We start from the raw sequence: 141,993 nt of genomic DNA, 5'->3' as shown, positions 1-141,993 counted from the left end.
TCTGTGATTTTAAGCCTGATTTTAACACAAGAGCAGGCTTAGAGAGATGGCCCAAAATTGGGGCCTACCCATTGCAATCAATTCTAACAAGAACATTCATTTGAACAGGGCTTTTAAAGCTTTATTAGACTGCAGAGGTTTGGACATCTAAATTAGTATGTAGTCCTTAACAGATTTCCAGCCAATGGCTGTGATTAACATCTTTATTAAAAATTTTTACATCGATTAAATTCAGACACTTCCATTCTGTTCCACAGTGTAACTGCTTAGAAATTGGGCCACACAGGATGATTCATAAAGTTTAGATACCAAAATAACATCCTCAGGCAAGAATAATTTGATTTCCCCCCTCCCCTCAAACATGTTGCCATAGATTTTCCTAAATGTTTTACAAACAGTTATTAAAAGCACATTGAGAATCTGAATTCCCTGCGGGCAAAATGTTTTTGTACTTAACTTTCGTTTAATTCAAGAAAAAAATCCCATCTGGTTGGAGTTGCAGCAAAACATGGGAAAATCCTTACCCAGCTATCACAACAACATCGATGAGAACCCAAAGATTGCTGGTGGCCACCTTCCCTCAGCCCATTCCCTCTGGGGCTGGGCAGAGCCAGGTCTGGGATCAGGACAAGGCAAAGCTTTGGGGGCTCAGCCGTTTCCCCCTTCCCAAGGTGAGTTTGGCTGGATTCCCAGAGCCTGCTGAGCCTGTCACCCCGTGGGTCATTGGGTGTTTTGCACAGTGGTGGCCCTGACTGGACAGCTTGAATCACAGAATCGTTATGGAATGGTTTGGAAAGTTCAGCCTGGCACTCCTGCCATGGGCAGGGACACATTCCCCACACCAGGCTGCTCAGGGTGGTATGAAACAACAAGTAGGTGCTGTGGGGCAAAATATTCAAAATGTTCTTCCTTACAGCCACTATCAGAGACATCACAACCACTCCAGCATTTAGTGAGATTCAAAATACACATTTGTCAGCTTGTGCTTTCAAATAGCTCCTAACTGAGCAAATAGATGGGAATTTAAAAAATTAAAAAAAACCCACCACCCACCATCCCCTTTCAAATCTCCTTTGCCTTAACAGTCCTGTAAATTTTCAATGTCATATTCCTGTGCATGGCTGCCCTTAATCTGACAGTGTCACAGGGATCTATCTTCATTTTCTCACTCTTTTCATAATCTAATCCTCAACTCTAACATGCAATTAGTGCCCTCCTCGCCCCTCGCATACCAAGCAGGCTGATTGCTACAGCTTTCCCTGTGCAATCCATTTAGCCCCGCGCCTCATAATGAATATGTACATTTGGAGGACCTCGCCGAGGAGGGTCACAGGCAATCAACCTTGAATTCAATTATGCGAGTCAAGGTTAATGACTCGGCGCAGTGGTCGGAGGCAGCGAGGCTCCCGCAGATTAAATCAGGCTGTCACAGCTGCCAGTGCCGCGTGCCGGCAGCGCGACAGCGGCCACAACGGGCCACCCCTGCCCGCACACCCCATGCCACGCCAGCCTGTCCCCAACCCCTGATGGCACCGGGCAGGGTGGCACTGCCACACCCCACTGCCCGCCCCGCCCGGAGGCACTGCCACACCCCACTGCCCGCCAGCCCCTGATGGCTCCGGGCAGGGCTGGCACTGCCACACCCCACTGCCCAGCCCCTGATGGCATCGGGCAGGGCTGGCACTGCCACACCCCACTGCCCGCCTGTCCAACCCCTGATGGCACCGGCCTGTCCGCTCCTGATGGCATCGGGCAGGGCGCACTGCAACCCGATGGGACTGGGCAGGGCTGGCACTGCCACACCCCACTGCCCGGCTGTCCCCTGATGGCAAGGGTCAGGGCTGGGAGGGCACGGGGAGTGAATGCCCTGCTGATGCTCCGTGGGGACAGCGCTGCCACCCGGGCAAGCCAAAGGCTTCTCACAGCACAAGGCTTGTACTGTGCAGGGGGAACCCCGAACTGCAGCTTCTGTCCCATGCCGTGCTCCCAGTCACACACTGGGTTAGGCTGGACACCCCACAGGGGCTCATCAGCTCCCACCTCCCTGCTCATCCCAGAGCCAGCACGGCCTGGGTCCCCAAGGCGGCTCTGTGCCTTCTGCAGCCCTGGCAGGGCCAGCAGCAGCCGGAGGGTGCCACCAGCCCAGGGGGGACCCGCCAGGAAGGGCTGCTCCCAGCCTGTTCCTCACCCTCAACACCCCTAGGACAGATAATGCTGTTTCAGGACAATTTCCCAGCTGATTTTTAAATGGCACCCACTTTGATTTTGTCTCTCAGGGACACAATTTTTTTGCTCCAGGACTAACGAGGGTGTAAAAGAGCTTAGAGCAGGCTGGAGCTGGGGCTTTGGTGGGAAACTGCAAAGACTTTATGACAAATTTCCATACCCACGAGGGGCCAGCTACAGCCCTGGCTCTGGGGTGTCCCTGCTCAGGGCAGAGGTGTTCTGTGCAATGTGCTCACCCCAAGGAGATCCAGAACCCACAGCCAACCCTGCCTCCCCCTGCCCTGCCCATCCAAGTCTCCCCACAGGGCTGCACACCGAGCAGGGAGTTATTTAGTAGTGCAGACAAATTAAAAACATAAATAACCTTCGACTGTCGGAATCTTTTCAATAAAAACAAATTATGGGGTTTATGTATGTAAAGCAGTTTCGCTTGGTGTGAAGAATCTTTTACAGGTGATTTATGTTGTTATTAAATATGGGGCAATTTTTAGAACCAAATCACTGCTGTCATTTGGGGACCATTACATTGTATTTAACACAAATTCCTAATGAATGTCTTTCTCAAAATGCTCTTCCAATGCCTAGATTTTAAAAGAGAAACCCCTTTCTTTAAAAAAGATAGTTTTGTTTATTTCTGTTTCTTCCAAGTGCCTAAAAAGTCTTGCAGGGGTCTGTCAGGGAAAAGGGAGGTTGTTTTCCCCCATCTAATTATGATATAAATGGTTGGCAGGGAAAGGGCTTAGAGGGGAAGTTTGGAAAACAATTTGGTGTGCAGGTGATACACCGGCATGACTGGTACCAGTATCCTTAAAATTCCAAAATAAATTGCTGTAGCAAAAAGTTGTAGCAAAATATGTTCAGTTATAGCTGTGAGATCAGACATTTCAAACCAGTGTTATTATACACATTTATATTAAATTAAACTTTTGCATTAAGAAAAGGCACCTCAAACCCAGACTTTGAGACACTTTCCTGGGAGACTCCAAAGCTTTCTCAATGAGAACTGAGAGTTAAATAAAGCTTTCCAAAGGATTTATCAGGTAAATGTTATGGATTGCTGTGATTTAATTTATGGAATTAGTTTGACTTTCAATTACCAGGCTTCACACTGAATCACTTTATATTTTGAGCTCTGTAAGTAGCAGTCCTTACACTCGATCTTTCATTTGGGGAAGGATTATCAATAATTAGACATCATGGCCTAATTGATCAACTAATCAATAACCACATTAATCATCAGCAGTCTGAAAACAATTCACTCTTTGCATGAAAAGGAGTCGGTGCAATCAAATTAACATCCTGTGCCTCACCCCCTGCACGTGGTACCTTTCTGAGAGAGGGGATCTCTGAACCTGCTGCTGCACACCCAGAGAGGCTTTGCCCTTTTTTTGAACTTCTTAATTAAGTTTGTGTCATTGTTTTTCAATTTTCTGCTGTTGATTTGTCACTAACAATAACTTTTGGCCCAAAAATATGTTGGATAGAGAGAGAGAGTCTCCAAAGGTGCAAGTTTATCCCCACAGGGACAGTACAGAAGGATTGCAGGGTGAACCTCGAGGCTGAGGTCTCATCCACATCCTCATCACCCCAAAGCTCAGTAGAGGTGAGCTGGGGCTGCCCCCCAAACCAGCTGCTTCACATAAATGTCTCTCTCTGAGTTTTTTCACCTTTAATCACTCAAAATTTTCACAGGCATTCCAAAGAATTATACCTGCACATTATCCGAGTTACACAGGCTTTCCTCAGTGCAGAGTGGAACACCTGATTAAGTTTGTGTTTGCCGTTCTCGGTCATAAAAAATCATTTATAGCCAAGTCTCTCCATCAATCAAGTGAGACTATTAGGAAAACAACAAACTGCCCAATAAATTATCCTAATCTGCTGTAAAACTGATCTTAGTAATTAATTTAGTCAATTATATTTAACCAGTTGGCAAGTGGCCTAAATAATGTAATTGCATTGGGTTTTTCACAGAATAAAACCTGAGAGAGCTGTAAAAATCATCCAGGGGAACATGGAACTGTAATTTTGATTTGGGACGTGACACAGAGCTGTAGCTCAGGTGAGCGCACGGCCGCAGGCAAAACCATAAATGGTTTTTGTGGTGGTAACTGCCGAGGGGAGATGGGTGTGAGGCCTACTGGCTCTGCTGCACCACATCCCCTTCCAGCTGTGGGGTGGAGGTGGCTTTAGAGGGTCCCTGTCCATAGGGGAGGGGACTCTGTTTGCTCTGACACCCCTGGCAGGGTCTCAAAGCTTTGTCCCCTGGAGTCACTGCTCAGCCCCCTCAGCTGAGGGAGAGCAGATGCAGATCTGCCATTTTCATGGGAGTTAGGCCTGCAGGCCTCAGCAGGTTTTGTTTGTCCAGAGGCAAACAGCAATTCCTGACCTGGTTCAGAGCAGGATTTGTGTGTTTTTGTGTTTTGTGTGTTTTGTGTGCTCATTAATCCTCTGGATTTCCAGAGAAATCAGCACATCCTGGTGGGAAGGGCCTGTTTGTTTCCTTCCTCTGAGCAGGCCCTTGCTCCGGTATCAGGGCCTGCTCCTACACCTGGAGATACCAGCAGCCATTCCAAAGGGCTTGGAATGGACACTTGATGGCTAATTGAGGTGAAATCCCTGTGCTGCAATTTATGGAGTTAAACCAAGGCCGTGATTATGGTCAGGGAGGGAGAGTTTGCTACAGCACACCCTAAAAAGGACCTGTTGGTGGGGCGGCCATTGGGGAGGGCCCTGTGCAGGGCTCCACCGCTGAAACCACATTCCCAGTGCTCCCCTCAACACCACCTGGTGTGTTCCTGCTCCTTGCCTGGCACATCATCCTTGCTTTCCAACAATAAAAACATTTTGCAATCTCATCATTCTCTGCATTAGCGAGGGGCCCATTCCATGCTCACCTCTCCACAGAAAGCAATCCAAAACCTGGCAAAGCAGCGGCGTTTGTTCCCCCATGGTCATCCAAGCCTTCAACAGGGAGCAACTGGGAGCGACTGGAGCCTTTTGTGTTTAACCTCGGCTCCAGCCTCGGGCACGGGTGGGACATGGGGACAGTGGGGGCTGCTCTGTGTGATAGCACAGGATATGCCACCATTGTGAGGGGCTCAAACTGCTGGCATGGAGTATTTTAACTTTTAGGAGGAAGAAGTTTTGTGCTGTGAAATGGCAGCCGGACTGCTGCTCACCCAGTGTGGTCCTGGGAATGCTGCCAGGGACACAGATCCTGTCCCCACATGGGGGACAGCAGGGAACAGCCACTCCCCTCCCAGTGCAATTAGTATTAGTTACCTCAGCTGTTCATTAGTAGTGGTTGCAGTAGTATAATACCCCCAATGTGTACATCAATGCCCATATCCATACTCAGATCCACACATCCCTGATTTCTTTGCTGGTGACTGTGAACCAATCTGCTGTACCCCGGCAATTCCTCCTGCTCAGTGCATGACATGGAATCATGGAATCATAGAATCATGGAGTTTTTAATTTGGAAACACCCTCTAAGATCAGGGAGTCAGACCATCCCCCAGCACTGCCAAGGCCACCAGTGACCATGTCCCCAAGTGCTACATCCCCATGGCTTTTAAATCCTTCCAGGGATGGAAATTCCACCACTGCTCTGGGAAGCTGTGCCAGGGGCTGGACAACCTTTTCCATGAAATAATTTTCCCAATATCCAACCTAAATCTTCTCTGGTGTAACTTGAGGCTGTTTTCACTTGTTCTTTGGGAACAGAGACCAACCCTCACCTGGCTGCTCCCTCCTATCAGGGAGTTGTGCAGAGCCAGAAGGTCCCTCCTGAGCCTCCTTTTCTCCAGGCTGAGCCCCCCCAGCTCCAGACCCTTCCCCAGCTCCATTCCCTTCTCTGGACACTCCTGCAATGTCCCACATCTCCAGCAGGCTCCAAGCCTCCATCCCACCCTTGGCAGGTCGGACTCTCAGCACGTGCCGGGGCTCACGGAGGAGCAAGAGCCCCTGGACTCCGTGCCCAGGGTGACTCCCGCCTGCCAACAGCGCCGTGCAATAAAGCCTGGCTTAAAAGCCCCATAAACCCAGCAATTATAAGACACGGAATGATCTGAGGCAGGGCTGGAGCAGAGGCCTCCTGCCTTTGATGTTTATTGCCACAGCGGAGCAAATCGGAACAATGCCGGGCTTCGTGAGCCCTTCTTAGTGCTCAGAATTTCACATTTGTTTCCAATTTTACCAGTTGCCATTGTGGGCTTTCCTTCTACCATTGTCTAAGGGGTGGCGGTTGTAATTTCTCTTTTGTGCTCCGTGATTTGGAGCAGTCCAGGCCAGGCAGGAACATCTGCATGGAGGGCCCTGCCCTCCTGCACCAGGCCGTGTTGGAAGGTCACTCTCCTCATAAACTTCGTTATCGCTGTTGGTTTTATTCATTATATTTGACATATTAAGCTTCTGTATCTTGGCATAAAGGACACAATATTGCAGCATATTGGCAAGCTCATTTGCTTTTCACAGCCAGTGTTGTGTCCAAATAGCAGTCCCTGGGGAGCAACACGTGGATATAGACTGCAGGAAAATGAGCCTCAGCAGCAGGTGGCCTTTTGCAGCCTAATGAACACGGCAATCTGTTACCAGCACGGCGAGGCTTTTCACCAGACAATTAGGCAACTAAGCATGTAATTATTCAGGCCAACAAGAAGAGCCTCTTCTCTAATTTCATCTTTTCATTGCTGTTTACTCACCCACACTCCCCTCATTAATGAGAGATTTTCCAGTCTATGCTAATTGGTTTCAATAACATTCATTTCAGTTGAAAGGGAGCGATTCTGTTAATTGGGAATCGAAGGCGTCTTTTCATTTCGAGTGCGTCCTGCCATGGAAATCTGAACACTCTCAACAGGTTTGAGCTAATGAAATTAAGTTACACAGCCACTGGTGGTGTAATAGAAATAAAGTAATTTATTTTCACTGAAGCATGTGCTATAGGTCCTGAACAATTAATCCAGCTCGTTGGGGAGAGCCATCGGAGGAGGTGATTTGGAACAAACAAGGCTGCAGCTCCAAAGCTGCTGCTGCGATTCTCAGGGTGGTTTAACTGCTGAGCTCTCCAGCACCACCCAAAATGTTTAACGGGAATGAGAAGCATTTATGGAAACACTAATTCTTTAAGAGCTGTTTGGGAAATAAAGAAACAGAGCGCAGAGCTTGCCAGCCTGTTAGTGTGAGGGTGGGTTAAAGCACCATAAAATAAATAAATGGGTGGTTCCCGGCTCTGAAATCGGAGCCCTCCACAGGGCACGTGGTGCTGAGAGGACTGGGAAGCTGTAATCTGATTTCTGCAATGTTCAGGACCTGGAAAGCAAGAGGGAACTGAAGCCCAAGAGTCAAATATGTTTGGGCTTTTTCATTGACCACAAATATGAGGAATTATTTTGAAGGAAATGTGAGATTCTCAATTATCAACATAACTTCTTGTGCTCAGGCGTAAGGAAAACTTCAGCTACCTCGTTGCAGTTTTAGGCTTTGAACTGGCTGATTTTTAAAGTCCCTTCCAACCCAACCCACTGTAGGATTCTGCGATTCTGCCACAGATAAACCTTAGAACATCTGCAGGGAACACCAAGGTGGAGGAGGCAGCTCGGAGGCATCTGAGCACCCTGGCCATGCCCTGTCTTCTCCTTGTGATGGAATCCCAGAACAGTTTGGGTTGGAAGGGACCCGCAGAATCATCCAACCTTCCACCGGACCAGGCTGCTCAGAGGTTGTTTGTCCTGGAGTGAGTGATCCCAGCTGCTGCAGGTCACTGCAGTGGTCATTAATTAATTAAAAATAAATTGGCAGGATGAGAACTACAGTCTTCAAGCAATGCCAGGGATAAAGGATGGCTTTCCATGTGGGAAAAATCAGGGAACTTTGAAAACTCCAGTGCTTCAGTGTGGAGGAGACCACAGCTGGCACATGCCTGAATGTTCTCTGGAGCTGAACATGAGCCAAGGGCAGAGGGATATGGAATTCTCTGCAAATTCAGATGTAATTATGGATTTTTAAATGAAGATACAATATGTATTTAAACTATTTCTTGGACATCCAAAATAAATATTCAAAACAGCATAACAAGTACCCCAAACCATACATTTTCTTGATTTAATCAACTTTTAAGGGAGACTTTCAGCTTTTCCCATCTTTTTTTTTTCCTGGCATTAAAGCAGCCTGATGAATTTAACACAAGTGAAAGGACAGTGTACAACTTTTGTTTTTATCCAACCTGATCATGAGAGGTGCTGTTCCAAACCTTTGTGGATAACCCATCCTCTGTGCTGTTCCTCCAGCTGGAATATTTGCTTGGCGGGAGATGCCCTTTCCACCAGCAGGAAGAGGAGCCCTGGTTTGCTGCAGTTGCTGGTTGTGTTTCATCTTGGGTTTATTTATAAGCATTTATGCCAGCGTGGGGGATGTAAATGCTAATGTTGGTTCTTTTAAAACCTGGCTTCCAAAATGCATAATAGGCAGAGCCTGATAAAATAATACTCTGCAGCCTGTTATGAATATTTCAAAGAATTATTTCTTTATTTTGCGCAGAGCTCATCGGGCTGACGTTTGATTCATAGCTGCACAAGCGTACCTGGGGTTGCTAAGGTTACCCAATTTCATTCACCCATGGATAGTTGAGATCTACATAATCCCATCAGATCTTCCACTGCATTTCCAAGTGCTGTTGATGAATGGGGCCTTGCTCAGATGATGTGTCCATTTACATGTGATATATCTCACAAGTCCTGTCTTCAGGAATATTGCAGCTGATGAAATTTCCCATTATGTGCACACACAGAAAGCAGAGGTGCGTGGGTTTATTCTCAGCTTGAACAGGCCCCAGAATTAGGAGCCAAGGAGGGTATTTTGTACTTGAGTTTTGCTGTTTCTGCCCAAATTGAGAGAATTGTGACTGTACGTTGGTCACAGCTCTCTGCAGCGGTACCATCTCCCTATTGCCACCAGAAAGGCTCAGCCCCTCACTTCACTGAGCTTACCAGTGACACCCTCAGCACCTCTGAACAGGAAATATCGCATGAACAGTGAGCAGCTTTTCCAGCAGAAGTTGCAGACCCTGGGGAATGGCCCAGGTCGGGCATTGTGGCTCTCAGTGGTGATGGGAACCAGGGGACAGCTGGGGCAGGGGGGGAAGATGCACCACAGAGACCACAAGTCCTGAGCAGTGGCCTCCCCACCTCCTGAGGACACATATTACATACAGCAGATTAATTTCAGTGTTAGAAACCACAGCCAAGCCACAGGTGCCCTTTAATTTGAATTTACAAGAGCCAAACAGCAACCATCAGCCCAGAGTGTTGGGAGACAAGGAAGACTTTAACTCACCAACCAGCCAGACCCAAATCCCTCTCCCTGTGCCCCTTCCCCTCAGAAACCCAGCCCAAACCACATCACACAGGCTGGGAAGCACTGGAACTGTGGTCTTGGTGGGGCTGGGGTGGGCTGGGAGGCGCTGGGGGCCCACGGAACCCCCAGGAGCCAAACTGAAGTGTGGGTGCAGCCATGGTGGTTATCCCAGGGGAGCATCCCTCACTGCCCTGCTGGGACGCAGTGGGACAGATCCTGTTTGCATAAAAGGATGAAAATCAAACAAATTTGGTGTGAGTGGGGCGAGGACTGACAGCCCCAAGTCATTTATTCCCAGAGCAGACCAAGTCAGCAGCTGATCTCCAAAGCCAGAGATGTTCATCCCAAATCTTCTCAGAGATGTGGTTGGAAGTGGAAGGAGGAAACTGTTATTGAGGCAATCTGAGGCTGGAGCCTGTGCAGCCCTGCAAAGCCACGCTGTATTTCATCCTTTAAAAGCTATCACTTTACTTAGCAAGCTGCTTACTACAATTATACAATGTTTTTCTTGGCCCCCAGCTACATTAAACATCCATTTTACAGCATTTGCTGTGCTCCCCTGAAAGCCTGGCTCCGGAGGAGGGGGTTGTAAAGGGTGATACTGTAAAAAAGGACACGGGTTCCTCATTAACTTTATAGTTTTACTGCCTTGTTTTGGGGCACCTTCCCTTCCTCCCCTCCCGTGGCTGGTGCACAGCTACTTTACCCAAGCGGATTTGGCCGGGAACGTTTTCCAACAGCATCCTCTGCTCCTGGCTGCAAAGCCCCTCCGATCAAAGCCCCCAGGCTGAGCACACAATCACAGAATCTCGGAATCACAGTCATTGAGTGGTTTGCGTGGGAAGGCACCTTGAAGCCCATCCAGTCCCATCCCCTGCCATGGGCAGGGGCACCTTCCACAGTCCGGGCTGCTCCAAGCCCCGTCCAAATCCTCTCCCAGGATTTCTCCCACGGCCGCTCCCCTGCTATCAGGAATAAGGCACCTCAGCAGCGGCGAGGGCAGAGCTCCCTCCAGAGCCGCCCTCCGCAGGATTTATGTTTCCCACACGTTCCCAGGCCAGCTGGACTTTTTTACACCCCTGCACATTATCGAGACAGGCAGAGCAGCCGATTAAATCATGTTTGAACGTGCATAAAACCTGTCCTCGTTCCTGCACAGCCTGGCCAGGCGCAGGCTCTGCCTGCTGCTAATTATAGCCGATAAAAACTGCCCGGCGCGGCGGAGCCCTCCCGGAGCAGACAACGTCTCGAGCTGTTGATTATTTAGCCCTATTATATATTGATAGCTTAGGATTTATTCCTGAGAGCACAGCCCAATAGCTGGGGCTCGGCTGGCGCTGGGCAGCGGGCTCTGGAGCCGTTAGCCCGGAGTAATCTATCAGCGAGAGGAGAAGGAAGAGGAGGAGGAGGAGGAGGAGGAGGAGGAGGAGGGTGCTCCAGCAATTAGGGAGCAGCAATCCCAGCGATGGGCTATCGGCAGCATAATAGAGATAATGGCTTTTACTGGCCAGGCCGGGCACGGGGCTGCTGGAGAAGCAGCGACATGAGATAAATAGAGAAATGCTCATTAAAAGCTGCTGCGAGCGCGGGCGCGAGGCACCACGGTGTCTGGATGGAGCAGATCCTCCCGATACGGGCGGATGTTGCAGGGAAACCTAGATGGCTGCAAATTTAAGGGCATACATTAAGCTGGTGTTTGTGACAGAATTAAGTTATTTCCAGCCCAACGTGTTTCTTATTACAGCTCCCTCCCCTCCCCACGATACTATTTTTACTGCCTGCGCTGTGAGATGCCCTTTTTCCCCTCGAGTTTTCTACCCCAAAACGCCAGATCCCCCCCAAAACTCCCCTCAGCACCAGTGCTGGCTGCCAAGGTGGCCAAGGGCAGCTCAGAGCTGTGGAAAGCTTCACCTGCAAGGGCACATCTTCTCACTGGGGTCAAATGTCCAGCACCCACCAACAGCACTGGCCAGCCAATATCAGGCAGCGATCTCTGCTCTCTGTGGCAGGAACAGGACCCAGGGAATGGCTGGAGCTGGGCCAGAGGAGCGTTAGTTTGGATAGCAGGGAAAGGTTCTTCCCCCAGAGGGTGCTGGGCACTGCCCAGATTCCCAGGGAATGGGCACAGCCCCGGGGCTGCCAGAGCTCCAGAGCTCTGGACCCTGCTCCCAGGGATGCCCAGGGTGGGACTGTTGGGGGGGTCTGTGCAGGGACAGGAGTTGGACTGGACAATCCTTGGGTGTACTTTCCAGCTCAGGAGATTTTGTGATTCGGTTTTATGAACAGCCTACAGGAATGGTGACCACCCTCTACACCCACTTTTCCATTACAACCTGTTTAAACAGTTCTGACCCATTAAGGATTGGGAATAGGCTACAAATGCTGGACTCCATATAAATGCATGACCTGTTCACACGAGGAGGGCTGAGCCAGGAATGGGGAAGCAGATTTTGAGGGAAGCAGCTCTCCAGAATGAGAATGTGCTTTACCATCATTAGTGTTTAACCCTCAAACAAAGGGTTTAAGGGGTACAAAATTAACAGGTGAATTATGAAGGTACCAGCTCACACTCAGGAATAAATGAATACGTTTACTACAAACCCCTGAAGATGAGCAGGCAGCAAAGTGTACAGGTTAATCAAATGTTCAATAATAAATAAATTAATATACTGGTAATAAATTACCTCATTTTGTCATAACCCAATCTGTGAACCACAAGGTATCAGAGATAAAATTCATCTTGGAGTTGTGCTGCCTGAATTAATGGGAGCTGGGCACTGGAAGAGGCACAGGGCAAGCATCATTCCCTGGCAAACACATCCCTCCCTTCTGAAAGGAGGCAGCGAAAGGGTCCGGCTTGAAGATTTTCTCCTTCTGAATATTTCAGTTTAGCTGAATATAAATAAATCAGGCACTTTCCAGACTCAGCAGGATCCTACCTCCTGCGATATTGCTCTGTCATCCTATTCCTGCCCAGCCTTCCTTCGGCATCAGCCCGGCTGCATCCTTTATTGGTTCTGTGCTCGCAACTGGCCCGGGCAGATCCGGTTACCGGAACTCCCAACGGCAACTGGGAGCTTCCCACTCACCAGTTTGGCCTCCCAGTGCCCAGGAAGGCTGGGAGAGGGCCCATCCCAGCAGTGACATCCCTGTTCCCAGCATCAGCCCTGCTCCCGCTCCCCCACCTGCAATGGGATCAGATCCAAAGGGAGCCCTAGCACAAGGGGATGCACATGGCCAGGGAGCAGAGATGGTGTCCCTGGGGAAGGGATTCCACCCCCTGGCATGTGTAAAATCCCTCTCCATCCAAGCAGGTTTTTTGGATTTTATCTCCTCTCCTCTGACTTGGAGTCAGTGAGCTCAGGCCTTTCCTGAACATCCCTAAGGAGGCAATGAGCTGGGATGAGCTGGGAACACTGGGGGCTGCTGGGATGTGCTGGGATCAGCTGGCACATGCTGATGCACAAGGGTGTGCTGGGATGTGCTGGGATCAGCTGCGACATCCTGGCACTTGCTGGGATCAGCTGGGATGAGTTGGGATGAACTAGGATTTACTGGGATGATCTGTGACATCGTTGCACTTGTTGGGATCAGCTGGGATGTACTGGGATCTGCTGGGACATCCTGACACATGCTGGGATGACTTGGGATGTTCACCACCATGCTCATCTCCCTGATCCCCACCAAAGCTGACTGCAAAGGGCACGGGCATGGCTCTGTCCAGGCATCCCCTTTTCCCAGCATCTCTTTATTCTCAGTCACTCTTCCCACAGGCGCACGCAGGCACCAGGGTGTGAGTGCTGCTCACACGTTCCAGGCAAAGGGAGGGAAGCAGGAATCTGGCAGAGCACCTTCATTTTGGCAACTCCTACAACACCGTCAATCACAGCACACGAAACATCGCAATTTTACAGCAACAACAATTTTGGAATTGTTTCCAAAAACACGCCTGAAGGTTTTCCCTGTATTTCTCTGAAGATTCATGAGATCAGGCTGTATTTCCCAAGCAGGTTGAGTTTTACTGGCGTGTTCTGCTCAGCAGAGGAGTGAATCTGATAGCGCTGGGCTGGAGGATGTATTGATCTCAGCGCTGAGAGTGCCTTGGCTCCGGGTGGATGAGGCCATGCAAAACGCAGATTGATTTTAGAAAGAGCTGCCAGGAAGAGCTGGGATAGCTCAGGGATGGCAGAGGCACCTGGTTATTCCTCAAATATTTGTCCACAGCCATGGACACGGCCGGAGGACACTGCTCCGGGAGGGATGAAGTTGAGAGATGCTGAGATGCGGGACCTGAGCACCCCGGGGGTGATGGGACCAGTGAGGGGGTGAATCCACATGTCCTGTGGGTCTTGATGTGGAGTATCCCCCTGTCCTTCCTTGGGGTCTCCCACACCCCCCACTGCTCCAGGCCCAGAAGCTGGACTTGACCTTTGTGGGTCCAGATTGGGATATTCTGTGATTCTGGGATTCAGCAATTCAGGGATTCAGGGACTCGGGGATTGAGGGATTCTGTGATTCTGTGATTCTGTGTCTGACCCCCTCAGGTTCCATCAAGACCCTCACAATTCCCAGTTCCTGCTCTTCTCCAGGCCCTGATCTGCTTTCTCTTCCTTACATGGATACTGAAGACATCCCAGGGAGATCACGTGGAGCAGGGACAATAAAAACCCCAGACTTTGGGAACTGAAGCAGCACCGACCATATTCCTTCAGCCACACACTTATTACACCTAATTTGCATGTGCTAATTTCCAGTGCACATAGAGAACATGGTGAGTAGGGCACCCTCAAAGCTCAGGTCTCCATCCAGTCCTTCCAGACTGCTGGGAATTCTCCTCTGCCTAAGGGGACTGAAGAACCACAATGGGCATCAAAACCCAAGGGAAACAACAACAAAAAAGCCATAGCAGCTGTTAAAATATCTTGTGTTTCTTTCCTGCATGAGAGAAACTATTTAAACTGGCACAAAATAAATTTAGGGAGCATATTCTTGGAATTACATAGAAAAATACCCCATACGTTTTGGCAGCAGCTAAACATATCCTTAATGGAATTCATATGGGGCCTGGAGTGATCACAATGTTTGGAGAGGAGCCAGATAGTAAGTAATTTAAACATCACAGGAAATTAAATTTTAGAATTCAATTTTGCATAAAGTTTTCTGTAATGAAAATGTCACACATAAATTATGAAGTCTGATTATATTCTTTTTTGACTTTTTAATAAAATAATAGAGGCACTTGACAGTCAAGAACAAATGCATATTTTATGTGAGGAGCATTACGTTAAAGCAACGTCCTGTGGAAATAATGGAACAGATGTTAACACTGCTCTATCAGTTATCAGGTGCTCTGTTCAACAGCTTCAAACACAAGTATTTATTAAAAATGCTAACGGGATTGTCTCCCAGGGTTATCTAATTGTGGGCTTAAAATGGAGGTCTTTAATGTAATTAATTATAGCTGTGGAATTATAGAGTTAGGCCATAATTTATTGAATATGTGGATGTGTCCACATATAAATTATATGCTGCTGTTAATATAGAATTAATTCCAGGCAGGGGGAGAAGGACTTTGGTGAAAACACCAGCTTGGTCATAACAGAGCCATAAATCACAACTAATCCAAATTGTCCCTTTGTTTCCATGGAGGGACTCAACGCTGGCACATCTCAAACTTCACCCACCCTGGGGGCCATCAAGCCCCTGATCTGGGCTGGGGGGACACAGGGACAGCCCTGAGACCCTGCTCTACTGCTGGTCCTGCAGGGTGCTGGACGTCCTGTTGGGAATGATGGTGGGCATTGTGGTGGGAATCATGGTGGGAATCGTGGAGGACATCATGGTGGGCATTGCTGTGGTCACTGTGGTGGACACGGTGGTGGACACTGCGGTGGGCATCGCAGCAGGCCACATGTCCAGCTGTAAAACCCAGCCCTGCAAGGGCCACCAGAGGCACCTTTAGATCAGCAAAACTGTATTGATTACCAACAACACCGGTTTTTGGCCAAGGACATTGCTCTGCAGCCGTTCTATAATAACACCACCTTGGCTTTGTGGGTTTCTCCATATCCTGACAAAGTCCTTGGTGCCTCTTTCAGCCCAGCAGCACCTGATGGGCATTTTGGCTGGGACTGGCACCCGGGGCTGGATGGGATCCTTGTCCTCCTCCTCACCTTGGGGTCAAAGGGATGCAGCATTCTCCCTGCTGACTACATTGGGAAGCATCAGGATGCGACCCCAGTGCTGGCTGTATCCCAAAAATTATCTTTGCACGGAGCAGACAGAGGGATATCTCCACTGCTAGCACGCAGATGTCAAAAATCTGCACCCCTCTGACAGGGGACGTTAAAAACAGCCAGGCACATCGGCCATGGAGCTGCCCCAGCCTCGAGGATGGCTGCAGATTCCAGAGGGAGCATGCCGGAGGTTTTCCTTGGGCTCTCCACACTGCCCCACATGCATCCCTGCCCCTGAGAGATTATAAATGTGCCAAGGACAGGCTGAAGAAAGAGAAAGATCAATGGGTTTGCAGTTTGTGCTCATGCCCAGTTGCCAGTCCCTCACTCCGTACCGGTTGGGAATGGGATGTGGGATGGGCAGGAGGGTTGGGGACACCTGCAGCAGCAGCAGTTGGGTGATCAGGGGTTGTGCAGGTGGCTGTCCTGGGAGCTCAGGCATAGGCTGGAGTTTGGGGGGCTGGTGGGGGACAGGAATACCCTGGGGAGAGACCTCTGCTCCTCTTGGAGTTGTCCTGGAGATGCCTTGTCCCCTCTTTGGGTGTCCCAAGGATTTCCAGCATGAACCAGCACTAAAGGCTGACAAACTGCCCCCTCCTGGGGTTGGTGGCAGAGACATTTTGTCCCTGCAAGAGGAGCACAACCCCCTTCCTGCTCCCACAGCACAACCATGCCGGGTGATCCCAGTTTTGGCACTGGGGTCTGCTGTGTGGGCAGTGGGACCATCCCCACATCAAATCCTCCTGCCAGTCTGAGGAGAACCTGGTGGCATGTGTGGCATGTCCCTGGGGCATGTCCCCACTGCCATCCCCACCAGGGCACCTGGATTCCTGCAGGGAGGATCCACAGCTCCTGCAGACCCATGGCCGCAACAGGCTGCAGCCTCTTCCAAACAGCTCGGAAAAATACAGTGGGATTTGTTTGCTTGGATTTAAATGGGGAAATTATTTGAATTTCTCCACCCCCAGGTGAATGATTTAGATGGCCTTGACCCCAGGCTGACTGCAGGGATTAATGTGGGATAATGATTGCTGAGGCTATCATTGCAGCAGGCATCATTAATTATCCTTATTGATTGGAGCTTTCAAAGATAAAGCATTATGCTGACTGGAAAATACCCTCTTCCTGCAAGGTCAAGGCTAAAATAGGGCAGCTAAATAATTGCATTAACAAACAAAGAAATAAAAATAACCTCTTGCAGAGTTGTGTAATTAAGATCCAATTACAGCGTTTGGCCCTGCCGGCAGAGCGGCCTTGCCTGGTGTGGGATGTGGGATAGAGGATGGGGGATCTCAGGGGATCCTGCCAGCGCCACCTGCAGCCCCCAGGGGCTGGGGATCCCTTGGAAATACTCCTGGGATGGGAAATTAAAAGGGTCAGATGGAGAAAATGATAAATGGCCTCAAGTCCTGTTAGAGCACTTTGGGGTCAGAGAGGGGGGTTCAGAGCAGTCCCGGGGATGTTGCTGCTGATGTCCCTCACTCCCCCCCTTCCCCTCCTGCAGCATTCCTGGGCACACTGAGCCCCTGGCTGCAATTTGCTCCCATGTCTGTCCTGCATCACTGAGCACCCATTGCCCCAAAAGCTGTGTCTGCCCCACCCCTGGCAGTGTCCAAGGCCAGGCTGGACAGGAATTTGAGCACCCTGGGGTGGTGGAAGGTGTCCTTGCCCACAGTGGGGAGTGGAATAAGATGGGCGTTTAGGTCCCTCCCAACCCAACCCATTTGATGATTCTATGATCCCATGCCACCATTCCAAAGCAGAAATCATCCAAATCCAATCCTTAAAAAAACACCCTGGGTAGGAGGAGAGCAAACCTTGTCTCTGGTTCTGTGTGTGCTGGGTGAGAGTGAAGATTCCCACATCCTCCAGGAGAGCTGAAGCCCTACAAAGTCACATGATGTCAGAGTAATTAAAGCCCCCAAAGTGGCTTTGGTTTGGTGCAGGTGACTCCTGGCCCTGCCGCCCCTCTGGCTGCCAGCACACGGCACAGCCAGCTGGGAATTACCGCTGCTCTTTGAGGAATGTCTGCCTAAAGGTCTCAGTTTGTTTTGTGTTTTGTCATGTGCTCTGCTGCCTGATAGGATGTGATGTGAGGTTGTGAAGTGTGTTTCGAACTGAAACATTTTTTTGACATCCATTTAATTAGAATTATTTTAATTCAAACATTTGTCATTAGGAAAGCAGACGATCTGGCACGCGCTCCAGCAGCCCTCCTGCTCCTCGTCATTAGGAATTCTTAAACCAATAAAATAATTTATTTAAACAAGAATATCAATTTCCATTTAAGGAATTTTACAACTTGAGTTTGAGCTGAGGGAGCCCAGTCTGTATCAGCAGGAAGGATCAGTCCCATAATGGAAAGCTGCTCCAAATGTGGGGTTATTCATCCCTTACAATGGGTTTCATGAAAGACAGATTCCTGAGGATGGGAGCATGGGCTTGAGCATGCCAGGGGGAGGTTTCCAGGTGCACGACCAGCTTCTTGGGATGTTTCCCCACTGCTGGAACAGGGATGGGAACCTGACCATAGGAAATGAGTGGTGTGTTGGTGCAGGGACCTGCTCATCCTCTGCCCTCTGGCACCCAGGCAAGGGATGCTGCTCCCATCCTTGGCACAATATCAAATTCATTCCATTTGTCTTCTCCAGAGCCCTGCAGGAGCACATAGAGGATCTGCAGGGGCCTGAGGTCACACCCTGAAAGGATCAAAGCTCTGGTTCCTCCTGCTGCAGGTTCAACCTCAAGGATTAATAGATGAGACTGAACAGTTTTGATTTCCAGCTTTTTTTTGCTAAGATGATCCAGAAGTGCTGGAGGATGGACCTGTTGTGGTGATGATGGGAGCAGCCAGGGCTGGATGCTGCTCCTGTGCTGCTGGGATTGGAGACTGGGGCAGGGAACAGCAGGAGCTGTGCTGGCCATGGGCCAGCACCCACGGCAGGGTGGCATCGGCGTGGAGCCTGCCCTGACAGCTTCATTAGCCAGAGATGATCTTTGCAGAGTTAGAGATGTTGGGTAATTAATACATCCCCAAATATGCAGATTTTCCTGGGCTTCTCAGGCAGAATAACCCAGCGAGCAGCACGGTGTGAGCTGGGGAGTGGGGGAGTCTCTCAGAGAATTGTGCTGTTCTTTAGAGTTATCACTCATTATAGGTTGCAAAAGGGGGGGAAACTGTGAAACGGCAACTCTGGGAGCAAAAAGAGTTTGCATTATTGTTCACCCTGTGAAAAGCAAGGTGCAGGATGTAAAGCCCCGGGGGAAAGCTGCCAACAATAGACCCCATAGCAACAACAACTTCTAAGGGGGAGCGGGTGGCTGCACATCCCACTGCCCATGCCTTGATCTTGGTGTTCCAGCCCCGGGAGCCAGGCGGCCCCGTGGGGACAAAGGCCCCCTGCTGCCCGCCAGACAAAGGCAGCTCCTTCCCCGGCACGATGCACCGGCACGGCGGGGCTGGCACACGGCGGGGCTGGCACACGGCACAGCTGCACCCCGGCACGGCTGCACCCACACAGGGGCGCAGGGGTGCCTGGCAGGAACGGAGGCTGCCGGGTGCTGGGATGCAAGGGAACCCATGGGGGTCCTGTCCCAGTTAGAATGGCCCATGGTGCTAATCAGGGTCCCATCCCTGTTGGCATGGCCCATGGTGCCCATTGGGATCCCATCCCAGCTGGCACAGCCCATGGAGCCCGTTGGGATCCCATCCCAGTTGGCACAGCCCATGGTACCCATGGGGATCCCATCCCAGTTGGCACAGCCCATGATCAGCATGCTGGGGCCATCACCCACAGCATCCTGAGCAAAGGCACGGCCAATTCCTCACTCACTGCCCCCCTCCTCCCCTGCACCCCCGTGGGAGCTATTTTTAGCTTTTGGGGGCCTGCTGGTGCCTCTCCCCCCCTTTGTCACCGAGCACAAACCACGGGGTTCAAACCACATTTCCCTCGTTGCATTAGCGAGAAGCAGAGTAATTTTGACTCAATTTTTACATGCAAAGGTCACCATTAAAAAGTCATCATTCAGCTGCTGCCAGGGCTGGGTCTTGCCTGTGCTGTCATTAGAGCAGAACTTCAGGAGGTTCTGCCTGAAACGAGTGGGTATTTTTAGCTGACTTTATCAGAGAGGGAGCTGGGGGTGCATGGGGAGATAAGGGCATGGTTTAGATTTCTGCCTTTACGCTCACTGTCACATTCAAAAAAATAAATCATAATTTTGATTTTCCACGTCCCTGAGGGAGAGATTGACAAGAGCATCCAGTGCTCATAATTGGATCATTCCTCTGGGAAAGTTGGCTCCTCCACTGAAATCCTTACATGCTCTAAGGAAAATTGCTCTCAACGTTATTGAAAATATTTTAGGAGACTGAAGATTCTGGGGCCTTTCCAATTCGAGTGCTCTGGTCGGTCATGCCAAAGGAAGACAATAATGGGAACCAAATCTGGAGAGCATTGCACTTAACTGGAGCCCGATTCTGCGGGCTCGGAAGGCCCAGGACCCCCGGGGGCTCTGAACCCTCCTCTGGTGGGGACTTGCAGGAAGGAGCCGTTCGGACGCCTTCCAGAATAGATGCCTGAAATAAATTATTGAAAATCTTTGGTCTTTTTTTTTTTTTTTTTTTGATAATGAAAAATTCAAGTGTTTTGACATGGGTAAGTGCTGGAGAGCGGGGCTGCAAGAGGCTGGTGCAAAACCTCTCCTGCACAATGCTCTCCCCTGCCACTGCAGGATTTTGGAGACAAAGCTTTGGGATGCAGTGGTTTGCAGCCCCTGTTTGCCTGCTCAGGATGATGAGGTTCCTTGTAGAGATGCTCTGTGATCCTCAACCTCCATCTGAAGGGATTGGGCTCTTCTCTGAAAGAACAAGTGACAGGACAGGAAAAAAACCTCAAGTTGCACTAGGGGAGGTTTAGGTTGGATATTAGGGAAAATTTCTTTGTGGGGAGGGTTGTTGAAGCCTGGAACAGGGCAGTGATGGAATCCCCATCCCTGGAGAGATTTAACAGCCCTGTGGACGTGGCACTTGGGGACAGGGGTTATTGGTCCTGGCACTGCTAGGGGAATGATTGGACTTCATCTTGAAGAGCTTTTCCAGCCTAAGGGGTTCTGGGATTCTCTTGGCTCCCAGCCATGATGGGCACCATGGGGGGACATGCTGGGGATCCTCCATTATTCCCTGTGGAAGTGACGGTGCCATGCACAGTTTTACCCAGCTCACTTTTGGAGGAAGAGGCTAAAAGGGAAGGTTTTGAGGAGATACAGCCTTCCCTGCCTTCCACATAAATTAATTGCACAGTTTAATAAACTAACAGGTGGTTCCACTTCAGAGCGAGCAGATGTTACCCTGAAATGAGCAGAGTCCCCCCTCGCCATCCCCTCAACCCCCAGCTATTCCTTCCTTTCTATCTTCCCCTTTCTCCTCACCTCTTCCCTTTTCCCCTCCTTCTCCCTCTGATTTATGAGCAGCTCCAATATGAAATATTTTGTCTGGGCTCTATGAATATTGATGATGGGGTCGTGCTGATTTGAGCTGTGTTCATAACTTTCCGTGCTTCCTGGGAGCATCCCTTCTGCTCTTCCATCCCGATTTATTCCACGGAGTTTTCGGGAGGCAGCCCCATTTGTTAAAGCTGCCTCTCGCCTGCACATTTGTCTTGGATTATCTCCCGAGGAGAAGACGATAAGTACTTACACAAACCTACGCCGAAATTAAACACACAAAACAAATGAGCCTGGCGTGTTCACATTCTTTCATTTCCAGGGATAATGCCCGGGAGGAAACACTTGTGTGACCGCAGATGGAGGATGGGTTGGGAGCCCCAGGAGGATTTGAGCTGCCCTCTTTAGAGGAAAGCTCTCCTCTGCTTCCCATATGGAGAGAAAAAATGATAGCACTGCTAATGGCTGGGGCATGGCTGGGCACCGAAGGGAAGGAGGAGGTAGCTGGGGATGGAGGGAAGACTGGAAAATAATAATGGGAAATGTTTTGATAAGAAGCGTTGTGGTCTTATACAAATATTCCAAAACTTCTGGAGCCCATTTATCCCCAGATTGAAGCCAGATGACAGCAAGCTGTTCGCATGGGCTGGAATGTGCCTCCAACAGACACCCGGTTCTCTGGGCTGGGGACCCAGGGGGGAACATGGGGGCAGCTCTGGGTGGCTCCTTCTCCCCTTGCCTCCTCCAGAGCCCCAAACATCCCTGTCCAACCATGGCCGGGCACTCCTGCTCCCCTGGGACCTGCTCACAGTCACTCACATCTCTCCTGTGGTAAAAGGAGAGGCCTCAAGTCAGGGCATAATCCTGGAAACTGTGAACAGTGCATGGAAGGCACCTCAAGCTTTTCAAAGGTTGGACAAGGCCCAGCCCACACTAGGAACTCACAGCAGCCTGGCACATCCCTGTGCCTTGGAGAACATCTAAACCAGAGCAAAGGAGCATTTCCACCTCTCCCTTGACCACCCTCCCTTGCTGCCTTCTCCTCATCTAGCACGCACCACCACTGAAATTTCCTTTCTATCCCTCCTAAGCTGCTTGGGATTTTGAGGAACAAATGGCAATAAAAAGTATTAAACACTAATCACTAATTTCCTCCTGGAAGCTCTAAGTGTGATCCTGGTGCTCATTTTCCCTGGAGCAGCTGCAGGCTGGGAGCATCCAGCAAGGACCACAGCACCATCGCCTGCTGGTGTTTGGCTCTTTACGTCTGCATGGGCAGCGTCTGGAACTTGTAGTTTTAGTACAAAAGTCACCAAGAAAATCCAGTGGCACTGGATAAGATCCATTACTTTGTCAGCAGTCAGCACTGACTTCTGCCATCAGCCCCTGGAGAGCATTTGGGAAGGATGAACTCTAAACACTGCAGAACTCTGGCCATTCCTTTGCTCCATCCAGGGAAAATTTCCAAGGAAAGGATTGTCCAGCCCGGCAAAGCTGCCCAGGGCAGTGGTGGAGTCCCCATTCCTGGAGGGATTTAACAGCCCTGTGAATATGGCAGCTGGGGACCTGGGTTAGTGGTGGCTTTGGCAGCGCTGGGGCAATGGTTGAACTTGGTCTTACATTTTTCCAACCTATACAATTCCATGATTTTATGATTTTGCGGGCTGGTGTTGGCCCCAGAGGCTGGGCCTTGTTGCACAAACAGAGCAGCTCCTGGAGAGCATCGATAGTGATCGGCAACAGCAGGAATGAGCTGGGGATGTGTAATTCCCATCCAGCAGGAATAATCTTCAAAGTCCTGCTGGGGTGCTTTTGGATGACAGTGGAGTTTTCCCTGCTGGGGAAAATGGGATGCGAAAGAATTAACTGAAGTTGGAATGTTATTGTTTGTGTCAGACTCTGTTAACCACGTTAAAACTATATATAATACTTCAATTTCCTATGTCAAAACTCTCTAATGGGCAATATTCTGAAATCAAAGTCTTATGGAGCAGTTAATCTTCCACACGGACAACGCCAAGTTTAAATCCAGTCCAAATGCCACTTCTCAGTCACAGCTTTAAAGGATTATAAATGATTATAATGGTATTTGTCTACTTGCCTGATACATAAGTTCACGTCAATGTTATCTCCAAAATTGACATTCGGTTTCATCTCAGAGGTGAGAGAATAAACTGTTGACTACCAGCTTCAGAGAGGAAAATGGATTAGCTCTAATGTAATTAGGGCTCCTTTCACAGATGATTATTTTCGGCGGTCGCACAAACGGCGCTGATAAGGAGCGCGCTCGGCAGGGGCGACCGGGGGACGCTGGGCTGGATTTGCTCTTTATCCTGCATGGGGTGAGGGGTTCCTGTGAGCAGCTCCTGCTTCAGACCTGCGCAATCTTTGTGCAGTGCCCAAAGGCAGCTGCGGCTCCAGCCTTTGAATTTCCATGATTTTCATGGGGGCGTTGGTGGGGATGAGGGTTTGCTGCCAGTCTTCCTCCGACAGGCCAACTCCCATGGGAGAGAGTCTCTGTTTTGGTGCCTCCCTATTTCCTGGGTCCTGTCCTAATGTGCCAACACCAACATCAATGCCAATGTCAACACCAACATCAGTGTCAGTTCCAATGCCAACATCAACACCAGAAAGCCAGAATCAACACTAAAAAGCCACAATCAACACCAAAGAGCCAGCTCCAACCCCAATGCCAAAATCAAAACCAACACCAATACCAATGCCAGCATCTATGCCAAATCAATACCAATGTCAAGACCAATGCCATGGTCAGTGCCACCACCATAATGGCCTCCTCCAGTTCATGCTTTTTAACTCCTTCCAGCACTTCAAACCCCAGAGACAACCAAAGCCGCTGTGTCTTTTTAGTCTGTTATTTGTCTGTGTGACTCTTTAGTGCTTAAAAATACATGAAAGAATAAGGATTGTCCCTGAGGATAATGGAACAATGGGAAGCACTGACGAATTAATGAAAATAAATAAATTAATCTGTATACACTGGTGCTAATACAAATGATTTGTGAACGGCATGAAAGATTTTGTATTATTTTCAAAAAAAGCACAAAACCCTTTTCTTTTGCTCTAAAAACTCAATTTAATTTTAAGTCACATGATAAATGGTGGCAAATTGAACTTTATTATGAATTCATGAATGCAGTTTAGTACAATTGTTCTTTCTGGCCTTTGTGCTTTGAAGACAGTCCCTTCTGCCAGGATGTTATTTTTTAATGTGCTGATTCAGCTGTGATGACCTGTGGTCTCCATGGCCCGTGGGTGCCAGCGGGGTTTGGTGCTGGCAGAGCCATGCTCCATGCCCAGCACGATGCACTTTGGGCTCACCAACTGTGGAAGAGCTTCTGCTGCCTTCCCATCCCCTGCCTGGGCAGGGAAGACCCTCATGTGGAGACTTACAGGGGAATTATGGAGTGGGGATTATTTTCTGAAGACAATGCAGACTCTGAGGCACGAAAGTGACTGCGGGGACGCTGCGGTGCGGAGCCTTCGCCTCGGCAGCGCTGGCAGCGGGATAATGGCTCAGCCAGCCCAGCCTCCAAGCCAGGCTCCAGGGAGCCAGCCCAGAAAAACGCCAAGATGTCTCATTTTGGGCCCTGAATTCTTCTGTTCCTGGCCAAGTCCTCCTCATCCCCCGCCTGCCACCCCCTCAGCAAGGGGAGCTCAAGGACAGCACTGAGGAGTTTGTCCCTCCCGTCCCCTCACTGCTGCCCTGTGCTGTCACAATGTCCCCATCACCACCAAAGGAGGTGACATCTGCACATCCAATATTCACCTGCTACGAAGAATATTAAAACTCCCACTCCTTTGGGTGATTAACGGGAGCCATCATACTGGCTTTTTAACAGAATAAAAAATGGACAGATAAAAATTATTAAAATCATGATAGGGATTAAATAGGTCTGTTCAAAGAACAGAAATGCAATTTGTGGCTGAAAAATCTGTGTGTACACTCTGGTGTTTCTGTGGGCAGAGCAGAGTCTGGGGTGCAGGAAAGGGACACCCAGTCCTGAACGCAGCCCTAACTCCAGCACTGGACTAAGATTTCTTGCAGAGACTTTGGCAGTAAAATAACCACAGTTACTTAGAAAAACTTTTCCTCTTCTTGCTGCATACCCCCTAAATTTAGAAGAACTTCAGAAGGACAAATTAAAAAGTACATTTGAGATAAAATACACAGTCAGACACAGATTTGAACTCCAGATCTAACTCCAAAACCACTTGCAGCTTGACATGGCACAATGATTTACTGTGCTCATGATTATATCCTGTAGGTAGCAGCTCTGCAAGTGGGAAATAATTCAGGCAGAGATGTATAAAGGGAATAACTTTTCCTCTGAGTGCAGGACTTCAAGAGCAGCAGCACAAAGCCGAAGCCCCACAGTTTCCAGTACTTGAAGGGGGCTTATCAAAAAGAAGAGAAGCAACTTTTTACACAGGCAGACAGTGATAAAGGGAAATGGCCTTAAAATAAAGGAAGAAATATTTGGATTAGATGTCAGGGAGAAATCTCTTCCTGGGAGGGTGGGCAGGCCCTGGCACAGGTGCCCAGTGCAGCTGTGGCTGCCCCTGGATCTCTGGCAGTGCCAAAGGCCAGGTTAGACAGGACTTGGAGCAGCCTGGGACAGTGGGAGGTGTCCCTGCCATGGCAGGGGTGGCACTGGATGGGCTTTAAGGTCCTTTCCATCGCCAGCCATTCTGGGATTCAGTGATTCTGAGCAATTCCAGAAGCAATTCCATCGGGATGGAGGTGCAGGATGCTATTGCACCCCTCCAGTTCCTGGATGAAACCTCTGCTCAGTGACTGAGGGGTATTAAACAATTAACCAGCAGCAGTGCAGGGTGATGGTGGTGGTGATGATGATGATGATGATGTGCATTTGGGATCCTGACCCCTCAGAGAGATTTCTCCCCATTGTGCACTGAAAATGATATAACCATAAGTAAAATAAACTCTCCTACCCCCTTCCTCCATGCACTAGGAAACGTTCTGTGAAGGCCCTTCATAAATAGCCTGTCCCACCTTCTCAGATTTAATTATAAAAATACTTGGAACACAATAGTCCTTCACATGCAGGGCTCATTTTCTAATTGAGTTTTGATATGGATACACACCCAGGAGACCCTCGGCTGATGCACACAACAGATGGAGGGACCGAGCCCTCTCTCCCCTCTCCCTGAAGCAAAGTCACAGCAGGAGGATGTGTCAGATGTCCGGGCTCATCTCTCCAGCCCCTCCTGCCCAGCAGAGATGGAGCTTGTTCAGGACTGGCCCTGAAATGCCCCCGCAGTGGCCGAGGGGGAAGTGGGGCAGACTGGGGGCTCCTGGGCACTGCAGCGCCCGTCCCTCCCTGGGAGCCGTGTCCTTGAGCCTCCGTGAGTGACCTGTCACCGACACTTCCCCAGCTGGTCAGGGTACACTGGCAAAATGAATTCTGCGCAAAGGATCAAACACTAAATTGGGAGCTGAGCCAAGCGAGGCGAGGAGTCCCCGGCTCGCGCCGGCGCGGGTCTGGTGGGCAGCACATCAAGGGGGGATGACACCCCGGTGATGAATTGCTCGCTCCTCTAACATTGCCCAGCTGGGGTGGCTGGAGCAAGCCTTAATTTACTATTTATAAACCTCTCCAGCTGTATTTTCCTAGCAGAGCAGCTGGCTTGTTGCGGGAGTGTGAAGGAGAGGATGTTAACAGGTTGGCTGGCCGGACTGCAGAGCGTTTGCAGTGGTGCAGGGAAGGGGTTCATGCGCAGGACAGCACTGAAAACCCTCCTCCAGCCAGGCCAGGGCTGCAAACACCCCGGGGCCAGCCTGGCCAGGGGATCTGGACAGTTCCTGGATAATGATGATATTCCTGTGATGATTATGGTGAGAAAGCAGCTCAGGAAGGCCGAGCCCAGGGCTGGTGGTGCCAGCCTGGCGCTCTCCATGTGAATTGGGGAAAACCACTCATTTTTTCACTCTCACTGTCCTGGGCAGCCTCTCCCTATCCTGCTGCTGCTCTCCCAGCTCACCCCCATAGCACCCAGCCCCAGCAGGGACTCAGGGAACCGGGAGCTTCCTGACACCTCACCTGCCCCACTGGGAAAAACCCCACAGGGGAACAGCAAAACCCAATAGAAATAGAGGCAAACCCCATCCCCAGCCCTCCCCGGGTCAGAACCACCCCAGGGTGTGCAGTTGTTGAGCTTTGTGCTGGGTGACACATCCCCACACTCTGCATAGTCTTCTCCCGCTGCTGCTAATGCAAACATTTAATTTTGATGATTTATAGCACAGCTATAAAAAAAACTCTGGATTACGCTTTGGAGTCAAGGTCTCAGCTCCAGAGCACATTTTTATAGAGTCAGCATCTCTGTTTTTAAAAGTTATACTTCAATATTAAATATTACTCTTTTTTTTTCAGCAAGTCAATAAAATCCCTTTAGAGCAGATAATAAACTCATTTATTCTGGGCTGGCTATTGTTTCAGGCCCGGGTCATATCCTGAAGCCTTTAAGGCTGTTCTTTGGCCCCTCTGATGAGGAATTTTGAGTTCAAACCCTCCCAGGCACTGCCTGAGCAGAACAAGCCTCCCCTCAGACAGGCTCTGTTCCTCAGTGCAATGTAGTTTGCACAAGAAATCACCAAGCTCTGGTACAAGAAGTTCTCCCAGCTCTGCTCCCTCTCCCTGGCTGCTCCACGTCCCTAGGCTGCAGGGAGATGCCACAGTGGAGGTTTGGTGGTACCAGTCCCTGCAGGAGACAATGCCACGTCTGGGAGTGGATGGAATCACTGTGGAAGTGCTGCATAATAAAACACAACTTCTGCCTTTAAGGGCAGATGTGTGTTTTATGTTTTTACAGCTCTCAGAATTACCCTGTAATCTTATTTATTTTCTAATACAAGTTTCTGTGGAAAAGGGTATCACAAGATAAATAGAAATTAACTGATTATGAGGATTGTCATTCTTTAAGTACATATTTATCAGGCCATTTGCTCATTCTCTTCTAATATCTTGACATAAGAGTGTCAAATTAAACACCCCAGATTAGGATAATACCCAGCACTTTTGTAGCTTTCCTATCTGATTTGCAAAGCTTTCTTCTCCACAAATGCACTTGAAGTTGGTGCTTTACAGGGCTTGATAGAATTCATTTCAGGATTAATAAGCCTTCTCTGAACCATTTAACAAAATCTCTGCAGCATCCTCATCTTGAATGGGGAATAGATTCCAAAGAGCGCTTTAATTAATTTGTCTAATTAATGGAGGGAAATGGAGGTTGGTTCTTCGCTGCAAATTGGTTCATGTTCATGGCAGCCAATGTCAGCTGAGTTCCAGGGGTGGCCCAGCCCCAGCTCCCAGCACACGGGGTTATCTGGGGGGGTTCAGCTCTACATGAAATTCGGCGTCTGGGCCCACGTGAGGCTCTAATTACTTCTGCCACTTTGCCTTTGTGCAGTCATTCATCCGCAGCCCGTCCTTATCTTGTCATCCCCCGGTGTCATTAGCGGTGTTTGAATGCATTAGTGACCCAAGGCAGGTTGGGCCGGCAGCGATTAGAGCGGCGGGGCCTGAGTGATGTTTGAAATACTGGAATTGTTCTGCTCCTTTCTATCCAAACAGGAGAGGTGCCGCTCCGAGGGGGACACGCTTCCCGCTTTCCCAATTAACCCCCCGCTAACGAGGCTGCGGTGCCGCGGTGTGCGGTGACACGGGACACGCGGTGCTGGGCTGTGGGGCTTCCCTGGAACAAGGGATGTGCAGGAACGGCAGCATCTGCCCCCCTCACGGCTCCCTGAAAGCTGTCTGCACACACGAGCACCCCCAGGTGCACCCCGAGCCCCACTGAGTGCATCCCTGATCCCAGAATTGGGCGGGAGACCTTAAATCCCACCCGGTGTCACCCCTGCCATGGCAGGGACACCTCCCACTGTCCCAGGCTGCTCCAAGCCCCAGTGTCCAGCCTGGCCTTGGGCACTGCCAGGGATCCAGGGGCAGCCACAGCTGTGCCAGGGCCTGCCCACCCTCCCAGGAAAGAATTTCCTCCCAATGTCCCATCCAGCCCTGCTCTCCATCACTGTGAAACCATTAATGTGCAGCTGTGGCAAGCCCTGCTCAGCTCAGACTCCTCTTCAAGAGACCTCATGGTGGAGGAGGAGGAGGCACCTTGAGCTCAGGGGATCCCACTGGCTGTGCAATCCCACCAGGAAACAGAGCTCTGCAGGCTGAAGGACATCCCTAACCCAAGAACAAATCCATATGGACAGAGTTTGTGCTGTTCTGGTTTCTGTGGTGTGAAGAAGTTCTGCAGCATCCCTACACCATGGAGTGTGGGGGAAGGAAGGGAAAACAGGCTTGGGGGCTTTGGATTGGGCTCAAATTAATGGAAGGGATTCTATCCCATGGCTGCCTATGTACAGAGCATTTTCCTGCCCCAAACCCACAGTGAAATCCCTGATGTAGGAGCTGTGTGCTCCTTCCTGGCTCCCACAGCAAATTAAATCAAATACTTGGACAATTAGTACAATCCTCATGTCAAGGGAACGGCCTCCAGACACAGCAAACACACTGTATGTTTGATAGATCTGAAAAATCTTTATAGTCAAGATATTTTACACTGAGCCACATTGATTTCCCGTCCATTTTTTTTATATCAGTGTGTGCAACACCGGTTCAGCAAGGAATACAATAAATACCAGCAGTGATTTATCCGAATGGCATTCAGCAGGCACTTTGCAGTCACTCAGTTCATAGCCTCAGCATAAATAAATCAACACCGAAACAAAAGCCAGCACGTAAATCCCATGTACAACCTGCACTCTTCTTGGGATGGAAAATCCAAGGGGAAAACAGAATCATTCCTGTTGGAGAAGCTGCACATCTGACTCCCCTTGTGCAGTTAAGAATTTGTTTTTCTCTGTTCATTAAATTTTGCAAAGATATTACAGCATTTCATCTGCCAGTCCTAACAGCAAAGGGCCCCATTAGCCCACAAATTACCTGGGCCCTGTCTCCTGGAAACTTGGAAAAGACCAGGCAGGAACAGCTCCAAAGAGGCGCAGAAATGTTCTGTGCTCAGAATCTGCAGGAGGGAAATGGGCAGGAAGAGATGCGAAGGAGGAAGGCTGGAAATTAAAAATACTGATATGAAGGAGAAGAAGAAAAAGGAGAAGAAGAACAACAACAACAAAAGGAAAAGTATGAACAAAATTATATATATCTTATATAAAATATAGAATCACAGGATCATTAATATTGGGAAAGGCCTTTAAGACCATCAAGTCCAACAATTAACCTAACACTGACATATCCAAACAGATGCAGTTAATTAATGCCATGGTGGTGTATTTCAGCTGAGTTTAAAGTGTCCACATTCAGTGGTTCATTTACCCTCTAATATTTAAGATGTTCAGATGCCCCTTTGCAGCAGATGTTGGTGCTCCCACAGTTTCCTGCAGCTGTGCATGGAAATTACTTTTTCCAATTGATTTTCTAGTTAATTTAAAATAACAAGACTAACGGCCTGTGTGCTAAATTCAGTATGAAAGTGCATACTTTAAAATGGACTTAAAGCAATTTTAACTGGAGATATTTCTTCAGTCTGCCTGTAGGAAAAAAAAAATAAAATCAATCCTAATTTAATTTGGAGGCCACAAACCAACTTCCCCACTCACTGCTTGCTGGGAGGAACAAGAAAGGCTGGGTTTACAAACAGGATCAGGGCCAGGGAGCCTGAGAAACCTGTTGCATATCAAGCAATTTTAATTTTTGCTCCTATAAAGTCTGATGGCTCCAATGCTCCCCCAGATCCAAGGGGATCACCAAAGCCAGTCGCTGTTTCAGGGCTCTGGATACGAAGAACAATCCTAGAAACCCTGGAGACTCCCTAGAAGCCCTGTGGAAGTGCAAAGGATTATTAGTATCAGATCAATGCTGGCATATCTGCTCCGAGCCATGTTTATTGTGCAGTGGCTGCAGTGTGGCCACTGGGGATTGGGATCAGTGGGTCAATCCTGCCCAAGCAGTGCTGCTTTTCCATGAGAATTTTGGGATCCTGGGGCTCAGGGGGTTCTGAGCCAGGGTGTGCACAGCCATGAGCCAGGAGTGTGGGCTCAGACAAGCCCCCTTCGATGCTGGCTCTGTGGCCAGGACTGGGGAATGGTTTTCTTTCCCTCTTCGAGAAAACAAACATTTTCTTTCCCAGTTCTCCTGAATGTGGGAGGTTTCTCCTGAGTTTCTCCACGCCTGCAAGGAGGGAGGTTCATCCTCTTTGCAGCCCTCATCAGAGTGGGGCTGCCGGGTGCTGGGGCAGATCCCTGATCCCGAGGATATGTCCTTGCCAAAATAAACCCAAACAGGGATTGCAGGGATGGGGTGCAAAAACCTCAGAGAGGCAAAACTCTCCACCTCATGGTGTCCACCCTCACAGAGGTTGTGTTCCAGTTTGTGGAGCACGAGGTGGGACAAGGACAAGGCTTCTCCCTTTCTCCAGGGCCTGCAGGCCTGGCTTTTCTGGTAATGAGGAGCCATCAAACCCTGCTGGAAATGAACTCACAACACGAGTGTGAAAGCCACCAGGCTGGTGGAGGGGATTAAAAAAAAAAGAGAATAAAATATTAGTGCAGGAAACTCAACTTTCTCCTTTTCTTCCTCTGGCAGAATTTAATAAAGCCTTGTCCGGGCCTAGCGCCGCTGAAAGCCACACGAGCCCCGAGCAGCACCTCAGGGCAGCAAGGCTTTATTAAAGCCAGGCCTAGGGAAAAACTCAGCTCCTGCACAGCTGAGTCACCAACAGGGAGCACAGAAGCTCCAAACAGCCCCTCCTGAGCTGGGGGGCTTTTTTAGCAGGGCACATCAGCTGAAACTCTGAGGGGAAAAGGGGGAATGGCTCAGGCTGGGGCTGGCAGCAGCCACGTCTGGGGCTGGGTGAGGCAGCTCTGCTTTCATGGTGGCTTCAGGGTGGGACTGGCAAAAGTACAAAAGTGCAAGTAACTCCCCTTCTTCTTACTCTTTTGGGGAATTTTGGTTTTCTTTTTTTTTATTTATTTTTTTAATTTAACTAGGAGAAGTTCTGAGGGTTTAATAGGAAGAGCATTCTTCTGCAACCACAGCAGCCCTGCCCTGATATTGGGCTGAGAGGCTGTTGGGGTTTGAGAGTCGATTTGGGTTGGGTTAAAGTTCAAGTCTGGTTTGGAGTTTGGGTTTGTGGAGGAGTCTGATTATTTTTTGTTTGGATTTGGCTGGAGGTTAGGGTTGGGTTGGGTTTTAGTTTGGGTTCAGCTCAGATTCAGGTTTGGGTGTGGGATTTATTTGAGCTCAGGTTTGTAGTTTGATTGGGCTCAGCTTAGGGTTTGGTGTAGGCTTGGTTTTGGGTTGGGATTTGGGTTTTGGTTGGGTTCATGTCAGGGTTGGGTTGCATTTAGGTTCAGGTTTGGTTTGGTTTGGTTTTGGCCTTGGCTTTGAGTTGATGTTCATATTTTGGTTTGAGATCCTGTTGGGGACCCAGTCCAAGAGTGAGTTGAAGTTTGGGACAGGAGTCCAGGCCCCTTTCCAGAGCTGTCCCCAAGCTCCAGAGGGTCTGGAGCTCAGAGTGGGACAAGGACCAGGGCCAAGGATCCCAGTCCTGCTGGCTAGAAGGGGTTTGCAATCAGAGCAGGACTTTCCCAGGCACTTCTGAGGCCTGTCAGAAGATGAGTTTTCTAAATGACTTTCCTAACTTCTCTTTTGGCTCCCGTTGGTAATTGGTTCATTTCCAGGTACTTGCAAGAATGTAAATATGGAATGAATCAACTTTTTCCACATTTTCTTCAGCAGCCCTTTTATGAAGAACAGATTTTCCACAGAGGAAATTAAAAAGTACATAAAACGGAGAAATCGTGGTGTTGTTGAGAACAGCATCAGCTTTCAATGTCACTTTGTAACTGGCAGCACATACTGTATTCCAATGGCATTAATAGAAACTACAAAGTTTGTTTCAATTAGCTTCGTTTTTCTTTCAGAAAAGGAATTATCATAAATCCCTGAAATAACATTTGTCCAAAAGAAATGTGCAGCATTACTTTCAAAATCTTTTATGTCTGTTTTTATATTACACTTCCTTGTAAAAATGATTATACATTGATTTAATAAATGCACTTGATTTGTGTATATTGCTGAAATTTCAAAAAGCCACGACACAGCTCTGATTTCCTGTACAAGGCTGTCAGACAGCTCTTCTGTGGTAAATTCTGCGAGAAGGCTCTTGGCAACTTGCTCTGTGCATGGGCACGTCAGTGAGCAGAAGATGGGGTTGCATGAGAGTCTGGGCAGATTCTTTTGGAACAATTTCTAAAATATTCTTCCTTCCTGGTGCATCTGTCCACGTGGGAGGCCCTGGACCTTTTGGGGGGTGATGGTTGTGGACAGCCCAGAGGGTGGGAATGACCAGTCCAACCCCACACCTGGGTCCTGGAGGAGCCTCCTACATCAGCTTTGCAGCTGAAGCACCATTTATCCCACACAGGTCCCCAGGCTCTGGGTCAGAGTGTGCCCAGGCACTGCAGCACTGAAAATAATCTTCCTTTCCTTGGGACTCCGTGCCAGGGAGAAGCTTACAGCACAGTCAGCCAGTTAAAGGGGGTTTTTATATCTGATTATCTCCCTTGTGGTGATGATTTGCTGACAGCTTTAATGGGAAATACCCCCAAACGTGGCACCCATGTAAAATACGTCACTTCGTGGTCTTGTTTTGCACCAAATAAATACAGGCACTGATTTTTGGGGTGCATGAGGCAAACCCCAAATCTCTGTGGTGTGGGAGGAGGTTGGATGGTTGGGGATGAGGTTGGATGGTTGGGGAGGAGCTTGGATGGTTCAGAAGGAGGCTGGATGGTCCAGAAGGAGGTCGGATGGTTCAGAAGGAGGTTGGATGTTTCAGAAGGAGGTTGGATGGGGTGGTTGCCGTGTGGCTCCAGCCCCGCTCTGGGGAAGATGCACAATGGGCTGCGGGGAGCCTGCTCCCAATTAAAATCTCCCAAAGGTCTCTCCACGCAGCTGACAACAGATATAATTTATCTTGTCAGCTGTCCCCACATCAGAAGTGCACTCTTTGAGCAACAATAATAATTACATTAATAAAAATCATCCCTGCCTACAATGTGGAGCAAGTTGTGGCTGCTCCCCTGCCTGAGCCTGCCCGGGTGGTGGAGCAGCTCCGGGCTCTGCTCCTGGGGACCCCCTCGCTATTCCTGCTCCAGGAAAAAAGGATTTTCCCAGACGTTTTGTGACTTTTCTCAGGAGACCATCCCATATTCCGCCCCAAATGGCCCTGCCTGCACTGAGATGTTCTGGGGAAAAGAGCAATAATTGTACATTTGCTGGGAATTACACAGGATGAAGACAATTATAGGATGAAGCCAATTAGGGCATGAAGCAGATCCGATCCTGTTTCCACTCCCCAAATCACATTTCCTAGTTTGCTTTGTGGTGCTCGGAGTCCATCTCGCGTGTGAAGTGCTGCCCACGGTGTGGCCCCCCCTGTCCCCGTCTGGGAGCAGAATGAAAGCCTCACCCAGAGCTCTCCAAACCCAACCCCTCGCTTTGAGCTTCTCTCCCTTTACAATGGGAGAGCACAAGCTCCTCCCTTCCTCAGCGCCTCCAGAAAGTTTTATCATTTAAATCACGGCTGAACTTTTGGATTTCACTTCCAGGGGAGCAGGAGGACGAACCCCACGGGCCCTTGGGTTGCGTTCCCCTTGAGATTTTCCATAATGTCCCCAGCCAGCCGGGGCAGCGGCAGCTCCAGCCTGGTCCCCTTCCCCTGCCTCCATCGCCTCCTCTCCAGCGCCCACCGCAATTATCATGCAAACCAGCACCTCGCAGCTCGTTAATGCCTTTCAAACCCCAACTTCCTTGAAGTTCTGAGGGGTTTCAGCGCAGCGCTCCCCATTTGGCAGCGTTTTTCCCCGCGCCGCCGCCGCGCAGGACGCGCTGGAAGGCGCTGGGACAGCGGCAGCGCCGCGTCGGGAGTGTTTACACGGCTGTTGTGGCAAACGCCGCCGCGCTAATTTATTCCTGTCCCTTAAATTCTGTTCGCAGTTGTAAGACAGTCGGATCCCACCCATGGGAGCGTGTGCCCTCGTGAAACACAATTACAATGAGAATATCTCATTATCTCATTGGCTTTAGCTTACTCTTCTGTTACCATGGTTTCAAATACACAGAGGAGCCTGAAACTAAGCGCGCCGCTAACAAAGAACATCTCCTTGTACAATGACATCAGATCGTGTCAGACAGAGCAGACTTAATTAAACACCCCCCGACGCAGGGCAAGCGCACAACTTGGGGACGCTTTTAGCGCCGGCACCTCCCGGGCGCTGCGGAAGCGCGGCCGAGGAGCAGCCGGGCGGTTCGTGTCGGAGCGGCAAACGCGGGCGGCCGTGGCAATAAAATTGTTTATTAGATGCTCTGTGCCCTGGCTGAGCCCTCCCTGTCCCAGCACCGCAGCTCGGCGCTGTCCCGATGCGGGTGACCCGGTGCGGGTGACCCGGGGGATTTGGGGTCCCGCTCCGGGGGGATTTGGGGTCCCCCCAGCCCAGCCCTTTCCCCCGGGACTGCCCAGCTCTGTCCCCAGGGAGGGCAGGGCCGGGCAGGGCCCGGAGCCCCCCGGTCCCACCGCCCGGGTGGCTCAGCCGCGGCTTTCCGGCATTAAAAATTCCACAAATCATTTATTTACCCTGGAGTATATCCGGTGACATAATGTGACAATAATGACATCCCTAGTGGTGTTAATTGATTTTGTCCTGGTAGAGGAGGTAATTTGGCGTCCACAGCAGCTTCTAGATCACGGACCTACTGATTGTCTGCCGAGGTAATATTACTGTTAATGAAGAGAAAACACGCTTTCCTCTTTAAAAGACAATATGCTAATTAGGACAGACAATAGAGAGTCAGGGGTCATTTATTATTTTTAAACAGAGAGTTAATGCCAAACGACTGGCATGGAAGTGCAAAACGACTGTAAATTAATAAGTGCAATTCCTGGCTCATAAAATCCATCGTCGCTGCTAAATAAAAAGAAGGGCATTCATGAAATATTCCGACCATCGGAATACGTGAAGGTGTGAATAATTAACAGCCACAAGTTAACATCCACCAGCTTGTAAAAGGTCTGATTAAAGGCAGTGTTCATCAGCCACCAAACTATCACAGCTCGTCGGGTCAACATCTCCTAATTAATGGTTTCTTATTAGAGAGATAAAACGTGTTTTCTGAGGAGAATTATTTTTAAAAAGGAACGAGTGTTTTCAGTGTAATGTGCGGAATAATTAAAACTCGTTTCATGGGGCTGAGCCTGGCTGGGCTCCTCGGGGGTGTTGCTGGGGGCACCGGTGGCTCTGGGGACACCGGGGGCTGTTGGAGACGTGCCTGGGCAGATGCTGCGCCCGGCGCCTCCAGCTCAGAGCTGAACCTGCTCAAACCCAACCCCAAAATCCACATTTTCCATTTTCCTGGGAAATACAGCCAGCACCCAGCTCTGGCTGATGGTGCACCAAGACCTGGTTCTTGTTCTGTTTTAACCTCCCCAGCTGAATTTGTGTTTTTATTTATCTCCAGAAACATTATTTTTTAAAAATAAATAATAAATAAATAAATACAGATAAATAACTAAATAAAATTTATTTAGCTTCGCATTCACCTGTTGCAAAGTTCTCAATAGCAGAAAGAACTGGCATCATCCCTAACTCAGGATCAGCACTGAGGAGCTGCTTTCTTAACTTCTACTCCTTTTGCTGCTACATTAATAGAAATAATCTTATTTTCAAAAATAATTTGGTTAATGGCTCTGGGAATGGGTTTGGAGTTTGGGATTTGTATTTAGGATAGTGGTTATAACATTATAGCCTTTTTTTTTAATTAAAAAAACATCCCTGGATGGTGAAGGCAATACCCTCTAAGTTAGGAATGTTGGTCACTGGGATGCTACAAACCATGGCAACCTGAATATTGCAGTCGAGGAAATACCATTTCTTGAAATCTGAAAATCGTCACAGCTTGAGTAAACACCCCACAGGATGACCACGTCCTGCTGAACCCCTTTCAGGGATTTTAGGGTGATTGCATTCCCGTGATGAGCCAGCTTGGAGGGATCTGCTCTGGGTCACCACGGGGAGGAATAACCAGCCCCAGTCTGCCCAGCAAGGCACGTCCCTGGGGCTGGACAAGCCCAGGGTGGGGATGAGCTGCTGCAGCCATGGGTGCTTGACCTGGGGACGAGGGAAGCCAGGAAGGGCAAGCAAGGAGGAATCCAGAGTCCCCTGAAAGCCTCTGGTGTCACCCAGGGCACCAGGACGGGAGGAAAATGAGATGTGGGAATGGGGCCCTGGGGAGGGCGTGCAGATCTGTCCCCATATAAACAACAACAAAGAGCTCTGGTGACAGCGTGGCCCCGAGCTTGGGGATTTGGGCTTTAATTTACCTTTTAAACACCGATTTCTGAGCGGGGACCTGCATTAAAGCACTGCTTGCTGCTCATTTGCATTTAAAGAAGAGAAGTTCAAGCTCTTAAAGCTCCAAATTCTGCACGAAGCAGCGGCTGATGAACCAATATTTACTCTGGATTCATTTTGGGGCCTAAATGGCATTTTAGGAGCTGTTTTAATGAGGGAGCACTGCGCATGCCCCCGTGATGTTTTGGACTTGCTCTAATGATCTGGAGGCGTGGCTATGCTTTAATGATCCGCTTTAATAATTTATCAATAGAGTTTGTAAGTGCTAATTTGCACTTTTAGGTGCATATTCTCCTTTTGAAGCAGCCACACAACCCCCTATTAATGTTAATGGGAGTTGTGCTCACATTAAAAGGAGATTATACCCCTAAGCTGTTTAACATCTGACTTAGCCAGGTCTGCAATCGCATCGCTGAATGTCGCTGCTTTCATTTCGGGAGATGGCTTTTGGTGGGGCTGTCACCACACCAGGCAAAGGCAGCTTCAAACAAGGAGGAAAACTGGGCAAGTCAGTGCACCAGCCTTGACTTCTTAGGCTTGGGCTTAAATCCAACTGCGGGGCGAGGGAGCAGCTCCAGAGCGTGGCAGTGTCACCCAGCGCTGCCACCAGAGCCACCGAGGGTGTGCAGGGGTTAATTTATGCCCAGGAAAAAGTGGAAGGGCCAATAGTCCGTAAAAACAGATTTCCTCCACCAGTTTAAAAGAGGCTCTAATCATTTCTGGGGGCAATTTTCGCCGTGGCATCAAATTCCTGCGTTTATGAATTGACATCTAATTAACGGGAAGGAGGTGAGGGCCTGTATTTATCTCCTGACTTAACAAATCACTTCAGCAGAAATTTAAATCCTATTTACTGCGCTGGAATTAATTGGGTTAAATGACATGGCCAAGGATCGATGCAGGAGAGTTTGAGCTCTTAACCCTTTCCTCAGCCCACACCTACCAAAAACTGGGGTTTGGGAGATGGATGGAGCAGCAGGGAGCAATTTGGGTGCTGTGGGGTTTGCACAGGGATGTGTGGGCTGACACAGAGAGGAGTGTGTGGACACAGGAGAGAGGGCTCATTAATGACTGAGAGAGGGATAATTAATGACTAAACCGCATCTTCTCCCTCAGAAATGATGTCAGAGCTATCCCCAGTTCAACCACTCACCTGCATCACCTCACTGAGGTTTTCAGAGTCACTCTTAACTCCTCTGGAGGGATCTGGGGAGGGATCAAATGAAATCCCTGGGGTCAGCTGGGGTCAGCTGTCCGGGCTGGGTCCCCCAGCTCCTTGGGCAGGCCCAGCTGTGCAGCAAAGCCCTCGCTGCTGTGTGAGCCCCGCTCAGCGAGAGCAGAACCAGCCCTGGGTTATCGGTGCTGCTCCCAGCACAAATCCCAGCCCAGCTCCTGGGAGGAGAATTAACTCTGCCGCAGCCAGGGCTGCCACGCGTTCAGCAGGAGCCGGCAGAGCGAGCCTGCTGATGAATTATGCATTTGCCCCACCTGGGAGTTAATATTTACCATATCTTGCTGAAATCCATTAGGAAGAACAAACATTGTATTTATCCAACACGCTCCAGAGCCGTTCATTTGCATCCCTGCCGTGAGGAGCGGCAGCCGGGGCGGCCCCGGGCTCCGGAGGCTCCTGGCCGGGACCCTGGGCTGGGACAGCCGGGAGGTGACACCGCCGGAGGGCGACGGCGGGGACCAGGCTGGCAGGGCTGAGGGCTCGGTGCAGCCCAGCACCCCAGGACCCCCAAAACCACCAGATCCCCCAGCACCTCCAGATCCCCCGGCATCCCTCAGCAACCCTGGATCCCTAAAACCCTCAGAGCCCTCAGACCCCCTAAAACCCTCAGAGCCCTCAGATCCCCTAAAACCCTCAGAGCCCTCAGATCCCCTAAAACCCTCAGAGCCCTCAGGTCCCCTAAAACCCTCAGAACGCCCAACAACTCCAGCACCCCCAGATCCCTCAGAATCGCCATAATCCTCAGAACCTTCAGAACCCCAGAGCCCCCAGTACTTCCATCACTCCCAGTATCTCGAGCACCCCCAGCACCCTCCAGTGCCCTCAGTGCCCTCAGCACCTCCAGAATCCCAATGCCCCCAGTACCCCCAGCACCCCCAGCTCCCCAGTGTCCCCCAGCTCCCCAGCAGTGCCAGCCCTGCCAGCACCCCAACACCCGGGTGGCCGATGCCTATCTGGGTGTGAGAGGGGGCCCGGGGAGCCCCCCCAGCCCCTGCAGAGGCCCAGGCCGGGTTGGGGGGCCGGGGAAGCAGAGGAATCCTGCTCGGGAAGGCTCGGAAGGCGCTGCTGGGGAAGGGGAGGCCCGGGCTCGGAGGAGGGGAGCGCATCTCCCGCATTCCGTCTCGCCGCCGGGCCGCTCCCGCAGGAGCGCGCCTCCCGCCCGGCCGCCTTTCAACAGCGCTGCCAGCGCCGCCTTTGAAGATGTCAGGGGACAGCGGGGCTCTCTGTGAAGCGAGTTGCAAGAAAAGAGACTGATCCCTGTCCCCGCTCTGAGACGAGCTCTTTAAAGCCTGCAGGAACGCCCAGACCGGCCCCGCTGCCCTTCCCGGAGCGCTCCATCCCTGCGCTCACTTGCCCGGATGCTCCAGCGGGGGAAGGAGCGGTGCTGAGCCGGCTCGGGGCTCCACAGGAGCACTCAAACAACCATTTTCCTTCTCTCTTCCCACTCAGTAAGGAAAATAATAAAAAGAGAACTTCTTCCCTTTTTCCTGAGGCCGTCTCGAAAGCTGTGACAGCGTTTTCTGCAGGGCAGGAGCTCCAGCAGCCCCCAGGGTCTCCTCTGCCCACCCGGGCAAATCCTGGGCAGGAACTGCTGGGCTGAGATCATCCCGGTCCTCAGCAGCCCGGGGAGGCTCCGCAGGGATGGAATGCAGGGAGAAAACGGGAAAATTGCTTCCCGAACACCAGGGATGAGCCATGGCTGAGGTGGAGTCTCTGTAGGGCACATCCATGAAAAATGGGGATGGCTTCACATGGGCAGAGGGCAGGGATGGATGGGATGTTGGGAGGGAATTCCTGGCTGGCAGGGTGGGCAGGCCCTGGCACAGAGTGCCCAGAGCAGCTGGGGCTGCCCCTGGATCCCTGGCAGTGCCCAAGGCCAGGCTGGACATTGGGGCTGGGAGCTCCTGGGGCAGTGGAAGGTGTCCCTGCCATGGGACATTGGATGAGCTTTAATGTCCCTCCCAACCCAAACCCTTCTGCAATTCTGTGATCCATGCCACTGAAAGAATAAGCCAAATATTGATATAAATATTTAAACTTCACTCAGGGCCTTCAGCGTCTATTTACTCCAAAGCATCCCCTTGGAAAGTTTAGTCGACATGATGTGCAAGTTAAACAACTTTTCAAAGGACACTCCAGGGGCCGCACAAAGGACCCGAACTCTCTGTATTGTCACGGGCTCGTGCTTTAAACTCGGTTTAACGGGCCGGGTGCCGTGCCCGGTGCTGTGCCCGGTGCGGTGCCCGGTGCCGTGCCCGGTGCGGTGCCGTGCCCGGTGCCGTGCCCGGTGCCGTGCCCGGTGCCGTGCCCGCGCTGCCACCAGCGCCGCGCTGGCTCCCGGCAGGGCCGGGCGCTCGCCACAGCCCGGGGAGAGAGGAGCACATGAAAGCTGGGCTGGATTTGCCTTGCAATGACAGCTGCATATTAATCTAAAGAATTTCTGAAAAATCAAAAAGACATTTTTCAGCAAAATACACCCCTAGAGCCTCGATCCTAAAGCAAGGGAATAAACTTGAAACAGGATTGATTTCATCTTAAAGGGAATGGCTCTTTGAAATGCTACCAGCTGCAGTTGTCTTATTTGGTTTTCAATACTATAACAAAATTGTGCCATATTGTGTCAAATAAGGAGATAATATAACAGCTTTAAACAAATTTTGTAATTATGGGATCAATCAGAAATGAATTAAATCCGTGTGCATTAGGTAAGTGGTGCCACTGAATACTGAGCAGCTCCAGAGGCAGCCCCGGAGCTGAGGGCTGGGTGTGACACCAGCCAGGGGACACGGGGGACGTGGCAGCCCCAGTGGCCAGGATAGCACGCTGGGATTACAGCTGGAAGGGTAAAAGGTGAATTTCCCCAGAGCAGTGCCCAGCTCCAGCTGCCCATGTGCAGGGCCTGGGGAGCGCTGGGGCAGCTCGGGTGGGCTTTGTTCCTGGCAATGGGAATGCTGCTCCAGCACGGTGCTGCTGCCACTCAGGGTGCTCCACTGCCCTTGTCCAGCTGGGTCAAGGATGGATTTGTGTCACTGCAGCCAGCTGGGGTGGAAAGGCACTCTCCAGCAAAGCTGTGTGCCCCACACAGCCACCGCACTCCTGGGGATTTACCTCTGGAATTACACCAGAACAGAAACCAAACTCCTGGGGATTTACCTCTGGAATTACACCAGAACAGAAACCAAACTCCTGGGGATTTACCTCTGGAATTACACCAGAACAGAAACCAAACTCCTGGGGATTTACCTCTGGAATTACACCAGAACAGAAACCAAACTCCTGGGGATTTACCTTTGGGTGTGTGGAATCACACCAGAACAGAAACCAAACTCCTGGGGATTTACCTCTGGAATTACACCAAAACAGAAACCAAACTCCTGGGAATTTACCTCTGGAATTAAACCAGAACAGAAACCAAACTCCTGGGGATTTACCTCTGGAATTACACCAGAACAAAAACCAAACTCCTGGGGATTTACCTCTGGAATTAAACCAGAACAGAAACCAAACTCCTGGGGATTTACCTTTGGAATCACACCAGAACAGAAACCAAACTCCTGGGGATTTACCTTTGGGTGTTTGGAATCACAGCAGAACAGGAATCATCCCCAGGCCATGCCCAGAGCTCCCCTCCTGCCCCACCCAGGTTTGTGCTGTCCAAACCCTGGGCACTGACAGCAGCACTGATAAGAACCACAAACCCTGGTTCTGGTGCATGCAGAGATGGCTTTACAAAAACACCAATCAGGGTCAGGGTTACCAGGAGAAGCTTCTTGGCTCCTCCACCAAACCCTGTCCATCCACGGGCCCTCACTCCTGCCATTTAATTACTTGTTAATGAACTTCTTATGCAAATGAAGCACTGAGTGGCCCTTCCAGGTGTGATGTCACCCTGTGGGTAGAGGTGCCCCGGGTACTGTACGGAGCAGGATTGTGACCCCAGCAGGGACTAATAAAACTATCATTTGGAAAAGCTTTGGCATATTTAATATTCTTATATAAACTGGAGCATTCCAAACCAGGCCTTTCTGCTCTTCCAATGAGCAAGGAATGCTGTTAGGGAATAATACATTAATAGCTGAGATGCTGTGCACACTCTTTTCTGAGGCTGTTTCTGCACCACTTGAATAATTCTGTTGATTCCTCCACTTGAACATGAAATTTGTATTTGAGCTGCTCTCTTAGAAGCTGCTGCCACAGCTGGAGCTGCAGAATGAGTCAAAACAACAATCTGTGAACACAGGCAGCACAGGAGGGGGGGCTTGTGTGCAGGAGTGCTCCTCATCCCTCCCCAAAATTGGGCTCTTCGTTTCTTTGTACTCTGATTGATTCTCATTTCCCACACTTCCTTCAGATTCCCGTTCTCCTTCAGGGCAGCAGCAGAGAGCTCGGCTGGGACAGGATTTGTGTCGAGCATCAGGAGCGCAAGTTTGGCGTGGCTGGGAAATGCAAAATCCATTTTCTCTTTTGGAAAGCAAATACCAGCAGTGGGAGGGATCAGGAGCTGAGAAATTCTGCAAACCCCGAAATTATCAACATAATTATCCAAATAATCCCTATCCCAAAATGCATTGCTCCCTTCACCCTGAGCAGAATCCAGGGACCCCAAACTCGTGGAGGTGTGAGGACTGAGGGAGCGCCACCAGCACGGAGAGAAGCAGCCATTCTCCTAGAAACTGGAAATTTAATGTATTGAAGACACAAAATTTATTTTTTGGTGTTTTCTAGAGGATTGGACAGTTTTTCCTTCCATCCTGTGCAGATCTGGGCTCCTGGGCACAACACTGGGCACAGCCTCCCCCACACTCCCAGAGCTACTCCCCAGTGCTCCAAACATCCTGGAGGAGAATTCTGAGAGGAGCTGGAAATTTTCCAGAGGAATTTCCAAATCTCCTCCTCTCCCATGTGTACTATTGACTGTGGCCTTATCATCTGAAAGGATTTATAAGGAATTTGGGCTGGTGCTCCTCTCTCAGCAACATCTGATGATTTAATGATGGTTCTGAAGACAAAGCTCGGGGTTCCGACAGCTCTGTCACCATTGTTCTCTGGCTGGTGGCTTCACATCTCCATTTTCAGTTAAAAACCCAGAATTTTCAGGAAATGCATACTTGCACTGCTCCTGAGTGGGCTGTCAGTAATGTCATTTCTTCTGGAATACTTGGAGGCCTGGGGGGTGTCCCTGCCCCTGGCAAGAGGTCAGAATGAGACAGGTGAGAGTGCAGTGCAGGGAATGCAATGCTGGGAACGCAGAATAGGGAATGCAGTACAGGGAGTGCTGTGCAGGGAATGCAGCGCAGGGAATGCAGCACAGGGAATGCAGCGCAGGGAATGCTGTGCAGGGAGTGCAGAATAGGGAATGCTGTGCAGGGAATGCTGGAGATCCCCCACACATGTTTTGGATGAAGGCCGGTCACGTGCAGCTGGTGCTTACAACGTTTTACATGGGTGTGGATTATCTGTCTGTCATGTTGGGTATTAAGTCACCCTGCATTACTCTGCATTCCCTCTTAGCTCAGGGATGTATGGAAAAGCAGGGGAGCACCCTGTTTTCCCATATTTGCCCTGGAAGAGCATCATTGTAATCACTCCACCATGTAAAATGATTCCCATTTATTCCACACAACAGATCCATTGTGGTTAAATTCATTTGGGCTGCAGAGGAATGATCAAGCATTCACCAACAACTTTACCTTTGGGACAGTCAGTGAGAAACCCTTGTGCTGTGCAGCAGCCAGGGCCAGGACAGCATTCCTGAGGGAAGTTCTGCATGGAGAGGAAACTGTCCCTGTGCCCCTTGCTGCCACCTTAGGTCCCCTTAGGGACAGCAGTGAGCTCAGACGAGCGATGCTGGGCTGGCAGGAAAAGTCCTTCTGTGCAAGAGCAGTGAGGGACACAGGCAGGGAGGGGACACAGGCTGGTCCCAAGGAAAAACCTGAGGGAAGCACAAAGCAAGGCAGGACAAACCCAGCCAAGAAGCTGGGGAGGTTTTCCATTACTGTCCCTGCATTCCATGAGGGTCCAAGGGATTCCCAGCACTGGCAGCAAGAGCTGTTCCTGTGTCCTAAGCACCTCCTTTGCAGAAGACATCAGTAAGTACAGCACAACAAAAAATCCCCCCCTTTTTAAAGGTCTCATCACACAGAAAACTTGCTGGGGTTTGTGACAGCACTTTTACATAAGAAAACAAGAATTCATATTTTCTACATGATGCAGCACCAAGAATCACATTAGCAGAGAGTTGGAGCGAGAAGATCAATGTTTATTACGTCCCCATCATACACCTGCTTTTAAGTAGGAGCTGGAATATTGGATAAAGAGGTTTAAAATCAAACCTGTCTCAGCTTTGTGCTTGGGGCAAGTTCTTGCAGCACCGGCACCGCCGGGGTCGTGTTAAATTTGCTGTGGGGATCCAAAACACAACTCAAATTATTTGTCTGTTGTGGTTTGGGAGATGGAACTGATACGTGTGGGCATGGGGGAGACTGGGAGCAAGGACATGCTCCAAGGGCTGATCCATCTGGATGAGAGAGCAGGATCTATCCCGAGGGCTCTGTGTGAGCAGCAGGGCTGGCACCACAACCACCTGTAGATTTTGGTGCAATGCAGAGCCCCTCCCAAGCCCTTTCACCTCACACTATTTCTAAATCCTAAATCCCACTTTCTCTCAGCAGGATGTGGATGGGCTCAGCTCACTGTGGGATGCTCTGTGGGACAGAAGAGTTCCAGAATCACAGAACAGCCTGAGCAGGGAGGGACCCACAGGGATCCTGCAGTCCAGCTCCTGGCCCTGCACAGGACACTCCTGAAGCCCCACCATGCCCTGAGAGTGTTGTCCAAATGCTCCTTGAGCTCTGGAAGGCTGCTGGGCAGGGAAAGTGCTCGTGCTGCAGGTTTTTGTTGCACTGGGCAGCAAGGATTGCACTTTGGCAGCCCCTGGATCAGGACTGTCCTGCCCAGGCAGCACAGCAGGAGCCTGGGGGTGACTCTGCCTGCCCTGCCTGGAAAAGGCAGCACAGTTACCTGCACAAGCAGTGGTGGGGTTTGGTGTCACCAAACATTTTTTGGGGCATTTTTTGCAGCAGTACCAGCTCAATATCCAAGCATTTCACCTCCCAGGACAAGCCATGGCCCCTGAACTCACTGTTTGCAGAAGTTCCTGCAGTTTTGTAGGCACTAACAGGCAAAAGATGTTGGTTTTCTTTGGAAAAACTTCAACCCATCCCGTCCTTCCAGCCCCTGGCTCCCCACCCATCCCACAGCCCAGCAGGAAAACCACAGGGATTATCCACCAGGAGAGAGGGAGAAACATCCACATCTGTGCAGGGAGAGAAAGCAATAAATAACAAATGAGATCTGATTATGTAACACAATCTTATTTTCAATGTGCAGACGGATGAGGCAATAATAAATCACACCTTGGTGTTTCACCAGCTCAGAGCCAGCTCCAAACTGCAACATCTGGAGTTCTGGCTGAGCCTTCCAAATTCTGGGGGTACCTGGACCCCGAGGTTCACCTCCAGCAGAGATAGAAAAATCTCAAGTTCTGCCTCTCGTGGATATCACAGAAGTACAGGCACACAGGGTTTAACATCACCCTCCATGGCCATGTGCAGCCAAGGCAGGACAGCTTAGGAACAATTTCCTTTTAAAGCAGTAGGAGAGTCAAGGAACGGGCTCAGGGAATTGTTCAGTTTGGAACAGCCCTCTGAGGCCATTGAGTCCAGCATTGCCAAGGCCACACTGACCATGTCCCCAAGTGCCACATGCCCAGGGCTGATAAATCCCTCCAGGGCTGGGGACTCCACCACTGCCCTGGGCAGCTGTGCCAGGCTGGACAGCCCTTTCTGAGAAGAATTCTCCCAATATCCAGCCCTCCCCTCCCCTGGCCCATCCTGAGGCCGTTCCCTCTCCTCCTGTCCCTGTCAGGGAGTTGTGCAGAGCCACAAGGTCCAGCCCCAGAGCTGTGCCAAGGGCTGGGGTGGCTGCGTGGGCATCCTCTGCTCCCCCTGGGACAGACACCCCCAGTCCCCACCTGGGGCACCGTTCACTGTTTCAGGTTGTCTCATCTTTGATCACCTGCTTGCCCTTTTGGCCAACCGGGTGAAAAGAGTTTGCTAAAACAGCAGCGGCTGAAACCGGGCACAGCCGGGAAAACCCGGGCAGAGCCGGGACGTGCTCGGGAAGCAGAGGCTGCTAAAGCAAGCGAAGCAAAGCAGGGCCGGGCTTTGGCTCTCGTGCCTCCGGGAGCTCCGCGGCAGATCCACACCCGGGAGCAGCCGCAGGAGCAGCAGGTCCGTGCTGGAGCCGCAGAGTTTGGGATTCACGGCTCGGCAGAGCTGGAACAGCAACTGCTCCATCTGGTGGGAGCGGCTCCGGCCGCCAGGGGATGCGGGATGGGATGAGGGATGCGGGATGGGATGGGATGAGTGATGCAGGATGGGATGAGGGATGCAGGATGTGATGGGGGGTGAGGGATGGGGTGGGGGTGAGGGATGCAGCCTCGCAGCTCCCCCGGCAGAGCGGTGGCGATGTCCCGGCCAGTCCTGGCCAGTCCCAGCACCCTGGGGCTCCCAATATCCCAGGGAATCCCAGCTGGAATCACCAGTCCCAAAGAAACCGAGCTGAGCTGGGCCAGCTGCTCTCGGGTTATAAACAATCACTTAAAAGAAAGGGGATTTGGATCAGACGTGAGGGGGAATCCTTCCTGGGAGGGTGGGGAGGTGCCCCAGTTGCCTGGCTGTGGGTGTTAGATGTGTGATGGGAGAGATGGCCCAAGCCTGGCCCCGTGGCCAGGGGCTCACAGAAGTTTCTGTGCTGTCCAAAGTGTCTGATGGATATGGAGACACCCAGGCATGATGTTGGAAGAAGAAGGGAAGAAATACTTCCTTGCTTTCTAAGCGTGGCATTTTTGTACCTCAGCAAATTGGCGTCGCTAGCACCGGCAGTCCTTACTTTAAAATATGGGCATTTCTCTGCTGGAAATGCTTTCCTGCACTATTTCCTTGACCTGAAAGCTGGGAGTGTCAATACATCAGCGCTGAAGTCTGCTGAGTGCCTCGAAATGAGGGGATATCATCTCCAAAATGAGCGCCCACCAGGCTCTGTCAGCTGTGCCAGCACGGAGCAGCTCTTTGCAACTTTGATTTACTGGCAATTGTTGGAAAAGGAGCAAGCAAGGAATGAAAACCCAATATTTCCATTACCGTTTACTTAATAAAAAAATATTGTAGGGAAGTCAGACATCATAAAACGCCCATCCTCGCTCTGTATTTACAGGGTCATCCAATAACTTGAGCCAGACCAGTAATCAATTTTAAAAAGCCCTTTGCAATTGAAGGCACAGACAAGTGAGTGCTCCATATCAATATTCCCAGAGCAGAGCAGCAGCCACGCTGCCCTGATCACCCCAAACACGCCAGGCTCAGTTAGAGCCCTCAGAGGGATGAGGTGGCTCACAGGGAGCACTGCAGGGGGAGGCTCCATTGCCAAGGAGCCTTTTGGAACACGGAGAAATCCCTTTTCCAAGAGCTCTTCTGCATTGTCCACTCACAGAACACCTTCTCTCTTCATGTGGAGGGGATTTTTATCATCAAGCTCTGGGTCTCTGGCCAATCCACAGGGCAGAGGTGCTGCCTATGGTAGGAAAAGAGCAGCTCTGATGAGGTGATTCCTCCTCTCCCCCCTGCCTTGGCTGCTTCTGGTCCTTCCCATTGTCAGCATCACAGAATGGTTTGGGTTGGGGGGCACCTCAAAGACCACCTGGCCCCGTGGGCTGGTGGCTTTAGGGCTGGCTCATGTCCAGCACGTCCTGCTCAGAGCTGAGGCTCTGCTCGGGGCAGCTCTGCATGTTCAGCTTCCTCAGAGTCACTTTGGGCCACATCTACAAGAATTTCTGTTAGAGGAGAAACCTCAGGCTGCTGCTGAAGGAATCAAAGCTCAGTTCCCAGTGAGGGCCATTCCCTCTGGATGTGTTCCCTGGAAAATAGAAGAACAAGGGTTGGGCTCCAGGCAGAGCAGGTGGACCAAAGCAAGACCACACAATCCTTTTCCTTCCTGTCATCTGCAGCCACCCTCCCAAGACATTTTGAGATAAGATGTGCTGTTTCAAGAGTTGCTCATTCTGAGGCTGGTGGAGAACAGCGCCTGAATCCCCAGGGAGCAGCAGAAGTTCCAGGGAGCAGGAGGGGCCCTGCTGGAAAGTCAAAGCAGCGTTTCTGCCAGAGTCACCCGGCATCTCTCATTTCCCAGTCCATGGTTTAATCTATTTTAATGATTATCAATACTGATGGTGAGTGTAATCACCTTGTCTGATACAATTGCTAGAATCTAAAAGTCAACTTGATTTTAATGGTTTATCATTAGGAGTATTATTTAGTCGGATTAAACTGGTCTTAATTCCTCCACAGTCATTATTTAAAAGCTGTTTGGAGCACATTAGGGCGACCCCCCTCATCCTGGAATGAATCAATGCCCTGTCTCCGGCCCATATATTTCCAGCAGCCTCTCACAGCAGCCACACGATGGACACCGAGGCACTCGAGGCTGTTAATATTCATGAATCCTCCCGGTGCCATTAAGATTCCCTTAACACCCCCCAGCAGGGGCTGGGTTTGACTCCCGGCTGGGATGGGGCTCATACCCGGCAGGAGGGCTGGGAAACTCCGGGACTGGGACTTGGAAAACTGCAGCAGCTTCCAGGGGACAGGTCCAGAGCCTTGGGAGCGAGGCTGTGCTGCCAGGGAGTGTCTGGGGGCATCCCTGTCACCTCCCGGGGCAGGGAACACAGCCCAGCAGCAATCCCAGTTCATCCCAGCACAGAGCAGGGAACTGGGCTGTTCCAGCAGCAATCCCAGTTCATCCCAGCACAGAGCAGGGAACTGGGCTGTTCCAGCAGCAATCCCAGTTTATCCCAGCACAGAGCAGGGAGCTGGGCTGTTCCAGCAGCAATCCCAGTTTATCCCAGCACAGAGCAGGGAGCTGGGCTGTTCCAGCAGCAATCCCAGTTCATCCCAGCACAGAGCAGGGAACTGGGCTGCTCCAGCAGCAATCCCAGTTTATCCCAGTTTATCCCATACAGAGCAGGGAACACAGCCCAGCAGCAATCCCAGTTTATCCCAGTACAGAGCAGGGAGCTGGGCTGCTCCAGCAGCAATCCCAGTTCATCCCAGTACAGAGCAGGGAGCTGGGCTGCTCCAGCAGCAATCCCAGTTCATCCCAGCACAGAGCAGGGAGCTGGGCTGCTCCAGCAGCAATCCCAGTTTATCCCAGTACAGAGCAGGGAGCTGGGCTGCTCCAGCAGCAATCCCAGTTTATCCCAGCACAGAGCAGGGAACTGGGCTGCTCCAGCAGCAATCCCAGTTCATCCCAGCACAGAGCACACATTCGTGCTGAACCAACTTCCCTTCCCAGGAATACGAGTTTGGGGAGAGGAACCCCAGGACAGACTTAGGAAAACCTCACATTCCAGGAGAAAGGCAGAAGGTGCAAATAAAGCAGAGTTTTCTTATTTTAGACACAGTTTTCTTATTGAACAAGGGATCAAACCTGGGATGTAACAACCAGGAGTAACTCCAGTCTAGGAGGAGTTTGCTGACAACAACAGAGAACTGTGGTGGGGTGAATTTGTTTAAAATGGGATTAATTTGTTTAGAAATAAAGCCCTGGAGACATTTTAGATGTTTCCTTTAGTTAATGAGATTTCCATGATAGTTAAAACAAAGAAATTAGCAAACAATGCTGTTAATCTCGGATTACAAGCAGCACCAGGGAAGAATTAGTAAAATAAATCAAGAAGATTTAAGGCACTTTGCTCTCCAATAAAGTAGCTGGGATGGGAGCTCCATGCTGTGTTTTCCTGGGATTAAGGAAGAGGTGATCAGGATCTGCCTTTCAGCCTTTAACCTGGAATGTTTGAGCATGGAAATAACATTTTCTCAAGCCTTGATTTAACCCATACACAGTAATTACTTATATATGACCTACCAGTAAATAACTCCCACTGCTTCACGTGCAAAAATTCAAATTCTTTTCAGTCAAAACCCTCAAATGAAATCACAGCAACTTTATACACCCCACATTTGGCTGTTCTAACCAGCAGTAGGAAATGGGGATAAAAAGACATCCCAAAATAGGATTACACAGAGCAGCAATAAAAGGAGAAATAATCTTTGGAGAAATGATGGAAGAGCAAATTCTAAGGGCATTAAGAAGGAACAAGCCATGGTTTCAATCACAGCCAGGCAGGAGATTGCTAATCTCATGTGTACAGCAGATAAATCTGGGAGGACAACAAATTGCATTTTAATTTATGGACTGAAAAGGTTAATTTTTAATTCCTTCTACTCACTCCAGAAATCAGGGAAATACAGACTGAAACTAATAAAGTAATGGAGTTCTCCAAGGTGGATCCTCAAAAACACAGGGAAAACATTTCATTTTCAGGGGGTGCTTTTGGCAGGAATTTAAATACAATCCATTGAATCCATTAGTTTATTATTTAAAAACAAATTTACTTTTGATTAATTTTTATTATTTAATACCAAAATTTATATTGTGTCCCTTTAAGTTACTTGAAATCAAAGGAGCTTCTTGATCAGCCCACAAATGTATAAAAGGAGAGGTTGGTAAGGAGAAAAAGTTATTAAAATTATTAAAAAACTCTTCTTAGCAATAGCTCAGCAGGGCCTGGTCACAAAACACAATTCTCATCTCCTGCAAAACTTCCAGGCAGTCAAATTTCCAGGCACTGACACTCAGACAACAAATGACTCAAAATTTAGAGCTGCTTTCAGCACGAGTTGTGCAATTAGACATAATTATTTATCCCCATTGTAAAGCAGGCCATTGAAACCCTGCTCATCTAAACAGAATTAACAAATGTGTCCTTGTCCTTTCTCCTGATGGTGTCAGCTCTGCAGTAAAGTCATTGGCTTGGAGCACAGGCAGCCCTTAAACACCAAATAATCACAATTCTCCCCAAGTGCTGCTGGATAATTGAGGAGTTTTGTACCTGAGTTCTGAGTTTGGTACAAACCACTCTGGTTTCTAACAGAGGCTTCCCTGGGAACTGGGAAAATATGTTGGAAGGCCCACCATGGATCACAGAATTCCAGAACCTTGGAGGTTTTAAGGCTGGAAAAGGCACCCCCAAGCCCTTGGGCTGCAGCACCCTGATTCACCAGGTTGGCAACAGCCCCAGAGCTCTGCAGGTGAATAAATGATAAACACCCATTATGCGCAGCTTATCAAAGAGCATTTCCAGAATGTTTGTGCAGCAAATATATCAGCTGCTTCTTTGTAAAAACAACAACAACAACAACAACAACAATAATAATAATAACAATAATAATAAAAATAAAAATAAAATAATAAAAATAAAAATTAATAATAATAATAGTAATAACAACAACAACAACAACAACAACAACAACAACAACAACAATAACAATAATAATAATAGCTAAACTGCCAAAATACTGAATCCAGGAACTCTCAGGCCTCAATAAAGAGCCCAGGGTGGAGAAGACACCCAAAGTGGGTTCCAGGGTAAACTTGCCACGGAGCTACTGCAGCAAATTTGTTCCATGAAATTAAACAATGTACTGGCAATTTAAAAATCTGAGATGAATTTAAAAACTAAGTTTAAAAACTGGAGGCAACCCCAAGCATTTACAGGAGTGCAGAGAAGCTCAGTGTCTGGCTGGGAAACTCTCCTGGCTCAGTTGTCAGGCCAGGCTTCTATTTTTAGCCCAGTAATTAAATTGCAGAGCCTGATGTTTTGTGGAGGGTTAGAAAGGATTCCAAAGGTGCACGAGAAGCCTGTGTACAGCAGCTTGGCTCTTGCTGAATAAACTCTGGCTATCCAGTCACAGCCTGGCCATGTTTAATGAAAAGGAAAACATGTGGAAGAGCTGGACACAATTCCCAGACAATAGGGTGATGTCAAAGCTAAAAAATAAGGGGAAAATCTCGGTGAAGGGTTTTTTCTGAACTAAACACAAAGCAGAGCTGTTTGGGTTTGGAGGGAGCAGGGGAAGAAGGACACAGGGGAGGAAATAAGAGGAAAGGATGAAGTTTTCCAGAAAAACTTGCACTAGATTCAGGCTCTTAGCAGCTTCAGGATGGTGCTGCTCCAAGACCAAGGGCTGGACTGATTTAGGATTTTCAAACAAGTAGGACTGCAGCCATGTGTACAAGGGAAACATTAAATAGTCATGCACAGAACATAAAGTTCTACTAAAATCCAAACCTGGGTTTAGCATCTCTGACAAGCCCCAGAATACCTCGAGGAGTCCCAACCATCTCCTGCTGCAAAGTGGGAGGAAACATCGACTGGAAAAGGAAATTCTGTCCAATTTATAATTGAAATGTGCAGAGATGAAACTCCTCTCAAAGTGAACAGGAGGGCAGCTCATGCTCTACAGACAGCTGGACACTCCCATTAATGATGGGAATAACTGGCTGTTTGTGCAACCAGACCCCTTTAAGTGCAGCCAGCACAGCTTTGGGGTGAGGCTGTGGTTATCCTTTAACCCAGGCTGAGGGGCTCTGGGGGAATCCTGCCCTGGAGCTTCTGCTCCAGCCCGAGCAGGAGCCCATTTGTTTCCAGGATTAGTCCGTGTCAGATGGAAGCACAGGAATAGTGCAGCAGACACAGAGTGAGTGAACTCTTAATCCTGCCTTGGACCTTGAGAAATGAGGGTTTATTTTCCACCTAATGAAACTCTGGACACAATCAGGAATAAAGTCAACCAGAATTAGGCAATTTCTCCTCAAAACAGACTGTTACACAAATACCAATGATGAAACACCTCCCTCTTAGAAATTAGGACTTCTGGGGTTAATTCCTGTTTTCCAAGACCCAGGTGAGCCCATCCTTTGGTTTCTGGACTGAAGTGATGGATAAATTTGTCAGATTTTTATTTTCTTGCTTGGCAAGAGGCAGCAGTGGAGCTCTTTCTAAAAGCAGTGCCTCCCTTACCTTCAGGGCTCTCCAAGCAGGAGGTCTGCTTTTGTTTTCTCTTGATTACAAAGACTTCATCCATTCCCAACCAACACTTTATACTTGACCAGATTCCTGTAAGCTCCTCAACCTGATTTGGAAGCATCTGTTTCCAATACAATTTGAACTGGAGGACTATTAACAAGATTGGATTCAGACCCCAATCAAGGCAGAGCCCAGGAATTGATGTCATGTGCAGGCTGGCACTGCAGTCCTGGGGCAGGGAATGGAGCAGGGGAGCTTTGGGGGCAATAAAAAGTTGATTTGCAGAGTCTATCATAGAAAAGCATCTGCAAATCTGTACGGAATGTACTGTGAGGGTCATCAAAATCAAGTTCTGGGGGGTTTTGGGTAAATAAAAACTGCCTGGTTTATGTTTCCAGCTGGGGGCTGGAGCAGGAGAAAGTCAGGAGTTTGTTCATGGAATAATCCCTGAATCCCACAGTCTGCTCACAGAATGCACTGTCCCATAAAAGATAAAAGCAGAATTTGTTTCAGAACAGGCAGGACCCACAGTTCAGTGTCCCCAGCTCACTGGGGGATTGTGTTCTGTGGTGCAGAAGGTTTTACCCAGCCCACAACCTGAGGCTTGGGAATGGCACTGGAATTTCAGGGCCCATCCCGAGGCCAGGGGCTGTCTGGTCACTCCTCTGATTGCAGAGCCTTCTGAAATTCCTTTAATCAGAAAGACAACGCCAACTGGAATCATAACTTCTGGGAATCAGAACTCCTGGAAGAGTTCCAGGTAAATTTGGGGAAGAACTTGCATTTAATCTGGAATGGATTAATACAAAATGCCTGGAATCCCTCCTTGTTCCATCCTGGTTTATGGCTGCAGTTCATGGAGTAAAGCACAGAGATGTTTTCACACACAAACCTACAATTCTTCCTACAGAAAAAAAATCAGAAAATCTCCTTTTTTTTCTCTTTTAAGTGCAAATCCAAGCTCTGGTAACAAGACAGGTGACTGTAGTGCACAGTCCCAATCCATCTCTTTTCACCAGATGTTTGAAGCCAAGGTACAAAAGTTTCTCCAAAGATTTTGCTTTTCATTTCTAGAGCACAAAGTGTCAATACTGCACCTGGAAAAAACATGGCTAACAATAACTACTACACTGGCTGTGAATATATTAAATATAAAAACACCCCAGCACCATGTGCAACCCCTCCCAACTTTTAGTGTCTACTGATTGATTTCAAGTTATAAATTAACCTGTTCAAAGTAGCTTTAATATTGCTATTTTCTATAAACTTGCTATTCTTAAGAATTATCATTATAGAAAGGGTACAAATTATTGTTCAGCAAGAAGGTTTTATGATCAGGTTAGAAAAAAATGTGATTTTAAAAAGAATCAATTTCTGATCTATTTATTAATAAGCCCACCCCGAATCTTTAGCTGTAACAGGAAAATAATACCAAAATGTCAAGGAACAAAACTCCAAAGCTCCCAATGAGCTAGGGAAGGGGATGAACAAAGTAGAAAGCCCAGGAGGATTTGGGGTTTGGCATCTTTAGAGCAAGGCTCAGTCCACAGGTGCAGTTTCCCATCATGGCCAAGGCAAAGAGCAGGTAAAAGGCACTTTCTGTGCATCTTCTCTGGAGCTAAACACAAATTTTATACACAGATTATTAAAATAACAGTTTTATAAATACAAAGAAATGTTGAAATGTTAATATGTACCCACAGTAGTCAGTTAGAGATAATTTGGGCATTTTGTGGTATAACCCATTCAAAGACTTCCAGTCATTCTCGTCCTGTCTTTCTGGGGCTCTGAATTTTCTGACTTTCAGCACAAATCTCTGAACATTCAGGAACTGTTACAGTGCTTAGATCTCTGGTTAATGGCATTTTTGTGGGAGTGCAAACAGCAGGGGTAATATCTGTTTCCAAATGGTAACTAGTTTTTAAGGAATCTGTTGCTGTAGCAGTGTATTTAGCACATCTTTTTGAAAATACTTTGCCATTCCAGGTAGAGAGGGAATATCAACAGGCTTAAAAATTAATTAATCAGTTCCATAATCAATTAAAATGTCTGTATATAATTTACAAAGTAAAATCTTCTGGTCTTTTGATGTGTTTGTTGGGTTTTTTAAAATATAGTGATAGTGAAGAGGCTGTGGTGAAAGGTAATGGCATGTTGGTGAAAAGGGGCTAAGATTTAAAACAAATTTTCCTCTAATTCTAACTTTTATTCCCTGGATGGAATAGTTTGGAGAAAGAAAAGGTGGGATGCCACTTGCTCATGACAACAATCACAGAAAGCAGATTTCTGCTGATAAATCCAGCTGTAAATTCTTCCCCTGCCAATCAATCTTTTTCCAGCAAAGACCAGTGTTTTCCTAAAATTCTCATCATCCTTCTCTGAATGGAGGAAAAAAAAACCCCTTTTTTGAGTCACAAAAGCAAAGTGGGGATTTGAATTGAGGAGGGCTCAGTGTGAGGGAGAACCCAACACTGGAAGGAAGAGAAAATCAAATAAACAAGTGCCAAAAAGCCACTGACGTTTTTACAGAGCTGAAGGAATCTGCTGCCCAGGACAACACAGGAGCCAGAGCCACAAATGAAGGCTGGCATTTCAGTCAGGTCAGGAGAGCTCTGGACAAGAGAAGCACATGGATTTTGGCAAGAACGCTCCGAGGCATTTCAGAGGATTAAACTGAGAGCCCACGGCTGAGTTTGTGGACAGAGCTCCTTTCAGGCAGGGCAGTGCTGCTCTTCAGGTGACCAGAGAGGGCGAGGAAGGGTTTAATCTTCATCTCACAACAGTGCAGATCAAAACTGGTGCCAGGTTTGGGATATGACACTGATATCAATCCAGTCCTCCTGCTAAAAAAGCCTGGGCACAATGAATCAAATCAAAACTAAAAACTGTAGCTTGAGCCACAAGAAAAAAAATATAAAATCATCCTGTCTGGAGGAAGCAAACTACTCATTTTTCACAGCTGAAGAGTCGCTGGTTTTCTCACTGTGGCTGTGTTTTGAAAATAAGCTGCCTCCCTGCTGGGCCGTGCTGCAGGATTACAATTATTTCCCTGGCATTAGCAGGAGGGCCATCAAACTGCGGCAATGGGCTGTGAACTTTCCTGCTCCACTGACGGCAGCAGGTACAATGGTGATTTTCCACTTTTATTGATTTTTTTTTTGTGGTCTCCACGTGGATGTTTACAGCATTTCCCATAGGCAGAGACACAACATTTATGTTCTGTTAGTTCAGAGCAGCGCATCCTCAGGGCCCAAAGGACACAACAAGCCTGGGAAGCCGCTGAAAGAAGCAATTTTATAACTTCTTTATTTTGGGATGGGTTGGAAAAACATCCACATACCTGATTGCTAAATCCTTGTTAAAAAATCCTCCGGATTTTTTTAAAGTACACAAACTTTTCAAGACACTTCTGGGTGGGATTTTTAAATTTTTTTTAATGGAAACAGGTAAGAATTGACATTATTCCTTGGGATTGCTGTCCTGTGCTGCTGGTTCCCAAGGAGCAGCTGACAGAGGGCAGTGCCACTCAGAGCTCCACACCCCACAATCCAGGCTGTGCCCAAATTCCTCAGGCTGGGACTGCCTGGAATGACACACAAACAAATTAGCTGAAAAATAACATCTGCTGTTGATTTGAGGTCACTTTCTGTTTGCAGTACAAATATGCAAATGTAAAGGTAGAATTTCATGTCTCTTTTTCTTGGCAGCAGGGGAAGTTCCACCCCTTTTCTCTGGGCTCTGTGCCCAGCCCTGCTCACTGCTGCAGTGCTGAGGGTGGCAGTGGAGGAACTGCTGGGGAACTCCTTGGTGGACATTGCTCCTGACAGGAATTGTTCATTCGCACCTTCTCGCTTATATTATGATTATGTATGATATCTAATTTATGATTAAATAACAGCTAATGAACAAAATTGATGAATAGAATAGAATGTAACTTTCTTGCCACACATCTTGATAAAAAAAAACTGCAAAAGCAAGGATATTTGGAATGTGAATTAGTAAAATCTCACTAAGATATTGATGACTGGGTCACTTCAGACCAGGCAGTGGCTGTTCCATGCTCCAAAGCCTGGGTTTGTGTCCAGAGGAGGCAGCAGGAAGGAAATCCCTGCCCTATCTCCAGATTTATTATCAGTTCCATATTGAATCTGCTTTACCCCCATTTAGCTTGTGGGGAGGCATCTGGTTTACTTCAGCTTTTTGTTACCTCTGCTGTACCATGGATTTTCTTTCATAATTTTTTTTAAATTGATGAGTTAATGGTTTTGATTTGATACAAAGTGAAGAGAGCTGCCTTCCATTTCAGACAAAACAGTAGTCCTTGGGCAGGCTGAACATTCCAGCCACCACCAGGATTTGCTCAAGCGCTACTCCAGTAATTTCATTCCCTGGAATATGTTTTTTTAAATGCATATATTGAAACAGGACACATGAAGATGTCAACATATTTTATGCTATAAGCAAATAAAGCCCACTTTCAATCAATGGGGAGGAAACCAACTGAACCCCACAAAGAAATGAGGCTTGGTTTCAACTCCCACACATTTCCACAAAAACCATCGAACCAGTTAAAATGTGGAACCAGATTCCAAAAATCTATTGCATTTTTTATATCAACTGAAAGTACTCCATGGAAAAATATTCACAGATGTGTGTGGGTCAGAAATGAGAAGGAAAGGAAAACTGGAGGCAACAGGTCTCAGAACTCCAGAATTTGTACACTCCATTTTTGGTTCCCTCTGAAATAAAAGGCACTTAGATGCTGTAGGAAAATCTCTCAGTAAAGACTGTGCTACATCATGGAGAACATTTTATTGTTGTAAAAACTTATCTTTTGACACCTTCTGATTCTTGAGCTTACAGTACACAAATTGTGAAATCATAATTAGGTCCTTGTTCTCATAAAAAGCAGCAGTGACAATCTGAAGGAAATGAAACATTTGCTTGTTCAGTAGGCAAGTAATTTGAAATACCTCTCAACTGCACAGAAATGTTGCTTCATAATCATAATGTGAATGACAAACATGAAATCACTGCCAGAAATAAACATCAGTGTAAATATTTGGGCAATTATGACTTGGTTTATAGATGGCAGAAATAAGAGAAGCCTGTGTTAAACACAGAAGGGCTCAGAATGAACAGAGAGCTCACAACTCCACTAAAGCCCCTGAACTGGAGAGCTGTGGTTCAGATTGACAGTGAGGACTAGGAAGCAATCCCAAACCTGAGCCCACTGGACACGCCTTGCTGAATTCCGTGCTCACAAACATGACAGTTTTAATGTAAAGCCCCTCTCCAATTAATATTTCAGCTCACATTTCTGCAGCTCAACAGCTGAGCGAGCGTGGTTTTATTCCACTTGATCTCCACAGCCCTTTTACCAGGCCAGTAAATTATATCCCCATTATGGGAACAGACTTTGGAGTCAACCCCATTTTCTTCCAGGCATTTTCAGCTGCTGAGATCATTCCTCCTCTTCCTTTGTCATGTCCTACCTGCATTCTGAAACCTGAACACAGTGACCAAGTGATTCAGCACTGTGCAAGTGCCAAGTCCAGGGCTGCTCCTGACCTTTTCCCAACCCAAACTGAATTGGCAGGACAGGATTGCTGGGGAAGCATGGATTTAAATAAACCTTGAGCCAGCTTGAGCTGCAAGTGCACACACAACTCAGGGTGGAGAAGATAAGAGAGGAGAGGTGATTTATTCTCATTTGCTCTAAGTGGCAGAGATTAGTGTCAAGTCAGTACAACAGCACAGTACATCAAGCTCATTTGTCAACCACCAAATATTTTTGCAAACATGAACAACATGCTTCTCTGGCATATTATTCTATCTGTATTATGCAGATAGAGGAACATATCCAAGATAAAATTAAAAAAAAAAGAAAAAGAAAAAGAAAAAAGGCAGTTTTTGCAAAAGGCTTCAGGCAAGATTACTCATGTTTGAATCTGAGAACTGCTTAAGACTTTCAACTTAGGGGAGTGCAGCAGGCAGCGAGCAGACGATGGCAGTGAGCCCTGTGCCAGCCCTCCCACACATCCCTGGCACATTCCTGCAGCAGGTGCCAAATCCAGGGCGCTCCCTTCCTGCTCAGTCTCCTGCTCTCTGCTGGGGAGGCACTGAGAGCAGCTGAGCAGCCATCACTCCTGCACGGAGCTCCAGTCCCAGGAGCTGCTTTCTGCCTCCATTCGCAGCCCGTGCAAATCCCCAAATCCGGTTAGGGACGCTGAACATCCTCTGTGCAAAGCCCGGCTGCAGCAGCTCCAGTCAGCCCCAATCCCCCAGAGGAACCTGCCAGACTGCAGGGCATAAACACAGCCCCTGTGAGCCAGGCATCACCCACACACTGCTGCTCCTCTTCCTCATTACAGACACAAGCTGCACTTCCAAGAAAGAGAAACACTTTGTGGATCCAATGTGTAACACTCCATCACTGCAGCATTTTAGTGTGAGCTCGTGGTGGATGAGGTGGTTGCTGTCACTGAGGGACCAGAAATCTGCTACAGGATAAGCTAGACCAGGGAATTTATCGGAATCTAAGACCAGAACTCTGATTTTTCATGTTCAATGTGATTCTGAAAAAGTCACAATGTACTTATCCAGATTCTGAACATGCTACTCACTCTTAAAAAATATGTTTATATAAAATATTCGTCTATTTGTTGGTTCCATGCAATTAATTTGGAGATAATGCTACAAACAGGAAGTAAGTTATGACTCAGATTCCAGGTGAGCTTTAAAGTCACTAAAATCTATCCAGCTTAATCAGTGACTCAACACAGTTGAGTCAAACAGTTTGTGCTATTTAACACTCCACAGGACACATGGGAAGCATAAAAAACTTGCAGAAGGCAAATGGAGGGTGATCCTGCCCCCAAATTCCCTAAATGATGCCACATTATGCACTAAACTGTTCAAATATTGAAAAAGTTTCAAAATTTGTTTTCACAGAGTATCATTCTCTGTAAAATCAGAACTCACTTTGCTCATCAGCCAGAAACTCCTTTTTCTTTCCATGAGACTTCAGGCTTTAAATGCTGGAACAAGTTTCCTGCAGGAATTGGCTGCCTCTCCAGAGAACTGTCATCATTGGACCTAAACCAATTAAACAATAAAAATACATTTATACACTGAGAAAACACCTGAGCCTGGAGGATATATTTAGTTTATTCTGCTTACACTGGGGAAGTTACCAGACTTTGTAGCCATCTTTGAAAATAACTTTTAAAGTTTTAAAAAATGTTGAGTAGTGTTTCAAGTACTTTTTATCCCACTATGGCCCTGTGCAGCTGAGCAGACTCACTAAAACATGACATGGTATTCAAATTTGATTTTTGGGTTGTTATTATTCAATATTTATGCAGAAGAATATTTGTGTTGCTAGTCCCTGAGACTATAATTTTACTATTACAAAAATTGCTACTTTTCCTAAATCCCTGGCAAAATCTCCTGTCCCAGGAAGAGCAAACCCAGGAATTCCACATGAAAAGAGAATAAGGAGACTGCCAGAACATTTCTTTGCTTGCTGTAGTATTGAAGTTGTCAGTGATGAGAAAAGCATAGAATGGTTTGTGTTGGAAGGGATCTTAAATATCATCCAGTTACAACTCTCAAATTATAAAATTATATTAAAAATGGTTTATGTTCCTATAACAATTCCTTGCCCGTAACCTCATATTCTGTCTGAGATTGCTGCTCAAATACTGGTTACTTCCATATGGAGAAGTTCCAGAGAAGGTGTGACCCAGACCCTTGGCACCATCCCTTTCTGCAAAGGTTTAGTGCTTGTCCAGCTACAAACAACACTGTTGTTGTCCAAGGTATTTAGGAATAAGGAATCAGTAACCCGAGCCTCTTGCTTGGACACTTTTTCTCATTTTAGTATCTTACTCTGGAGTGAGTAAACAGAAATAGACAATGGTTTAGAAGTGAAATCGACATGCTTAGGAACAGCCTCCAAGTGCAGACAAGGAAATGCAGGTTTTCCCTGGAATTTGGGAGATTTGGGAGATTTGGCACAGCTCCTCTGCCTTTCCAGCTGCTGTGAACATCCCTGCGCTCTGGATGTCAAATACCCAGGACTGTAAATGATGTATGAGGATGTCAGATGTGTGTTTGGCTGGTGTGCCAAAGGTCTTTAAAGTGCAGTCAAGAACAGCTCAAGTCCCAAAAGGGGCTCAGTTTTACGGTGTTCATCATTTAATTCCTGCTGGGGAATGAAAAGGTGGAGCTGGGCCATGGAGTAACCAGGGCTTCTGCAAGCATGTCCCAGTATTAACCTGGACACTGGATTTTGGCCAAAACTGTTCTCTGAAAGCATTTTAGACACTCCTGGTTGTGAATTCTGCTGGGCCAGATTTCACTTGGGAACCAAGGCCACTTCCCAGAGAACAATCCCAGTTTATCTTAACCTGGGATAGTGGAAGGTGTCCCTGGCCATGGCAGGGCTGGGATGGGATGAGCTTTACCAACACTTCCAACCCTAACCAGTGTGGGTTCTTTGATTCTGTGATCTAGGATTTTATGGTTTAATTAACAATAATAAACCAAACAACACAACAGAAGGAAGCGCCTTTCTGGAGAGGCCAGCATCCCATCCCGGGGAGCCGCATCCTGTGGGAACGGGGGTCCCGGGGCTGCTGTTCCCCTCTTCCCTGCGGAGAAGGGAGCGGGTCCCGGGGGAGCCACGGGAACGGGAGAGGAGAACACGGGAATAAAACCGGGAACGGCGCCGGGAGCGACACAGGCAGCGGGGACACGGACCGAGCGGGACCGGCGCGGATCCGCAGGGCTGCGGCTGCGGGCTCGCCTCGAGGGAGACCCTGCGGGCGGGGAGGGGGTCGGTGAGCATGGGGAAAAGCGGGATGGCCGGGATGGCGGGGATGGCCGGGATGGAGCAGCACGGCCCTCACAGACGCCGCCCCTGCCCTGCCCGCCGCCATCGCCTCAGAGCGCGGGCGCGGGGCGCCCCCAGCTGGCGGGCGGGCGGCGCTGCGGCCGCGGCTCCCTGAGGGCCGGGCCCGCCGGCGCCGGCCGGCTCTGGGCCTCTCCTTCGGCCCGGGCACACCGCGGGTTTAATCCCTGAATCCCGGCCTGGGCAAGGCTGGAAGGGCACACCGAGGGTGAGCTGCTCCCCGGGCCCAGATGTGCCCTCCAGGGCTGGGCAGATGGGCGGGACCACCGCCTGACCTGCGGGAATTGCAGCAGCATCGTGAGACCTTCCCAGCGCGGCACCAGCACCCACCTGCTGGCTTAAACACATTTAATCTGATTAATAAAGACTGCAATACAAAGAATTCTAATTAACAATCCTAGGATCTTTGTAGGCATCTTTGTTCTTTTAGAAACATAGAATGGTTTGGGTTGGAAGGACCTCAAATCCCATCGCATTCCAACCCTTGCCATGAGCGAGGACTGCTCCCACTGTCCCAGGTGGATCCAAGCCCTGTCCAACCTGGCCTTGAACATTCCCAGCGATCCAGAAGCAGTCACAGCTGCTCTGGGAATCTGTGCCAGGGCCTCCCCACCCTCGCAGGGAAGGATTTTTCTCTAAAATCCCATTTAACTCTGCCCTCCTGCTCAAGGCTATTCCCCCTTGTCCTGTCACTGCAGGCCCTTGGGAAAAGTGCCCCTCCAGCCTCTTTGCAAGCCCCCTTTAGGTCCTGGAAAGCCAAACATGAATATTTTAGAATATTTTGATAGGGAAGAGTGTTGTATAATTTACTGAATTTTTAATACAGTTTTACTTTTTATTCTCATACAGGCTCATCATGTCAGTGGTTGCTGCAGCCTAGCTAATTAACACAGGGCTGGGGGAATGATTAAAGGCAGGGCTCTGGGTATCTGCATTGTTCTAGTTTAATTGCCGCTCAGGCAGTGATTCAGTGTTGGTTTTGGCAGTTGAGCTGCATTTGTCTGGCACGGTGAAATTCGCTGTTATGTCCATGACACTCGGCTGTTGGGGATGGGCAAAAGCAGGAGGGTTTGTAGCAGTTCTGGCGGCAGGCTTGTGCAAGGAATGGGTTTTGTTATGTGGGGAAGACCAGGCTGGAGTGGAAGGTGTCCCCTCCATCCCAAGCACTCCAGGATTCTGTGGCTGTAGGAGGGGGTTTCTGGATGGACCAACCCTTCATGCAAGCACATTGTCCAACTGGCCTGAATCCACCCCCGTTTCCTTTGGATCTCTGCTGTAGCCTTGTCACAGGTCCTCTTTCTCACCTTGTCTCCCTTTGTTCCTCAATATTTAAAAATTCATGTTAATCATAGGAAAAAAAAAGGAGCAAAAAAGCAATTTGTATGTGGAAAACAGTGTAAAGATACCTCTAAAATCCTTCCAGAGACTAAAAAATGTTTTCAGAAAGAGAGATTGAGATTCCTGGGTTTATCCAGGCCTGCTGCTGTTCCTGTTCCTGAATAAACACGTCTTTGATGCCACGAGCTGCATTTCATGACACTCCCTTAAAAAAGAAGTGACTAAAGAGAGGATAATGTGGAAGACAGCCAATTACTCCATAAATGTAAACGACATTAAAAGTGGTGTGTAACATTATATATTTATGGCTACAGTTTTGTTCTGCTGTCACATAACAAAATGAATAATGCATCAGTCCAAGAACTTGTCATTAAGTGAATTTCTTTGTTGCCTCGCTATTAAAATATAAAAATCCTTTGTGTGTATATATGTATGACATTAACCCCTCCTGGGAGCAAAACATAGGGTGGGTGAAGGCACTGTTAGAGTGGCAAATCAAAGTAGATTTTATCACTTTACAGGTGAAATAATGTTAAGTATTTGAAGACATTCAGGAAGTGTTTTTTCTGTGGATGAGAGGCGATAAATTCACTTCTAAAAAACAAACTCCTCAGTACAAGAAGGATGGGGATGCACCGAATCCAGGGGAGAGCCATGGAAATGGTTCAAAATCCAGCTGGAGCTGGCCCTGACCACCCTGCTGGGGCTGGGCTTAGTGGCCACTGGAGGCCCCTTCCAGTCTCAACCCCACTGGAAGGGATGGGACACTGAATAATTACAAAGATGAGACTCTGACTCAGATGGTTAAAGTTAAGCTGAAGAATCTGCTGAACTGAGATCTGGAACCTCCTGAAAACATCTCTGAAGTTCATGGTCTCCACCCTCAGCTCCTGTGGGTTTCAGTCTCTTTTCCATGTTGCCTTCCTTTAATCCTTGTCCTCCTGAGGAGAGAGGGGAGCATCTATTTACAGCCTGACAAGGGAGACCAGAGGGCCAATCTCACTTCTGATTAGGAGAAAATTGCATTTATGGTTAAAGTCAGTTAAACTGGATATGGAATTTCAGCCCCCAGCTGAAATCCTCGTCCTGTCCTGTGGGTCCTGCTGAGGAAAAAAAGGAAACCCTAATTCAGTTGAATGAGGGGTGAAACAATTTTGGTGTTGTGCCTCCCAGGCTCCTCAATGTAGATGCACATGATGAGTTAGCACCTCTCAAAAGTAAGATTAAACTTATCTGAAATACCATTTATCTCAGAATGCATTAATCTGATTTTTTTTTCTATTTTCTCCTATCTCTCCCTAACGTAATTGACAGCAAAATTGAATTGGTTTCCTACCGAGTTGGACTTGAAAGGTGAACACTGAATTTTCTACTACTTGGTTTTAATGCAATGTGTACACCTCACGATTTGATAAATTCAGACCTGCTGGGGAAAAGCCAGGAACCACATTTTGGACACAAAGGATCAGATCTTGTTTTATTTTGCAGGATCTATTGGTTTAAATTTCGAAGTTATGAGAGGAAAATGGTTTCTCTGCAAAATGTGTTGAAAATTCAGGGAGCTGGTTTCTGGAGCAGGAGGCTCTCAGGTCAGGGAGGATGTTGGAGGAAAAACAGATACAGGGATATCACCCAAAAAAAACCCCCAAACAACCACCCCATAGCTAACAGAACTCCCAAAACACAGAGAAACTGAGGAAATGAAAACTTAGTGAGGATTTCTCTGGAACAGGGCAGGACAACATGAGTAGGGTGAGAAAGAGATGAAAAAAAAGAGTTGTTTCCTTCAAAAGGAGACATTTGAGAGAGTAAAGAATCATTAATTCTGACACCAGAACAAACCAGTGACCTGGTGTCCTCTGTTCCTAATGGAGTAGGGAAAAGTCTCTGGCTAATGAGTAATTTCCTAATTGTGGAATGTTGAAAAGCTTTGCTTAGGGAAGCAACATCAGGTGAGCCTAGACCTGACAGCTCTTGCCTCAACAGGTTTGGTGAGCTCGAGGATTTTCCTATCCAACATTCTACAGTTTCATGTTTATTTACACAAAGAATTCCACAAATCTAGCAAACACAGCTTTGCCTGCCAAGCCCCTTCCACATCAGTGCTGGTATGAATTAATTTCAATAAGGTTTCCTGTGAGTTGCTGCCTCTGTTCTGTTCTCCCCTGCCTGGTTTCCTTATGCTCCCAAGTGATGCTGCCGCTTGGCTCTGCCGCCCTGTGAAATGAGGTGCTGGCGGAAGCTGTTCCCCTTTCAAAGCCCTGCGCTCCTCTGAGGTGCAGCTTTAATGATGGAAACCTCATTCAGCAGATGTTACAGGGTTTTTAGTGCCTTACTGAGGCATCTCTCTGTAGCCAGGAGGAGACCTGTGCTCAAGCAAGGTGCGAGCACTTCGTAGAGCAGGTAGTGCTTCTCCCCTGTAACTCAGCGCAAATCCCTGTGTTCATTTGCACTGCTATGGATTAGCTGGTTTCATTAGCAGCTTCATAGGCCGGGTGATTAATATTAATAATCCCTGTTAGCCTGTAGAGTTAATTAGGGTGAGAAACAGCTGGATGCTGTGCGGAACCAGCCCTGGCTCCAGACGCGGTGGCTCTGCCCTGATTGCTGAGCTCTTAACTCGGGCAGCGGGGACCGCCAGGTCCTCACGCTTACCTATCAATACCGCTCCTCCTTCCTGCTTCCAGGACCCTTTTAAAGGCTCCTGGCTCCTACCCAGGACCTGGCAGCGTGCTTGGAGCAGTCTCTGGAGTCGGGCGGGTTTTTTCTGTATGGGATAGCCGCTCTTGCTCTCCTGGGTGAGTTTTCCTCCCTGCTGCCCTCAGGGACACAGGGTTCGTTCCTTGGGCTGTCAGCAGTTTGTCCTGGCTCTCCTTAAAAAAACCTGTGTGAGCCGAATGCAGCTTTTTCCCCCTTCGGGTGTTCCGAAGTGGGAAAAGCCTCCAGGAATGGCAGGAGTGCAGCAGGGCTGTGAAAGGGCTCCTCAAGGCGCCGAGCTGCGGCTCCAGCGGCACCGACCCAGCGCTCGGAGTCGGGTCGGGCTCAGGGTCTGAAACGCCGGCAGCAGCGGAGCTATGCGGCTCAATTAGCACAGCTCATAAACTATGCGGCTCAATTAAGGAAGCCCTGTCTGTGGAAAGCCAAGCCAGTGGAAGGAGATGTCTGAAGTAATAAAATATGCGTTCAGTGGGGAAATGATGCAGGTGGTTAATGAAAATGTTACCTGAGATGTGAAATGTGAATGTGTGTGGGGATGTGAAAACAAGGCTGGGTGTGTTTGAGTTTGTCCAAAGGGAGGCTGAGGTGACTTTTTCTGTTGCTTGTGAACACTTTGGAGACCTCTCTGAACCAGCAGGGGTTATAAAGAAATGAGTATGCAAAGTTTCCCTGTTTGTGATCAACTTTATCACCACGGTTGCGCAGCAGATGTTGGGCTTGTGATGCAAATGAGCCTTCGGAGCAGGGCAGCTGTTAATGAGCTCTGAGCATTGCACCGGGCAATACCCACCTGCAAACCCAAACAGCAGTGCCAGGGCTGGGCAGGGTTTGGCTCCTCCAAGACCTGGGTCGTAATCCCAGAGTTTTCATCAGGGAAAGCCTCTTTCAATTCCAGCAGGGACTGTGACTGTGGCTGGTACATGGTAACTGGAGAATAAACAAGACTTGGTATGGAAACAAGGGGAGCCTTCACATGGTCCTCAAGGCATTTGTGTCCTGGCTGATTCCACCCGAATCAGGGGAATGTTGCCTGATTTTAAGAATATGAGTGGATTAGGGGAACACTCATGGGTGTCCTGCTTGGAGTGCGCATATTTAAAGGCCATTAATAAGTGGTGCCCTGTCCTGGGTCTGTCCCCTGCTGAGACCACCCCAGCACAGAGCAGGATTTGAAACTCGTTATTTATCCCATTCCAGATCTCAGCCTCAAGCCCAGACAATTATTAGCCAAACCGAAACCCTCTGGAGGTGTGATCTGTGAGCCCTGCACAATTCTCCTTGGTTTTCCCTGGCTGATTCCTGGCATACAACAGGATTTTGGCATTGGGAAAGGCTGCAGGGACATAAACCTGATTTTGCCATTAGCCTTTTATGTTGGGAGGAGAGTGGGTTCTTATGAATACCCAAAATTTAAAGAGACTTCAGCCTGACTGTGAAATTAATAGAGCTATCACCCCCCCGTCATTATACAACAATTGTTAATTATTTACAAGCAAAGTTCTGCAAGAACAGTATTGTAGCTGTCGGCATTGTCGTTATTAAAATTAAAACACTTCGTCTGGGTGGAAGATAACATGAGTCATTTTGGTGAAATGTAATTGAAATGTAATGAATATGGAATATTCTGTTGCTTTTCCCCAATTAGTCAGAGGGAGAACAATAGCCTGTCTCTTCCCTAACAAGATGTTTGTTTTTAAAAGTCTAAGAAAATAAATATTTCCAGGGCTTTGCTGAAAAAGGGCGTCATTCATTGTAGCTGTTGTAATAAAAATTAAAACCAATTTCTTTTTTTTTCCAGGATGGGGAAAGACCTATTTTCATAAAGTACATTCTCTTCTTTCAGCTGGTGAAAGATGTATGTGAACCTTTTTGCTTTATTGCCGCAAAATCTTAGTTTGTCTGGTATCAAGATAAAGACTTTAAAGCTCATCTTGTTCCACCTCCTGCCATGAGCACCCTTCCACTATCCCAGGTTGCTCCCAGCCCAGTCCAGCCTGGCCTTGGGCACTTCCAGGGATGGGGAATCCACAATTTCTGGGTGATTTTGGCTGCTATTAGAAGCCAAAATTAGGTTCATGGTGAGCAAAGGAAGCTCTGAATTCCTGCTGTACAAGGAATAAAGTCGTTATCAGATGCAGAAATAAAATCCAACCCCCTGCCTGTGCTCTCCTAGTCAGGCCACCCTGCCCTGTGAAATTTACTATGTTAAAATCTCTTGTTTAGAAAATGAATTTCAGAGTGAGAGTATTTCTGTCCTGCCATCATCTCACAAGCTTTTTTTATAGTCTCATGGAAGTGGGAGAGAAGCTGTGTTCCTGTCGTTCCTGAGCTAAAAGGAAGATGTAGGAAACACACAATTGGTTTTCCCCTAAAGAACAACAACAATAATAACTTTACCATCGTTAAAAGAATGTCTTCACTCCCCATTAATTCTGTATTTGATTGCCCAGGCTGTGGTGCAATGAACAGGAGCAAAAAAGCCATTAGGAGGAATTGCCATCAAAATTGAGGACCTATGTGACTGAATGTGTATTCTAAGGAGCAGTTTTTCAAAAAACCTACAATTTATAAACTACTGCAGTATTACAAAAGCCCTAACAAGAGTTGTACAAACATTTCTCCTCATTATCTTTGGGCAAATAGGCTTTCCTTTCTCCCAGCAGCTGCCCAAGGGTGCTTGACCTTACACTTGGCTGTTCCCAGTTGGTTCCTTTGATATTTCTTTGGCTGTTATTAGAAAAATGTCCTTGCTGGGACACTCCCAGTGGGGGTTTGCTGCTGTGCTCTCCCAGGAGAGGAGGACACAGCCAGGCTCAGATCCCTAGGGTCAGTTTTAGTTAAGCTTGACTTGGTGGGAATCTGGGATTCATTTGTCAGAGGGAAGCTAAGGGGAAAAATATGGACGTGCTTGGTGGGCAAGGATCAAGTGTGTGCCGAACGCCTCTGGAATGCTTTGGAGATCATTTCTGTTACAGCTGCCAGCTTTGGAGGTGCTCAGGCAGGTCCTGGGCACGGGTCCCACCTGGGCAGGTCCCTTTGGAAGGGCTGGCTGAGGTTCAGGAGCTGGTGAGATGCCACAGGTGTCAGCTGCAAGGTGCATTTCCTCAGTGTCCTGCTCTCCCCTGACTTCTCTTTGGGCTAAAGCTCCTCCAGAGGCACTGAGAGGCTCCAGCCTTCGAGGAGAGGCCCCATAAGTAATATTAACTTCTGTAATTTCCTTGTTACTTTAAGCAGGTTATTAATTAACTGAATGTAACCACTGGCTGTTGATAAATCCTTTTAACTAATTCAAATTCCGTATCGAGCTGGGAGCACTTTCACTCAATCTGCTGCCCAAGTTAAGCTGGGTGAGGAATTATTCCTGATGTGTTTTCCAGCACTGGGGCTGGGGCAGAGGGAGAGAAGATATTTGTTTGCTTGATTCCACATGACAACTCCAGGGTAACTGAATAGACTGTACGGTCGGCTTGACAGGGCTGAGCACCCGCCAGCAGCCTGGCTCACATACCAGAGCCAGGGGGATGGAAGGGGCACTGGCAGCTGGGATGGAGCCCATCCCAATTTCTCTACAGAGCGCCAATTTGCCATCAATTATTCATGGTTTTCTCACTCCTGAGAGGTATGAATAACTTAAATATGTGTTTGCGTACCAGCTAGAATACTGAATAAATTACTGCGAGGAGGGGAGTTGGGGAGCAGGGCTGAGTGTTAAATAATGGAGGCAGTTTGGAGGGAATGTGGTCGTTAGCAGCGTGGCTGTGCCTGGGTTTCTCTGGCTGCAGGAGCCGGGGCTGTGGGATGTAGAAATGTGTTACAGTGATGCCTGAGAGGGGTGCTGTGAGTTGGCTGGGGGTGCCAGGGAAGGAAGAAGCAGTGTCTGTGTGTGGGACACGGATCTGCAGCACCCCTGGATCCTCCTGGGGCTCAGCTGTCTCCTTCCCCTCGCCGTGACCGGGGGCACTTTGTCCCTGGGCTCCAGAATTAAAGCCTTGCTTTGGGGCAGCCCTGGCACGCTGGGGAGCTGCTGGTCCTATTAAATCACCAGCTGGAGAGATGTGGGGTGGATTGCCAGGTACCTGGGAGGAACTTGAGGACATTCAGTGCTTGTCTGGTGACTGCTGCTTCAGGAGACTTTGAGGTTCAGTGATTTTTGCATTTATTTACTGCTCTAGTCCAATCTTCCCTGCCAGAGTGGCATTTCTCAGGACAGGGTCCCTGTATTCTGACCCTGTAGTCCCTCATGCTCTACCCCATTTCCTCCTTCACTCCCTTTAGACAGAAATACACATTATTCCCTGTGTAGAATTTTAAACCAAATTCTTTTTCTGTAACATCACTGCGGTCTTGAAAATAAGTCACAGATCTAAAAGCTCGTTAAGCAGCCTTGAAAACGAGCAGCTTTTGATGGCATCATTGTGGCAGTGATGGAATTGGTGTTTGTTATGGAGCAATTTATTCCATTTTAGCGCTGTGTTGTTTAGTTTAGTCTAATATTTGATATCATGGAGATGTTTAAACATGGAATTCTTACCAATCTGCCTCACTGATGTTAAAATTGCTATGTCTTATGAGGTGTTATATAAAGCATCAGTGTGTGCTGAACCAGCAGCCAAATAGGATTTCTTATAGATTGAAAATCAGAGAAAACTGTCTTGACAGCACCCAGATTATCAAGTAATTTATGTATATAAAAAATTAATCAAGTTGTCTGTTTGCAGCAGTAGAAGTTGCCAAGTTCCTGAGTACATTCCTACCCCTCTGCAGCAGCAGCTCCTGCACGGGCTGTGCAGCCAAAATTGCCTTGGAGCTCGGTGAGATGTGGTTCAGCTCGGGCAGATTCTGCCCCACAAACCTGCTGATAAAACCAGTGCATCACAGGGGAGAATATTCCCACATCTGGAGGGACCCCGAACTGCCTTCAGGCTGTGGTGGTGGCCCAGCCCTGCAGTTCTGGTAGGAGAGAATTACAGCGCTCTGTAATTGCTGATTGCCCTGCAGTGGCCTCCACAGGGACACAGGTTCCTTGTGTCCCAGAGCTGGATGCTGAGAGCAAGCCAGCTCCCAGCACTGCAGCAAGGTGTTCCATCAGTGTAAACCAGTTTTAACCCCTAAAATTAATTTTGGGAGCTAAAATTAATTAATAGACTTCATTATTTATCATTTCATCATCTGGTCCAGCTCAGCATCCATGGAATTTCAAGGGATGTGAAGTGTGGAAACCTATCCTGGCAGAAAAAAAGAGAGAGGCTCATAGGAAACAATGGTTGTCTTGTGGGAAGATTTTAAATATATGCAGCTGATCCCATGGGAACTGCTGTAGACTATTCACCCTGTGTGAAAATGATGCTCTCTCAATATAATCTTTAATCCTTTCCTTTCACTGAAAAATGTGAGAACTTTATTTCCAAGTTTTGAAAGAATGCTCTGTTTTAGGGAGTAAATGCTTCCCAAGCATAAAATAAAATAAATTTTGATTAATGCAGCACAGAGAGGAAAGGTTCTCTGAAATATCTTGTAATATTCTGTCCATGAATTGCACATGTGGATGTTCTTGGGAAATGTGTCCAGGCTTTTTTTTTCCCTGGGTCAGTGCAGGGGGGAAGGAAGTATCCAGCAGTCTTGGCAATATTACAAACTTCTGTAACTCTTTGAGACAGAAATTCCACAAAATTCTTTCTTGTAAGATGGGGAAGAAGAATTTCAACAGAAGGGAATTCCACCTGAAATTCAAATTTTTCTTTGAGGATGATTCTAATCTTCCTGCCATTCATGGAAAAGGAAAGGACAAGTAAATATGCAGTTGTTACAAACTGCAAAGTCCAGAGCATGGAAATCCAAACCTGCTCTGTTCACTCCATGCTTGTGTGAATAACCAGCCCAGGGCTCAGCTCCTGGCCTTTAAGGGCCCAGGTCCTGAGGGTTAAACCCTGCTTGGTGCAAACCAGTCATTCCTGGAGCAGTGCTGGGGGGAGTTTTACAGTCTGGAAAGGCAAAGAGTCACTGACACTATTTTCCTTCTGTTTTCTTCCAGTGCCTTTCATCCAAAGCACTCTGTGCAATCCATGAGTTAAGCATGGCAACATGGCTGAGAGGTAAGGAAAGAGTTTTTGTTTCCTTTTTAAGGTTACTCAGAGCTCTGGGCTGTGTTGTGCCCACAATAAAACAGCTGCCAGTTCTCTAACACGAGTCTCTCCAGGTCGAGGGAATTCCCAGACCACTTTCCTGTCCTGTGGAATTTACTGGATGCTATAAGTTACATTTTTGAACCAGATACTCATTCTATACCTTTTAGATTTTTGAAGATTTCAGAAAATGAGCATGCCCTTGTGTTTAGCAAAGAGCTTTGGCACCTGTTGTGGCTCAGCCCTTCCGTGGGGAGTAAGAAATTGGAAATGGGAGCATCCCTGTCCTCACTGCAGCTCCAGCAAGGGAGAAACCAGAAAATCCTGTAAAGGTTCACTTAACATGAACTCCAGTGGCCTGAGTTCCCTAAAATTCCTTAAACAGAGTGAAGACTTTCCTGATGGGTGTTGTGTAGCACAGAACTGGATTAAAAAATGTCATTGTACAACTGTTTGAAGGTTGTGGTTCTGCTTTCAGTGGGATAACACCCCGAAAATCAAACAGCTGGATTTACATTTCAAGTCTTTTGGATGTTAAGGAAATTATTTTCTTGTAGAATTTCCTTCACTGTAAATATTAAAAAAAAAATTATTTTCTCTCTTCCTCTTTGGTTTAAGAGGGTTTTTTTTTCTTGCCCTTCTAATGTCATTCTGCAGAAGCTGAGCTCCTGATAAACTGTAAGGCTCAGCCTTTCAGCTCAAGTTCAATGGCTTTTGGATGCCTGTAGGTCCAACTGCCCTTTTACATGGGATTTTTGTTAATCTTCTATTATTGGGGGAATTATTTTGCAAACAGACCAATTCAGTAGCTTCAAGCTCTGAAACCTGTCAGGCTGGCTTTTATTCTGATTGCTTCTGATAAGGAGCTTTGGTAAGAATGTGTGCCTGCAGCAAGTGGAGAGACTCACCTTGGAGGGGAGCAGCTTCAAGGTCCCAGGGAAACGGTGGCTCTTTCAGCTTGGCATGAAAAGGGAAAGGAAGTGTTGGAAATCGGATCAAACCTTGGAATTAATGTGGGACTGCACCAGAACCAGTGCAAGTGGTTTGTGTTATAAGCTGAGGGTGTTTTCCTGCATAGCAATGAGTTGAAGTTTGTTCTGAGCGCTGGAGTTCCTGCTTTGTTCCCCATGCTTTGGCCTTGGAAAGGTGTGAATTCCTGCTCTGAATCCCCTCTGCAGTGCCAGGGGGATCCAGGCACGATGGACAAACTTTGGGCAAACCCTTTGACTTCTCCATTCCTTCTGTGTGTGGGACACGAATACAACCAGTGAGAGAACTTTGATGGGTGGTGTGGAGTCAGGCTGATGGAGATTCAAGGTGATGAGACACCTCAGGAGCTACACCCTGCAGCAATTTCATTGCCCAGCTTGACCCTTAAAAAAAAGAAAATTTGAAAATTATATTTTATGAGACACATGATTTGTTTTCCCTCTTGCTCAGTGCCTGCTGCCTATTAATAGCAAATCTTGTAGTGAGCAAGGAAATGCTTAAGGAACAATTCTCTTTAATGCTGATGGAAGGAAAGTATTTCCAGCACTGTTACACAATGTAAGCATTAAGAGGATTTGCTATAATTCCATTTCCAAGAGCTCACAATAAATAAATGTTTTCCTGCATTAATCTGAGTGTTGTCTATAAAACTCACATAAAATTCTCTGTTTGGGTAGAGCTCTCTGAGAAACTGCTGTGCAGGAGCACACCCAGGGGAGGATCATTTGCAAAAGGCCAGTGCTATTCCCAAGGATCAGGGAATATCCTGAGCTGGAGGGAACCCAGGAGGATGATGAAGGCCAGCTCCTGCAGAAAGGGCTGCTGTGTTTCAGAGCAGCTGATCCAAGGGAGGGCTCCTTCCTGGAGCACTTCTCTGCATTATGTGGGCACATTTTGTTGTGCTACTCCTGAGGCTCATGTTAAAAGGCAAAGCAAACCTCAGACCCTCTTTTGTGCTCACTTAAAGGCTGCAGAACGACAGCATTTATTCCTTTGGCCAGGAAATCTCCTCTCCAGCAAGGCTGTTCACTTGTTCTCTTTCTTTCAAACAGTGTGAGCTTACTGAGGGCTGTTTCCCCTCCTTCCCAGGGAAGGATAGCTTTCCACTAACACAGAGAGTTCTGTTTCGTCTATTAAAAACAACTGCCCTCAAGTGGAGCAGGCTTTGTGTTTTGCCCTGGAAACAGAGCAGTTCATTCAGAGATAAGGCCTCGCTGCATTTGGGTTCTTTGGTCACCTGACGAGCCAAGGGTAACTTTTAGGCTGCTTTAGTCTGCATTCCTGGGATGCCTTCCCTGTGGCCCTGCAATTCACAGCTCGGGATGCCTGCCTGCCTGCCAGCCTTCCTGCTGCCCCTGGCCCTGCCTGCTGCCCGGGGGGACAGGAGCAGAGGGGCAGCCTTTGTCCCCAGAGCACCTGGACCCATCCCTGAGGATGGCCTGGGGGGATCTCGAGCAGGTAAAAAAATCTGTCTCTGAGTCTTTCTGACCTTCTGTTTTTGGACTTGTGAATGGCTGAGTGTGAGCAGGTGAGAGCATCTGCCCTGCCACCCTCCCTGTGCTTCAGGTGGGTGATTTGTGCCTCGGGATTTGCAGTCTCAGCTCCTTTCTGCTTCTGCTCGATGGGACTGGGAGGCCTGTGGAATGGCGTTGGTAGAGCTGGGGAAATTAAAACAGCCCTGCCTTGTGGCATTAGCAAGTGCGGTGTGCTGCCTGTTAAAATAGAGATTGGTCCAGGCAGCTGCTTCCAGAAGGTTCTCAGTGTTTTGCCCCTTCTGTGGACACCCCAACCCTGGCAGTGTTGAAAGCCAGGCTGGGTAAGGCCTTGGGCAACCTGGGCTAGTGGGAGGAGGTCCTGCCCATGGCAGAGGGGCTGGGACTGCATGGGCTTTAAGGTCCCTCCCAATCCTTTAACGTTCTTTGAGTCTATGATTATATTTGACTTTTTTTTTCAGAAAAAGATAATAAAATAGGGATTAAGGTACTCCATATCTCAAATAATAATTGTAAGTGATATGTCTTGTGGCTCTGTCAACTCCAGAGAAGAATCCAGAGAAACTGACACAGTGAATCCACGTGGGACCTGAGCAGAGTTTTGGGACTCAAGTGCAGGACACTTCCCAAAGTGTGAGCCTGGCTCAGCCTCTGCTCCATTCCTCAGCCAAGGAGAAGAGCAGAGTTTCACCTCAGCCAAGGCTTTGTTTTACAGGAGTTTAAAAGACCCTAGGGATCATTTTGGCAACAAAAGTGACAGTTTTCTCTAAACAAAGCTTACTATCTACACAATCTTGCTGGTAATGTTTTTCTGGAGTCAAGACAACAACCCAGGAAAGAAAGGGAGAGGCTTCAGCCTCCTCCTCCTGGAGCTCTGCTCCTGGCCAGGGAAAGGGATTTAGAACCTTCAGCAGCTGGTTCAGGGACCAGCCTGCTCAGGTAACATGCACAGAAAGGAAGAAAACCTTTGGTTCAGTTATTACATCTAATTTTAAGCTACTTAGTGTTTGAAGATGAAAATTCACACAGTTCATGAATGCGCTTGAGGATGTCCCTGGCTCAGGGGTCCTTTCTGGAGCTTTCACACACATTTAAAAATCTTTGCTAAACTGGAATATGACAATCAATGCATTTGCTATTTTTTTTATTGTTTTCTTTAAGATTGGGGCCAAGGAAGCCTTGAAATACAGCCCAGATTTATCCTTCATATGAACCTGGTTGCTCCTGGCCGGGACTGCTCCGGTTTTGTGGCCAGCTGAGTGCCCATGGTGCCTGCAGAGGGCGGCTGGGCAGGGCCATGCATCACCTCTTCGGGCTGGTGCTGGCACAGAAGGACCTGTCCCGGGCAGGGGATCTCTTCTCCCTCGAGGATGCTGAGATCGAAGGAAGCCTCTCCGAAGCTCTTGAACAGATCAGAATCATTAGTTCAGCTGCAGTGAGTGAAACATTGTCCTTAATAAAAATTTTAATGAGATTATATTGTATAAATAAGGAGGGGGGTATATAAACAATTTAAATTTCTGATAAGACTTGAAGAGAAAATATTTAAAATAGATTTATAAATTTTTAGAAATATTTGTATTTTTATTTATATTTATATGTATATACAAATATTTTATAAATTCTATATTCTATCTATTTCTCTTTATATATATCTATTTATATAAATATATATAATTCAAATATTTAAAAATATTTTTAAATGTGCTGACAAAATCCAGTTCCTACCACATTCAAAGATATTTCAACTTCATCTTGAAGGATGAACTTGAAATATAATAATAATAATATATATATTACTTTTAATATAATATATATAATATATTTAAACTATACATGTTTAAGCTATATATTAAAAAGTTTATTATATTGTTTTATATATTATATATAATGATATAATATAATAAACTTGAAACATAATGATTTTAATTAAATAGTTATTTAAAGCATATTAAAGCTTATATGAAATTACAGGGGTCCATCCCTTCCCAGTAATGAGAATTAAGACCTGTGGGATGACAAATTCCGGAGTTCTGTCACGCTGAACGTTTATTGTAAAGGTGGACATGGAAAAATGGACACTGGGCTGCTACAAAAACGGAATTTGGTGAGTGCTGGCAGACCAGTTGACTGCAGGTGTGTTTTGCTTGCTCCAGGACTACCAGACCAACGACAACGACCAGGCTGTGGTGGAGATCTGCATCACCCGGATCACCACGGCCATCAGGGAGACTGCCTCCATCGAGAGGCACGGCAGGGCCCTGGTGGCTCTCTGGGAGTCCTGCCTGGAGCACAACCTGACGCCCTCTGGCAAGGATGAGGATGCCCCACATGCCAAAATTGCATCTGACATCATGAGCTGTATCCTGCAGGTAGAGCTGGGCTGGGAGCAGCAGTGCTGTGCTCTCGGTGCCGATGGTTTTGGTTTTACTTTTTAAAATGCTTTGGTAACTCTTCTTTTTGGGTGCTTGTGAGTGGTGATGTTTAAAACTCAGAGCTTGGAGAACTGCACTGTTCTGATTCCTCCTCTCTTGAAATCATTGAGGTAACTCATAGAAACATGGGATGGAAGGACCTCAAAGCCCATCCAGTGTCACCCCTGCCATGGGGGGACACCTCCCACTGTCCCAGCTGCTCCAAGCCCCTGTCCAGCCTGGCCTTGGGCACTGCCAGGGATCCAGGGGCAGCCACAGCTGAGTTCTAGAAGTACATTTGCTGCTCCCTAAAGCAGAGCTTTTATTGGCAAGTTCCTTTGCATTAAAACAAAGAGCTATAAACTGAGGTTTTCCAGCAGATGTGGGGGACAGTTGGAACAATAATGAATATCTGCCAGCTGGGCTGGATCTCAGGCAGGTCTCTGTTGATATCAGCAGCAGGGAGGTCCCCAAGGTTTGCAAACATCACTGGATCACTTTATTGAAATCTGCTCTTCATTGTCACCTCCACATCTTCTGAGTGTGCCTTCCTGCCCTGATGTTTATCATGGAACAAATGAAACCTTTCTCCTTCCCTCTGAATTCAAATCTTTTCTTAACTAAGGATTTTATCTTTATTGTAAGGGGTGGGAAAAAAAATAATTGTTCTTTGGAATTTTCTTAGATCTTTTAAATCCTAGTCAGAGAGCCAAGCCTTATCTTCCCATTCTTTGTGTGGAGTAGCAGAGCAATAACTTGGAGCAGCATTTGGCTCCTGCTCCATGGTGTCTCAGCCAAACATAACAAGGCATTATGTTGATTTAAACATGCTGCTGCAGAAAGCTCCATTTATTTGAAGGGCTTTTCTCATTAAAGATGCAGCTTTTGGTCATATGGCAGCTGCCAGAATGATCTGTCTTGACACCAAGGGGTGGCTGCAGTCCCTTCTTCCTCAGGGGTCTCTGGGAGGGAATGTCCACTGCTTGGCAAGTCTCTGCTCCAAGGGAAAATCCTCAGAGTCACTCAGGCTATGACAGATTTGGGGTTTCTCAGTCTAAATTTATTCTAATCAGGGCTACTCCAGAATGAAAATCCAGAAAATCTGCTCTGTCTTCCTTCGCACTGTTCTGCTGCTGTCTCAAACATCTGGGTTCCAGGTTTGCCTGGGATTTCAGCTGCTAATTAGACATAATCACACTGCAGGATTATTTTCAGAAACAGGGGTGTGCTCTAGTTTCAAAGATCTGAGTGGAGAGGAGAGCACAGCACTGCTTAAGGAGGCTCCAGGGGGAATCTGGGTGCTCAGTGACGCACAAATGTGTCCTGCTGCTGTGGGAATTCAGCAGGTAATGGATGTGTGTGCTTTGTACGCACAACTTTCTGTACAAATAAAAACAGAAAACCTTTCCTGACCTTGATTCCCAACCCCAGTGTACACTCAGGGACCCTGAGATTTCAGAAACTTGGAGCCATTTTAGGAAGAGGAGTTTGCACTCCTGAAAGATTTCAGTGTTCAGAGGAATTGGTGGAGGTGCCTAGAGCAGCTGTGGCTGCCCCTGGATCCCTGGCAGTGCCCAAGGCCAGGCTGGAACAACCTGGGACAGTGGGAGGTGTCCCTGCCATGGCAGGGGTGGCACTGGATGAGCTTTAAGGACTTTTCCAACCCAAACCCTTCTGGGATTCTGTGAGTTTAAATTAAAAAATGAAATCTTCATACTAAGTGATCAATACTAGAGCTACTACACTGTGAGCAAGTGTCCAGTGCACTTCCAGGGAGTGAGTGGCTGCTCCAAGGTGTTTCCTGTGCTTTGGGATGATGGATACAGCCTCTGTCTTCCCAGGGAGCACCAAACACAAAATGTCTCATTAGAAATGGCAGCATGTAGTTAGTGCACTTCATATCTTCTGTATTTTATTTATATTGATTTTCATTTATGCACCACATATTTTGTTACTGCTCTTCTGCTTCCTCTAGCAGAAGACAAAAATAGGACTATTCTTAACTTTTCCTGCTGTACTAGTTTTAAATTTCTGTATTTGCTCTTTCTTTGACTCTGCCTTCAGTGGTGGTACCAAAACATGACCTTTCTTGACAAATTTTTTTCTCTTTTCCCCCGTTACTTTGACTTTGGTTTCCCTACTTTGCCTAGCACTAGATTGTTACGTAAATCTTTTTTTTCTGTTTTTGCAGAATTACAACCGGCCTCCAGTGATGGCCTTGGCTGTGCCAGTGGCTGTGAAGTTCCTGCAGAGGGGCAACAAGGAGCTGTGCAGGAACATGTCCAGCTACCTGTCCTTGGCTGCCATTGCCAAGGCTGAGCTGCTGGCTGAGCACACAGAAACCATCGTCAGGAGTGTCCTGCAAGGTAGGTCCAGCCTGAGCTGGGGTTTAATCCAGGTGTGTGACCACATCAGGCTGTGCTAGGCAGGTACAGAGCCATGATCTTATAGAATCAATCAATCTTTAGGGGTGGGAAAGACTCCGGGATCAATCCAGCCATTCACCAAATCATATGAGCTGTATAAAGCAGACCTATGGAAATATCCATAAATGTATTAATCACACTCTAACAGACTTTCTCAAGGAATATGTGAATTTACTGCACCTCTGGAGGTTTTGGTATGGATTGGCTGACCCACAGGGCAGGAAATACATCTGTACTCGTTAATATTCCCTGCTAATGGACTCCAAATTATCAGCTCTGATATGAGGCACCAGCCATGGAGCTCTTATCCTTCCTCTTAGTGTCACTGGCAAGGCTCCAAAAGAGAAATGGGGATGAAATTAATCCCATTCTGTGGTGGAATAGTCAGATGGAAGATATAAAAGCTTTGTAGTGGTTCTTTCATTTTGCCTACGTTATTAGCTTTATATAGAGCAATGTTGCTAATCTCTTTACATTTTACTTTTTGTGGTTTAAAAAGCCAAAAATATTCATTCCTCTATAAAAGGAACTCCAGTTGAATTGGAGTAATAAAGTTCACGGTGTTTGTTGCAACACAGTGCTACTGCAGTGGTAAAATCAGTGTTCTCCTTCGAGTAGGGGTAGTAGCAGTAAGTAGCAATAACTAATTATTAAAAGAACATTGTTAGGAAAAGATTAAGCCCTCAAATTAAATGTGTGCATCCTGTATTAATTAATTTATAAATTAATTTATAAATGTAATTTTTTAAGACTTACTAATGTGCTAATGTTAGGCGTTGCCATCTGTACTCTGTGGGGTAGTAACAGAAATAGTGAATATATTCATGGTTTTGGGAAAAGGGATGCACACCACAAGGGAAGGTTTCAGCACGGCTGAGCCGTGTATTTATGTTCTTCCACCAGCAGATGTTGCTGTGGATATCAGGTTTGGGAATTCCAGCCTGGAAGGGGCCGCTCGGAACAGGCAAAATGATTTGTTTTGCGTGGTGACTTAATTACCCTGCACATAACTGGTGTGTGAGGCTGGGAACTGAGAGCTGCCCTGAGAGTGTTTGCTGAAGGGAGCAGGAGGCTTGGCTGCTGAGGATGGATTTCCAAGGCAGTTTCTGGAGACAAAGCCGTGTTGTGGGGCTGCACAGACGGGGCTCAGCCTCGTGGCACCAGGCTGAGCAAACTTTGGCCCCTTGCCTGCAAATGCTGGAGAGGAACTGGAGTTTTTCATTACTTGGGGCAACTCTTTGGCTGCACGAGGAGGTTCTTATCTCTTCAGCTAAAAAAGAGCTCTTTGGGAAGGGTTTGACTGCTGTGCCCCAGTGAGCGTGGGCTCTGAGCTCTGTGCTGACACGGCCCGTCAGCACCGGGGTCACACGGATTTATTCCCATTTATTCCCGGGGGGCAGCAGCAGCTCTGCCCTGCAATCCGAGAGCCCCGTGGCTGCTCCACCTTCCAGGGCAGCTCAGGCATCCTGTGCTGCTGGGCTGTGGCTCAGCCTCGCTCCCCCATCTGTGTTGGCAGTCTAGGATTGCAGAGGTTTTTTTTTAATACTGGAGCCCAAATTGCCCCAAATGCTATTTCCTCCAAACTGCTCCAAAGGAAAGCGTAGTTGAGTGAGGAAGGAAGGAGAGAAGTGTGCTGGAGGAGGTGGGCTGTGCTGCTGGGCTGTGGGAGAGCTTTGCTGCTGCTGAGGGTGATGAAGGAAGAGCAGAGCACTCTGGAAAAGGGAAGTTTTCCAGCTGAGTCAGTGAGGATGGAAGGCCTGGCTTAGCCTTTGGTCTTCTGCCAAACCTGAGCTGAGACAGGAGAAGGCTTCTTCCAAGACAAAGCATTTCAGGTATGAGCTGCAGTAAGAGGAGCAGCCAGGAAGGATTTCTGGAGATCTTTTTGAGGATTTTCCTTTTCCTGCTGCATTTCAGGGACATTTGTTTTCACTTAATGGAGAGCACTGAACAGAGGGAGGATTTGAGAGTGGTTTTGCCCTTGCACAATGGTGGGACCCTGAGTGCTTTTGTAACTCTGAATATCTGGGTTTTGGCTACCAGAGATGAACAGAGGTAATATTTCATTGTTCTCTAGCTAAGGTTATTTGCAGATATTACTTAGTGAGGGATTTTTGTCAAGTTTACTGCCAAGCATTTATAACGTAGATACATTTTCATTGCAGGGTAACAGGAGAAATCCCAGCAATCAGAGCAATTCTTTCCCCTTAAATAAGCAGTGCTGCCAAAACTTTGGAGCAGGTCGTATAACTTTAGGTATGAAGCACAACCCTCTTAAATGGCACAGGAAAGTGGAATTTACCTTTTTTTACTACTTTTGTATCTGGGCAGCAAGGATCTGTCATGGCCAGAAGGAAGTGTAGCAGCAACATGTCAAGAAATTTGTCAAAGTGTGTTCTTAGGACATCTGTGGAGAATGAAAGAGACAGGGAAACATGGGGAGAGAGAAGAAGGATGGGCTGCTTCCAGTGGAAATAGGAATTGTTTGAATAAGACATTCCTCATGATAACTTCTTTAGAGGTTTCAACAGGTAGCAACTAATGGTTCTTGTTGTAAATGGTTACATACCCAGTGAGTAGGGTATTCATCATTCTCTGCTTGAGCTCTGTTTTCTACATGGAAATCATCAGCAGTTCCTGGCTCTCTGCAGCTGCTGCTGTGCTCTGTATCCAGCCCTAGGCTTTCAGGGGATTTGGGATAAGTTTGTGTGAGAGAGAAGAGAATCACTGACACTGAGCAGCAATTCTATCTTGACAAACCCCCCGAGGACAGCAAATGAGTCCAAATGTACCTTAAAGCCTGGCCCCAGAGGGCCAGGACTGTGCATGGGGTCCCTGCTCCTCTGAGATGTTGCTATTGGTGTTTTCTGTATCAGCAGCTAAAACTGCATGGTTCAAAATGTGGAAAAAGCCCCACTTAGGGCTCGGTTCAGAATTTTGGTTTATGAGAAGAGTAGAGAGTTTTAGTCTAGTAAAGTATCTTTATTTACAAAACAACTTTACAAAAATAATTTCAATAAAATTATCACAAAGTCAATGTACAATATAATACAGCTGCATTTCCCCCCAATGTCACGTCACAGATTATGATGGGGAATATTATTTTTATATCAATCCATGGCATAAATAATGCTTTAAACAAGGAACTAGCTTTCTTAGAGCCTAGCCATTACTAACAAGGATTAATAGACAACACATTTCTTGATTTGGGTGGTTCCTCTGTAAAATTCACATTAACACTATAGGACCCAAGGACTGGAGGGACCCTGGAATGGTTTGGGTTGGAATGGACCTTAAAGCTTTTCCAGTGCCACTCCGTGCACCTTCCACTGTCCCAGGCTGCTCCAAGCCCCAATGTCCAGCCTGGCCTTGGGCACTGCCAGGGATCCAGGGGCAGCCACAGCTGCTCTGTTTTGCACATCCAGGTCAGATTTTCCTCAGCAGGGATGTTGGGAGCTCCATTTGGCTCCAGAATGTCCATGGTGACCCTCACTTTATACATCAGAGAACCCTGCACTGGAGAGACAGAGCTGCCTGACCCCAGGAACAGCTTTTCCAGTGCCAGTCCTTGCTGTGTGGCTGTGTTTTCAGGGTTTCTCCAGGACAGCAGGCAGAGATCGATCCCATCGCCACAGTGCCTCCTTCTGTGAGCTTGCAGGGCTGCTGTTCCTTGGGAATTCCAGAGGCAGGGGCTGCTGCAGCTCTGGCTGTTGCAGTGTTGACGTTCAGCTCTGTGCAATCCATCCCTGTGCAGCCCCCAGCTTTAGGACACGTACTGGGCCCCTCCGTGGGGCAGCACCTCGGTGACCCCCCAGCCCACCACGTTGCCCCGGGTGCCACAGGTGTCCCCCGTGCTCTGGGCTGTCACCTCGGCGGGGCTGAGCACTCTGTCCCACAGGTTAAAGCCAGTCAGCTTCCCCGAGAAGGCCAGGGCTTCATCGAAGCCCCCTCCCACGCAGCAGCCGTTCTTCTCCTGGCCCAGCTGCAGGATGCCCCCGTCGGGGATGGTGTGAGCCCCAGCCACGTGCCAGGCGCTGGCTGCCAGCTCCCCCTGTGCCCACAGGGATGCAGATCCGTTCTCCGAGCTCCAGGAGCCGCACAGGTGGAGCCACTTGCCAGGAACCACCACGTTGGTGGCAGCCAGCTTGTGCTGGGCGCTGCCCACGGCGAGCACGGCCGAGGCCCGGCTCAGGTACAGCTGGATCTCGTAGGGGTTGAACCTGGTTCCGTAGGAGAAGACGATGGTTTTGTCCAAGGCCTCGGTCACCTTGAGCCAGATGCAGGCAGTGAAGGAGCTCAGGGCCATGCCAGAGGTCGGGTGCACGCTCCCAAAGATCTTCCTCGAGCGCATGGGGAACAGGATTGCGGTTTCACAGCCTGGAAGGGTTTAGAAGATTGTCAGGTAAACAAGAACTGGGTTATTTGTATGTGCACAGCACAGCTGGGACCTTTGACACTGCACGGCATCATTATGGCTGGAAAAGACCTCTGTGATCACTGAGTTGTGGCTGCCCCATCCCTGGCAGTGTCCAAGGCCAGGCTGGACATTGAGCCTTGGAGCAGCCTGGGACAGGAAAAGGTGTCCCTGCCATGGCAGGTGGGATTGGAAGAAGATGATCTTTAAAGATCCCTTCATCCCAAATCATTCCCTAATTCTGTGAATTGCCACCCCAGCACTACTGTGTTCACCACTAAACCAGGCCCTCAAGTGCCACATCCACCCATTTTTGAGCTCTTCCAGGCAGACTGTCCCAATGATCAAGTGCTCACTTCCAGGCTTCCCAAAGGGAGCTGAGAGCTCAGCTCATCCAGTGGGATGCGGGAACCTACCCCAGGAGGATTGGAAGGAGCTGTCAGAGCAGATGGAGGAATTGCTGGACACTATGGCAAGGGACAATCCAGCTGCAGGAATCTCTGGGCTCTTCCCTGCCTGCACAGGGGGCACTGTACAGTCCTGGGACATCCAAAGGGTTAATGCAGCCTGTCTGCCCTGCTGCTTCCTTTGGGAAGCTCTGAATGGAGCACCAGCCCTGGGAGAGGGACTCTGTCAGCCCCTGGAATTGGGTAAATCTGCCAGGTAATTGGGTAACCCTCCCTCGGCGCCACCGAAGTGTTGTTTTATCCTCTAAGTCTGGAGTAGTGAAAATACCAGCGTTGTGCGGAGGGAAGGGGTCAGGGATCCCCTCAAACAGCAGGTTTGGCATTCCCAGGAGAGAAGGGAGGCTGTGCCTGGAGAAGGGAACTGCTGGGAGGCTGTGCCATGGATAATGGGCATCGGGGCACAGGAGCTGCTGAGAAGCAGAAAACGTTGGCAGGAACATACTGAGATGGGCTTGCTTCCTTAATTTACGTGACCCCCTTTCCTGGCCCTGCCTTCAGGATTTTTTGGTCAGGAGTTTTCATGGGCACTGGTTAAATGGCGGAAGTTATGAGACAACTGATACTTTTTAACCAGCTCCTTTCTCATGTCTAATTAATCAGTGTTGATAACAGAAATTAGATTAGTTAAAACCACGAACAAAAATTTATGCAACTTGGGAAAGCAACTGGTGATCAGTAAAGCCAAGACATTTCTGGTGGTTTCTGTGCTGCTCCCTGGGTTGCACCTAAGTTAATATCCAAGGTGACAGGAGGGAACAAGCAGCCCCTTCTCCAATTAAGCTGCTTCATTTCCTGTTTAAAGAAGCTGGAGGATCCGAAATGTCTAAAACGTGTGTGGAAATTTCTGCTCCGGGGAATGAAGGACTCTTTGTGCCCTCCAGGACTGAGCTGCTGTGGTATTTCATGGGCTGCTTCCCTCCAGCTTTGAGCAGATTTTACATCTCCCATTGACCCTTTTGAGAAGGAGTAGGGTCAGTGAGCAACTGCTGGGGATTCTCCTGAAAATGCTACTTAGGAGCACTATTGTGAAAAAGATTTTAATTAGCAGGCTTTCAGGCTCTATTATCAAAGCCTAAACAAAATTAAAACCAGCCTCAGTGAAGAACAAAAAAGTGTGATTAGAAAATCCCTCAAGAACTATGGCTGGCAGTAAGTCAAGATGTGAAAAATTAAAGTCAGTTGCTAAAAATTCCCTTGAAAAAAAATCCAGAGAGATGCTCTGGAAGTACTTAAAACGTAGCCTTTAAATTTACAAGTATGGTTGTTTTATGTAAAATCATGAGGGAACCAGTGGAAATAAACTGAATTTCCACCGATGATCCTCACTGCAGATCGAGTTTGTTGCTCTCACCTAGGGCAGAGTAGCTGCTGAGGCTGGCTGGGGGACAGGGAGATAAGGAATGAGACCATGCTCTCTGCAAGGTTTGTGTCTGGAGAAAAGAGGAATCTGCTCCAAGACCTCCTCCCACCACAAAGATTTCGGAGGTGGTGTGGTAAAGCAGTGGAAACAATTTACTTCTAAAGCTGTCTGCCCTGCATGAAGGGATGGGCTCAGGTTAGGCTGTAAAGGCTTTGATGTGAGCAATCCTGTGGCTTTTGTTGCCTTTGCTATAGCAATTATTGCTCCTCTCTGCTCCCTGATGTGAGAGTTCCCTCTGGAGATGCTGCACCCCTCCCTCCTAGGCACCCACCCTGCAGGGGTAGATTTTGGGGGGGTTTAGGTGGCAATAACTTTTATTTGTGGAAAGCAGAGCCATTAACCAGCAGCTAGAAGCCTGGCAGTGACAGCTCACTGGTGGGCAGGGTGATTTCAGTGCAGTTTGTCTTGCACTCTGCACCCACATTTCAACAAATGAGGGGCTGCTCTGCCACACCCAAGCTGCTGCTGCTGCTTTTTTGGGTGTCTCCTTGCCCTGCACAGAAAAGCTGAGTTGGGATTTGAGGTATGAGCCCGCCTTTCTACAGCCACCCTACTGATCGGTACAAATGTTTTGGAAAAGGGAAAATCCCCCAAACAAGAGCAGCACGGGTCACTGATTTCTCTGTGCCACTGGGAATATTCAGGGCAGAATATTCCCACTGGCACGCAGGGAATGTGCCCTCCCTGCCCTGGAAGCTGCTTGGCTGGCTGGCACAGCATGTCCAGCTCTTGGGCACCAGAGCTGGTGAGGAGATGCTCATGGAGGAGGAGGAAGGAGCGGGAACATGCAGGAGGACAGGACAGCTCCCTGACTGCTGCAAACACACAGGAGTCACCAGCTGGGAAGGCAAAAGGTGAGAGAACACAATCTGGGTGCCTAAACTACATTTACTGCTCTCTGACAATGGCTTTGATCTGGGAGAGCTGGGAGGAGGTGAGATCCTGGCTGGCTCTGCCCTGCACAAGGACTTTGATGAAACCTTTCTTTGATCCTACATTTGGAAATGCTCAGTACCTCTCTTTCCATGAGTTCTGGGGTTCCCCACTGTTATATTGCACTAATTCTTACACCCTCCTTCACACACAGCCTGTTCCAAGCTGCCCTGCTGCTCCTGGGGCTGCTTTGGAGCCGCTGCAGAAGGAGGTGCCCAGGAGGGGGTGTGTGGATCCCTGTTGCTGCATTAGGAGGTGCCCAGGAGAGGGTGTGTGGATCCCTGTTAGTTTGGAGCTCTCAGGCTGGCCTTACCTGCAGGCAGCAGGTGCTGGGCTGCCCATTGCTGTGATGCCCTCAGCTCAGCCCGGGTCTGCTGCAGCTCCTTCCACAGCGAGCTCAGGATGGGGCTGTCCCCTCTGCTGCCATGCTGTTTGTCCTGCTGCAGGGCTGTTTGCTGTGCCTGCTCCTCGGCCCTGCGGTGCCAGGCACTCTCCAGCCAGCCCAGCCTCGCCGACACGTTGTGGCTCAGCTGCAGGACGTGCTCCAGAACCTTCCCTTGCTCCGACTCCTGCAGCCTCCTGGCCTGCTCAGCCTGCTCCCTGCTCCTCAGCAGCACCTGCTCCACCTGGGACACCACGTGTGAGGTGACAGTGGCGACGGTGCCCGCCAGGGTGGTGGCCAGCTGGCTCAGCTCTGCCTTCAGGGTCTGCAGCTCCAGCCTGGGGAGCTCATCCAGAGCCTGCAGCATCATGTTCTCCTTCATCTGCGAGTTCTCCAGCATGATGAACAGCTTGTCCCACTTGCTGTGCTCCCGCTGGCAGTCGCACGAAGCAGCTGCAAGGGAACGTACAGATGTTGCTTTTCCTTGGGACCGAGTTTTACATGGCAGCGCTTGGCAAAACCTGGCTCTGTGCAAGGCTGTGTCCTCCAGACTGTCACAGAGTTGGGGCTCAGACTGGTTTGGGCAGGAAGGGACCTTACAGACAATCTGGTTCCACCCCCTGCCGTGCTGGGGCCAGTGCCTTTCCCTCTGTAGCCGGACAGAACAGTGCAGGGGTGTGATTACAGAGATACTAAACCTCTGGGACAGCAGCAGCCTTTTGCAGGAAAACCGGGAAATCAAGAGCCTAAAGCACAGCCCGAGGCGCCCCATCCAAGGGCTTTACCTTTACTGCCCGTAATTACCCACTGCTACGAGCACGAGCTTCTCCCTCTGGAAAAAGTAAATTATGTTTGCAGTAGTAACTCTTACAACAGCTAGGCAGCACCGAAGGCACTTCTGCACTTAAACTGAGTTTAAATTTACTCACCTTCCTCAGTCGCAGGGGCTGGACCTTCGATTTCATTATCCAGGTTCACGTACATGAGCTCGTAGTCATCGTCTTCATCCACCACGGAGCCAGAAACTCTGAAAGCACAGAGCAGCGTGAGCAGGGACAGGAGCTCTCGGGGCAGCATTCTCCTGGCGCTCCCGGGGCTGTGCGGGGGCTGCAGCGGAGCCGGGGCTGTGCAGGAGCTGCAGGGGCTGCAGCGGAGCCGGGGCTGTGCAGGAGCTGCAGGGGCTGCAGCGGAGCCGGGGCTGTGCAGGGGCTGCAGCGGAGCCGGGGCTGTGCAGGAGCTGCAGCGGAGCCGGGGCTGTGCAGGAGCTGCAGGGGCTGCAGCGGAGCCGGGGCTGTGCAGGAGCTGCAGCGGAGCCGGGGCTGTGCAGGAGCTGCAGGGGCTGCAGCGGAGCCGGGGCTGTGCAGGAGCTGCAGGGGCTGCAGCGGAGCCGGGGCTGTGCAGGGGCTGCAGCGGAGCCGGGGCTGTGCAGGGGCTGCAGCGGAGCCGGGGCTGTGCAGGGGCTGCAGCGGAGCCGCGAGTGAGCGCTGGCAGCGCCCGAGCCCAATGAATGAGCGAGCGCTGCCGGCTGCGCCTTTTGGCCGGCAGGGGAAGGCAGGGAAGGGAAGGAAGGGGGCGGGCAGCTTGCTCAATCCCAGCCCTCCAGGTTGGCCTGGGGGATGCTCTGAGTGGTCAAGGGGGGAGCCGGGCTCGCCCCAGGGCGCATTGGGACGTGCAGGGCTGCGCGGGCTGGGTTGGGTTGTTTTGTGTCGTTTGTGCAAAAGAAAGCGTTCCCTGCAAGTTCAGTTTGTGGTCGGTGTGTGCCAGGGCTCTGGAGGGGATTGGTAGAAAAATAAACATACCTGGAGTTGGTTTGGATACACGGGTCTGGTTTAGCTAAATAGTGCAGCTTTTTTGGAGGGTTAGGCGGTGCTGTGTAATAAATTCTATTATATACCAACAATTTATTGCTTTAAGCAATAAAGGAGAGCTCTTAAGGAGTTCTAACAGCTTGTTACAGTCCTGCTTTTCCAGCCCTAACTAGCACTTACACCACCATTACTCCGTGGATGATCTGATAGTGCTGCATGCTGCTTTGGGAACTGTAAATCTGCAGCTGTGCCATCAGAGTTGTGTCTGTTACCTTTGAAAAAGGAAAACAAGGTGCTTTTGGATGAAACATCAATTTAGTCTAAGTCTTATTGGTATTAATCTGGTTTAAATTCTGTAATCTTCTTGGTTCAACAGGCCATTAATCATGTCAGAGATACTTTGCTTAGGTGAGATTAGGGATGATCTCATACAAGTTGTGTATTGGCTATGAAATATCCAGAGAATAGCAAAAAACCCCTCCTGTAATTACATCTGACTTGGAATCTGTGCTCCCTTTCCATTTGTGTTTCTGGTTTTGCTTATACAAACCTGCACAACCTGTGCCTTGGGTACTGGGGAGGAATTCCTCCCTGGTGGTGGGGACAAGGTGGGGATGGGGCACAGGTTGGATTCTGATCTCCTTTCCAACCTAAATGCTTCCGTGATTTTCCAACAGGTATGTGCCAAACCTGAGTCATCCTGGGGAAAAAAAATAGTCTTGGTGCTTGAGTTTTGTCTTTGGAAACTCCCTTTGGAGTGAAAATCCATCTGCCCACGGGACACTGCAATGCGCTCCAGGGCCCTTGTTCTTCCCGAGCTCTCTGTGCTGCTGGGATGGGCAGAGCTGGAGCTCGGGCCAGCCTTTTCCAGGAGTGGGTGCAGGGCTGGCACCACCCCACCACGCCCCTGGGGTCCCCCCATGGAGTGTCCCCAGCTGTAGGACACTGCGTGCTGGAATTGTGTCATTCCCAGCGTGTGGTCTGCTTGGGAAGGGTGAGGAAATCTAATCTGGAAAGTATTGGGGGTCAGGGTGGCAGGGAAGGAATAGGAAAGGAAGGCATTTAGGGAGTTGAGTGGGATGTTTTTCCATTCTCACACAACAAATGTTTTCTTAGTTTAGACTGAGGCAGATGAAGCAAGATTGGGAACAAGTGAATTATTCAGAATTCCCACTATCACCTCTGGCTGTCTGAGTCTGGGAATCGGGGGACTGGGGAGCTGGGTGTGCATAAATCCTCTGGGAGCCCATAAAGATGTGACAAACAAACAGCTCTGAGTATCCCTTGCTACCTCAAACATGAAAAGACCAGAAAGTGGCCACCTGGGTTGTGCCTGCTGACCTTTCTTGAGGTCTCTGAAGAACAGACCCAAACTGGGATATCTGGGATTATTTACACGTGTGCACACAGGTTCTTCACTTAAAAGCAATTCCATGTCAGTGAGGTCACTTCAATCTCCCTGCAGAGGGAGGGGATTGCTCTGATTGCCTTTGCTTTCCATTTATCTTGGTTAGGGAATATCAGCCCAGCAGTGTTTGCTGCAGGAAGCTGCCCAAAGCTGTGCTAGCACAAAGTATTTTTTGTTAGAGTGGTTTGGTGGCTGCAGTCCATCATCTGTGATTGCATCACTCCTCTGATGCACCCCACACTCCAAACGCTCCTTTGCCAGACTAAATAATCAGTCTTCCCTTCCAGATCCCTTCCTATCCCTGACATCCCAGCTTAGGCAATAGCATGGCTCAGGTTGGTGTCTTTCCTTGCTTAAAGCTGTTATTTTTGTTTCTGCCTCTTGGATTCCTTCCCATCACACTTCTATAGCTGGGAGGAAATCTGCTTGTCCAGGAATACGGGAATTTCATCTTTTGCAGTCGTTGCTGAAATTTGGCTGGAGTTTGCTCCATGTGGGCAAAAAACTCCCAGTGCAAACTAAGCAAGGGTCAGTGCAAAGAAAGGACTTAGTGCTGGAAGCACGACGTCATCTGGAGAGAAAGTAATTTTTGGTGTATTCAGTGCGAAATGTTTCCATTTTAAGCTATGACATGAGTCTGAAAGTTCCATCCTCATCCTGGGTTGGAAAGGACCCACAAGGATCCTCCAGTGCAGCCCCTGGCCCTGCCCAGATACCCCAACAATGCCAGCCTGGGCAGCCCTGGCAGCGCTGTCCCAGCTCTCCTGGCAGCCTCAGGGCTGTGCCCATTCCCTGGGGAGCCTGGGCAGTGCCCAGCACCCTCTGGGGAAGAGCCTTTCCCTGATCTCCAGGTTCTCCTCTGGAGGAATTGGTGCTTGGCATCAATCCCATGGAAGGTTAGTGGTGATGTTTTTATCCAGATCCACTGGGAAGAGCCCAGGGAACATGGTTAGAAAATGGCCAGAGTGGAGCAGTTTGCTCATCTTTTCAGGGTGATTCATCCCCAAATCTCTTTCCTTTGCTCCTGGCCTTTGTGACTGTGCAGAACAGAACGAGATAAATCTGCCGTGTCAGTGGGGTGGGAGTGGGGTCTGGCCTGGCCTTTGGCACTGCTGGGGCTGCACAGGGGGCTCGGAGCAGCCCCTGGGAAGCAGCCAGGGATTCTCCAAGCAGGACAAGGTGCAGAAGTGTAGCTGGCTGCAGTGGAGAGCCACTCCTGAGAAGGATGGGGACCCTCAGGGATCATTACGAGCTGTTGGGCTCAGAGCTGTCTGAACCTGCCCTGAGTTATGTGCTCGTTTCTTGGCTCAGCGGGAGGCTGTGAGACCCAGCTGTGTCCTGGGGTGCATTTTCTGTATCTGGCAAGAGCCCCACATGCTCCAGTCTGAACCCAAATATCCTTTTCCTACCATCCATGAACAGATCTGCTTATCTTCCAAAGTCATCCGGCTCAGATGTAAATGGGAGGAAAAGCAGCAGGCCAGAGAGCTGATTCCTCTTGGAAACCAAATCCAAAGAGGCCGTGAGGACTTCCAAGGGTTTACAAAAAGAGCCATACTAGGTTGCAATAGGCAGATGTTTTCCATATGTTGCTCAAGTGAAACTTAAATCCATTGAGGCAGGCATGTACTGCGATGTGAAGTTATATATTTTGGTATGAGCCTGGGCTTCAAATTGAATTATGCACAGACATCTTAAGAAAATGTGTGAGAGAGGGTTTAGCATATCTCTGTCTGTCTGCAGTTGGCTCTCTCTGGCTCCTTTCTGTTCCTGGAAATGGCATCCTTAACTATTTCTGTTCACATGCATGTTTAGCTCTCTGTTCACCAACTATTCCTTCCATATGATGCTTATTTAATTTGAAAATCTGAATCTCAGCAAAGGAGAATTGTAGGTTTTGTCTTTTGTTGTTTTTGTTGTTTCTTTGTCATTTCTCTCCTACTTTCTTCTTTTGTTTCTTTGTTAATTGAAATCACACTTAGTTTGGCCTGGGATTCAACAGAGCATCCTCCAAAACTGAAAGCTCATTAAGCAGCATTCTTATGATATTCAAAAATAAAATTATAATTAATAGGAATTAGTGGGTTTTTTTTACACAGTGTTGTTACGCCTGCAATGATTTGCTCTATTTTGATAATTTGTTTGGTTTCTTGGCCCAATATATAATTTTCTACAGTTTTATGCCTCCCTGGTTTTGTACTGGTGATCTGTCCAGGCCAGGTTGGAGCAGCCCGGTGGAAGGTGCCCAGGGGAGGGGTGGAAGGAGATGAATTTAACATCTCTCTGACCCAAATGTTCTGTGATTGTTAGCCTGCTGTCTCCAGAGCATGCTGGTGCTGTGGGGCTCTGCCCAGTGCTGGGCACTGACTGACAGCTGGTCCCTGTCTGTCTGTCTGTCTGGGTTTGAAAAGACAGATGTCTGCTAAGGAAGGCAGGAGCCTCCCCTGAAATACAAAATGTAAACGTCCTCCCTCCAAATTATTATCATTTTGAAAGCAGTTCTTTATTAGGAAAATTAAAAATACAAAAGTACAAAAAAGAAAACAAACCACTGCCAGAGTGAGAGCAGTCCCTGCCCCCTGTGTGTCAGGGGGTGGCACAGCCCCATCCCATGGGGGCTCAGCCCTCCTGCAGTGCCAGCTGTGCTGCTGCTGGAGCAGGGATCCTGCACAAGGGGGAGTTTTCCTCTGCAGCTCCAGGGCTGCTGCAGATGGGCCTGGGCTCCCTCTGGCAATGCAGGGCAGCAGAAAGCTGCTCCTCTGGCAATGCAGGGGCAAAGGCTGCTGTGCTGTCCCAAACCTCAGATTGGATCCAGGTAGGAATGCTTGGCTCCTCCCCTGGGCGCAGCATCTCCCCATGGGATGGTGGAATTTGATCAGCCATGCAGGGACACTCACTGGCCATGAACAAAAGATAATTAAGAATGAATGGCCCATGAACAGCAGATAATTAATAATTAATGACCCTTTAACAGAAGAGATCTGGAGGGAGGATTGGCTGTGGAAGGGATAAAGAAAACTGCGCAATGAGCAGCAGAGAACTGCCCCAGCTCCAACAGATGGTAAATAGGATGCGCCCCAGGCACAGCTCCCTGGCTGAGCTCTGTCCCTGCTGTGTCCCCAGGGAACTGGATGCTGCTGCGGGTGCTGCCTGCGCTCTACGAGAAGGAGCCGCGGCCGATCCGCGCCCGCCTGCCCGAGCTGGTGGCACCCATGGCCCAGCTGGACCCGCCTGAGCAGCTCCACCTCCTCAGGCTCCTGCACACCGTGGCCAGGAAGAGAGAACTGGGGGTAAGCAACACCGGGAACATCTGCCTGCCCCTCCTTTTGGGGGGTGGGTCTCACAGGCTTGGTGAGGGAGGACTGGCACCATGCAGGGCTGCGCCTCGTCACAGACATGTTTTATTAAAAATCCTTTCCTTAGAATTTTTTCTCCTGAGAAGCTGAGAGGCCTCAGGAACAAAATGTAAACAATGGTTATGTGCTGCTGTGGAATGCAGATGGTCTCATGTGGTTGTTTTTAATTAATGGCTAATCACAATCCGGCTGTTTCAGACTTGCTGGTCAGTCAGGATTTTGTTATCATTCCATTTTCTCCTTTCCTTGCAAGCCTTCTGATGAAATCCTTTCTTCTGTTCTTTTAGTATAGTTTTAGTATAATATATATACTAAAATAATAAATCAGCTTTCTGAAACATGGAGTCAGATCCTCATCTCTTCCCTCGTCCTAAGACCCCTGTGAACACCACCACAGTGCCTTCCTGTGCTAATTGCCTGTCAGTTCTCTAATTCCATCCCAAGTTCTCCACCTAGACACAAGGAGAACAGAGCAAAGACTCTGCTGGACTAAAAGGTTTGGGTTAAACCATTTGTCTCCAATGTTTTCGGCTCTTCCTCTGTCAGCTGAGTGTGAATTCCCCTAACTGTGTTTCTGTCAGTGTTCATGAACTGTATTAAAACCCATGTCAAGCACAATTAAAACGATTTAGGAACTGATGAGACCTGATAATCCCCCAAAAACAAAACAGAAGAAGGGGTTGTTTTTTGCCCCATGGCTGTGTCTGAATGTCTTTTCCACAGCTGCAGCAGTTTCCCTGAATCCAGGGTGCATTAGTGTGCCTGTGTACCCTGAATTAATCCCTCAGTACACAACTGCATCCTGTTTGGCAGGTGGCTCCGAGGACTACACCCTCAGTGTCCCGAAAACTGGGTTCTTACAAGAAATGACAACTTACCTACAGCACATTTATTATGCAGTGGGCGTCTTGCCCCCCATTTTTCCCTCTATTCCAGCTCCTGACCTTGTCACATTGTTTAGTTTCTGGTGGAACCCAAAAATTTCAACAAGTACTTTAATTTACTGTATTATTGAAAAAGACTGAGTCTTATGTTGTTTTAATCAACAAAATATAGACTGCCCTGGAGCAGGGAAAATATTTAGTAAACGTAGGTTTTGGTATTTTTTTTTTAATTGGGCATTTCCTTACTTATTTATGCATAACTGCCATATTTTAAAGCAGAGCATACCCTTATTCCATATGTTCAGTTGAACTTGGATTGACCTCAGTGATAGCTCCATGCAAAGGTCACCAAGGGTGGAAAACTTCTATTAACTCAGAGTCTGGTGGCTTGTTTTTATCACTCTGGTGGCTGTGTCTCCTCTGGTTATATGTGTTCACAATTCAAAACAGAGATCCAATTTGTTTCTTATTTTTTAACAGGTGCTGAGAGAGTGTTTGCTATTTTTATTTGCACACCTGAGGGACCCCAACCACAGCGAGGTGATTCTAAACATCCTTCTGGAAATATCCAGCTACGAACCTGCAGCCTTGGCCCCTTTCCTTCCCATGCTGAGGGAAACTGGGGAGAGTTTCCCCAATTTGATTGGGCAGACAGCAAAGATCTTTGGAGCTGTTGGACATCTCGATGAGGTAAGGTGGGAAACAAGAGGACATGCTTGGGTCTGGGCTTGGGGTTGCTTTTATTCTTGTATAAAGTAATGCATCCACATATTTCTTATCCAGTAACCCAACTGCCCTGCCATGGAATCATGGAATACTTTGGGTTTGGAGGGACCTAATGATGATCTTATTCTAGGCCTTCCCCCTTTGGCAATTAATTTGGGTGTGTGTTGGCTGGGCCTCATGTGTCTGAGCAGCACAGGAAGACAGCATCCTCGCTGTTTCTACTGATCTGGAGCTTTACATTCGTGTAAAAGTAAATTTATCTCAGAAGAATCAAAACCAGATTTGGTTTGGCTTCATAAATCTTATTTCTGTTGTGTGGAAAGAGGAACCAAAATCCCATTGAGGCCTGGGAGCCAAATGAAGTTTTTTGTTCTCTCCTTGTTTACTTCCATCCCCCAGCAAGTTTTACTTTTATAAGACCTGCAGGTGACCACATTTAATTCTGTGTTTAGTATTTGAGCGTCAGCATTTTCTAGAAACTTTACAGTTGCTAACCAGCCAATCCTCAGCTGAGCACAGCTGGGCTCAGAACTGAAGGATTTCATTTGGATTCTGTGTTTTGGGGTGTTGAACCAGCTCTCCCCATCTGGGTGTCTCTGAGGCTTCATTTCCGCTGAGTTCTGCTACTTCAAAGGGCCTGAATTTATTTATTTTGCCTTTTGTTGCTGTGATTGTTTTATACCAAACTAAGAATGAGCGAGGAACCAACTGGCCCTGTTGGATTGCATGTAGTGCTGGAAATCACACACTAGAGTAAAGTTTACAAAGACTTGATTCAAATAATATTTTCCCCTCGTGTTTTTAACCTGTTGGTTTATGTGGCTACCCCAATCTACTGAGTGGAGCACACACAGCCTGCACTGAATAATTTATGTCCAGTCTCCCTGGAGTAAATGTTGAGAAAGCTCTCACCATGTCCTGTGCCATGAGTCTGATTTTTTGGGAAGCTGCTGACTCAGCAGCATCCCAGCCCACGGGGAGGACACATTTGTCATTTGTTTGCTGTGTTTGTCACTGACATCCAGGGACCCTGTGCTCCAGACTCAAAAACAGGGATAAAGACAACACACAGAGGATGGCAGAGGTGAATGTTCCACCAGGAGATCAACGGCTCCTCTCTTGTTTTGCTCTTCAAAAAGTTAGGAATTGTGAATAATTCTGAATTATGGAAGATCTTAAAATGACAGAATGGTTTGGGTTGGAAGGGATCTTGAAGCTCATCCCATTCCCCTGCCATGAGCAGGCACACTTCCACTACCCCAGGCTGCTCCAAACCCTGTCTAAGCTGGTCATGCAAAAAGAATCACCTCACCAAAGAGGGGAAGGAAATGCCTCCATGGCTGATTCCTGAGCAGAGGTGAGATCATGGAATCATAAAATCTGCCAGGCTGGAAAAGTCTTCCAGGACCATCAAGTCCAGCCACCAACCCTCGTGTGCTCCTGATGGTCTCATCTCACAGCCCCTGTGTCAGGGCCTTCCAAACCCTCCCTGATCCCCTGTCCCCTCTCCCCTGAGCGTGCTGTGGATGTTCTGTCACTTCTCAGACAGGAATCAGCGTCCCCTGCCCGGCCAAGCAAAACAGGCAGGCAAGGAGACATCAATGGCAGTGCTGGGACTTTATTTGTTGATGTTTTATTTCACTGGAAGGCTTGCCTGGGGAAAAGAGGTGGCAAGGATTGAGGCTTGGCCCTCGATGTTCGAGACTGTGGATCTGAGCAGCAAATCCTCGCTGGCTCCCTGAAAAAGCCTCCTGTGCTTCCAGGGACCCCGGGAGAGAGGAGAGCTCTGGATTTGAAAGGTTGCCCCTTGTTTACACACACCACTTCTGCTGGTGTCAGCAACACTCTCGGGGGCAAGCTGGAGTCAGAACTTGTCCCTTAACCATAAACTTGTGCAAATGAAAAACCATCTTGGGGCTCAGGGCAGTCGGACACTTTATTTTTTTTCCCCTATGTTTTGAACCACCGGGGAGTTGGAGTTATTTCTGAAAGCCTTGTGATGTTTTTGTAGTCTCCTGAACCTGTTTTTAAGGAAAAAAGCACAGTTTGCCACACCTTGTTGCTTGTGCTTTAGCTCCTCACCTTCTGGCAGATGTAATGCCGTAAAATGCAAGGGCTGCTTACGAGAAAATACAGGAATACATCAAACAGGCATTGCTGAAATAACAAGGGGTTATGTGCATCCAAATAGGCTTTGTGAAACATTTTGGATTAGAACTGTGGCAGGGATAACAGCTGCTTTCATGTTGAGCTGTTTTGCTGTAATTTTGTTTTGTATAACAGTTACATATTATATTACTCAGGCGAGTTTATTGTTCTTTTACCTCACTCCAGGCGAGTAGCAGCATTTCAGCATGGCTGGAGACTCTCCAGCTGGATCAAAGTGACAGGAAAATGGTCAAAACTGCTCCTCCATTTAGTCTGCTGCACAGTTTGTTTAGAAAACAAAAATGTGTTTTAAATGTTAATTGAGCCTCTGTTTATCTCTTGGAGAAAGGATCGGCTTTCAAATAAATGAGTAACTGTGCACCAAAGAGTCAACCTCGTCCAAGCCATTGAGGAAAAACCTTGGTCACATCAGCCCAGCCCAGGGTGTAGCTGGTGCTTTCCCCCATATGGCTGAAGGGGTGCAGTTTGTCTGATCCACTCCTGCCATTTATCTCTGTCATGGCAAAACTGCTTTTCTTTCAATTACGTTGGTTTGCTCTTCAAAAAAAGCCTCACCCGTGATGCAGGGCCATGTCCTGCCAAAGCCTCCCGGGTATTTTTACAGCCCAGCTGGGTCTGGAATCAACCTTTCAGCAGAATTTGCTCTCTGGTTACGAGGTCCCAGAAGAGAGGAGGAAATGGGGCTGGGACCCTGCAGAGCCCAGAGCACGTGTGTGGCACATGAGCTCCCTGCTGGCCCTTGGGAAGAAGAAAGCTGTTTGGTTTTTTGCCTTTTGTGTTTCAGCACAGGCTGAAATCCAGACATCTCCCAGTTTCTCCATCAATCTGCTGAGGACCAAGTGGGCTTCCCTGAGTGAAAGGATTCCCCCAGTGAAGGATCTGATGGGAGTTCCTGAGTTAATTGCTGGTTTTTCCACTGCTCTTCCCACTTGGGTGTTTTTAGGACTGTGGAACCCAATCTAATTAGGAGAGCTCTAACAGAGGAGCTCTAAATTGGAGATGTTCAGATCCAGGCTGGATGTTCCCCATTCCTGGAGGTGTTGGTGGGGCTTGGAGCAATCTGTGGAAGGTGTCCTTGTGCCCATGGTAGGGGTGGGACTGGGTGGTCTCTGAGGTCCCTTCCAAACCATTCTCTGGTTTTATGAAGTAGCTGAGCCAGACTCATCGGAGGTGAAAGGGGAGCTTGGTGCTGCTGGGGCCCTGATCACTGATCCACCAACCCAGAAGGATGTAGGGCCCTTAAAGAGCCTTCAGGGATCTGGCTCTAGGTCTGAGGAGGAGACAAGATGTCCTGAGTTAGGCTGGGTTAGGTAACACCAAGAGGAACAAAAGTCACTTCAGTGTAACCACAAATAAGCTGTGTTTGAGGCAGCTGCCAGTGTCATGGTGGGGCAGCCACTCTTCCCCAGGGACGGTGACTCAGTCCCAGCACACAAACCCCTGAGAGCAGCAAACAATGAATTCATGTGTTCAGCCCTGTTCTTATCTCCCCACGCTGCCCAGGAGCGAGCCAGAGCCTCCCTGCTGTATCTGGTGAGCCAGCTGGCCAACATGGAGCACTCCTTTCACCACCTCCTGCTGCTGGAGATCAAGAGCCTCACCGACAGCTTCCCGAGCATCCTGGGCTGCCAGAGCAGGGACATTTACCGCATGAGCAACAGCTTCTCTGCCATCGCCCGGCTGCTGGCGCGGCAGCTCGGCACCGACGGCGCGGCAGCCAGGTACTGCTGCTCCCACACTGCCCCTGCTCAGGCCTGCAGCTTGGCTTGCACGGGTTCCACATTCTGTACTGCCCTAGTGTGTGACTCTGAACTCCATACAAAGTGTTAGCTTTACAGCTCAGGCACACAGAGCAATCCCTGTCCAGCCCCAGAATCAGGGACATCTCTGCTTTGCGCCCAAAAGGTGCAAACACTGAATTGAGGAGGGCAAATTGGGAGGGTGGGACTGCATCACCTGGAGCTGCAATTGGACAATTAACCCCAATATGGAAAGGGACCAAAACTCATAAAAGTGTGAAAACTCCTGACTTGGGGTCCATCTTAGGTGGAGCCCCAGCCAGGCTCTTGCAGTGCCCAAGTTCCTTTGAAGGCCTTTTAATGAATCCCTACTTTATTCCTTTATCACTGCCCAGCCTCTCTTCCAGGTAACCTCTCTAGGCATCATTGTGAGGCACCAAAATTCCCACTAAATATGCTCCCATTGCCATGAAGAAAGCCATGCCCCAGATAAGTAGATTTAAGCAAGCTAAAAAAGCCTTGGTTAAAAATAAATTAGTGAAGTCAAGCTCACAATTATCAGTGAGTTTATTCTAGAAAATGCCCACTGAGGGTGATGAGAACAATGGCTGGCGTAGCTCCCTGATGAAGATTTGCCCCCAAAAAAATCTGAAAAGAATTTCTGAGGCATCCACAGTGAGATGTTCTGCTTGTTTAGCTGCTTCTGACTGTGCATCCTGAGGTTGAAATGTTGTGGGGTTTGTCACAGTGAGGATAGGAATGTTATTTAAATACAGAGTGGCAGTCACTTCTAATTAGAATTCGAGTTGTGTATCTGTAGTAGGTCAGGGGGGCACACAGGAGTAATGATTCTTTGGAAAAATGGAACACAGGTGTCAGAAAACTCCTGATAGTGAAGGCCAGCCCTGGAGCCAGACTGGGAGCAGCGGAGCCAAAACACTGAGGTCAGTGGAGAAACAAATAACTGGTGTCCTGGAGAGAGGTAAAAATGAGAAAGGAGAGGAGCCCAGACAGAGCCCCTCATCTGCCTACAGGGCTGTGAGCAATGTCCCAGCCTCACCTGGTGGCAGAGCCTCAGCAGAAAGCAGCTCTCAGCATTCCCAACCCATCATGGTCCCTCCATTTATGGTTAAAAATTACTTGGTTTGTTAAAATACTGTGATATTCCTGTTCCTTATTATGTTCTGGCCTTAACATTCATCTCTTGAGCTGCTAAGAAAACCTGGTTAAAAACAAGGTTTTCATCAAAATCTGGGTGTTTCTAGCTAAAATTCTCTTTGTTAAGGACTGGCTGAAGAGTAGAAGCTTTATTGTCTGTGTGAGTGTGGTTACAGATGATTTTCCCCCTCTTCTCCTTGATTTTATTTGTTTCTTTATTTATTTTAAATTTCATTCCTTCCCCAACCCTCTGTCCCCTCAGTATCTCAACATGGCTGTGAGGGATCTCAGCAAAATGCTGGTTTTTCACAGTTTTTAGCTATTTGGTTTTACATTTCAGGTCAGTATCAAGCAGAGTATCAGCTCAATCAGACAAGGCTGAATGAGAGCTCTCTGCTGATTGAAGCAGAGCTGGTTTTGACTCGTGCTTGGGAAGTGGGACCAGCCCAGATGTGAAGGTGGAAGTGCCCTCCAGCTCTGGAGCTGCTGCAGTCACTGAGCTAAAGAGCAGCAATCCAGGGTGGTTGTGCTGGCAAGGGAAAGCAGGATTTTAAGCTGTGGGCCTGGATTGTAGCAATTCCTTCCAAAACTCCTGTGTTTACATAAGGAGAAGCTGATTTTTTCAGAGCCATGGCTGGCCTGGCGTTGTTTGACACAGGGAATTTTACATGCAGGGACTGGGGAGCATAATTAAAACCAGGCCATGCCCTGCTGCTCCTTACTGTCCCAAAATTGCAAGTTATTCAGTCCCAGAGGGGCTTTTAAAGAACATATGCAGGGTTTTAATGGACTTATCCAACCTAGAGGGGCAGTGGAGTCAATTAAAGGGGAAGAAAGCTTCAAAGTCCTTGTTCTGGGTAAGAACTGAGCTTAAGGGGCTGCACCAGTGCTGCTCCTCCCAGTGCTGTGGCTGCTTGGAATTGTTTGATACTGGCACAGGAGAGATTTAGGTTAAATACAAGGAAGTTCTTTGCTCAGAGGGTGCTGAGGCCCTGGCACAGAGCAGCTGTGGCTGCCCCTGGATCCCTGGCAGTGCCCAAGGCCAGCCTGGACAGGGCTTGGATCAGCCTGGGACAGTGGAAAGGTCCCAGTGGAAGGGGGTGGAATGGGATGATCTTTAAGGTCCCTCCAACCCAAACCAGTCTGGGATTCTGCTGACAGTTCCATGATCTTTCCTCCACCACTTGCCTTCTTCAAACTCTCTTGTCCATCCAGTTGGAGGAGGTGATTTTCTCTCCCTTAACAAACCACGAACACCTGACCCATCCTTGTGGCCTCCATGAGCACAGGGGTGGTGGAGCCCTGGCCACAACCCCAGGTGTATTTTCATTCATCTCCCTTTGGGATGCTCTTTTCCCCACGGTGAGCACCCCACTGCAGGTGTGGAGAAATGCCCTTTGTGCTAATGCATCACCTGGGCACTGAGGTGCATTTGTCCAGAGGATTTAAAGCATGAAGCCATCAGCAGCCTGGCACTATTTTTGGCATGATGGTTTCCCCATGAGCTCGTGCACCCTCCTCCTCCTCCTCCTCCTGCAAACAGCTTTGGTGTAAGCTGATCCTGCTCCAGCAGCCTCAGCAGTGCCTCTTGCCAAGACTGCAGACAATGGTTGGTCTGAGAGGAGCTGGAAGGGGAGCCCAGCAGGAAGGGCTGCCAGGGGTCCAGTGGGGTGGGATGGAGCCCTCACCGAGGGTTTTGTGGGGGTTTGTGCTTTTGGCTTCCCAAGGAACTGATGTGGGCACAGGGCTGGTGCACAGGAGAGCTCCTGGGCACTCAGAGATCCTCTGCTTCCCACTTGGGAATCCTGGCACCAGCAGGGGCAACAGTGGGATGGTGGCTTGAGGAGCCCATCCTCCACACCCTAGGAGTGACTTTTTTCTGCTCTACATACAGAAAATAGGATTCATCCATGGGTTTTTTTCCAACCATAACGATTTTGTGGTTCTTTAGGAGAAGTGCTTCCTTGCACTCCCTTCACAAAGCCATGGGAGCTCAGCAGGAGGAGGCTGGACAAAGAGGTGCTGTTTGAAACACCATTTTTAATCCCAAACATCACCAGGGCTCCCTGGTTGGGTCTGTCACTCCCAAGGCCCATCAGCCCATCAATCCCCTCTCTGTGCCCCGAGGCTTTGCCCGTATTTACACAGGGAGCAGGAGTTTTCCTCAGAGCTCAGCTCCCACAATGGCAGCAGTGTTGGGAGCTGTGCTGGAGTGACTGCTTTCCAATAAATTAAATCTTGTCCTACATCCCCAGAAAGATTTGTTAGGAAAGGTCACATCAAGGGTCTTTATTGCAGAAGAATATTTTTCAAGTGCTCCTCGGTGTTAATATATTATGAGATCTTGCTTGAATTAAAAACAAAGCAAGACAAAACTTGCCAGCTCCCCTGAGAAATATCCTGAGCTGCCTTTATCAAAACAAGTGAAAAAGTGCATTTTGTGATGCCACATTTCTGGTTGTTTTGTAAAAACCTGGCTTTTTACAATTGGTAATGTGCAGTTTGGGGAGTTTTTAATGGGCTCCCCCACTGTGAGCGTGACTTGTGAGACTCTGCTGCTCTGGAAGGGCTGTGTTAAACCCCTCCTTTGTGGTTTTATATATCCATGTTTTACAGATTTAGCTATTCAGATGTTTGTTCATCGGGGGAAAAAAAAAAAGAAAATCAAAGAAATGGAAGCATAACAAACTTGTTTTAGAGCTGTGGGTGGAGTTTAAAAAGTAAATACTGTCCAATCCCCCTGGATTCTCCAAGAGATTGCTGTTTGCTCTGTGCTGCTCCATGGTTTTGGTGCCAGTTCCTCCCTGCTGCAGGAGTGAGGTGGCAATGTTCACATCACCCCAGCAGCACAGGGAGAGAGGAAGGAGCAGTGATGCTCTTGCGTTGGTCCCTGGGAAATCCAGTCCTGCTGCTGCTGCAGCCCCTCCAAGGCAGAGTAAGGATGCTGAAAATTCAGATTTCCAGCAAATGGCCAAATATTCAGGGGAGCTGAGTCTCTCTGAGCGATGCAGGAACCCAGAAAAAGCCATTTCCAAAGCTGTTCGAGGGAACCCAGCACATTTTTACCAACAGTGTCTTTTCCAGCAGATTTCTCTTTGGCCTGTAAGATCAACAGCTTCCCTTTAATTTATTTGAAGGTTACCTCTGAATTTTGCATTAAAATGTTCCATACTGGGGCTGCCCATCCCTGGCAGTGCCCAAGGCCAGGTTGGACAGGGCTGGGAGCACCCTGGGGCAGTGGGAGGTGTCTCTGCCATGGCAGGGCTGGCACTGGAGGGGCTTTAAGGTCCCTTCCAACCCAAACCATTCCCTGCTTCTCTGATTCTGTGATTTTAAGACAAACATAAGAAATCCAAAACAGAACTACTTGCCCTGCAGTCCTACAAGTTCATTTTAACTCTTCATTTTCTCTTCGTTGAGCTGGAGTCACATTGCTCATAACTTTTCCCGAGTTTTAAAAGGTATTTTTATTTCTCAGAGGGCAATAATTCAGTAAGAACTGCATGTACTTTGGTCAAAGCTTTAAAACCACAGAATTCTATAAAGTTTGCAAATAACTTGACTTTTGCCTTGTGAAAATAATGCAATAAGTCAGTGTTTAGCAATTTCAAGAGAATGGTTTGAGTTCAGATGAAAAATCTTTGACTGTCAGGGACAGAGTTGTGATTTGCTGGTGCTTGGCAGTTTCCAGTCCAGGGTTGTCAGAGATGTTCAATGCTTCTGATCCATCAGAGATGTTGATCTAGAAGATGTTCCTGAAAATAACCTCAGGGAATCTCTGTTTAAACATAATTATTTTACCAGATCCAAACCACAAGTCCCAGGCACAGACACAGCATCAGCACAATGAACAGAGTGTGCCAGAGTTAAACCTCTTCTTTCTGCTTCCTCAGGATGGAAAAGGACCCTGAGGCAGAATGTCCTGTACCACTGGATGATTTAAAATCTGTCGTGAACAGCAGTGAAGAAGATGAAAAGCTGCAAGTTAAAATCCAGGCTTTTGAGGAGAAAATAAATGTGGACAACAGCACCCCCGGCTCAGTGAGGAGATACAGCCTGGGCCAGGTCTCTAAAGAAGAAAGGAAGGATATGAGGTTTAACAGGTATGGCTCTGGAAAATGTGTGAGGGGTTCAGGGAGATCAGTTCTGTCATAAAACTTTATCCAAACACAGAGAGTTTGGTCTGCTCATGGAATACCCACAGGCAGCATAAACCTAAATTTAACTGATTTTTGCATCCATGAACTTAAGGGCTGGATGAAATCTTTCTAAATCCCAGAAGCCCAGAATGATTTGAGTTGGAAGGGACCTCAAAACCCATCCAGTGCCACTATGGCAGGGACACCTCCCACTGTCCCAGGTGCTCCAGCCCCAATGTCCAGCCTGGCCTTGGGCACTGCCAGGGATCCAGGGGCAGCCCCAGCTGCTTTGGGGAACCCATTTAATCTTTTCTGTTCCCTAAAGCAGCAAAAATGGCAGGAAAAAAAAGCCCTGCATTGAGATATCACAGACAGAAAGGTCCTGAGAGCTTTCCTGGGGTGTTATCACTAACAGTATTTATCAGTGACAGCAGTGTGACCCACAGGCTCCTCGGGCTCCCCCTGCCCCACAGCTCCACACCAAGCTCTGCTCTTCCTGCCCCAGGATCTGCCCTTTCAGCCACTTTTGCCATCCCCAGAAGGGATGCAGGGCAGGAAGGGCTGGAGGCAGGGTCCTGGTTCGGTGAAATTGATGGTTGCCATTTTTCTGGTGGGATTGGTACAGCAGCCACACCACCCCAGGGCTCCAAGATCCTTGCAGAGGGGCTGCCTCGCTCCCCCATGGCAGATGTTGGGATATGTAGATATCATTTGGATGTTGTTCCATTTCATTTGCTTATTAAAGCTGGGGCTCAGGCCTGCCTTAGGAAATGAAGATTTTCCAGAAGGTTCCTGCCCCTGGCTGGGTGAGCCCCACACTGGGCTCTCTGAGGGAGCTGCACTGGGCACGTTTTGGGGGGATTTTTGTGCCCTACCTCTATTCCAAATCCTCCTTCTTTCCTCCCTGCAGGTCCAAGAGCCTGGCCCTGCACACACTCAGGGTGAAGGGGCTGAGCTCAGAGGGAGGGACAGACGAGGACGGTGGGGACATCCCTGCTGGCATCTCCTTCTCCGAGCTCTGCCTCAGCCAGGAGCACCAGCAGGAGCCTTTTGGGCTGCAGCCCGAGGCAGAGCACCTGGGGAGCTGCCTGCTTTCCCACCAGAGTGCTGATCACCCCCAGGCAGGCAGTCTGCCAGAGGTGAGCCCAGAGCAGGCCCTGGAGGGAAGGGCAGAGGCAGCCACGGGCCCTGTGGAGCAGCAGGACGAGCTGCACCTGCACCTGAAGGAGAACCTGGGCAAGGTCAAGGAGTTTGTGATGGAGATGGGGAGGAGGATTCCCATCCCTGAGCAGTGCGTGATCGAAGGTAAGCACATTGAGCCCCCCAAGGACTTCAGCACCCACCCAGACCCCCTCAGGGCCCAAAGGGGAGCCAAGACCCCAGCACAGGCAGGGAGGAACATCAGCTGGAGAAAACAGCATTTCCCAAATGGAATCTTTTGCACCCTTCCAGGATTCAGTTCCTCCAGGGACACATCCCGTGCCTCTCCCAGGCTCCCACGAAGGCTCGGGTGAACATTTCCTTCTGGACGTGATGGGGAGTGAGCCCTGAGGGTGGCAGAGCCTCTGGGCACAAGGCAGGGCGGGAAGGGACATTCCCAGCTCCAGGCTGGAGCTGTGGGGCTGGCTGGGACATCAGGGATCGAGGTGTGCTGCACAGCCCACGCGCCACGGGCCCCGTGCTGGACCATGAGGCTCCTGCTGGGTTGGTTTGGGGCACATCTGGGGCTCCTTCCTCATTACCAAGTTATTAAATCAGTCGGATTGGGACAACAAAGGTCAGGACCCTCAGGGCAGCACATTCCAGCCCCAAAACTCCCTGAGGGCACATTGGGCTGAGATCCCCATGGGCTGGATTGGGTTGGATCCCATCTCACCAATGCCTGGGCTGCTTTAATGTTTGCTGCTTTCATCCCTGGTGGGTCTGTGATCTGCTCCTCTTTGAAGTGAATGGGTTGGGCTGGGCTGGGTTGGGAGCCTCCTCCTTTGTTCCCTTTGAGGTGAATTTGGGTGCATCCAACCCCTCAGTGGTGGCCATGAGCTGTTCACAGCCCAGCCCTTCCATGGGCCACATTGATTCCAAAGAGCAGCTGCCTCAATGAATCAAATTAAATTAAATTAATTAAATTTCCAGTCACTTCAAACGTCACCTTCCAATACAGCGTCACTTCAGCTCCAACAAGCATCAACTGAAGTTGATAAAAGATGTATTTCTTTCCTTTCTCAGTGGTCAAGAAGTGGAAAAGCAGTTTCCACTCATAAAAGGGATATAATTCTTTCTCTATACATATATTTTAAAAGCTGAAGAATTTCCTAAATACCTTAAATTCCAGGGTTAGTAGTTGAAATAGTTATTTGGTAGAATTAAGGACAAAATTTGCGTTGCATAAAATTCCAGTGAAAGCATGAGAGTGAACAATGTGGTTTTTGAAGTGCTGAGTGCTCTGACCCCACATTAATGAAATCCCATATATTGAATATTTTTTAATGTATTGCTCAGTTTCCTTTCTGCAATACCTCTTATGATACATCCTAGGCATGTGACTATTTCTAAATTCATTCAAACTATTGTAATTTCCTGAAAATCCTCAACTAGCATTCCTAGGGAAATTCCTTGAGCAGGGACACATGTGCAGAGCAGAGATTTATGGGACTCGTTCTAAATCTGTTGAAGAAATGCAGCCCTGCTCATTCCACGGGGGAGAGCTCTGTTAATATTTCAGATATTGCATAAAGCTCTCCAAAAACCTGCAGTTATTGCACTTCAGAGATCCCCAGGCTCTAAGAGGGCCCACTCAAAGGCGTGTTTTACATTTCACCAGCGTGTTTAGCAGAAAAAAACAAGATTAGAAAACATTCATAAATATAGTTGGCTGATTTTATGTTGGCTGTGGGGGAGTCTGAACTGGAAATTTAATGTGTAAGACATGGAAGATATGAAAAGGTAAGAACCCCAGAGCAGCCCCTCGTGACACAGAGTATTTCCAGGAAATAGTGGCAGAATGTGTTGCAAGCGTGCACATTTCCCAACCTTTCCTTTCCCTGCTCAGGCCTTTCCTGGGATTTCAAGTGGCAGCTCTGGGGGGTCAGCAGGGTGTTAATAAAGAAGAATTTAGAAGAATTTCCAAGGGGTGATGGGGCAAATTCAGCTCTCCTGACCAGAGTTCCACCCCTGCTGGCATCTCTGCTGCTGCTGGTGTCTGACCTGGGGCAGCCTGTCTGGGAATGGGCAGAACTCCTCATTCTTCACCCCAGACTGGGGGCTCCTCCAGATTGGGGTGTGCTGGTGAGGACAGAACCTTGGGAATATCCCAATTTTCCTGCAGGACCCCTCAGATTGGGCACTAGTGACACAGGGGAAGGTGTCCCTGCCAGGAGCTGGAGGGGCTCTAAGGTCCCTTCCAACCCAAACCATTCTGGGACTGCCTGCATTAATTAGAGCCTCAATTTGGAGGATAGAGGATGAGAGTGGCTGCAGGAGTGTGAGGAACATCAGAGACCTCCATGTGGAGATAAATGGGCTCTGCAGCCTGGCAAAGAGATTTGCAATATCACCAGTGACTGGGAGGATTAACTGAGTGTCTGCCCCCATCCAGGTGCTGGAGAACACGCCATGAAGTTGTCAGAGGCAAGTTCAACACACACAAAATAGGCACCTCTGCTCTGCTAAATTGTCTGTGATTTGCAAATTGGCTTTTTTGCTCTTGAGTCAGATGTTTGCTGCGCAGGTCTTGCCCCTCACAGAGTGTTTTTGCTTTACAGGGTGTGATTTGCAGGCTCCTTGTTGACTTCGAAGCTCATTCAATTTATATTCCGTGTCCAAATGGATGCAATATTAACTGGAGTGTCAGATTTTACAGCTGGGAAGGGCTGCAGGTTAAGAAGTGTCAGGGTGGATCCATGAACTGTCTGTGACAGTTTGAAGACGCCTCATACAGACCTTGAAAAATTGCCATGTCAGCTGTGTTGTTTAATATTTCCTGGTTTTGGCTGGCTGTGCCTTGGGCAGGGGAGAGCTGTGAACTGGGTGATGATCCTGCAGCAGGAGCAGTGCTAGCACTGGGCTGTGGGCCAGAAGGTTTGATCCTAAAGAAAAGGTTTAAGCTGGGGGTGTTTCACAGAGCAGACGAGCTGCAACACCAGGCTCACGTGCATAAGGGATTTTTTTTGGAATAACACTGCAGTCAGAGAGGGGATTTGAGCTGGGGCAGAAAGAAGGAACCCAAACCCACAAAAATCCATTTATTGGGTCAGTTCCTGCTTAGCTTGAAGCCTTGTGCCCTGACCCACATCTCTGACATACCTGATGCAATTTGAGGCATTTTTTATGTCATGTTCATCACTTAAAGCCTCTTAATCCTGGAGATCTCTTCCTCAAAAGAAGAGAAAAACAACAAGCCACCACATTTGTCAGGCTCTTCAGTTTTCATGGAGTTCAGCAGCGTTTTCCTTAGCCCATATTTTCTGGGATGGGTTGGGATGCTGTGTTCTCCTGATTTCTGATCAGGATTTCTGCTCTGCTCTCCTTGTTTCCCAGCCCTGCCAGGATGGTGCCTCAGAGCCATGGCTGTGTGTACCCTGCCCTTGGAATGGGTGCAGGACCTGCCCAGCTGCTGGGTTTGGGGATAGCAGGGACAAGCCCTTGGGTTCTGCTCCAGTTCTGCTCCGTTTTTAGGTAATTTGGATAAAAAAGCCACCATTAATGCCCAGAGCTTTGAATGTCGAGTGAGCTGCTGGAAGGAAAGCGTCTGATGACATCTGTGTGTCAAGGATGCTGGAGGATTTGCCATCTCCAGGCTCCTTCTGAAAGGACAGACCCTGGGACACCAGGGAATCATTTCCCCTGGCTCACTGAGGCTGGTTCAGAGACACCCAAGGAAAAACATGGGCACCATTTTCCAGCAGTCCCTGCTGGCTGCTGGTGCCATGCAGGAGGAAACCCATCCATGAGCATTGCCTGGGAGCCCTGGCAGAGGGGGAGGCAGCAGGGGGAGCAGGTTGCAGCGTGCTGGCCCCCAGTGTGGTTGTTATTATGTTTTATGTGGTACTGAGGGCTAATGGGGACCAGATGCCGGCGTGGATGGAAAAGCTCATTGCTCCCCTGCAGTGCTCAGCCCTGATGGATTCCAGCATTCCATCAGCAGCCCCTGATTGGGAACAGATGGGCCTCGGGTCCTGCAGGGGGATCACAGAGCTGGGCAGGCTCGGGAGAGCATCCCCAGGGAGCTGCTCTGCACACATCAGCTGGCATTCCATCGGCAGGGCTGGCGTTCCCAATGCCCCAGGGGCCAGGGAGCCAGGGACATGGCAGTGCCAGCGCTGGGGATGGCAGTGCCACCGCTGGGGATGGCAGTGCCACCGCTCAGGATGGCAGTGCCAGCGCTCAGGATGGCAGTGCCACCGCTGGGGATGGCAGTGCCACCGCTCAGGATGGCAGTGCCAGCAATGGGGATGGCAGTGCCACCGCTCAGGATGGCCGTTGTGCTCCTGGTGATCCACGTTGTCAGACCAAGGAGAGACTCCCAGCACCCCAGCAGAGTGTTGGGGATGTGACCAGCTGTCCCCGGCTGCCCTCACACACGTGGCACATCCTGGGGACCTCACAGCTGCCCTGGGAGCAGGCTGCTCTGCAGGTGGGCTTCACCTGGCAGCTGGGACACTCCTGAGGGTGGTGGCATCAACCAGAGGACTCAGACTTGGACAGGGCTTGGAGCAACCTGGTCTAGGGAAAGGAAGGGGAGGTAGAACAGGAGCTTTGAGGCCCTTCCAACCCCATCTGTGATTCTGGGATGATTTTATGGCTTCTGAGCTCCTGGATTTGCCCCTTGGATGTGGAGTCTGTGCTGAGTGCCTCGTTGTTGGTGCCCACCCCCATTACAGCCCTGCCTTCTCTTGGTGTTGGTGTAACTCACACCTTGGACTGAGTTATGCCCTGCACACAGAGTTAGTGTGTTAAAAACAATATAAAGCAGCACTTCTTGAAGCTGCTTGCTTTAAAAATTGCCCTCTCCTCCTATAAATGTATTTATTGTTTGCATACTTTTTGTAACCCAAACTCAAGAGGTCAGGCAAAGGAAACTGAGGAAGCTGAAAAAGCTTAAACCCAAAATTTAAAAAGTTGCATCCATTTCTTATTGGTTCCATGTTTATGCATGGGTTTGATTCTATTCAGGAAATTTATGAGCATACTTTTACTCTTATTAACAGATTTCATTTAATAGTAAAGGATCACCCAATGTAAATCAAATAACACATTAATTGTTCCCAGAGCCAGCGACTCTGTACCCTCCTGGTTCAGCCCAGCATGTGAAGCTGGAATAGGTAACAATTAACAGCTCTGCTGACATTCTTCTGGTTATATTTTGTTCCTTTTCCCCAGGCACAACCACTCAGTTGTGAACTTTAAAATTGCAACATATATTCCCTTGTTTCCTGCAGGAGGAAGGAGCTGTTGCTTATTCCCTTGCTGGAAGGCACAGACGCGCCAGGAGCTGGGCTGAGAAATGTTCCTTGGCTGAGGAACGGTTCCTTGGGGTCTTGTTCAGCCTTCTGGGGCACTTGGTGACCCTGTGGGTGGGTTGGTGTCTCGTGGTGCTCTTCACATGTTCTCGTGTTTCAAAATCCTTTTCTTGTGGTGCTTGGACTCTCCTGCCAAGGCTGAGGGAGGAGGAGAACCTGGCAGATAATGAAAGGACAGGAGAAGATGGTCTTAAACTGCCAGAGGGCAGGGATGGATGGGATGTTGGGGAGGAATTCCTGGCTGGGAGGGGCTGGGGTGGGATTCCCAGAGCAGCTGGGGCTGCCCCTGGATCCCTGGCAGTGCCCAAGGCCAGGCTGGACACTGGGGCTGGAGCCCCTGGGATGGTAGGTGGTGTCCCTGCCATGGCAGGGCTGAAATGAGATGATATTTAAAGTCCCTTCCAACCCAAGGCACTCCATGATCCCATGGTTCTGCTGACACTGGAACAACTGATATTCCCTGTCAGAGGTGGGTCCTGGTGGTTCATCAGGAGCTGCTGAAAGCTGCACGTAGCAAACGTGGGCTGCTGCTGAGCCAGTGCCAAACCCAGCGCTTCAAACAGAGCAGGGCAGCCCTGAGGAGCTGCTCAGCTCATTCCAGAGCCTGGGAGATGGTCTGGGAAGGAGCTTTCTGCAGTGGTAGTGACAAATGAGGGCTGCAGTTTTCCAGGAACTTCGTGCTCAGGCAGCCAGGGCTGTGCTCCGGAGCTGCCATTGATTTTGGCACGTGTCCCCAGTGCTCCTCAGTGTCACCACAAACCCTTGCTAAGCACTTCCTCAGGAGCGTCTCCATAGATCCTTTGCCATTTTTATCAGCATTCAGGAATGTCCTTCCCAGCCCCCCAGGCAGATCCTCCCTGGGTGCCTTTTCCCACCAGGGCTGCAGCCCTGCCCCTTCTGCTCCCAGGTTTTCTGTCAGTCCATGTGTTTGGAACTGGGAGAGCAATGGCTGTGTTCCAGGCAAGAGGAGGGACAAGCTGCCTGCTCCTCTTCACCTTCTCCTCACGTGCTTTGGGGTCATTTTTAGCTAAGAGTCATTTCCCATCTTGAAACGTCAACTTTTCACACACCTGGCCCCAGGCCAAGCCCGATTTCTGCTTGAGTGCATGAGTGAAGGTTATTTCAGCATCTGTGAGGGGTCTGCAGTTTGGAGGAGCATCTGTCAGCAGCCTCCATGGAAATGTCATTGTGTGCTTTCATGTGCCCCAGGATCCAGGATGGCCTCATTAACCCCTCTGCCTTCCCCAGCTCCTCTGCTGCAGTGAACACGAGCACTGGCAGGTTTGGGGGAGAACTGGCAGGTTTGGGAGATGAAACTCAAGTTTTCCCCACAGCCAGTAATCCAAGCAAGTGAGTTTTATGCCATGCTCCAAGAGAAGCGGGTTCATGCCCCCTTTTTCCCTGCTGGGGTGTGTTGCTCATGGGCCAGCCATGCAGGGATGTGAGTCAGTCCCTTGCTGTCCTGGTGAGTCACTGTGGGGAGAAGGGGAAGGAAGAAAATGCTCAAAGAAAATCTCCTGACTGGAAAAATGAGTTGTGGCTTTGGAGAAAACGTGAGTAAGCAGAGATGGTTTCTGGATCTCCTGACAAGAGCAGAGGCAGCCTGTGTGTCCACACCAGACGGGCTTGAAATGCTTGGTTTTAACATTTTCTGTCTAATCAAGATGTGAATGCAAAGGAGGGAAATGTAATAAGTTCAGTGTTTCATGTAAAGGTGTGACATGGGAGGAATGAGTTTACCAGAGCTACAAAAGAATGCCTTGCCAGGACAAAGTGTCAGTGTCACAGATTGTCACTGAAAATGCAGAAAATCTCAAAGTGGGATGCTGGAACCTGCCAGAAATGCTGCAGAGAGGCCGGGTGGCGGTGAGGCTGGGAGCAAACCCCAGAAGCTGGCAAGGGGAAACCATTTTATCATCCTCTGACAAACTGTTTGGGTTTGCTGAGGAAATGGCTTCACATGGACAGAGGGCAGGGCTGGATGGGATATTGGGAATTAGGAATTGTTCCCTGGGAGGGTGGGCAGGCCCTGGCACAGGGTGCCCACCCTGGATCCCTGGCAGTGCCCAAGGCCAGGCTGGACACTGGGGCTGGAGCACCTGGGACAGTGGGAGGTGTCCCTGCCATGGCAGGGGTGGCACTGGATGGGATTTAAGGTCTTTCCAACCCAAACCATTCCATGATCTATAATATTTAGCAAAAGCAGAATTGTGCATCTCAATTTCCAGTTCAAACCTTCAGCTCAGCAGGGATCCCCCAAGTGTCAGCCCCCCCTGGCTGGGGCCTGCCAGGCCAGGGGTTTCCCAACGAGCTCCTTAAATGGGATAAGGGACACACAGTGTGGATGGGCCTGCTGGTTTGGTATCCCAAGCACATGAGAAAGCACAAGGACTATGAACAGCCTGGCTGGGCTGTGCTGCCCTTCCTGCATTGGGCAGTGAAGGGTAAATGGGTAGGATCTAGAGCACTGAACACTGAATTTCTCTCCTCCTTTAAGCGTGCAGACACATCAGTGCCCTGCTGGCTGCAGGAGTGCCCCAAATCCTGAGTGGAATGTTTTCCCCCGTGGCTCTGGCACCCCAGCACGAGCACCGAGTTCCCTCTCTGGTTTGTAGCTGATTTTTACATGCCATGTTTGCCTTTGCAGATACTGTTCAAGGCTGTGTGGCAAAGCTGTTCTTCAGCTGTCCCCTGAAGGGCCACTACTGCCTGTACAGCAAATCCAGCTTCACCCTGGTGAGCCAGCAGCCTCCCCTCTGGATCCACATCATGTTCCTGTTCCAGCAGGTGAGGCCCACACCAGCCAGGCCCCCCCTGGGCTGCTCCTGTGCCACTTGGACAAGAATATTTTGTGGTTAAACTCATTAAATGCCCCCCTAACTCACAGCCACTTGTGACCCTTGTGGTCCCTCAGGAACTCGTTCCACTGGGCTGAAGCTGTTTTGTGCTTTATAAGGTTTTACATTTCTGTTAAATTCCAAAATTCAAACTGCCTGGGGAGTTTACAAAGTCTGGGGATAAAAAAGTGGCACCAAAGCATATTGTGCTTATTCAGGCAGAACTCCCAGGTGCCTTGGAAGCAGCCAGGAGTTGGCAGTGGATTTTAGGGGAGCTGCACCACCCCCAAGGCTGCAGGAGGAGGTTGGAGGGGCAGAACCCACTGGGGTTTTACTGCAGAGCTTTGGACTGAGCAGGATTTGTAAATCTGCTCAGTGCTGCTCTACCACCCTTCAGGTGATTTTCCTGCGTTTAATATTGATTCCAAGTACAGCCCAGCACTTGCACAAGTGTGGAATTTCCTATCAGGTTACAAATAGTGTGAAACTAAGAGAGAGCCCTACATTCGCACTTCAAGATGCAGCAGATGGGGTTTGAGCTGAAATACAATGTTCAGCTTCGTAACACACACAGAGCCTTTCACTGCAGTTCATCCCATCCTCAGGCAGCCTTGGGAACACCCAGGATTTATCCAAAATTAACACAGTGAGGGATGCTGTGGATGGAACAGCCTGAATTGCTCTGCCCTGTGTGTTTTCCTAGAAATAATTACTTTTCAAGAACACTGGTCACTTAATTTAAAAAAATAATAATGGAGAGTTCTACTGTGTTTCAAAACTCTTGGATAGAAATTGGGAAATTATTAGTGCAGGACAGCAGGATTAGGCTGGATGGGGTTTGCTCAGACAGAGGAGACAGAAAGTCCATCCAGGAATCCCACGTTTGAAGGACATTGCCCATATTGTGAAATCAAATATTTGCAGTATGGAAAATCAGATTTGTGGTGCACTCCTATCTTGGCTCCTGCGTGTGAATGCATTCTTTAATTAAAAGATCACGGAGGAGATAGAGGAGAGGCACAACTGTTCCCAGCCCCAGGGCTGCTGTGTGAGCAGGGATGCTGTGACCGTGCTCACAGGGGTCTGAGGATGAGGGAAGAGATGAGGATCTGACTCCATGTTTCAGAAGGCTGATTTATTATTTTATTATATATATTACATTAAAACTATACTAAAAGAATAGAAGAAAAGGTTTCATCAGAAGGCTAGCTGAGAATAGAATAGCAAAGAATGATAACAAAGGCTCTGTCTCGGATTCTGTCCGAGCCAGCTGGGCTGTGATTGGCAATTAATTACAAACAAACCAACATGAGACCAATCACAGATGCACCTGTTGCATTCCACAGCAGCAGATAATCAATGTTTACATTTCTGTTCCTGAGGCCTCTCAGCTTCTCGGGAGGAAAAATCCCAAGGAAAGGGTTTTTCACAAAAGATGTCTGCAGCAGGATGCCACACAGAGCTGGGGCTGTTGGGTCACTCACTGTGCTGGGAGGTGGGAGCCTCACTGTCCTTGCCTCAGGGAGCTCTGAGGGGACAGCAGCCCCCAGCAAGGTGTCACCTGTCCTGTCCAGGTGCTGAAACCCCTGCAGTCCGTGCTGGGAATGCCCTTGGAGCTCTCCCTCCTGTGCTTCATCCCACCCTCTGTCCAGGGCACTCACAGGCTCTGCTCGTGCTGCTCAAGGACTGGGACCTGGGGAGCTCCAAACAAACCCCACAGCCCTGCAGGGGTGTGAGGCACCCCCTTCCTCTGGCTGGAAATGCCAGGTTTGCCCCGGGGATGCAGCTCCCCCAGGTCTCTGTGTGGTGATAAATTCACATTTCAATACAGAGCCAGGTCGTGTAGTGGCCATTGAAGGGGAATCCTCATTCCTCAGAGCTGTGGGATGTGCAATAAGCTTCAGAAAGCCCAGAGGAACTGAGATGTTTGGTGTTCATCCAGTTGTGAGCCCATGGATCCATCAGAGCTCCCCAGGGCTCACCCCTGCCGGTTCTCCTGGCTGTCCCACTGTGAGCACAGGATGCTCCTTGGTAACAGCTGAGGAAAAACCACCTGAAATCATTCCCAATGTTTCCTGCAGAGCCTGTTTGCAGAACCTTTGTCCATCCAAAGCAGCTCTGTGCAAGTCCTCAAGGCGCTGTGGGAGAAGACACAGCTCAAGGGCACGCACAGCTTTGAGACTGCCATGATCCAGAACACCTTCCCTCACCAGAAGGTAAGGGGTCACTTTCCTCACTGCTTAAAAGAGCAGGAGGACTTGGCCCTGCACTTTGGAGCCTTTTCTGTGTTCAGGGCTGCTTTGTGCTGTGCTTTGGAAGGTGCCCAGGCTGGTTCCCCACCCCTGAACTGACCCATGGCATGCAGAGCAGGGCTGGGCACGTGGCTTTGGTCCTGCTCACAGTCTGGAGCTCCAGGCTCAGCTCAGCTGCTGCTCTGGGGTGTTGGGCAGCCCTTGGAAGTTCACCCAGCTAAACACAGCCCTGGATTTTATGGAGTTATTTGTCTGCACATGTGCCATTAGTTACCCCCATCAGCTGAAGGGATTGCAGCCCAAAGCTCTTTTCTGTCTCCAGGATTTCAGTGGATGCTCTTTCCAAGCTATTCATCAGCTGCTTGGAAAAGGCCACTGTAGGATTGGAAAACAAATCTCTGTTTATTCCCGAGAATCTCCATCCAGCTCATTTGGATGAAATGAGTTGTCAAACATGATTTTACAACACTCTCTCTCAGAATATTGTGGGCATGAAGATGTCTGGTGGAATAGGATTAAATTACCATGACTATGGCTGATTTAAAACCAGAGTTTTGTTGGGAACACCTTCTGAACTCCCAGGGTGATGTGGTGAAGGAGTGGGAACACTTGCTGGGGCTCAGAGGAGTGGGGCACCCCCACATCTGAGAGCAGCTTTGGGGCCAGATTTACTCACACACAGAGGAGCTGTGCTGAGGGTCTGAGCTGCTGTTGAATCCAGGCCTGGCTCATCCAGAGGCTTTAGAGCAGCTCTGCTGCTCAGCATGGCTTAGCTTGTTTGGGCTCAGATGTTTGTTAGTTCTTATCCATGTCACAGTCTCACAAACCCTGAGTTCTGCAGCGCTTCACTCCAACAAACCTAAAAATGGAGCCCCATCTCTCTCTACAGGGCCTTTTAAGGATAAACTGTCCAATTAAGAAATGACACGTCAATTATTTTTACTTTTAACCCAAAACCAACCACCCATGGCCCGCAATGACGACTTTTTTATCCAATTATACAAAATCACCCAGACCCATGGAGGAGAAGGTGGAGAAGAAGGACCAGCCTCTGCCCTAAAAACTCCATCTTGTTTTGTATATATATCACTACATTCTAAACCCTTAAACTCTGAGTTTCCCACCTGTGATATCACACACTTCTCTTCAAACCCCACACCCACAATCCCAGTTCCATCATTCCATTCTGGAAGCTTCTCCACAGCCTCAGGTCAATGCAGTGTTCTCCTGGGGGTCAGTGCCCGCCAGCACAGAAAGTCTGAACTTCTCAGCACCCAGGGCTCCAACACCTCGGGGTTCCCAGAGCAGCAGAGCTGGGAGGGGATCCTGGGATCCTGGTCTCTGCAGGGTCTGGGATCCAGCAGGGGTTGGAGCAGGGAGCAGCCCTGGGGCTGAGCACAGAGGGACAGCTGGAACCCCCTGAGCTGCTCTGGCTCTGCAGGTCTCCTCCTGGGCTCTGCTCTTTGCTGCTGGATGATGTTCTGGTTTGGTTCTTTTATTATCACAGAACCAGAGCTTGTTCTGCTTTTGTTTACTACTAAGAGCCTGAGTTTGTCTCTAGTGCAATTCCCATTCAGTTTTCTGGGCATGAGGACTGCCATAAAGGAGGTTTTCTTTAGCTTTTGCAATTCCAAAAAAATCTGCCTGGAACATTCCCTGCATGACCTAGTCCTTCCTTACTTTCCTCAGCTTCTGTCATAATTGCAATTTGTCATCTCAGAAGTTCTTCTCACTGCTAACAGGACTTCAGACATTGTGAATTATTGGACAAAATTATTGTATTTGTTGGTGTTATTCCTCTGCCAGTAGTCCAGGAAGCAAAATTCTGGGGGTGTGGTTGCTTCATTAAGTACAACACTTTTAATTTTTAATGGCTTGAAGTGTGTTGGTGCAAAGGCAGCATCAACATTGGCTGCTATATTTGACACTAAGTTTATGCATTGTGTTCTAGCAGAGTCTGAAATGCTTTTTCAGGGCAGGATGGGATATTGGGAGGGAATTCCTGGCTGGGAGGGCGGGCAGGCCCTGGCACAGGTGCCCAGAGCAGCTGTGGCTGCCCCTGGATCCCTGGCAGTGCCCAAGGCCAGGCTGGACATTGGGGCTGGGAGCAGCCTGGGACAGTGGGAGGTGATAAATGTTTTCCAATATGGATTCTAAAGCATTCTCAAACCTGGAGAGTAGTGTGTGAGATCAGTGCTCCGCTCCAGACTGAATTCTGAGAAATGCCTTCAGCTGTGGTGATCCCTGGAGCTGCGTTGAGGGCCTGGCTCACACAGAGCTCGCTGTGTTCCACTGGGCAGCCTCTCCGTGCCACAGAAAACATTGATTTACCCATTCAGCACGGCTCGAGGTGGGCCAGGAGCAAAGCACTTCCAGATGTGGCTCCTCCCAGGCTGCCCGGGCTCTGCAGAGCTCCTGATCAGAGCCCTGAGTGTGCCCAGCCCAGGGAGCTCCTGAGCCCTCCTGGCTCCTCTGTGCCAGCCCTGAGCTGGTGGCTGCTTCATGTGATGCCCTCGGGGATCCCTTTGTTGCTTTAAGAGCACAATTAACATTCTGGGGCCGTGGGTGGCTCTGCTCTCCCCTCTCCTTTCTGTCCAGGGGCAGAAGGAAGGGCCACCTTGGCACAAGGGGCTCTCTGAGCCTTTCAGGGTGATGGAGCGCGGGGATGAGATAAACCTCTCCTCTCCAATTTGGCTTTTCCCTCCTGAATAAGTGGCTCCTTGCAGGTTATTTGAGGTGTGCTGGAGTGCAGAGTGGAGCAGGCAGGTTTCTGCACTGATACTTCAGTGGGATTTGCTCTCTTTCAGGCCGGAGTTGCCTCATGGCAGCCACCACCAGATTTTTCATGGGATGGGGAAGCTCCCAGGCTTTCTGTCAGCCTTGTCCCTGTGTCCTGTGCTATCCTGCCCAGCTCAGTGCCATTCCTGCCCAGCTCAGTGCCCATTCCTGCCCAGCTCAGTGCCCTGGTCCCTTGTCCCTCTGCAGGAGACGTGGCAAGGACGCCCTGTGTCCCTCTGGATTTGGGGTTCTGGTGCTTCTTCCCCTCACGAGTTTGGTTTCTCTCCTCCCTGCAGGACCTGGAGAGCGTTCAGATGCACCTGCAGGAGGTGAGGTTCTTGGATTTGTTTGGCTACAGCGAGGAGGCAGGAGCCTGGCAGTGCTTCATGTGCAACAACCCCGAGAAGGCAGCAGGTACAGAGGGTCCTGGGGGGCTGCAGGCCTGCGGTGAAGCTCACTGCTCGTGCTGGCTGTGTGGCCGTGGTGGGGAGAGGGGAAACCAAGCCTTCCAGTGGCTATTTTAGTTGGAATTCTCCATTAAACTTGTCATAGGTGAGGGAGTCAGGCCCAAACCTGATTTGGTGTGTGCTTAGAGGGACACAACCCCAAATCTGCACCATCCCTGAGCCCTGGGCAGTGGGAGGGCTCTGCACCCGTCCTCCAGTGTCCAGACACAGGACTGCATCTCCTGCCCCACACCCCAGACACAGGACTGCATCCCCTGCACCACACCCCAGACACAGGATTGCATCTCCTGCCCCACACCCCAGACACAGGACTGCATCTCCTGCCCCACACCCCAGACACAGGATTGCATCTCCTGCCCCACACCCCAGACACAGGATTGCATCTCCTGCACCACATCCCAGACACAGGATTGCATCTCCTGCACCACACCCCAGACACAGGATTGCATCCCCTGCACCACATCCCAGACACAGGACTGCATCTCCTGCCCCACACCCCAGACACAGGACTGCATCTCCTGCCCCACATCCCAGACACAGGATTGCATCCCCTGCACCACACCCCAGACACAGGATTGCATCTCCTGCCCCACACCCCAGACACAGGATTGCATCTCCTGCCCCACATCCCAGACACAGGACTGCATCTCCTGCACAGGACTGCATCTCCTGCACCACACCCCAGCTCCCCAAGTCAGGGCACATTGGCACAGAAGCAACACCTGGTTCCTGCTTTCTTCACTCTCAGAATTATTTGCTTTAATATAATTTACTCCACACTGCACATCTCCTTAAGGACACGTGCTTAACTCTTATGAAGGCATGACACTTTAGCAGTATTGGAAAAGAGGGTGAGTGGGAAATAGGAAAACCAGCCTTTTCCCCAGCTCTAAGCTCCTGTGCCCTGCTTTTGCAGCTCTCTGGCAGGCAGCAGTGCCAGGTCAGTGCCCTGACAGGCAGAGGAATGTCTTGTTCTCAGATGCTTTCTGCCACTCTGTAAAAGTCTGACCAGTCCTGGCCAAGAATTTGGGCTATTTTGGCCAAGTGTTTGAATAACTGGCTGTTTCAGAGGTTTATTCTACCAGTCACTGTCTCTTCAAACTGCATCAACCCCGAATTGAGGAAGTCTTGCAGGAGTGGCCCAGCTGCTGCTGCCCCTGCTCATTCCAAGGGTGTTTGAGCATCTTCTCCTTCCCCAGCTCCCAGGGACTCCAGGACCAGGACAGAAACCCTGCTCTGAGTTAAAACTTCATCTCCACAGAGCTCTCAGTGTGGTTTCCATCACGTCAGGGATGTTGAGCGATGAGGAAAACAAGACTCTTGCTTGAAATGTCAAAGCTTCATGAAGCAACTTTGGTCTGAATTTCCAAAGACATTTAAGCAGTCCAGCCTTGCCTCACTCCTGCTCTCCTGGCTGTAACTGTCCTTTTCATCAGCAGTTCCTCTTTGTCTCATTTTAAAAGAATTTCTGTAAGAAAGGTTCATTGTGAGTATCATGATTTGCTTCTGAGCTCCAAAGGCCTTCAGAAAACCAAGAAAATAAATGCCCTGAATGGGTCACGTGAAAGCTGAGGAAGGCAACGTGGAAGAGGGAGATCAGTGGAATAAAAATCTGCAGGGAGTGACAACTCCACCTTTGTGTTGGTGCTGCAGAGCTGTGGCAGAGTGGGAGACCCTGCAGGGTCTCTCTGGGTTTGTAGGATCTGACACAAGCAAGGATTTGGAGCTCTCCTTGGATTGGTAAGGAATTTAAGGGCTCCGAAACATCTATTTTCATTCCAGAGTGTGAAAGACCCTTTGACATCTGAAATACTTTTGAGAAAGAACTTCTTCCTCTCAGCAATTCTGTTTAGCAACCGAATTCCTGTTGAAGAAGGAATTCAGAGGCAATTTTTTTTCTATTATTGTCTGCTGGGGTTTTGTTGCATTTTTTATGATGCTGTGGTGCAAGATGCCACTTATCCTCCAGACTTGGGCAAACACTGCCTTAAAGCCCTGGCCTTGCCTTGGGATGGGATTCCCAGAGCAGCTGGGGCTGCCCCTGGATCCCTGGCAGTGCCCAAGGCCAGGCTGGACACTGGGGCTGGGGCACCTGGGGCAGTGGGAGGTGTCCCTGCCATGGCAGGGGTGGGATGAGATCATTTTAAGATCCTTTCAGCCCAAACTATTCCATGTTTCTGTGATTCCTGTTTGACTGTAGCTGGGAGGCATTTTGGGGCTGGAAGCTGACCCAGTTACGCTGAGGCAAAGTGGTGATGCACCCACAGTGACAACTGGAGAAAGTCTGACTCCTCCTCATGCATTCTTCTGGTGCCAAAGCATGTCCTGTACAACCACACTTCTCCAGAAGTGCTGTTAAATCACCCTGCATTGGCTTTTCCTGCTCTGAGGAGCAGCATTCCCACAAACCCTGGTGATCTGCAGGGGAGGAACAGCAGCTCACACCATTCCAGCCCAGCCACCAGGCACCTGGAGTGCTGGAAAGCACCAGGATTCCTCCTGTTGGGACAAGCTGCCTGCTGGGGGCCTCATTCCAGCACAACCCCCTGGACTGGGGGTTTGGCTCCACCAGCTCTTGCACAAAACATTCCACAAAACCACCGGAGAGCCGGCGAGGGAATCGAGGCAATTCCAGCTCCTTCCCCCTCTGGAAGCTCACAAAGACAGGCAGGGATCCCTGGGGGCTGCAGAGGAGCCGTGGGCAAGGATTTGGGATTGGGGGAAAACTGAGGGTGTTTGGGAATTCCTCTGGAAAACTGCAATTCCCTGGGAAAGCCAACAGCACCTTAACTTGGGAATACATTATTCCCCTCCTGCAGTGCCAGCTATCCAGAGAAACGAAGGAGCCCAGCTCTAATCCTCACTGGGAAATCAGCAAAAGTGGCATCCAGCAATGTGTTCCTTCCAGGTTTTCAGCAAAACCCAGCGTGGTGATTAATGGAAGAGACTGAATCCATATTCCCCGAGGTTAATTGCATTTATCTGCCACACATTCCATTCTTTCAAGTTCATAGGGGTTTATTATCACTGAGATCATTCATGAATTCTTGTGGAGGATTTTATGTTTCATCAAATTCAAGATTTAAAGCTTTGGGTTTTGTCTGTCTCAAGTTCATCTTGGAAGAGTTTGGAGGGTTTTTAACTTTTTATTCAGTACCCAAACTTCTTAGAGCTGGATGTGTTGTAGTTCTGCAAAGAAAGCGAGATGGAAAGTAGAAAATTCCAACAGACACATCAACAGGAGCTACTCAGGGTTAAACTGGAGTCAGTGTGTCTAAATTGAGATGATTTAAGAAAAAATAAGTGTTTCAAGACCTTTGGATATTTCATGACCTTTTCAAACCAAAAGGGGAGAGATTTAGAGGGGATATTGGACAGGAGTTGTTCCCTGTGAGTGAAAGCTTTCCCACCATGAGGATACCAAGCCTGCCCAGAGATGTTGTGGAGATTTTTCAAGTCCCACGTGGATAAATCCAAGAGCAGCCCAGTCTGACCCCGTGGGTGACCTTGCCTGGAGCTGGAGCAGAGACCCCTCGAGCTCCCTTCCAGCTGAGCTATTCTGGGATTCTGTGAAGTCAACCGCAAGGAAAATAAGCAGAAGGACTTAGAAAAACATTGGAAAAGAGCTTTATTCTTATCTTGCTTGAATCTCTCTCTCCTAATCAGCCCCTCAGACACGCTGGCATCGGATTCATTACGGCCACTTTGGAAGCTGCCTCCAGAACTCCCCCGGGCTCCTCTGTGGACACACAGGAGAAGTCCTCTGGTAGCATTGCCTAAAGCCACTGGCTCCTTACAGACATCAACATTTCTTAGCAAACCCTGGGTTTGAAAGATGTTGGCCATAAAAATTCACTTTAGGCCAAAATTGCACATTCACTTCCCTTCTCATGTTGTGCTCCTGACCACAAACTATCTCAGTATCATCTGGTCCCTGAGCCTTTTGTGCTTTACCCCTCCTAGTTTGGTTGAAGCATGTTCCTATGGCTCTGGAATGGGATTGAAGGTGTTCCTGTAGAAGCAGGAGCCAGGCAGGGAACAATATTTAACAAAATTACAAAGTTTTTGGTACGGGGGACACTAAAGTGTGGTTCTGTCCTACTAAAGAGCGTGGGGGAGAGGGTGCAGCCCCAAAGCAGCCTCCTGGGGAATGTAGCCCCTTTTGCAGTGACAATATCTATACAGGGAGAAAGCAACCCTCTGCTTTGCTCTGTCCCATGCCAGGCTGGGTGCTGTGATGGGTGCTGGCACAGAAATACCCAGCTTAGCTGTGGAGCCAGGGCTGCAGTGGCTGCGTGGAGCAGAGCACGGCCTGCTCCTGCCGTGGCACTCACAGCTGCAGCTCCCCCCGGCACTGAGGCTCTGCCAACCCCCTTCTCATTCATCCATCTCCTTCCAGGCACTCCCTGCCTGCAGAGACAGAAATATTTATGGTCTTTCCTGAGGAAATTGCACGAGTCCACGCTGCACCCCCCCGCCAGCCTCGCTGCCAAGGAAAACAGCGCTGGGGGAAGGACACATCCTTTATCTACAGCTGATGCCTTGCCTTGGCCTTGGGGTGCCCTCTTCCAGACAGGGCAGGGTGCCCAGAAGGCCGTAAAGGCTTTGGCACTCCCTTGGGTGGCACTTGGGCACGCCTTTGTGCTCAGGAGCTGCCCATGGCAGCGAAGGCTTTCAAGGAAAAGCAGGGCTGGAGGGATAGAAGGGGCTGGGAGAGGAGCCAGCCAGGGATCACTGCCCCTCTGACAGATGCTGGGATGGGCTCCAAGGCAAACACCCCATCCAAACATATCCCTGCTCAGACTGCCTGTGCACTGCCCTCTGGTCTAGCTGGTCCTTTGTGTTCTGGCCATTGATGTAAAGACAGAAGAGAAAGGAAAAAGAGACCTCTAGGAGATATCAGGGCTTCAAACTGCCAGAGAGCAGGGTTAGGTGGGATCCTGGGAAGGAATTACTCCTGGGAGGAATTGGGCAGGCCCTGGCACAGGGTGCCCAGAGCAGCTGTGGCTGCCCCTGCATCCCTGGCAGTGCCCAAGGGCAGAAATGGGCACTGCAGGGCTGGGGAGCAGCTGAGAGGTGCAGTGCTGGGGAGGGCTTTGGGATGGCTGAGGGAGTAGGAGAGGAGATGGAAGAGGGGTGAGAGCTGTCAGCTCCATCTGCTCAGCCTCCCCAGCAGGACACAGCCGAGGGCTGAGCTGTCTGTGAGCAGTGAGAGCTGAATGCTGGAGGCTGGGAGGATGAGGAGGCAGCACAACCTTCCTGCAGCACGGCAGAGCCTTTGGTGGGGAGCAGGGAGGGCAGGACTAACCCTGGCCGTGTGCTCCCCTCCCCAGGCGTGAACCAGGACGGGCAGCCCCTGATGGAGGGCAAGCTGAAGGAGAAGCAGGTCCGCTGGAAGTTCATCAAGAGCTGGAAAACGCGCTACTTCACCCTGGCTGGCAACCAGCTGCTGTTCCGCAGGGGCAAATCCGTGAGTCACACAGTCACTGCCCTGCTCCCTGCCCTGCTCCTGCTCCTGCTCTCTGCCCTGCTCCTGCTCCCTGTCCTGCTCCTGGGGCTGCACCCCTCAGATCTGCCCGTGGTGCTTTTCCCCATGGGCTGGCACCCCTCAGCTTTGCTGTTCTGGTTTTCCCAGAGGCTTTCACCCCTCAGCTTTGCCTGTGGTGGTTTTCCCACTCACAAAGTGCATGGCAGGGGACACCAAGGGCAGGCAGAGTGCTGCCCAGGAGCTGTCACTGCTGGGTCCCCAGTTTTCAGGGGGCATAAAGACCATCCCATTCCATTCCTCTGCCGTGGCAGGGGCACCTTCCACTATCCCAGGTTGCTCCAAGCCCCGTGGCCTTGGACATTTCCAGGGACAGGGCAGCCACAAGATGTGGCAGCAGCAGCTGGTGACACCTGGGAACATCTCCACAAAGAAGGATGAAATCATAGAATCCCAGACTGGTTTGGGCTGGAAAGGACCTTAAAGCTCCCCCAGTGCCACCCCTGCCATGGTAGGGACACCTTTCATTGTCCCAGATGCTCCAAGCCAGCCTGGGGCACAGCCAAGAGCCCTGGGCAGTTTGTGAGGGGTGGTTCCTCCCCGGGTGACCCTGCTCTGTCCCCTGTGCTGCAGAAGGACGACCCTGACGAGTGTCCCATCGAGCTGAGCAAGGTGCAGAGCGTCAAGGTGCTGCCCAAGAAGCGGCGGGACCGGAGCTTGCCCCGCGCCTTCGAGATCTTCACGGACAGCAGGAGCTACGTGCTCAAGGCCAAGGACGAGAAGAACGCCGAGCAGTGGCTGCAGTGCCTCAACGTGGCCGTGGCCCAGGCCCGCCACGCCACGCGCGGGCAGGCCACCAGCGCCACAGTCGCGAGGCCACCACCTACCTGTGACCCTGGGGCCACCTACCTGTGACCCAGAGCCACCACCCTGTGCCACCACCTACCTGTGACCCTGGGCCACCACCCTGTGACCCAGGACCACCCACCTGTGACCTTGGGCCACCAAACCCTGCCCAGGTGGCACCACGGGACAGCCACGAGGCCACCCCAGGGCCTGCAGTGCCTGCAGGGCCAGAGGGCCAATGGCATCTCCCCTGTCAGGATAACCAACAACAGAGCTCTGGCAGCCAGGGAGACAAAGCCAGGAACACTCCGTGCCCCTGGCACTGCCCTCCCCCGAGGGACAATGTCCCACCCTGGGAGCCGTGGGGACACTGCCCCAGGAGCAGCTGCCACCTTCCCTGGGGACATCCAGGGTTCTTCTGATGACCTGCCATCCAGGGAATGTGGTTAGAAACCCTGCCCTGAGGTGCACCAGGTCTCTGACACTGCCAAGAGAATGCCAGCAGTGAGGACTTTCTGCTTTCCTCAATCAACTCGATGTAAAAATTAATTTTCCTTATTTAATCCCAGTGGACTTTATCCTTTTATTGTTTACCTGTATCTGTGCTGCTGCTGTCAGGTTTAAATTGGGGAATTTGAAAGATTTTGTACAGCTGGAAAATAATTTTAAATATTTAACTGGTTTGATTTTCCCTCTTTTTCCTGCTTTTGCTCTACTTTGTAACTGAATGTAATTTTTAAATTTTCCTCTTTTTTTTTTAATTCTCTTCTCCATTCTGTAACTTTTCAAAATTTCTGCAAATCTGGAAAACCCCCCGTTTGTTTGATTTCCTTTGTTACTTTCAAATGATTCCTAAGTGGAGGAAGTGCTGTAGAAGAGACTGAAAGGAAAAAAAGAATGAGAAGCCTGTAGGTGATGAAATGAGCTCAGAGATCATTCAAGGCTGAGTAGAAATAAAATTTGAAATTTTCCAACATAGCAAAATGTATCTTTGGTAAAAAAATGTTGCTGGAAATGTGGAAAAATGAGGAAAAACTGTTTTTTCCTGTACCTTCCACGCTCAGTGTGTGCAGGGCTGGAGCAGGGATGTTCCTGGCCTTACCCAGTGTGGCTGTGCCGTGTGTGAGGAGGAGGAGCATGGCCTGAGGCTGGAACAGGAGTGGAGGGAGTGGGGTCAGAGGGATCTGCCAGGGTGCTTGGGTTCTGCTCCCTTGGTGGGGCTGCACAGGTTTCTGGCTCAAAGCTGGGAATGCTGTCCCACGAAATGCAAATGTTTGTCCTTGGAGCTGGTCCCTCACCAGCACGGAGTGTTCCTGGCCTTTGTCTCCCTGGCTGCCAGAGCTCTGCTCTTTGTTGTCCTGACAGGTGAGGTGCCAGGGGTTGGGAATGAGCATTCACCCAAATTAGAATGAGGAAAAATTAATTTCTGGCAGCACGAGGGTGCCCGAGCTCTGGTGCCCAGAGGGGTTCTCAGCCTGATCCACCCAAACACCCTCAAACCTCTGGGGAGAAACCTTGGAGCAAGGAGCTGCCACAGCCAGGGAAATCAGGCTGAGCTGAAAAGGCTGTTTGCTTTCTCCTCTTGGGCTGTCTGCACTCCTGGGGAACTCTGCCTTCCCCTGCTTGGCTTTTCCCCCCATAATTTTCAATCACTTCCCATTGTGGTGGCCCCAGGGGACAGTGGTGCTCCAGGGGACTTGCAGGGAGATGGTGAGGCCACAGGTGGGCTCAGCACAGGGAGTGCAGGGTGGGGAGTAAAACCAGAAATACTCAAAACTGGCTCCAGACTTCCCAAAGCTCTTGGGAAAGATGCGAAATGTTCAGATTCCTGAAAATCCCTGTATCAGCCAAAACATGGGGATGGGTGTCAGATCCTGGAACGTGGCAGAGTGATCAGAAGAACCTTGTCAAAGCCTAATTTAGTCACAGAAGATGTGGAAGAGCAGCAGGGCAAGGGTGAGGATGGACACACGATGGGAGATTTCCACAGGAGGTCTGGGAGATGAGGAAAGGAGATTTCATCCATTTAATCTTCAACACCTGGACCAACAAATCCTCACCTTGCCCTCAGGAGTCTGAGTCTGTGGAGAATGAAGTCAATTCACAGGTGAGAACTTTGTCACTTGCTGTCCCCAGGCACTCACAGCCTCCCCTTCAGCCTGATGGGAGCAATATGGGATGCTCTGCTCTGGAGTCAGAGGCACCACGGGTGCTGTGCCAGGAAATAATTCCCTAAAACAGGGAGCCCAGCCACACTTCTCCTGACTTCAATTAAAACTTGGAGGAAAATAAAACAGAAATTCAGCTGTCAGCTTCTTGCAGTCACCCTCCTAAAAGGAGAAACACAGAGATCATCAATGCAGTGTAGAATGAGAGCAGGGGACTTCTCAAGCAAATGTATAAATAGCTTTTGTTGGTTCTTTTTCAAACAACATGTATCAGAACAGTTTGGATTTAAATTTCCAAAACATTTTGGATTTAAATATCCGAACCACTTTGGATTTAAGTATCCAAACCATTTTGGATTTAAATACCCACCAGGAACACGTTGGTAGCTCTGATTGTGCAGTGTTTTCTCTGTTGCTTTGCTCTTGCTTGCAGGAACCATCCTGGTCCTTGGCAGTGGCAGCATTGAGAGCTCACTGAGGGTCCTTGGGCACATCCTGGAAAAAGGGCTGGATGCAAACAACCTCCTCAGAGCCCACAGCTCCAGAACTCTGCCATGGAAGAGAGCTCCCAGTGCAAACCAGCACCCCCAGTCCCTTCCACATACTGGGGGCACAGACCCAGCTTTAGGGTTTAACCTAAACCAACGCAAAATCCGGCCCTGCTCATTCCTGAACGTGAGCAATTTCCAAACCCTCCAGGTTTCACAGATCAGCTTTGCTTCTCTAGGAAACAAATCCTGCCAAATATTGGCTCCCAATTCCACGAGCTGTTTCTGCAAGGACAATAATCCATGTTTTCCTGAAGAGCTGATGTCCCCCATGACTCCTGTGCCCCATCCCGTGCATCCTTCAGGGATCTCAGTCTGGGTGAGTGTGCGGCCTCAGGAACACCCAAAACCGACTGGGCTCAGCTGGGAACGATCCCAGGGCCCTGGCAGGGAAGGGCTGGCTCTCACCTCGGCCTTTGTCACCTCCCCTCGTGCAGGGGGACAGCACGGGAGCAGCTGTCCCCTGGCAGGGAGGGAGCAGCGCTGGCTTCCAGCTGCCTGCAATCCACACAATGCCCAGGGATCCCCCAGGCTGCAGCCCTGCTGCCAGTGTACTCAGGCTGGATGGGATTTCCTGGAAATGGGAACACAGGCTGAGCACTGCCTGCCCAGGGCTGCTTGGGGACAGCTGAGCCCAGCTCTGGGAAGCTTCCCAAGGAAATGTTATCCCACAGTTCCCCTCCATCCCAAACCCAGCGTTCCCCAGCGTGTCTGATGGGCTGGAGCAGAGCAGGGAGGAATGCTGAGGTGCTGCACCAGGCCCTGCACACAGCACAGGGATAAATGGAATAAGCTGCACATTATTTTTCCAGCCGTTCCAATTCCGAGCTCAGCCACCCGTGGGACCAACCTTGCCTGCTTCTTGTTGACAACTCCTCTAATTCATCCCGATGCTGATGACTAATGTTCCTTGGGTAAAATCCCTGACCTTGCTGAGGTCAAATGCAAAACTCCTATTAACTCTACCAGGGCCAGGATTTTCCTTGGATCCCTGCGTGTCCTGGTGGTACCTTTGCAGCTCCCTGCCCTGCCCAGGCTCGGCCAGCTGCAGGAGCACAATCCCTCTCAAACTCTCAGCAGCATCAGGAGGCAGCTGTGCCTCCAGCAGCCTGCACTGAGGCCATCCCGTGGGGTCAGGGGATGGGACCACCCAGCAAGGTCCCCTCTGCTGTTTGGGGGCAATGACAGGATTCCTGCAGCTTCTGCGCTCCAGTGGCAGGAGCAAACAAGAAACGGGGTTTGATTGTTTTGGTTTTTTTACACAGAAACAATAGAGACATGCCTGCAGCAGTTAGGAAGGGTTTATGTTGCACCTGTGAAGGAGCAGGACGTTGATTAATTAGATGTCAAATTACAGCTACATTGAGTTGGCTCAATTATTCCATAAATCTCCCCATTGTCTAATTAGGCGAAGAAAGAACTAAAATCAAACTTGATTCATTTGACTGCTTCACTGAAATGACCTGGAGCTCTCAAAACAGTTTGTGCTGGGGTTGGATGAATGTCCCTGGACATGGATGTCCCTGGCTGGCCCCACCTGGAACCCCCACCAGGAACCCCAGTGCCCCAGCCCGGGGTCTCTGTCCCACCCCAGTGATCCCAGTCCCAGCCCCTCCAGGCAGCCCTGACAGCTCTCACACTGTCTCAGGACATCAAAAGATTTAGATTTATTTGCTTCTAAAGATGTGGACACTGTAATATAAATGTTGTGTCCATCTTCTCTGGATATCCACGCCCCAGCCCTGGAAGTGTTCAGTGGGGCTTGCACAAACCTGGCATAGAGAAAGATGGCCCTGCCTGTGGAACAAGATGGTCTTTGGGTCCCTTCCAACACAAACCCTTTCATGATTCCACAAAAATCCTGGCATTTAACTAACTGCAACTTTTAGGACACACCGAAATCACTTGGTTTTTTTTAGGACAGAAGTAAAAATACATTTACACAATAGCTATTGTTTGAGAGCCAAGATTTGCCTCCTGATCTCTGCCCCTGCCCTTCCCTTCCGGCTCCTCCTGAGCAGGAAAATCAGCGGGGACCTTGGTGGCTGTGTGTCCTGGAGGGGATGGATGGGGACACTGGGGCCAAGGCTGTGTGTCCTGCAGGGGATGGATGGGGACACTGGGTCTGAGGCTGTGTGTCCTGGAGGGGATGGATGGGGACACTGTGTTGATGAATTTTTGTCTGATTACACTGGCTGAGTTGTGTGTCTGGAGGGATATGGGACACTGGTCTGATGTGTGTCCTGGAGGGGATGGATGGGACACTGGGGCCAATGTTGTCCTGCAGGGGATGGATGGGGACACTGGGTCTGAGGCTCTGTGTGTCCTGGAGGGGATGGATGGGGACACTGTGTCCAAGGGGACACTGGGTCCAAGGGCTCCCTCCCACGCTGGCCATGCCTTTGCTGGCAGTGCCACAGCAGGTGGTGGCTCCTTGGGCTCAGAGGCACCACGGCCACCCCCGGGCACTGCTCAGGCACTGCCTTGGATGTGGCTGCACCACCCAGAGCGTGGGTAAAGGTCACTGAAAATCCAGGATGACAAAAGCCACGCCAATGCCTCCGGGTTAGGAGCAAAAACCCCTGGTTTTCACTGGCAGCTCTTTTGGAAAAGATGCGTGAGAGAGGGTGTTGTTTGTAGGGAGTTTATAAAGGATAACTTTGCATCACCACCCAGCAAAGGCTGCAGGGCTGCCTGGGGTGGGAGCAGGCTTTCCTTGGGGTGAACAGCAGCAGGAGGCCACGTGTCCCGGGGCAGAGCCAGCCCAGAGGGCCCAGCCTGGCTGAGTGCGGGGCCTCCAGCCCAGGGGAAAACATTCATGACCAGGGTGTTGTTTGTGCTTTGAAGGACTCGAGTGTGAGGATCCTTTGCTCTGGTGCAGGTGGTGTTTAGGCAACAGCAGAGTCTGTTTTTCCAGCTGTCTGTGACTGTGCCTCAGCTCAGAGTCACAGAATCCCAGACAGGTTTGGGTCAGAGGGGACCTTAAAGCCCACCTTGTCCCACACCTTGCAGTGTCCCAGGGTGCTCCAAGCCCCTCCAGCCCAGCCTGGGACACTTCCAGGGACAGCTGCTGGTTCCATGAAGTCCCTCTGTGTCCCTCTGCCCAGCCAGCAGGGAGCAGGACAACGCCAGCACCAGGGAAACCATGGAAGCACAGTGTCCACTAACACCTTTGGGCTGCTGCTGATGTTTTACAGCCACAGTTCCCACCAGGCCTGGTCACTGCAGAAGTCCAGAGAGGTGCATCTTGTTTTGATCATTATGTTTTGGGTTAGGGAACACAGCTTGACACGAAATCCAAAAATGCCAGAAATGCCTTTTGTCCACCAGTGGTTTTCAGCAGCTTGTTAAACACTCACAGATTGTTTGGGCAGCCTAAACCCTGACAGGCCTCTGATGGAGACATCTTTCCTTTGTTTGGGCTGAAGTGTGAGGTTACACAGCTCTCACTGCCTCAGCCATCGCTGCATCCCAAAATGTGGCTTGGGAGAAACAGCCCTGCAGAGTGCTCAGCTGGACTGTGCCAGAGCTGTCTGGAACATCCCCATTAATCGAGGAGCACTCGAGGTTTTCTGGGCTCCTGGAGAGGTGGGCACAGAGAGGAGAGTGCCTGGCCCCCCGTGCTGACAGAGGTCCAGCTGCAGGCATTTGGGCAGTAATGTGCAAGGGGCAGAGGATAAATAACGTGGGCATGGAGAGGATGAGCAGGATCTGCTGATGGGAGGAGGGGACTGAGAGTCAGGACTGCTGGGTGGGGAGATTTTTGGCTCCACAGGCCAAAAATGTAGAGTGAGAAAAGTCCACCTTAAAGAACAACATGCTTGGCTCTGACCCACAAAGCTCCTGGGTGGTGACCTGGAGAAAGCCATGGTGTGCTCTTGGACTCCTTGAGAAGAGTCCCAGGAGCAGGATGTCTGCTCCTACCCAGATGGTTGGGGGTTCAGGAGGTCCCAGCTGGTCCCCCCTCCCTGCAGGTGCTGCTGTGCCAAGGGAAGCAGGTGAGTGTCCAGCACGTGGGCTCTGGTGTTACCCCAAAGGAGCCAAGAGCTTCAGGGACAGCCTTGCTCTGCTCCAGACATAGAGGGGAGGGGCAATCAATAATTTGGGGGAGCCCAGCCTGTGAAATCCGCCTGTCTGAAATCCTAAATTGGTTATTTTGGTGTGCTGTGGGCACGGGAGCCAGAACTGCTCCGTGCATGGCTGAGGTTCTGGTGCTTGCAGCTGGCTGAGCCATCCAGCTTTTCTGTTCAGCTCCAGTGCAGTAAAAATGGTAAATGTGGTACATTGTGACTTTTCTCTTGATAAAGATGGATGCAAATGGGCTTTAAGGGAGCAGTTGAATTTTGCTGATCCCTTCTGGTTTCCTCTGTGGCACCAGAGCAGACACCTGGCACGGTTTGAGGGTGGAATCACCACGAGCCTTGTTCTGCTGCACAACAGGGTCAGAAGTCTTTCTTCCAGCCCTCCTGGCAATACCTGCAGGCACAAAAGGGCCACAAAATCAGAAGTAACACGTTTTGAACCTGACATCATCCTGTATTAGCACAGTCCTATTTGCAACTAGTGCAGGAGAAATGTGGAATTTCCCTTCTGAAGGGGCTGAGCCCCCCGGGCTCCCTTCCCTGCCTGGGGAGGATCAGAGCTCAGGAGCCACTGCTGCCTCCTGCACAGCCTCTGTCAAACACAGGCACCAGACCACGAGTGTTATTTTGACTTTTTCCAGTTTAATTTGCCTCAAAATTGAGTTTTACCCGAGGTCTCACACAGAAGTTACGAAGTTTTGTGTTGTTTTGCAGTAAAGTGCTGCCTCCTGCTGGGTGCAGGGCCCTGTAAAAGAGACTGCTCAGTAATTTATTAGAGAGGATTTCTCTCACCTGAACTTTGGAAAAGGCTTTGCAGAGATTGCTGATTGATTCTTATTATATACACTTGCCAAGCCCCATGTTTTTAATAATTTAGGAAAATACTAGAAAATTATATTCCGAGTCTTTTCAGAAACTAGAGAAGGCCTAAAGCATCTTTAAGAATCCCCTGGTTCAGACTCTGATCTGTTCCAAAAATGAGTGACAGAATTACTCAATAATGTTGACTAAAAGGAGATTTATATTAAAGACAAGCCTTACTCTAATGGATGATACTGTACACTGTGGGGCAACTTTGCTCACAAAGGCAGAAATCCCTATTTCTGTCAATCCTTGAACAAAATGTCTTCCCACATCCTCATAAATTACTTATTACAATGATTTTTAAAAATTAATTTTATTCCTTCGTGTAATTCCTTTAACTAACAGGAACTGAAAATATTCTGAGGTATGGATACCCCAGATTAAATTTATATATGAGTACACCCTGGCAATGCACACCTTCTATATGCTGAAATGCCAGTTTTCTTTTGGTGCTCTGGGGACGGCGAGCTTATTGATGACACCAATAACTAATTACTTCAAATAACCAATTTATTCTATTTACAAATGGCTCGTGGGCTGTTAGTGGCAATATCTGGGTGTGTTCAATATTGCTGTTGTTGCATCAGTAAGGAGAATCTTGCCCGTATATTCTCACTTTGATTTCCTCTCCCTTTCCTGGGGAGGCTCTTGCTCTTCGCGTCCCTTTTGCCCGTCCCGCGATGGAGAGGGTGACACAAAAAAAAAATCCTGAGGCTTTTCTGCAAAATCCCAACAACCCACTAGATGGCAAACAACCCCATGAAAAAGCCCACAAATACTGACTGCCGTCTTATTTAAACAAAGCCAGGGAAATTCACCACCGGCAAACCGGTAATGGAATTATATTTTGGCTTTTAGTTAACCCCACACTACAGCGAAGTCTGTCCGAAAAAACAGTAGTAAGATATAAAATTAAAAGCTGTTTCACATTCTTGGATGTTGAGGAACAATATGAGCTTTTCCACGGAATGGTTTGGGTTAAAAGGGACCTTTAAAGAGACACCTGCACTGTCGCAGAGGAAGGCACAGCTGCTCTGGGCACCCTGTGCCAGGGAGGAATTCCTTCCCCATGCCCTCCTGAGTTCACCCTCTCACTTGTGTCAGTGTCACACACACCTCAGGGAGCTTGTGCTGCTTTTCTGCACTGCCCCAGTCCCCCACAAGGACAGAATTTCATGTTTTATTGCAGCCAGTGGGGAATTTGTCACTGACTCAGAGGTCACTCGGATACTGCAGGAGAAGGAAAGTCAGACAGAGCAGTAGATGAAGAGGCAAGGACCTGCTGGCCCTGATCTTTCTGCTGTGAATCATTCTCTGAGGAGGAAAAAATAGCATAAAAAACCTCTTGAGGTTAAGGAGACACTTAAAAATGCTTTAAAAGCAGAACAAACTTGCAAAGCCATGAAGAAATGCTTGAAGGGCTCACAGACCATGACAGGAATTCATTCCTGCAGGGAGAGAAGGGGCCAGCTGACATCACCCCCAGCTCTATCCCTGCTCTGCTCCGTGCCCTCCTTGCTTTGCCAGCCGGTATTTTAACACTTGGATGACAGAAGTAACAGCTTGTTTAATATTAAAGCAGCTTTTTTTCATTTATACACGAAAAGAGCTCTTCCTCACGAGCAGAGCAGTGAGTTGTGGCCACAAAACCCCAGCAGCAGAGCAGGAGAGGGTGTCAGAGCCCTTGCAGAGCAGATCTGAGCACCCAAGAGCTTTCCTGGCCCCTCTGGCCATGCACACAGACAGTGCTGCCCTCCTGACCTCGCCTCACCCTCACCCTTGCTGATCACAGCTCGGGAAATGCAAATGTGCAAATGCTGAAGTGGTGACAGATGTGCTCGGTGTTTCCACGGGGTGAAGCTGCTCTGCAGCGCTGTGTCTGCGCAGGGCAAGCACCTGCGGCACCCTGGGCTGCGGCAGCTCGATGCTTCCTTCCCCGTGATCTGATAACAGGGCTTTGGTGACAGCGCTGTCCCCAGCAGCAGGATGTGGCCTGGCTGTGCTCACACGGGGCCTCTCGGGCTCACAGCCATGCTGTGTCCCCAGAGCCTGCCTGGGACAGGCACCTGTGGGTGCTGCTGCACAGCCGGTGGCACTGGGACTGGGGTGTCCCTCTGGGACTGGGGTGTCCCTCTGGGACTGGGGTGTCCCTCTGGGCCGTGCCAGGGTTGCTAACACAGTGCGGGTGGGCAGGAAACACCCCAAGGCTCCCAATGCCCTGAGCCTGAACAGTGAGGCAATTCCTGTGGAAAGCTATTCCATCTTAAACAGATTTAACTCAGGAGTGCCCACCTGAGCTCAGCCTGCTGGCCCAGGTGAGCACAGGTGATGCTGGGCTGTGCAGGCTGAGTGCCACAGTCATGACAGAACCAGACATTGTATTTGGTGTCTTGTCCATGTCCACGTGTTCCTCAGCTCCTGGAGGTGGTTTTGTCCTTGTCCATGTGTTCCTCAGCTCCTGGAGGTGGTTTTGTCCGTGTCCACGTGTTCCTCAGCTCCTGGAGGTGGTTTTGTCCGTGTCCACGTGTTCCTCAGCTCCTGGAGGTGCCTTGTCCCTGCTGGCACACACTCCTCAGCTCCTGCCCCACAAGAGCCGGGTAAGCCTGGCCAGCCAAGCTAGCCTCATCTTTCTTTTTCTGTCCTTCCAAGCTGCAGACTCATGAGGAAAGCTCTAAAAATAGTTTAGGGGTCTCGTCACAGTGACAAATGTGCTCCTGCCAGAGCCGGAGCTATATCTGTCCCTGACGTGAGCCGTGCAGGATACAGCCTGTTCTCCTCTGTCCCCTGTGTGCCAGGGGCTCTGCTGTGACCTGCTCCAGCTGAACACCCTGACCTGCCCTTCCCTGCTCCCTCCTGCCCCGCCACTGCTCAGCAGGGACAGACCTGGGACAGCCACACTGCACACAAGGACACCGGAGGGGATGGACCCCAAGGACACGTTGCCTGCTCAGGCCTTTCCCCATCAGGAGGATGCAGTGCAAGAGCCCCTCGCTGGAGCAGAGTGGGTTTGGGAACCTGGGCCATGCTCAGCATCATCTCTCCCAGGTGCTGTTTTCCCAGTTTTCTTACCCCCCCTGGGAAGCCCAGCAGACCCACAGCATTCCACAGGGCTGGATGGGATTTCAAGTGACGCACTGGTGGGGAGGTCACCCAGGCTGGCTGTGCGTTTCTCCCCGGTCCCAAAGGTGGCCAGCAGGGTTTGTCACAGCCCAGGACCGGCTGTGCCAGCGGGGACGTGAAGCAGCCTGTTTGTTCCTGTCACACCTTCACGGTTTCGGGTGTCACCGGCAGTGCTGAGTCAAACCCGGGGCACAGCAGAAACCGCCTGCCCTGGGAGGCACGAGGCAGCAGAAATGTCACCACATGGCTGTCACACTGTGGGGCAATTACCTGGTGCAGTGCAAAGCTCTCCTTCCACCCCTGGCGCTGCCCACGCACGATTCCAGCCGCTCGTGGCCAGGCCATGCACGGACACACCCCGTGGAAGGGCTCAGGCTGCTCCCACCCAACCTCTGCACAGAGAGGAGCCCAAGGATCCAGCCTTAAAGGTCGTTATTGCTGCTGATCCACGCCCCAGTGGGACTTGATAAGATCCAATAAATCAAATTCCACGTGCGGAAAAGCACTGGAATACCAGTGTCTAACTGTGCTGGAAAATAGGTTTGAGCTTCAGTGATTTCAAGCCCGATGTTTAATTTGTAAATGCGTCAAACTGCTATATTTGTATATTTGTTCCTATTAATACTACTGTTGCAGATAGGTGAGCTGGTGGACATCAGTCTGTAGGAAAAACTAATTTTAATATGTGGTGAGTATTCCTTACTTCCTTGTTTTGCCAATACCTTTGGTGGAAGTTCAAGCAATCTGTGTGTGTTGTGATGGGAAACCTGAAGCCTTGAGTCCATAAACTCATGAACTGAGAGAAACGGGCTCCATTTAGGCACTAAATCTTCTGAAAAATCTGTATAACACACAAAAAATGCAGATTTACTGAGAAACCAAAAGGCAATAAATGTCGTGCCTTGAGTATGAGGTTTTAAGAGCAGAAATTTTCCAGTTCTACAGTGAATTTTACGTTCTAGATGACAGAATAATTGAAACAAACCTGCTTTCATACGTGAACAATGTTTAAATCGTTTCTTGATACTTTAAGCCAGTCGCCAGCTCTGCCTCCGCTGCAGTAAATGAGAAATGAGCGAGAGGAATTCCGCTGAAACCAAGGCAGGGAGGGACTGGGGGAATGGAAGGTGAAGGCTCAGTTAAGCTGAAACAGAGAAACACTTAAGAGACAAGTGTATCCCGACTGCCCCGGTTTCACAGCCGGTTATTCACCGTGCAAACTGCAGGGTGTGACTCCACCTCTCAGTTCCTCTTTTCTCTTTCAAAACCGGTGAGTAAGAGCTTAAAGAACTCACCCTCTGGGAACGATTTCAAATAATCCTCCTTGTTCCTCTGAGCTGTTCATTCAGAGCCCGAAATTGGAGTCTCTATAAATCTTTCATAAAGGTATCTAACGAATTTCTCTTCAAGTTATAATTTGGCAGAGCGAAACACTGTTTATCCAGCTGGAATAACTCCCATTGCCAAGTTTTTTTTGGCACCAAACTTTTCTATCAATGCAAACCCAGTACTTGACACATGTGGGGGCTGTACTTGCCATCCGAAGTCCTCTTCCAGCTGATAATGCAGATTTTTGACTGAGATGGAAGGGAATTCCAGATTCTCAGTTAATTTATCACATTCAGCATGAAGAATTAAAGTCAATCTCCTAAATTACTTGATAGAAAAAAAAAGAAACTAACACCTTTCAACTAATATTTTACTTTGGATAATTTAGAATTTAATGAATAAATTGATCAATAAGTTGATCTAAGCATATTCTGCATTGTCTTAGTCTCATCTATTTGATATGACAGCAGAAAATCTCAGATATCAGCTCATGTCAAAATATTTTGCTGCCTAAATTCCTGTGACGTTGTTTTCTTACAGCCATCATTCTTCAAGGAAATCAGATTTTCTGTCATCACAGATTCTTATTTTCCCAAAATAATCCTTTCTTTTCTGTTAAGGTAATTGCACACTGCAATTTGTGTGTAATTTTCTTAGTAATTTTCTAAGAAACGTTTTGTATTTTTGTTCTGGGAAACATTAGCTGCCACGTGTGTAAAACCTGAGGGGATTTAGGCACTGCCCACCAGAAGAGAGAGTTTGGGATATCCAGAACTCGCTTTCCATGAGATGTTTCCTTTTTGCCCCTTTTTCTGTCGCTCAGCTTTGGTGTCTGTCACTGCAACCAGACACCTGGAAGAGCAAAATCAGTTTACATTTGTGTACAACTGATGTGAAGAGGCCTGCAGAGCTCCAGGCCAAAGGGCTCCAGGAGAAGCGGGCTCGTTAATGTCTCATCATGACTCAAGCAGCAATTATTGATTGATGCTATTTTCCAGCAGTGTCCTGGCAACCAAGCACCGCTCCTGCTGCCGAGGGGACAAGGCACTGCTGTCCTTGTCGAGTTCAAAAATACTCACATAAAAACATCAAGGGTTGGTAAGAACGGTCAAGGGGGTTGAGCTGCGTAAGGAGAGAAAGAGCAAATCTCTCCAGCTTTTTGAAGTATCAAAGGGTAACCTGGAAAACTGGAGTGTGTTAAAAGCTATAAATGATGGGTGTGTGCATGGAAATTAAAAAAAGGGGGCAAATTCCACTGTGCTGACACCTGCTGCTTCCATGACTCGTTTCTGCTCCTTTCCAGCCCCTCTGGCACAGAGTGGTACCTGGCAGGAAATGGAAAGTGCAGCTTGCCCTCTGCAAATACCACCTAACCCGGGATTTCACTCCAGGGTAACCCCACGGTCACACTCAACTTTTCCCAGCTCTCCTTTTATTACTGTTTCTTTAACCTCCAGTGCATTCTGTGGGCTGTAAATTGATTTTTGCCATTGCAGAGGTGTTTAGCACCAGCATTTGGGTTCGTAGGACTTTTTTTGGCTCTGTTATCACAGCTCCAAAGACTGTTCCAGGTGGGTGGTGAGATTTTTTTATTCCGTGTAAAGTAGTTTCTAAAATCTCAGGGATTGTACAGCACATGGCTATAAGAGGGGAGGTTGTCAAAGGGCCAGGAAAACAGGGTGAACTATTCCAAATAAGTGAATAATAAATAATGTCCTTTCCAAATAGCCAGGATCCCTGCTGAGCCATGAACCTGCACATAAAACAGCTCCCAATTAAATGCTTTATTTCCATTAAAAGTCCACTATTTTGGTGATAGTTACAGACTCTGAAGTCTCAAAATATAACAGGAAAAGAAGGGTGAAAACCAAACATACCGTGGAGACCTTTCTAAAAGACGTGTTTGTAAAACCGGGGAGGTTTATTAATGACTATAACCACGACGCAAAACAAGGCGCTGCTCCACGCCCTGTGAGGATGATGAGCAGACCACGAGCACCTCGTCCTCCTCCTCACGGCTGATCCCCTGGATCCTGGGGGAGCTGGGAAGGGTTTAGAGCCCCAGGAAGGGCTGAGGGAGCTGGGAAGGGGCTCAGCCTGGAGAAAAGGGGGATCAGGGGGGCCCTTGTGGCTCTGCACAGCTCCTGACAGGAGGGGACAGCCGGGGCGTCGGGATGTGCTCCAGGGAACAGGGACAGGAGGAGAGAGAACGGCCCCAGGCTGGGCCAGGGGAGGCTCAGGGTGGGTATCAGGAAGAATTTCTTCATGGAAAGGGTTAAACTTTGGCAGGGGCTGCCCAGGGAGGTTTGGAGTGCCCATCCCTGGAGGTGTCCCAGAAAGGGCTGGACGTGGCACTCAGTGCTCTGGGCTGGTGCCAGCGTGGGGATCCGTCACAGTTTGGACTCGATGCTGGAGGATTTTTCCAACCTCTGGGACTCTGTAACTGCTCCCGAGGGACCCTGGCGGACACGGGCAAGGCGGGGCAGCCGCCTGCCCCCCACACAACATGGCGGGCACGGCCCCTCAGGCGCCGCTGCCACTCAAACCCAGCTAGCCAATCAGTGGCAGCGGGGGGGGGGGGGCGGGCTTTCCTGGTTGGCGCGCGCGTGCGGTTACGGCCGCGGAGGGATCTGAGGCGCGCGGCGCCGGGGTTGTTCTGCGGCTCTTCCCAGAAGTGACGCAACCGCCGGGGCTGTCCCGGTGACCGCGTCCCGCGATAGCGGGGGGAATGTCGCGACATGCGGGCCCTGCCAGGAGCACCGAAACACTGCTGGTGCCGCTACGGCGGCGTTCGGGAGCGCGGTGTCCGGGGTCAGCGGCGGGCGCGGCGTGCGCGGCCGCTGTGCTCTTCCGCGCGTCTCGCCATGTGGGAATGTTTCCTCGTTTATTGTGAATTTATTACGTACAAGGGCTGAAACTGCTGGAGCTGGCTCATTTTTATTTTGTTTCTCCTTAATAAGTGAATCTGGAGGTAACTCCGCTGGACGTTTTCAGTCTGGAAAGGCGCAGCCCACCTTTTGCCATTACTAACCCGCAATCACCTTATGTTCATTAAAATCTATGGATCTTTTTCCCTATGTGACATATTCCGAGCGCCAAAACCTCTAAGACAGGGCTTGGATCCAGGACCCGAGGTCTGGTTAACCACCTATGCGCTATTTCTATATTTTTATGTCTATTCTGTACCACGTCTCCGCCCATGGCAGGGGTTGGACTGGATTGACTCTGGAAGATCCATTCCAGCCGCAACTCCTGCGGTGATTCTATGGTTACCCGGCTTTATCCAGCACCATTCCTGCTCCCTCGGTTATTCTGCAC

General features: G+C 49.3%; 3 protein-coding genes across 3 annotated transcripts; 1 reads left to right on the top strand and 2 right to left on the bottom strand.

Moving 5' to 3' along the window:
- Window positions 1–48,758: 48,758 nt before the first annotated feature.
- LOC115907010 (lysosomal amino acid transporter 1 homolog) lies at window positions 48,759–62,908 on the bottom strand. The gene is given in 8 exon segments (XM_030954631.1): window positions 48,759–48,857; window positions 55,396–55,581; window positions 56,483–56,575; window positions 57,504–57,546; window positions 58,791–58,885; window positions 60,004–60,095; window positions 60,098–60,218; window positions 62,879–62,908. Coding segments are annotated over 8 exon segments (759 nt in total).
- A 4,041-nt stretch (window positions 62,909–66,949) lies between these two features.
- Window positions 66,950–126,633, top strand: VEPH1 (ventricular zone expressed PH domain containing 1). Its single transcript, XM_030954630.1, has 15 exons — window positions 66,950–67,016; window positions 72,968–73,028; window positions 76,703–76,976; window positions 77,698–77,913; window positions 80,147–80,321; window positions 94,334–94,500; window positions 95,931–96,140; window positions 99,849–100,066; window positions 105,136–105,345; window positions 106,292–106,686; window positions 114,547–114,686; window positions 116,818–116,952; window positions 120,063–120,180; window positions 125,567–125,703; window positions 126,352–126,633. The coding sequence occupies exons 3-15, from the start codon at window positions 76,839–76,841 to the stop codon at window positions 126,631–126,633; spliced, it is 2,541 nt and encodes an 846-aa protein (XP_030810490.1). The 5' UTR covers window positions 66,950–67,016; window positions 72,968–73,028; window positions 76,703–76,838.
- Window positions 83,353–89,169, bottom strand: PTX3 (pentraxin 3). The gene is made up of 3 exons (XM_030954812.1): window positions 88,924–89,169; window positions 87,926–88,447; window positions 83,353–84,755 (listed from the first exon to the last, which is right to left on the bottom strand). The coding sequence occupies exons 1-3, from the start codon at window positions 89,069–89,071 to the stop codon at window positions 84,142–84,144; spliced, it is 1,284 nt and encodes a 427-aa protein (XP_030810672.1). The 5' UTR covers window positions 89,072–89,169; the 3' UTR covers window positions 83,353–84,141.
- Window positions 126,634–141,993: the final 15,360 nt, after the last annotated feature.

Source organism: Camarhynchus parvulus, chromosome 9 (assembly GCF_901933205.1).
Source record: "Camarhynchus parvulus chromosome 9, STF_HiC, whole genome shotgun sequence".
NCBI classification, from domain to species: Eukaryota; Metazoa; Chordata; class Aves; order Passeriformes; family Thraupidae; genus Camarhynchus; species Camarhynchus parvulus.
The sequence above is the reverse complement of the archived record's forward strand: the minus strand, read 5'-3'. Positions and strand labels throughout refer to the sequence as shown.

What these genes read in the sequence shown, in the direction of transcription:
- VEPH1 (XM_030954630.1), top strand. Translation starts at nt 76,839, where the DNA reads ATGCATCACCTCTTCGGGCTGGTGCTGGCACAGAAGGACCTGTCCCGG. An exon ending in CGTCAGGAGTGTCCTGCAAG is followed by an intron (nt 80,322 to 94,333) that starts GTAGGTCCAGCC and finishes CTGTGTCCCCAG; the next exon opens with GGAACTGGATGCTGCTGCGG. An exon ending in TGAGCAGTGCGTGATCGAAG is followed by an intron (nt 106,687 to 114,546) that starts GTAAGCACATTG and finishes TTGCCTTTGCAG; the next exon opens with ATACTGTTCAAGGCTGTGTG.
- PTX3 (XM_030954812.1), bottom strand. Translation starts at nt 89,071, where the DNA reads ATGCTGCCCCGAGAGCTCCTGTCCCTGCTCACGCTGCTCTGTGCTTTC. An exon ending in AGCCCCTGCGACTGAGGAAG is followed by an intron (nt 88,448 to 88,923) that starts GTGAGTAAATTT and finishes GTTCCCTTGCAG; the next exon opens with CTGCTTCGTGCGACTGCCAG. An exon ending in CCAGCACCTGCTGCCTGCAG is followed by an intron (nt 84,756 to 87,925) that starts GTAAGGCCAGCC and finishes AAACCCTTCCAG; the next exon opens with GCTGTGAAACCGCAATCCTG.